The sequence below is a fragment of the Dryobates pubescens genome, chromosome 20, assembly GCF_014839835.1.
Source record: "Dryobates pubescens isolate bDryPub1 chromosome 20, bDryPub1.pri, whole genome shotgun sequence".
NCBI lineage: Eukaryota > Metazoa > Chordata > Aves > Piciformes > Picidae > Dryobates > Dryobates pubescens.
In genome coordinates, this window is record NC_071631.1 from 21,378,549 (window position 1) to 21,517,895 (window position 139,347).

At 48.3% G+C, this 139,347-nt stretch overlaps 4 protein-coding genes and 1 non-coding gene across 6 annotated transcripts in view; all 5 read right to left on the reverse strand.

Annotated features, from left to right (window-relative positions):
• Positions 1-3,044: 3,044 nt before the first annotated feature.
• TRNAK-CUU (transfer RNA lysine (anticodon CUU)) lies at positions 3,045-3,118 on the reverse strand. The gene has a single exon. It is a non-coding gene; the product is annotated as a tRNA-Lys (tRNA).
• Positions 3,119-24,576: 21,458 nt separating this feature from the next.
• On the reverse strand, positions 24,577-43,559 carry LOC104307701 (myosin heavy chain, skeletal muscle, adult). The gene is made up of 38 exons (XM_054170777.1): positions 43,353-43,559; positions 43,121-43,264; positions 42,872-43,028; positions 41,059-41,086; positions 40,846-40,960; positions 40,552-40,644; positions 40,358-40,421; positions 40,147-40,245; positions 39,946-40,049; positions 39,708-39,846; positions 38,983-39,101; positions 38,736-38,885; positions 38,073-38,243; positions 37,406-37,715; positions 37,202-37,275; positions 35,696-35,783; positions 35,485-35,602; positions 34,583-34,706; positions 33,823-33,959; positions 33,468-33,723; positions 32,258-32,500; positions 31,974-32,150; positions 31,743-31,888; positions 30,144-30,234; positions 29,666-30,055; positions 29,389-29,515; positions 29,091-29,209; positions 28,490-28,686; positions 27,913-28,096; positions 27,661-27,826; positions 27,363-27,487; positions 26,908-27,216; positions 26,603-26,806; positions 26,255-26,380; positions 25,989-26,159; positions 25,795-25,899; positions 25,557-25,652; positions 24,577-24,865 (listed from the first exon to the last, which is right to left on the reverse strand). Exons 1-38 carry the CDS (start codon positions 43,557-43,559, stop codon positions 24,710-24,712), a joined length of 5,829 nt encoding a protein of 1,942 aa, XP_054026752.1. The 3' UTR covers positions 24,577-24,709.
• Positions 43,560-56,906: 13,347 nt separating this feature from the next.
• LOC104301219 (myosin heavy chain, skeletal muscle, adult-like) lies at positions 56,907-74,644 on the reverse strand. Its single transcript, XM_054170778.1, has 38 exons — positions 74,441-74,644; positions 74,209-74,352; positions 73,960-74,116; positions 70,545-70,572; positions 70,332-70,446; positions 68,980-69,072; positions 68,786-68,849; positions 68,575-68,673; positions 68,374-68,477; positions 68,136-68,274; positions 67,411-67,529; positions 67,164-67,313; positions 66,501-66,671; positions 65,834-66,143; positions 65,630-65,703; positions 65,304-65,391; positions 65,093-65,210; positions 64,618-64,741; positions 64,402-64,538; positions 64,042-64,297; positions 63,043-63,285; positions 62,762-62,938; positions 62,531-62,676; positions 62,353-62,443; positions 61,875-62,264; positions 61,598-61,724; positions 61,300-61,418; positions 60,697-60,893; positions 60,120-60,303; positions 59,868-60,033; positions 59,571-59,695; positions 59,087-59,395; positions 58,782-58,985; positions 58,434-58,559; positions 58,168-58,338; positions 57,974-58,078; positions 57,737-57,832; positions 56,907-57,189 (listed from the first exon to the last, which is right to left on the reverse strand). The coding sequence occupies exons 1-38, from the start codon at positions 74,642-74,644 to the stop codon at positions 57,034-57,036; spliced, it is 5,826 nt and encodes a 1,941-aa protein (XP_054026753.1). The 3' UTR covers positions 56,907-57,033.
• A 24,477-nt stretch (positions 74,645-99,121) lies between these two features.
• On the reverse strand, positions 99,122-116,715 carry LOC104301220 (myosin heavy chain, skeletal muscle, adult). The gene is made up of 38 exons (XM_054170779.1): positions 116,509-116,715; positions 116,277-116,420; positions 116,028-116,184; positions 114,754-114,781; positions 114,538-114,655; positions 114,248-114,340; positions 112,940-113,003; positions 112,760-112,858; positions 112,550-112,653; positions 112,331-112,469; positions 111,536-111,654; positions 111,289-111,438; positions 110,754-110,924; positions 109,903-110,212; positions 109,648-109,721; positions 108,907-108,994; positions 108,695-108,812; positions 108,397-108,520; positions 108,175-108,311; positions 107,826-108,081; positions 105,468-105,710; positions 105,189-105,365; positions 104,958-105,103; positions 104,780-104,870; positions 104,302-104,691; positions 104,011-104,137; positions 103,750-103,868; positions 102,617-102,813; positions 102,133-102,316; positions 101,881-102,046; positions 101,586-101,710; positions 101,111-101,419; positions 100,812-101,015; positions 100,416-100,541; positions 100,150-100,320; positions 99,956-100,060; positions 99,717-99,812; positions 99,122-99,299 (listed from the first exon to the last, which is right to left on the reverse strand). Exons 1-38 carry the CDS (start codon positions 116,713-116,715, stop codon positions 99,144-99,146), a joined length of 5,832 nt encoding a protein of 1,943 aa, XP_054026754.1. The 3' UTR covers positions 99,122-99,143.
• Positions 116,716-135,045: 18,330 nt separating this feature from the next.
• The window catches only part of LOC104301221 (myosin heavy chain, skeletal muscle, adult-like), a 21,010-nt gene continuing 16,708 nt past the window's right edge, over positions 135,046-139,347 (reverse strand). For both annotated transcript variants that reach the window (XM_054170764.1, XM_054170765.1), the window contains exons 28-38: positions 138,749-138,945; positions 138,162-138,345; positions 137,910-138,075; positions 137,612-137,736; positions 137,112-137,420; positions 136,813-137,016; positions 136,417-136,542; positions 136,152-136,322; positions 135,958-136,062; positions 135,719-135,814; positions 135,046-135,301 (exon numbers count right to left, since the gene is read on the reverse strand). In XM_054170764.1, coding sequence (XP_054026739.1) covers positions 135,149-135,301; positions 135,719-135,814; positions 135,958-136,062; positions 136,152-136,322; positions 136,417-136,542; positions 136,813-137,016; positions 137,112-137,420; positions 137,612-137,736; positions 137,910-138,075; positions 138,162-138,345; positions 138,749-138,945 — 1,836 coding nt within the window. In that variant the 3' untranslated portion in view covers positions 135,046-135,148. The remainder of the gene's footprint in view (positions 135,302-135,718; positions 135,815-135,957; positions 136,063-136,151; positions 136,323-136,416; positions 136,543-136,812; positions 137,017-137,111; positions 137,421-137,611; positions 137,737-137,909; positions 138,076-138,161; positions 138,346-138,748; positions 138,946-139,347) is intronic.

A 139,347-nucleotide genomic window follows, 5' to 3' on the forward strand; every position in this document is an offset into this window, starting at 1 on the left:
CACTCCTCTGCAGTGTCAGCACTACCAAACATGACAGTGGTGTTCTGCTTGACAGAGCTGCCACAGGCGTGCTCGGAAGGGATCAACAGATTTCCGGAGGGGAAATAAAGAAAAGGCAAACAGCACATCTGCTACCAGATCCTGCTCACAGCCCTACAAGATTCAGATCCAGTTCAGCCTACAGCTGCATGTAACTAAGGTAGCAACATGAATTTTGTCTCCTGACATAGCAATGCACATGATAAGTTTTATCTACTCAAAGATATATGTGGGCAGATCACCTCGATGGAGGTCTACACCATAGCTGTACAAACCATAGCTTGTGATCCACAGACCTCCTTTAACCACAGAGAAATGCAGAGTGCAACTCAAATGTCTGCTTGCTTGAGTCAAAGCCATGGTCCATTGTAAATCACATTTTTTATTATCATCCCATATCTAATTATATTAGAAACCAGTCTCAGTACCTCTAGAACACAGTTGGTTAATATATCAGACACATGGAGGGGAACGTGTATTTTAAAGAGAGACTTTACATTGTTGCCAGGTTGGACAAGTCTTACTGCCCAGGTCGATCCAGATGCCTGCTTCTCTATTTCAGATACTTTAAGAATGTTGTTCCCCAGTTGTCCTGCACGAACTCAGTGCCAGCAGTGTGTGAATTGCTGTCTGATTGTCACCATTGGAGGCTTGGTGCCCCTAAGAGCTACAAAGTACAAATCTCCAGAGGGGCCAGGAGGTGTACTTGAAAATGTAACCTTTGTATTTCAGACCCATAAATCCTGCATCCCTATAAAGCTAGCTGAAAAGTCAGTCTCTTCCCTTTTCCTTCTCCTCTCTAGTCTGAGGAAGACATCCAAGTTCTTATCCCCTATGGAGGAGTGAGGTTTGGTGTTGGTCTTGGCGATGCTGCCAATTAGGCCTGGACAGCTGTGGTAGTGTATATTTACAGTATATTTACAGTATATACAAAAATATACAGGGAAGAATATAACACAGAAACACCTTCTTGAGGAGAATTCACCCCCAGGTTCCCCTCAAACCCCTTTTCCCCCTTCCTCCCCTTTCCCCTAGTAATTAATTGGGTGACAAAGGATTTAAAAGATAAATGGATATTAAGGGGAAAATTGTTAGTTCAATGCAGTTGTTAGAGAAGTTAGTTTTCTTATCTCATCAGTCCAAGGTCAGCGGCATGCACTCGGGCCAAGAACAGAAAAGAAAAGCAGAACAGACTGAAGAAAGACTGCAAGTACTTAAAGTATCATTCTACTGATCTGCCAATGAAATTCACAGTATCACAGTATCACCAAGGCTGGAGGAGACCTCGAGGATCATCGAGTCCAACCTGTCACCACAGACCTCATGACTAGACCATGGCACCAAGTGCCACATCCAATCTCCTCTTGAACACCTCCAGGGATGGAGACTCCACCACCTCCCTGGGCAGCCCATTCCAATGACGAATGACTCGTTCGGTGAAGAACTTTCTCCTCATTTAAAATTATCTTTGTTTTCCTTTTTACACCAAAACATTCAACTAGAGTATTCTGTAGCTTGTCTTTTCTTAAAGGCACAGCCTAAAACTGTCACAATCCACCCCTTCTAAACAATTTCATTGGCTGTTCGTACTGTCCATCCAATCTAAAACAGTATCTACCATTCATAAGTAAAGTTCACAGTCCATTTTGGCTATCCTCAGAGGTAGATGACTCAGAGGTCCAAGAAAATTCAGGAAACAAGAAAACAGAAAACAGTTTGTCTCCTTGCAGACAAAGCAAAGAAAAGGAATCAGGGACTCTCAGCTGACTCAGGGTTCTCAGGGTTTGTGCACCATAGATTCCTCATGGATTCTTCCTTTGGGTGCGATGTGTCTGTACAACACTCTGAAATTAAACTCTCTCAGCTAAAGTTACATTTCTTTCTGGAATACACTGAATTTCACCATTCTCTTGCATTACCCAATAAGTGTGACCAGGACCTTCAGCTGAAACCACCCCTGGGACAGGTTTAGCCTCTCCTGTGGGAGAAAATACCAAAACAGTTTTACCTAATGGATTTTTTCTCTAACAACAGGAACTCTATCACCTTCTACTTTCTGCAGCAGATCTGAGTGTGCCGGTCCAGCTCGATTCACTGAACCTCTACTATTCACCAGCCAGGTTGCTTGTGCTAAATGTTTTTCCCAGTTTTTCAAAGATCCACCTCCCATGGCTTTGAGAGTGGTCTTCAGCAAACCATTGTAGCATTCAATCTTCCCTGCAGCTGGTGCATACTAGGGGATGTGGAATATCCACTCAATACCATGCTCTTTCGCCCAGTTCTTTACAAGATTGTTTTTGAAGTGAGTTCTGTTGTCTGACTCAATCCTCTCTGGAGTTCCGTGTCTCCACAGGATCTGTCTCTCCAGACCAAGAACGGTGTTACGTGCTGTGGTCGTTTGAGGCTGTGCCTTTAAGAACAAACACTGCTGGAACACACTGGCTAATGTTTTTGGTACTAGAACCAAAACATTCTGATATTCTAAACGAATTTCATTGGTTGATAAACAAAAATTCAGCTTTAGATTGTGAAGCGGTTGGAAAATTTTTTCCTCAGTTCAGTTCGGTTTGGGAGTTGGGGGAGTTTGGTGTTTCAGCCTGTTCTCCCTGCCTGCTTCTTCTGCGAACTGCTGGACTTGGCCTTCAGATAAGCAAACACTAATCCTGCATGGGCTTTTGAAGCTTGCTAACAACTCTTTTCCTTAGTAACTTGCCTTTCTCTCTCTCTAACCCCTTTTTGGGGAAAAAGGGAGGTAAGGGGGGGAGAGAGGGGGTTCCAAAGAGGGGATCCCTCCCTGAGGGAGGGATTTTTGTTGTGTTATTTGTCTTTGCTGTGTATTTCTGTGTATATATTGTAAATACCTGTATATATTGTGTTATATATAACCTGCTTTCCATATATGCTTGTAAATATATAGCTTTTGCTCTTCGACTGAGTTAGCTGTGGTTTCTTACTCTGTGGAGGAGGGAGAGCTAAGCCCTCTCTCAATCTACCACATTTATTGGCGCCCAACGTGGGGCTCGAACCCACGACCCTGAGATTAAGAGTCTCATGCTCTACCGACTGAGTTAGCTGTGGTTTCTTACTCTGTGGAGGAGGGAGAGCTAAGCCCTCTCTCAATCTACCACACGTGCTGTTGCATGTGGAACTGCATAAATTTCCAACCATCCAGTGTTTGTCACAGTCATGGATGATTTGTGTGATAGCATCCATGGAAATGTCTATGGCTCTGTCACGAGCCCACTGCCTTGATGTCCTGACGAATCGTGAGCCCAGTGAGCTCAGAACATCTCACCTCGGTGTTTCCAGTAGAGATCAAGGTCAGAGTCTGTGTCTACTGAAGAAACCCTTGCAACTAGATCTGACTGATGGTTGTGTTGCTGTTCCTCAGTAGCTTTGCTCTTAGGAATGTGAGCATCAATGTGTCTCACCTTCACTGGAATTCTCTCGATTCGATCAGCAATGTCTTGCCACAGGTCAGCTGCCCAGATGAGTTTTCCTTTCCTCTGCCAGCCATTCTTTTTCCAGTTCTTTAGCCAACCCCACAGAGCATTGGCTACCATCCATGAGTCGGTGTAGAGATAAAGCTTTGGCCATCTCTCACGTTCAGCTACGTCGAGAGCTAGCTGGACAGCTTTTACCTCTGCAAACTGACTGGATTCTCCTTCTCCATCCTTCGCCTCTGCAACTCGATGTGTTGGACTCCACACTGCAGACTTCCACCTTCGCTTGTTCCCAACGAGATGACAGGAACTGTCTGTGAACAAAGCATATCTCTTTTCATCATCAGAAAGGTCATTGTAAGGAGGAGCTTCCTCAGCACGAGTTACTCTCTCCTCGGAAGGTTTAGTACAGTTGGCTCCTTCAGGCCAACTTGAGATCACCTCCACCAGACCAGGTCTTTCAAGATTTCCCATTCGAGCTCTCTGTGTTATCAGAGCCATCCACTTGGACCAGGTGGAATCTGTGGCATGATGTGGAGTGGAACCTTTGCCTTTGAACATCCAATTCAAAACTGGTAATCTGGCAGCTAAGAGAAGTTGTGACTCAGTTCCAATTACTTCAGAGGCTGCTTTTACTCCTTCATAGGCAGCTACAATGTCTTTCTCTGTTGGAGTATAATTTGCCTCTGAACCTCTGTAACCTCGACTCCAGAAACCAAGAGGTCATCTCGCCTGGAGCTCTTTGCCACAAGCACCAGGTTGGACCATTGTCACCTGCAGCCGTGTACAAAATGTTCTTAATGTCTGGACCATCTCGGACAGGTCCCAGACCCATTGCTTGAACTACCTCTTGCTTTATTTGGTTGTTCTGAAGACAGACATAAGAATTTAACTAAAGCTTAGACTAAAGCAAGGACTCTTTGGGCAGGTGACCAGCTGATGAGCTTCTATTCATTTCCACATCTTCTCTAATCTGTTTTTCTTTTTAATGTAAAAGCAACCAGGTGATGTGCAACTAAGCCTGACTTTTTAGTTCAGAATCCTTTCAGTCTCTTGTGGCAGCTCATTACAAAAGGTTTTAGGAAGATGTGACCCAAAGCTAGGGCTGGCAGGAGTTCATCTTACTGATGAGTTCATGTGGTACATAGCACAGGTCAGCAGTATCCTGCAGTGTGCATTCATGGTCTGTGCACATCATGATTACTAAAGGCAGGTTTGGTAATTTCGTCTCAGAAAGGATGAGACAGACTAGAAGGAGCACTGAGAATGTCTGAAAAGGATCAACTGCCAGCACAGGAAACAATCTGTACTGCTTAGATGATACAAATACAATGAGAAAAAAAAACCTTCCTCCCACTGAGGAAATCTCCAACAAAACTGAAGCCTTCCTCCCACAAACAGTTTTCCCTCTGAAATGTTAAAACTCCTAACCATGAAAGATCTGAGCATAGCCTGACTAGATATGGAGACATTCAGGCCAGCATGAAAACCAAACTGCAGAAGAGCTGTTTTGGGTAAGGCCTTCCACAATCCTCAGTGTTGAACAGTGAGTTCCCCACTGGACGCTTCATTCACCCTGCTCGTTGTTGTCAGTCCTGTATTGCATCCTACAGAGTGCAGACATAAACAGAGTGTCCTAGAATCATGGGATTGCTTTGGTTGGAGAAGACCACCAAGATCATCCAGTCCAACTATCAACCCAACACCACCATGGCCATTAAATCATGTCCCAGAGTGCCATAGATGTTTATTGAACACCTACAGGGATGGAGACTCCATCAACCCCCTGCCTGGAGTGGGAGCAGATTTTCTCAGTTGTGAGCAGGCCCAGCTGTGCTGTAGCTGCACTTCTGAACCCTGTCAGTATCCAAGGCCATGGCTCATCACTTTTGGGATAGATGTGTGGAGTGCCATGCGCAGTGGCTGCATTTGAATCTGTTTGTGCTCAACCTGCCTGTCTGTGCAGACAGAGTGGTGTCTGCCACCCATAAAGCAGAGTCTGGCCTGGCACCAGAGCAGCAGCACACACCTCCAGGCCCTCTGTGGCACAGCCTTTTCACGGCTGATCCCCAGTGGAACCCATAGCCACTGCTCAGTAATGACAATGCCACCAGGCAATCCCATTTCTCAGTGGCTAAGTCCCCTGATCACTGTAGGCAGAAGGAGAGGATACCTCCTGAAAATGCAGGAAACATCTGTAGTTTTGAGTTGGGAGCATACAGGGACACAAGAAAAGTTACTCCTTTCCCTGCCACACACAAAGTGTGCAATGACTTCTCAAAATGGCCCAAGCTGGAATGGGTGCCTGCAGGGTCTGATTTCTTGTGAAAATGTCTGTTCTATCCTGGGCTCAGGAATCCAACAGCAAACACTTCCATGAGGACCCCAAGCCAGACAGTTATTTTTATGGCTGCCAGTGTCATCACTCCTTGGGGTTGGGTTTCAGCAGAAAGGAGCTAATGTTTCGCTGACACCTTGAGATATGAAGGACAGCTTTGAGCTTGCTGAGGAGTGAAGCATTTGGCTCTACCAGCTGCACAGGGAATGCCAGCTGAGCCAAACATAAGAACAGAGGGATTTGTGCATTTGTTTCAGACATTATGAAATGGTTTTAAGCTATTCTCCCTGTAAATATGTACTTGGGCTCACACCTACAGGAACCTACACACTTCTTCTGTTGCTCTAACACTTTCCTTCAGGGCTGCTTTTGTCACTGTTCAGGGCCTGGAATCTTCCTGGGAAGAGACCTGTACAGCATGTAGAGGGTAGCTACTTTTCCCACAAACTTTTCTAAATGATCATCCCCATCTGCCCTGTTTTATCATATTCCCTACTCTCTTTGGTAAGAAAATAAGATTTTTGGAACAGGAGAAAAACACTTCTCTTAGATGATCAGTTAAAATAAAGGAATAACTAGGAAATACCTAGGAGAGAGATTTCTCCACCTTGAGATGTGGTTTTCCTTCCACAACAGCCAGACTGAGGTGGTAGATAAGCTCTCCACACACACATTTTACCCTGTCTTGAGTACTGCTGGAGGGAGATCTCATATGTGGCATCACTGTTATCTAGGGAAGCAGCAGCATCACATGGCAGGCAAAGCACAGGGACTATGGACAAATGGCTGCAGCAGAATTTCAGAAAACAAGACATGGCCCATGCTCAGAAGTGCTTTGCTACCCATTCTGTTACAGCATCTTGTCAGTTGTCCTATCAGTTACCCATTCCTACAGGAGCATCACTGAGGAAGAATCCCTTTTCCTTCTCCTCAGTAGGAACTGCTGTGCTTGCTTTAGGTCCCAGTATTTGTCCACAAAGGTGCTGTTCTCTGATCGGTGGAAGCTGCTACTGTACCTCCTTCAATGTCATGACAGACAGCATTGTGTAGGACAAGGGGCAATGGATATAAACTACAGCACAGGAAGTTCCACCTCAACATGAAGAAGAACTTCACTGTGAGGGTCACAGAGCACTGGAACAGGCTGCCCAGAGAGGTTGTGGAGTCTCCTTCTCTGGAGCCTTTGCAGCCCTGTCTGGATGTGACCTGTGCTGGATTCTATGCTCCTGCTCTGGCAGGGGGTTGGACTGGACTCCAGAGGTCCCTTCCAACCCTTAGCATCTTGTGAGCCTGTGATCCTGTGAACACCAAGAACTACACACTTGCTTCTGGGATGTCAGACAAGTCTATCTACAGACAAAATCAAGGATGAGTTCTTTACAGGGCAACAAATAATGCTTAGTGTGCACTGCAGCAGGACAGTTATTTACCCAGAAATGCCCAGTAAGAGCAAGACTGATATCCACCCAACATGGGACAAATAAAAAGAACCACTTTTCAGCCCATCTCAAGTCTTTTTTCACACACAAGAAGAGAAAACATCCTCAGGGTAAGATCTCTGCATTGCTCTCGCACCAGCTCCATTCCAGACCTGATGCCTGGGGCAGAACAGTTTTGGGGCTCATTCCCTTGACTACACAGCAGTAACCCAGCAGAAGGAAAGTATTTAAAAAGCTACATAGTTCTTCAGAAGAAATAGTAGAAGTTAAAAAGTATTACAAAATACATGTAACAGTCGGAGACAATGAATGATATGCAGCCCATATGGCTGGGAGGGGGCAGCCCTGTCTCTGGCTGCCTTGGGAGTGCAGGGACTGGCAGGACAGGCAGCAGGTGTAAAACTTCACCATAAGGATGGCTTAACCCTGAAGAAAGATAAGCAGGGTCTGTTCAAAGAGGAGGCTGCTGCCTTTGTATGAGCCCACAGACAGATCCTGAGCAATCAGCCCTGCTTCTAACATTTTGAGTTTTGTTTCCCAAGTGCTGTGCAGAGCACACCCTAGAACAACCACCAGCCCAAGGGCTTCCTAAAGTTCTCCATCAGCCTGTTGTTAGGAACCTCTGCCTGGAACTAACTAGCTGGTTCCAGCCAAAATAAGCACCCACACACAGCCTGTAGAAAGAGGATTTTAAATTAAGAGAGGAGGATTCACGCTAGATAGAAATAAGATATTTTTAATGCTGAGGGTAGTGAAGCACTGGCCCAGGTTGCCCAGAGAGGTGGGAGATGTCCCATCCCTGGGACCATTGCAAGTCAGGTCATTTGGGGCTCTGAGCAACATGATCTAGTTGAAGATGTCCCTGCTCATGGCATCCAAACTAGCTGACTTTTAAAGTCCCTGCCAATCCAAACTATTCCATGATTCTACAATGCTGATGATTGGCTTGTGTATTCTCACTGTTTAGATTCATGTTTAGATTCCTATTTAGATTTAAATTTCTCTGTTAGTGTAGTACTGCACAGCACTGTGGCTACACAAGCCAGCACTGGACTAAAGTGCCACCTCTGTATACCAACTCTGAGCAGTTGCTGGGGAATCACAGGACTGGGCCAAGTCCTGTGAAGAAAAAAAGGCTTTTTTGTCTCCTAAGTTATAACCTACAGAGTGCCAGCCTTTGTCAGTGCTGCCCAGAGCCTGGATAAAAGGCAATGGGCACAAATTGCAATAAAGGAGATTTAACATAACAAAATTTAAACATAAGAAAAAACTTTTCTGTGAGGGTGGGGGAACATTGGAGTTGGGTGCCCAGAGAGGTTGTTCAGTGACTGTCCTAGGAAATATTCAAACTCAGCTGGGTAAGACCTCAAGAAATGTGCTTTAGTTCACCCTACTTGAGCAAAGGGTTTGGAACATGTGATTTCCAGAGGTGCCTTCTAATCCCAAGTGCCTGGAATGTAGAACAGAACAGAATTCTATATATAATGTAAAAAAACAATCATGGAACTGGGGAAAAAATACATAGAACCCAAAACTGATGTGAAAGTTAAAAGCTCAGAAGGAATATTAGTATGAGCAACTCTGATAGGTCCTTTCGTCCTCAAAGCAATAAAGGACACAGGCAAAACCTGGCCAGACTTCTGCTGCAGTGTCCTTGGAAGAGAATAGCAGGAGCATGATGCTGACCTTGTGTGTTATTCTAGCTAGAAGAGGCTACAGTCTGTAGTGTAACTGGCCTCTGAAAGTTAACACTGATCACCCTAGGATTTATTTCAGAATTCATCTGACCCTTAGGCCCAGACTCATTAGCAAAATCAAGAGAGATTTTTTTCTGTAAACTTAGCAGTGGATGGGAATTTCAAAGAATAGAATAGAACAGGACCTGTGTCTTAGAGGTATGTTGCAATAGTTGTCCAAAGAGTTCTAGATTTGTGCACAGAAATGGAGTTCTTTCATGGCCTGCCAGACATTGCCTCATCCTGGCATCTGGAAAGCTGTTACTCAGAGGACAAAAAGCTTGAGAATTGAATGCAGGTGTTGCTGGAGTTGTTTCTGTAAGTCAAAATAAGTGTTGAATCTTTCCTAAGCCTTTAGATGTCTTTTCCATCTGCACTGATACCTGAGGGAACAATTTCTAAATGTGTCTGAAGTTAGCTTAATAACTCAGACTCTATTCCACAAGAAGAGAAGACTCAGAAGCAGGACTATTTGTTTTCTTGAACCTTATCTATTTTGCAGGGCTCTTGTCCCTTTTTCTTTGACATACTTTCCAGCCAACTTCCTACCTGTCAACACAGCCTAGTTAATCAGTGTGTTTAAAATAGATGAGAAATGCTAATATTCATGTCTTACAAGCCAGTCAGACTGTGGAGCTTTCCAGACATGCTTGTTATTCACCAGTTATCTAAGAGGCTGCCAAAATATCTTTGGTAGTGGTTGTTGCACTTCTTCCAGCCAAGCTAAGCCCAGCTTTATCGTAAGGAAACAGGCCCAGATGAATAGAATCACAGAATCACAGAATGTTAGGGGCTGGAAGGGACTTCAAAAGCTCATCCAGTCCAACCCTTCTGGCAGAAAAAGATCACCTAGAGCAGGTCACACAGGAACACATCCAGGGGGGTGTTGAATATCTCCAGAGAGGGAGACTCCACAATCCCCCTGGGCAGCCTGCTCCAGGGTTCTGTCACCCTCACAGTGAAAAATGTTTTCCTCTGCCTCAGCTCCCATCATTGCCTCTTGTGCTGGCATTGAGCATCACCCAGCAGAGCCTGGCTCCAGCCTCTGAGCACTCACCCTTCACATCTTTATAAACATGAATGAGGTCACCTCTCAATCTCCTCCTCTCCCAGCTAGAGCCCTCAGCTCCCTCAGGCTCTTCTCTTAAGGAAGATGTTCCACTCCCTTCAGCATCTTTGTGGCTCTGTGCTGGACTCTTTCAATCAGTTCCCTGAGATCCTTGAACTGAGGGTCCCAGAACTGGACACAATATTCCAGATGTGGCCTCACCAGAGCAGAGTAGAGGGGGAGGAGAACCTCTCTTGACCTACTAATTACAGCCCTTCTGATCCACCCCAGGATGGCAATTATTATTAAAAATACACAAATACTATGAAAATGTGAATGCATTCATTTCAATGGTAGATTTGAAGACATGAAGAGGAAGGTTCAAATAAATAATAATGTTCCCTGTGAAATGAAACCCACTCAAGAGTTAAGTCATTCAACTTTGATGGCTGAGTAGGTTAGCTCCTTACTGTGGCAGGGGTCACTGGAGTAGCAGTAAGGAGGTAGAAGAGGCTTCAGGCATTGCTAGATCTGTGTGCTGCCTGTTCAGAGAAATCAGCACACATCTCTAATTTGAGGGATAACTCAACAGAATGAGAAAGAGCAACTTTCTGCAGAAGGATCAGAAGACAATTTTATCTCAAGACAGGTCTAATGGGGAACATGAGCTGGGTCTAGACCATTGTGAGACAGATTGGTTTTACCCTACTGACAACTGATCAGAGGCTTGTGTCACTCTCATCAGAAACAGGCAAGAGGTATTTAAATGTGTCCAAAGTGTGAAGTGGTTGTGAGAATAAAGATGGTCTGTACTTACTTTATGTCTCCTCACTAATTATCTTTATGCTTCCTTATTAATTATGGTATCCAAAAAAATGGGATGATCAGGTTTGGAGCAGACTGCAGATTGGCTCTGCTCAGTCAATATCCTGTCTGTAAAATAGAGTCATTTATCACTCTGGGCAAAACAGAATATTCTCTATGCAGGGTTTATGGTTTAAAGACCACACACAGAGTACTGCAGAGTTCTGAGGCCCCTATTGCAAGAAGGATGGGGAGGTGCTGGAAGGTGTCCAGAGAAGGGCCACAAGGCTGAGCAGAGGGCTGGAGCTGCTTTGCTATGAGGACAGACTGAGGGAGTTGGGGTTGTGCAGTCTGGAGAAGAGAAGGCTCCAAGGAGACCTAATTGTGGCCTTCCAGTATCTGAAGGGGGCTACAAGAAAGATGGGGAGGGACTTTGTAGAGTGTCAGGGAGTGACAGGATGGGATGGGGATGGAGCAAAACTAGAAATGGGTAGATTCAGATTGGATTCCTCCCCATGAGGGTGGTGAGAGTTTGGCCAGGGAGGTGGTGGAAGCCTCATTCCTGGAGGTTTTTACAGCCAGGCTGGATGTGGCTGTGAGCAACCTGCTGTAGTGTGAGGTGTCCCAGCCCATGTTAGGGGGGTTGGGACTGGATGATAATTAAGGTCCCTTCCAACCCTGACAATTCTGTGATTCTGTGATTGACAAATCACACCGAGGAAAGGATTTTCAGAATCATGGAATCAGAGAATCACAGAATCATAGAATGGTTTGCGTTGAAAGGAACCTCCACAGTCCATCCAGTCCAACCCCCCTGCAGTCAGCAGGGACATCTTCCATTAGATCAGGTTGCCCAGAGCCCCTGGGGAGACTATTTCTGAATAAAAAAGATAATTACTTTCCAGAGATCAATCAGCTGAGTGTTTGTGGAGGGTTTGTTCTTCCTACTCGTGGTAGTTCATCCACAAAACTTAGACTTCTCTTTCTTCCATAAAAGAAGATGTGGAACAAATCTACATTTTCCTGAGCAGCTTGGTGCACTCACTTCAGAAAACCAATCTTGATATGATCTGTAACTTGCTAGACTGTTGTCAGTCAAGCAGTCAGAGTTAGAAGAGCGTTCTTGGGAAGATCAATATGGCCTGTGAAGCCTCAGTGTGTTTGTGGCATGATGTAGGAAGCGTAATCTCATTCTGCTCTTCCCAGGGTAAAAGGAGAGCTCCCAGGAATGTTGGCAGATGCTAGGCAGAAATGCCAGAACACTAATCCTTCAGAGTAAATCTTCTCATTGCTACACTTCAACTAACATGTTGCTGTGAACAGGACCTGCAGATGGTAAGAACATACTTTCTTTATTAGATTTGATAAGAATTGGATCAGATTAAATTAATTGCAGGGAAGGCCTTCTATATCCCACATGGAACTTGTCTGCTAACTGTGGGGTTTAACATGCTGTGTTACCTTCTTAAGATGTGAATGTTCCTGATAAAGACTTGGTGCGCTGAGGTAGGGCAGGAGGAGACAGGCTTTTGAAGTGATTTCTTGAGATAACCATTACCAAAGTGAGTTGTGGAGTAATTCTGTAGGAGAAGGGCAGCTGAGGCCAGTGCTTTCTGTGCATATGTAAAGGACAGTGTCTGGTGCTGAATGTAAGCCTCCCGGCTAGCTTCTCATACATGACAGCGGTGGTGATGTCCTTCCTTTTTCCTACTCCTGCTCTTGCATCTCCAATGCACTGTGCATTTGCAGTTCAGCACTCCTGCATAAGAAAGAGAAGCAAATATTCCATGCCTCCACATAGGCAGTTTAGCAAATGGACCTTCATACACATGAGGTCTTCTCTGTCCAGCAACAACTCACTGTTCCACATGTAGACTAAAGCAACTTAATCCCTTGGAAAGGTCCTGAAAGGTGCTGAAGAGGTGGGTAAAAGTGCAACCTGTGCTTGATAACAGGCAGTACTGACTGCACAATGCACACACCACACAAATATTCAGTCACATTTAGGTGCCTTTCAGAATGCCATTTCCTTCACACATTTAAGCAGCTGAGTGACTCCAGTTACAGAACAGGTGAGTGAAGTAAAAGGGCTTAGAAGCCTCTAAGTCAAGTGCAGAAAGCAGAGGGACAACAGGTGGCAACAAGAGTCAGAGAAGGACAGAGAGGTGGATGGAAGGAAATTAAGGTTACTACCATGATATTACTATTAGAAGGCAAATGACTCAGATGAAAGAGGTTAGGTGGCCTGTTCGTCAGCTGACTGTCCATCTGTCACAGAACTGGAGAGGTGTCATGATGCAGGAAGATTATGGTAGCTCTGATGTGTGTTTTTCAGGTACCCTAAAAGGAAAGTACAACTAAACTATGCTTTGCCTGAACTTTATGTGAATATTTCCTGCCCATTTTGAGCTGTAAAGACCATTCCACTCAATCACTCTTCTGCCCAGCCTGCAGGCATGACCTTGCATTCTGCATCCTTGTTCTCAACTCCCTGCGGCTCTCTCAGGGACATCTCCGGGAAGCCTCCTGCGTCCTTCTGGAGCAGGGTGACCTCTAGGGGCCGATGGGCAGAGCTGGCATGGAATGAGCACATCAGTGTCCTGCCTGAAACCGCCTTCCACAGCTACAAACTCTGGGCGTTGCCTGTGAGTTCCCATGACCTGAGGTCTCTGTGTGTGTCGAGTCACATAGTCCCAGCAGTATTGTCCTGTCGTGCAAAGGACTGCCCAGGTAAGTAGAATGAGACATTTCAACAGACTTCCTTTCTCTCTTCCATGGCAAAGACAGGACTGCTTTCAGCTAGTAGTTTATTCTGGAGGTTGAATAGACTTTGTATGCCATGAAGAGCTTTTTTTCTGCAGAACAGGAATGTTTTCGGTTATTATTATCAAATCAATGAAACAGTGCTTATTTCCTTAGGAGGCATATCACTGGTGTCCAAACTGTTACAGCTGTAAGAGTCTTTGCAATCCATACAGTACATAGGCTGCATCTATTTTAAACTTCCTCTCAGAGGTGTTCCTTTATGGATCAATGTCTTTTCTCAAGGTCACTAACCTTTACTAACCAGCTAGCAGACAGTCTGACTCTACAGTGTGTTTATACAAGCTGATTCTAATCCTCAAGGTATGACATCAAACTATAAATACATGAGAAATGAAATATATTTTAAACTCATATGAAAGAGAGAGAGAGATTTCCTTGGTACAAATAAGGAACATTTTTGGATTCACAAGAACTAAACAGGTATTTAAGACAATATATTTGTGACTTGACCTCTTCTGGACATACGGAGCCTTGGTGGAACATGCAGGTTGAGTTGCTATTAAACACTGCCACCACTGTAAGCATTCCTCATGTTAATCATCAATGTAGTTTAATATTTTACTGTTTGAACAGTGAGGGTCTGGGTGTGCTTTGCTTGGCTTCACACCCACTTCAAGCAGGAGAATATTGTGCTTCTTGTCTTTTGAAGCAGCATAAAGGGAAACTATGGGAATGACTCATCTGCACTGCAGGTTGCAAAGGACTTTTGCTGTCACCCTTCCTGGCTTAGGTGGCTGGCAGGTCCTCATCTCTGGTCATCTAAAGATGAGTGAGGGTGACCCAGAGCCCTGTGCTCCATGTTGTGCCTGGCCTATGCAGGACCAGCCAGATCACAGCTGTCTAGAGAGGTGCTGCCATCACTCTCCTTAGGCTGCTCTAACCAGGAGCATGGGGGAGCTCTGAGGGCCACAGATTCCTCATGATGCCCTTTCAGTAGCCATCTGCTTCCAAGCACCTACATGGTGCCCTTTGTGGGCAGAGGGCCCAGTACAAATGAGACCCTGCACACTGACCAGTGGCTGCTTCTGTCAGCTCAGGGACTTTTCTCCCAGCACTGCTGACCCTCACTCCCATTGTCAGCCCTTTGCTGGCCTGTTCCACCTGGCTTTGCTCTGGCCCAGTGGTGAACACCTGAGGCTGGCTCACCCCTCTGGCTGCACTCTAACCATCTGCTGTGGTTCAGTGATGAGATGTGGGGCAGGGAGTTTCAGCAGCTTTAGCCTCTGCTGGGTTGAAGGCAGCCCTAGGTGCTGCTGGGTGCTGGCCCAGCCGGGCACAGGAGAGGCCACCCTGGTGGCTCCATGCTGCCCCCCGCTGGTACTGGGAGCCTTGAGCAGTGGCTCCGGACGGCAGCTGCCTGGCTGAGCTCCTGTGACTGCCAGGAGCCTGCGGGAGCTCTCAGACCAAGAAAGATGATGGGACCTGTGCCCTCATCGCAACTGCCCAAATGGGGAAGCAAGAGATTCATCCACCATCCCAACTGATGTCTCTCTGCCCTACAGCAGCATCCATCCTGTGGTGTCCCCAGGGCTTGCTATGTTTCCTCAATGTATCACCACCACCTGCAACCGATTGTCAGTGTGTGGCAACTGGGCACTGCCTCATGGCACCCACAGTCTCCTCAGCCCTTTTCTGCCTGGGGATGAGCAGTCAGGTTTGCAGCCTCTGTCAGCACTCAGCCTCATAGGCTTAGCCTCCACACATGTGGCTGGATGCTTTCCTTCCCACCGACTCCTCACCACATGGCTTGGGCCTGGAGCCTGGAGTTGCCTTCTGCAGTGGCTCCTGCCCTCTGTGTACCATCTCAGCCTGGGGTAATGAAATAAGCCATGGGAATCTGGCTAGGAGGAGAATATTGTGTGGGCATGTCACATGGCACAGAAGCTTTGCAGCACTGAAGTTCATTTACGTCCATCCCAGTTTCCTCAGTGAAGAGAACAGGGAGGGCAAGAGGTAGCTGTCCAAACAGGTTTTTAAGAAGCTGTCTCTCCAAAGGCTCTTCACAAGTGCTGAGGAGAGCCATGCACACAGATCCCAGTAGTGCAGCCTTGGTTTGCTCTCATGTGATAGCTGTGCAAGAGGATGTGCTTCATACCTCAGAATGGATTTGATTTTTCCACTAGGCACTTATAATATTTATTCTTGATGTTGGCTCATTAAGCAGCCTACTAAAATGGTGGTCTAAATAAATAAATGGGAATGGTGGTCTCAGGAGCCCTGCTCTGCCAGTGCCTGTTGCTGCTGCCTCAGAACCAGGAAGGAATGGCCTGCGAGGGCTTTGTCACCACGCAGGGTGGAGACTTCCATATCAGGATACTGCTACCTCTGGATTTTCAGCTGAAAAATGCAAGGACAGAGAGTAGCTGGCACCTAAAGAAGATACTGCATGGATATGGGCATATCTTAAAGCAGAGGTTGCACAGCTGTCCAGATCTTGTCAGTTTTATGGTGGAGCTGAAAACTGTTTTGGAGCTTGCTCTGAAAAAGACACGAGACACGCATGCACCGTGGCCACCAGAATGCTACTCCTGCCTTGTCAGAGATATGGAAATACTGGGTTGGAATAAGTATGTTTATTTCTCAACAGTTGTTATATTTAGAATATCTGATCTGCTTTTCTGTTTCTGAGTTGAACAAACCAAATATACCTGTTCTGGTTTTTAAAAAAAACAGAAAACATTTGAACCCAGCACATGTGGCTGAGGAGAGAGGAGGCAGTGCGAGGAGCTCAGCCCTGGCAGCTTGCTTTTGCCTTGCTTTTGGCTTTGCTTTCCTTGCTTTTCAGGCGGTAAGGGGCTGGTGGCTCAGGACCTCCTGCAGAGGGGAGGAGGGGCAGCAGGCTCGGGTTGCCTGCCTGAGGGCAGTGATGTAGCTGGGGGAGGGGCTGCCACGGAAACCGTGCGCCAACCAAACAGACCCCAGCACATGGCGCAGCGCGAGGAGCTCAGCTCAGCCTGCTCACTGACAGGGGAAAAAACAACCCGCCGGGTGGAGAGGGTGGCTACTGCAAGATGGTTACTACTAGAGCAAAGGCCGGTAGAAGAACAGTGGGCACTCAAACAGAGACCACTTGCAAGCATGCAGGTATTCAGGTAGGTGGCTGCAGTGAGTGCTGGAGCCTGGCACTCAATATGGAGGATGGAAGGATCAACTCCTGTGTTAGGTGTGAGCAGATCAGTGATCTGCTGAGCCTGGTGGCCAAACTAAAAGAAGAGATGGAAAGACTAAGAGCTATAAGAGACGGTGAAAGGAAAATTGACCATTCCCATAATCTAACCTCTACAAAACCAGAACAGGGGGTAACTCTTAGTGAAACAGGGAGTTTGATACATTCCCATCAGCAAGCCTCTTGACCTCCCTGTAGTAACCCACATGAGCAGGGCCAGTGGGAACAGGTCTCTGCCCGACGGAAGAAACGCAAATGGGGCAAGCCTGCCACTTTGAGCAGCACACTGCCTACAGTGCAATTACAGAACAAGTATGAGGCTCTGCAGGAAGAACAGGTCATTGGTAAGGATGAGGACTCAAGAAGGTCAGAAGCTGCACCAATGACAGGTTGCCTCAGGCCAGCCATCAAAACTAATCCAGAAAAGAAACCTCGTAGGGTCATCATTATAGGCTCCCTACTGAAGGGAACAGAGGGCCCAATATGCAGACCAGACCCATTTCATAGAGAGGTCTGCTGCCTCCCTGGTGCCCAAGTAAAAGACATTGTAGGTAAAATTCCCAAACTCGTGAGTCCTTCAGACGACTACCCACTGCTGGTCTTCCAGGTGGGTAGTGACGATGTAACAATAAGAGGCTCACAATCAATTAAAAGATATTTCAGAACCTTAGGGCAACTGCTAAAGAGATCAGGAGCTCAAGTTGTGTTCTCTGCTATCCCTCTAACGTCAGCAATGGATGAGGGAACATTGAGGAAGAGCCAACAGGTCAATTCATGGCTCCAGGGCTGGTGCCATCCACAGGGCTTTGGGTTCTACAATCATGGCATGATTTTCAAGGCACCTGAGCTGAAAACAACTTATGGGACACACTTGTCCCAGAGGAGGAAAAGGGTCCTGGGGCAGGAATTGGCAGGGCTCATTGATAGGGCTTTAAACTAGATTTGAAGGGGGAAGGGGTTAATAGTCTCCTGCTGGCCTGTGACAAACAGAGGGGCAGCTCACCAGAGGCAGAGGGATGGAGAGCTAGTAAGGGCTCTCAACTTGCTGCCCTGAGGCAAGCCACGAATGATGCACGAGGACATTCTGTGGAAACCAAGGGGAATTGGCACAAGAGGAGGACAGAGCCAGCCCAGCTGAAGTGCTTCTATGCAAATGCGCACAGCTTGTGCAACAAACAGGATGAGTTAAGGGCCACTGTTCTGCTGGGATGCCACAACATAGTGGCTGTTACTGAAACTTGGTGGGATGATTCCCATGACTGGAATGTAGGGATAGATGGGTATAAGCTCTTTAGGAAGGATAGGCAGGGAAGGAGAGGAGGACGTGGTGCCCTCTATGTCAATAACCAGCTGGAATCAGTGGAGCTCTGCCTGGGGAAGGATGATGAGCTGGTTGAGAGTGTATGGGTTAAAATTAAAGGCAAGACAGGGGAAGGAGATATTACAGTTATGGAAGACAATGCTAGGGACGGGGAGGAAGAACTGCCCATCGTAAGTGAAGATCAGGTTTGTGATCACCTGAAGAACCTGAAAGTGTTCAAGTCCATGGGACCCCACGGGATACACCCACGGGTACTGAGGGAACTGGCAGATGAGGTTGCTAAACCCCTCTCTATTCTATTCCAAAAGTCCTGGCAGTCTGGGTAAGTCCCCACAGACTGGAAAAGGGGAAACATTACCCCCATTTTCAAAAAGGGTAGGAGGGAGGAACCAGGGAACTACAGGCCAGTCAGTCTCACCTCTGTGCCTGGAAAGGTCACGGGGCAGATCCTCCTGCAGGCACTACTGACTCAGAAGAATAGTGAAGAGGTGATTGGGAACAGTCAGCATGGCTTCACCAAGGGCAAATCCTGCCTGACCAACCTGGTGGCCTTCTCTGAACAGGTGACAACATCAATAGCTGAGGGGTAGCAACTGCTGTCATTTACTTGGACCTGAGCAAAGCCTTCAGCACTGTCCCGCACCACATCCTGGTCTCCAGGCTGGTGACACGGGGGTTTGATGGGTGACCACTAGATGGATACAGAACTGGCTTGATGGCTGCACCCAAAGAGTGGCTGTCAATGGGTCCATGTCCCAGTGGAGGCCAAGGACAAGCGGAGTCCCTCAGGGATCAGTCCTGGGACCAGGCTTGTTCAACATCTTTGTGGATGCCATGGACAGTGGCATTGAGTGCACCCTCAGCAGGTTTGCTGATGACACCAAGCTGTGTGGTGCAGCAGACAGGCTGGAGGGAAGGGATGCCATCCAGAGGGACCTGGACAGGCTGGAGAGGTGGGCACAAGCCAACCTCAGGAGGTTCAACAAGACCAAGTTCAGGGTCCTGCATCTGGGTTGAGGCAATCCCAGGCACAAATCCAGGCTGGGCAGGGACTGGCTGGAAAGCAGCCCTGAGGAGAGAGACTTGGGGGTGCTGGGGGAGGAGAAGCTCAGCAGGAGCTCTCAGTGTGCACTTGCAGCCCGGAAAGCCAACCAGATCCTGGGCTGCATCAAGAGAAGTGTGGCCAGCAGGGCAAGGGAGGGGATTCTCCCCCTCTGCTCAGCTCTGGGGAGACCCCACCTGGAGTACTGCCTCCAGTTCTGGAGCCTCTATTGCAAGAGGGATCTGGAGGTGCTGGAAGGTGTCCAGAGAAGGGCCACGAGGATGAGCAGAGGGCTGGAGCTGCTCTGCTATGAGGACAGACTGAAGGAGTTGGGGCTGTTCAGTCTGGAGAAGAGAAGGCTCTGAGATGACCTCATTGTGGCCTTCCAGGATCTGAAGGGGGCTCCAAGAAAGCTGGGGAGGAACTTGTCAGGATCTCAGGTAGTGATAGGACTAGGGGGAATGGAATGAAGCTGGAGGTGGGGAGATTCAGGCTGGAGGTGAGGAGGAAGTTCTTCCCCATGAGAGTGGTGAAGGCCTGGAATGGGTTGTCCAGGGAGGTGGTTGGGGTGCCAACCCTGGAGGAGTTTAAGAGCAGGCTGGATGAGGCTCTGGCCAGCCTGATCTAGTGTGGGGTGTCCCATGCCCATGGCAGGGGGGTTAGAACTAGATGATCCTTGTGGTCCCTTCCAACCCTGACTGATACTAAGGGGCATCCCAGACTTCTTTTGGCCTCCATTTATAGACTAGAGAAATCCTGCTGAGATAGAACCACAATACATGCCAAGATTTTAGGTCGGTCTACAGAGTTCAGATTTGTATGGCTAGTTCCTGAGGTGGGAAAGGATCTGCCAAGTCATTTGACACAGTTTCAATAAACAGTGAAACTTCTTGCAGCAGTACAGTTTGCCCTTTTCCTTCTACACAAGGTTATGAAGTCCTCCCCAAAAGCAAGTCCCTCACAATCTGCTAAGGATTTCACAGTAACTTGTGCATTGTCTGTTGCTCTTGATTTTTGGGGTGTCTCTAGAACCTGTTTAACTTACAAACTCAGATCCTGATGGGGAACATGAAAGGAGAAACTTCTTTGTGTGGCCAGTTTGGTACATACCCTATGCATGGATCTAAGCTGCCTTTCTAAGCCTAATAATAAAAATTATCTCACTGATATAGAAAAGCCTCGTTAAGCATAGGATCACAGGATCAGAGAATGGCTTGGGTTGGAAGGGGCCTTAAAGGGCATCCAGTTCCAAATTCCCCTGCTGTGGACCGAGACATCTCCCACTAGACCAGGTAGTTCAAAGAGCTGGCCAGCCTGGCCTAGAACATTTCCAAGGGAGAGGTCATCCACAACTCTCTTGGCAACCTGTTCCAGTGTCTCTCCAACCACAGTGGAAAGAATTTCTTCCTAATATCTCAGCTGAATCTACCAGCCCTCCTCCAGTTTGAAACTGTTGCCCCTTGTCCTACCACTACACTCTGACAGAGTCCCTCCCTGACAGAGTCCCTCCCTGACAAGAGTCCCTCCCTGACAAGAGTCCCTCCCCAACTTTCCTATAGGTCCTCTTTAAGTCCTGGAAGGCTCCACAAAACCTTCTCTTCTCCAGGCTGAACATGTGCAATTCACTTAGCCTAACCCCACAGGGGAGGTGCTCCAGCCCCCTGACCATCTTCATGGACTTCTTCTGGTCCTACTTGAGCACGTCCCAGCCTTTCTTATGCTCAGGTCCAGAGAGCTGGACACAGCACTGCAGGCAAGGTCTCACAAGAGTGGATAATTTCCCTCAGCCTGCTGGCCACACTTTTTCTGATGTAGACTAGGATGCTCTTGACTTTCTGGGCTGCAAGTGTACATGGCCATCTCATACTCAGTTTTTCATCCACCAACATGCCCAAATCCTCCACAGGGCTGCTCCAAATCCACTCATAATAAAAACTGTTTACATTTTTACACAAAATCCTTCCTTGTAGCAGCCCTTTTCTGTGTGGTATTATTCTCACTCTCCCAGCACTACTTTCACTAGCTACCAACTGATGTTTCAAAGGTGCAGTTTCCCCTGCCTCTGCTATAATGAAAAATGATTTATAATGCAGGGACATGATGATCTCAGAGGTCTTTTCCAAGCAAAACAGTTGTATGATTGTGGTGGGTTGAAAATTCTGCTCCCCCCCAGTTTTGCCAGACTGTCTCAGTTGGAAGCAAATGAAAGCTGTATTCCCAAGCAGAACTACAATCTACAATGAAATGCAATGAATATGTACAAAATACACAGTAGTTACAATATTTGCAGGTATTTACAATTGATAAACAGCACAAGGAAACCCCTGGCCAAAGACCAGGGGAGCTGCAACAGCTTCTCCCTTCTCAGCACCCCCCGTACACAAAAGGGACAAGAGAAAATAGCAGAGAAGTTGTTATTAATACCAGTGACAACAAAGCAGTGCAGCCAAGGTCAGTAAAGCCAGGAGAAGCATCAGCCAGAGACAAAGAAGCAAAAAGAGATTGTTTTGTACAACTAGTTTAGGTCTGTTATCTTCTCAAGGGGATTGCTTAGAACTATCATTATTTTCCTGTTTACACCCATAGTGATTTCTTTACATTTTACCACTTTCTGTTCTAGATCTGTGAAAACTTTTAAAGGTATAGCCTAAAACTAGCACAATGATCCTATGATTCTGTGAAATTCAAGGCTTGCCAGGCCTTTACTGCTCACAAAGCATAACCTAACCCAGGGTCAGTAAAAGCTGCTAGACTATTCCACAATTATTAAAATAACCTAAAACCAGTTCAGGCCTGCAGTGTCAGCTCAACACAAATCCTCCAGCTTTTTGCTATTAATGGCTAAAACCCCCCATATTTACTGCCCTATGCTAATGGAGATTGTAAGAAATTGAAGCATTTTAGTACAGACAGAGAAGGGTTATTCAGAGAGAGAAGTGAAAGAAGAGGAACTGATGGCAAAGACAGTGGCAGAAAACAGATTCAGGGGAGCATGAGTGCAGAGAATAAAATGAAGTGAAAGACACCTGCAGTGCACTGGGGAACCGTAGGAAGCCTTCTAATGTGTCATGGGAAGGGAGAGGGGCTGACATCAAAGCCAGCTCTGTTAGATGAATTTATGAAGCATTTTGTGACTAAACTCTGATCACTTCCAAGAAGACTCATTCCCATCACTCTTTCAGACAGAAATTACATAGAACTTCAGGGTTTCTGCTTTCTCATCCTCACTACTGACAGCAAGACAACCACAAAGATACTGATGTCTTGGTTAGTTTGCATATTGGAGGCAGGTAATTAGAGACTCCTTTTGTGGCACAGAGCCACAAAGATTCTGAAGGGAATGGAATATCTTCCTTATGAGGAGAGCCTGAGGGAGCTGGGACTCTGTAGCTGGGAGAGGAGGAGACTGAGAGGTGACCTCATTCATGTTTATAAAGATGTGAAGGGTGAGTGCCCAGAGGCTGGAGCCAGGCTCTGCTGGGTGATGCTCAATGCCAGCACAAGGGGCAATGGTGGAAGTTGAGGCATAAAAAGTTCTATGGAAACATGAGGAAGATTTTTTTTCACTGTGAGGGTGACAGAACCCTGGAGCAGGCTGCCCAGGGGGATGTGGAGTCTCCCTCTTGGAGGTATTCAAAACCCACCTGGATGTGTTCTGTGTGACCTGACCTAGGTGATCCTGTTCTGGCAGGGGGCTTGGACAGGATGATCATTTGAAGTCCTTTCAAATCCCTAAGATGCTGTGATACTTCTGGCTTAGAATCACAGATACCTTATAAAGAACCCAGGTGTCTTTGTGGTTTTCATTATCTCGCCTTCAGGCAGCTTACTTCAATTCACACATTCTTACTTCAGTTCACACCTTCTGCCCTCTGTGCTCTCCTGTTTCTTTTCTCCACACTAGGCTGATTTTGTAGTTCTGCTCAGTTCTCTCCCTTCCTGTCTTAAGTCTCAGGGTTTCTTCAACTGATCCTTTTATGGAAGCCTCTCCATGCATCTGATGATCTTTATTGCCTTTGGAATCACACTTCTTTGTATTTTCAGTTTGTCTCCTCTGATTTTCTATTTTGCTGCTCCTGTTGAGAATGAGTGGGTACTGTCACATGGTTAAGCAGAACATGTGGCTCCTGATGGACAATTGTCATCTCAGAGTCCATCTTTGTAGATGTAGTTTCCTACAGGCATAGTTCTGTGTTTTCAACTGTATTGAATTTTGTTTGCTATGTAACAGCACAGTTTGTACAGTGTCATGAAAACCTTCCACACTTATTAGCTATCAGTCCTTGTCCTCACTGTCTGGAAGAGCATTATCTCATGGGCAAACATTGTGTTCCTTCCTCTTCTGCAGCTCTTCAGCTTGATTTATCCATAGCTTGAATAGCACAGACCCCAGCACACCTAACTTTTCTCTTTTGTACTTTGACAATTATTCCTCTGAGTGAGAAGCTTCCTTCTCATCTCATGGCTTCATGATGTCTGTTTAAGCCTTTGTTGGAATACCTTGCTGAAAGGCTTTTGAAATCCAGTCAATTTTATCAGCTCCATCTCCTTGCCCACAAGCTCACCTACCCCTTCTAAGGTATCTGTATAACATAAGGTATCTGTATACCATAAGGTATCTGTATATTCCCATACAAGGCTGACTTCAATTTAATGGAATATTACCTTTGGAAGGACACAAACAACTTCTCCTCAGTTGCCCATCCCAGTTCTATTGCTGGTTTAGTCCAGTGCTCACTGGCACATCAGACTGTGACAGTGAGATGCAGCCATTTGAGCTCTGCTCCAACAGGCAGTGCTTGAGACTGAACGTGGTGGTACACTGGACTGGAAATGCCAGATGCTGATGACCACCACTGCCCTACCCCTCCACTGATGACCTATTGCAGCTAACCTTTCTCTGCTCACTCTCTGCCCTGACCTCTTTTGCCTTTGTCTTTGGAGAGAAGCTCCCGGTTGAGGCCATGAGACACAAGACCACTAAGGGAAGCACCACTATGAACCATATTGTGCTTTCTCAAGAGGCAAGAGAGATTACCCCAGGCAGGATAGCTTCTCAGAGGTTAGTGTGCCAGAGCCTCAGCTTGTGTGGACACTGCTCTGCTTTACAGCAGTTAAAGGAAATAGCACAGAACTGTCTCCAGCATTCTCCAGTTTTAGTTCAAGGCCAGGTGATGCTCTTCATGGTCCTACTGTCTAATTAAATGCAGGAAGCAAACCTGGTGAGGCGTAAAGACTGCTTTCTGTCAGCCACCCCTAAATCTGAGAACTCTGTTGGTTATTAGCCCTTCACAGATCTGCCTTGAACAATGGCCAGCAGAAAGACACAGCCCTGGCACATGGAAAGAGACACAAAAGAAAACCACTGCTCATGGTGTATGCAAAGGTATCTACAGTCTTTATTCTCTACCTACTGAGCTGGTGGCAAACCTTAAATATGGAAGAAGGTGCCTGAGAGGTTCACATTCTGTGCAGCCCTCAGGGCACTTTGCTGCCTCATCACAGCCTCACTCTTCCTCTTCTATCTTCTTGCCATGGAACTCGCGGCTCTTCACCCGGAGCTTGTTGACCTGCGACTCTGCAATGTCAGCTCTCTCCTCGGCTTCCTCCAGCTCGTGCTGGATCTTGCGGAACTTGGAGAGGTTGACATTGGACAGCTCCTCCTGTGCGGGGAGAGGGAGTCGGTGGGGAGGGGCCCAGGGCAAGGGCTTCACTCCTGCTGCCTTTCAGGGCTGCAGCTCTTCCCTGAGGGCAGGCCCAGACCTCCATCCCCCACTCACCACTGCTGACTTGGAAGCCTCCCACAGCCCTCCTTATCCTCCCTATTCAGGACCCCACTGTGACAAGCTTCACCAGGGCTGTGTCACGTTTGTGACACAAATTGGGTCCCTTGGATTTCTCTTTGGTGTGTTGCTGCTCCCTGCACTTCAGTTCAATTGTCAGTGTCACTTCCAACAGTGGATGTGCCCCTGGGCTTGTTTAGCCTGAGCTCTGCTCTGAAACAGGCTGCAGAGCTTCTCTCAGTTCAGCCCTGGCTGCAGGGTGCCCAGACCTTCGCATGGCCTCATGTCATGATAGGGACAGAGCTTCCCTCAGTTCAGCCCTGGCTGCAGGGTGCCCAGACCTTCGCATGGCCTCATGTCATGATAGGGACAGAGCTTCCCTCAGTTCAGCCCTGGCTGCAGGGTGCCCAGACCTTCGCATGGCCTCATGTTATGATAGGGACAGAGTGTGGCCAAGGCTGTTGCCTCTAGGCAGGTTCTTTCCTGCCCTTTCCTGTTCCCCACACTCATCTCACTGAGCTTGCTGCCCCAGTGGAAGGTGTCTTGTGCCTCTTCCTTGAGCAATACTTACAGCCTCCTCAGCTTGTCTCTTGTAGGATTTGACCTTCGCCTGCAGCTTGTCCACCAGATCCTGAAGCCTGAGAACATTCTTCCTGTCTTCCTCAGACTAGGTGCATTGATAGACAAGAAAGAGACAGACTGATGAGTTCTGCATCATGTCAGGTGATTAATTCCCTTGGGGCACATCTGTGCAAAATTTGACTTGCTGTGAGAAAGCTCTGTCAGGCCAGGGGTGTCTCCTGCCTTACCTGGTAGGTCAGCTCCTTCACCCTCCTCTCATACTTGCGCACACCCTTCACGGCTTCAGCGCTGCGCTTCTGCTCAGCATCCACCTCCCCTTCCAGCTCTCGCACCTGCAAGGAGAAGCCCAACTTTGCAGCTTCCCTCACACCTCTCCAAGGGATCTCCTCACTCACACACCGATCTCAGCCCTACTACGTACTCTGGCCTCCAGCTTCTGGATTTGCTTCTTGCCTCCCTTCAGGGCCAGCTGCTCAGCCTCATCCAGACGGTGCTGCAGGTCCTTCACCGTCTGGTCCAGGTTCTTCTTCATCCTCTCCAGGTGGGCACTGGTATCCTGCTCCTTCTTCAGCTCCTCTGCCATCATGGCTGCCTGAGGAGAGCAAAGGGTCAAAGCCATTTTGGTGCTGGAGACACTTTGGGGCAGAATTCCTCCACAATCAGCACCAAAAGGAGTCCTCAGCTCACATCAGTGATGGCCTTCTTGGCCTTCTCTTCAGCGTTCCTGGCTTCCTGGATGGTATCCTCCATTTCTCCCTGGATATGCACAATGTCTGTTTCCAGCTTCTTCTTAGTGTTGATCAAGCTGGTGTTCTGTGAACAGCAAAGACAGCATTTGTACTTTCAGAGCTAAATTCTCCACACCAAGTATGCATATTGTTTATAAAATCTTTCTATCAGGAGTCCTTTTTAGAGCCACAACAGCAAACCCAACATCACTCTCCAAGTGTTTACATAGCAACTACTGACAAGAGCAGAGCAGTTTCATTCTGTATTATCCCTCGTGGAGGGGATGAATTCCCAGCAGTGTCCTACCTGGGTGTGGAGCAGCTGCACACGTTCAGTGGCATCCAGGAGCTCCTGCTCAGCCAATTTCCTCGACCGCTCTGTTTGCTCCAGGGCTGCCCGGAGCTCCTCAACTTCAGCCTGCAGCAGGTTTGCTCTGCGCTCCACCATGGCCACCTGCTCCTTCAGGTCCTCCTGAGTCCTGACAGCATCATCCAAGTGCAGCTGAGTGTCCTGGAAAGAGTGGCAAGAGGCATGACAAAGGTGGAAGTGTGAGCTTGGTGCCAGAAATGACAGCAATGTCATTTCTCTGCCTGCAGCTCTACTGAGCAGACCTTGAGAACAGCCTGAGTGTTCCTCAGGTTCTTCTGTGCATCTGCAGCCTGGCGGTTAGCATGGCTCAGCTGGATCTCCATTTCATTCAGGTCTCCTTCCATCTTCTTCTTCAGCCTCAGGGCTTCATTCCTGCTCCTGATCTCAGCGTCCAGGGTGCTCTGCATGGACTCCACGATTCTGAGGTGGTTTCTCTTCATCTGATCGATCTCCTCATCCTTCTCTGCTATCTTCCTGTCAATCTCAGACTTCACCTGGTTGAGCTCAAGCTGAAGGCGCAGGATCTTCCCCTCTTCATGTTCCAGGGAGGCCTGGAGATGACAACAGGAAGAGTGACTCAACCTACAACTTCCTTCCTAAAGAATCTCGTAGACAATATTTAATGAAATCTGGGCCTGCTTTAGTGCTGTCTCTGCATGCTTACAGTCTGGGCATCATTTCTTAATACTCTGTGTACCTCAGCTTCCTCCAGAGAGGCTTGGAGTTCAGACTTCTCCTGCTCAACCTGCTTCTTGACCTTCTCCAGCTCATGAATTGCCTTTCCTCCCTCGGCAATCTGCTCCGTCAGGTCGGAAATCTCCTCTGTGGGAGCAAAGACCAATGGCAGGGGCAGGCACAGAGCAGCATGGCAAGGGCCCTGCCACACCAACCTGACAGGCACCTCTGTCACCTGCAGGCACACAGCCAGGTAGAACAGTGGTGGGGGTGGTGGATGGCAAGGAAGCCCATCCAGGAGCAGAGGGCCAGGCACTTACGCTGCAAGTTCTTGTTCTCCCGCTTGAGCGTTTCCAGGTGGTCCAAGGACTCCTCATAGGCATTCTTCATCTTGAACAGCTCTGTGCTGAGAGAGCGAGACTCCTTCTGGGAGGCTTCCAGCTCAGCCTGTGTTTCCTCATACTTCTGCTTCCATTCTGACAGGATCTGAAGAGAAATGGGATGTGAGTATGGGTGTGCTGGTCAGGAGGACATGCTCTGCCCTGGAACCCCAGGGCTGGAGCCCAAAAGACCTTGTCAAAGTTCTTCTGCTTCTTGTCCAGAGCTGCACAGGCAGCATTTGTTCTCTCCACATCAATCATCAGGTCCTCCACTTCATTCTGCAGCCTCTGCTTTGTCTTTTCCAGGGAGGCACATTTGGCATTGACAGCTTCAACATGTTCCTCTGCATCCTGCAGGCGCTGTGCCAGCTTCTTCCTGGGGATGGGGAGCGCAGGTTATGTTAGACCTTAACGGGCAGTCAATTTTGTATTGCTTGAGAAAGGGCAGTTGGCTTCTTGGGTTTTTGAGCCCAACAATTTGCCATGTGTTTCTTCTGATCCAAGACTGCATGCAGTCTGAAGTGTCAGCCAATCTCTAGTCTAGCACCAAATGAGTGCTCAGCCCATCTTAGCCTTTGCACACCCGAGGCCTACTCTGTCCTTCCAATCCACACTTTCTCCACAGCACGCTCTTCCTCTCCCCTCCTGTCCCCTCTCATACAAAGTCTCTACAACTCTGCCTCTGTGCCACCCCTGTCCTGACCCACTCTCAAACACACTTGGCAATCTCAGTCTTCTCAAGTCGTTCAACATCCTGCTTCCCACATACTTGGCCTCCTCCAGCTCCTCCGTGCGCTGAATGGCGTCCGTCTCGTATTTGGTTCTCCACTGAGCCACTTCTCCATTGGCCTTGGACAGGGCTCGCTGCATCTCCCCCTTGGCTTCCTGCTCCTCCTCATATTGTTCCCGGAGCAAGTCACAGTCGTGGCGAGCAGACTGCAGGGCGTGGGCCAGGGCGTTCTTGGCCTGTGGGGACATTGGCATTGGTAACCTGAGTACTTGTTTGAGTGAAATCAGAATGAAGCTCTAACTGGGCAAATGTAAAGGCAGGAAGTGGTGATGCCTTCCTCAGTCAGCGGTGACGGTGACAGGTTCTTTGGGGTTCTGTACTGGATTTGACATAGGTGTCTGAACTCTGTCTTAGAGGCTGTCATCAGCAGCTCATGGAAGGCTTGTGAATGTCTCCCTCCACCATCAAAGTCTCTGCATTTCCCTCCCTCTAGCTGATGAGCAGGGGGGGTGCATTTCCTGCTCTTGTCTCCAGTAACACTCCCATTTGGGCACCGGATATTGATGAGGTCCTGGGTCAGGTAAGACTTATGATTTGTTCAGGGGTGATATAAGTTGTGGACAGGAGAGTACTTCCAGACCTTGATTTCTTCCTCCAGATGTCTCTTGAGTTCCTCTATCTGCTGGGTGAATCCTTGCTTGCCCCTAGACAGCTGAGAAATCAGAGCATCTTTCTCCTCCACCTGGCGGGAATATTCACCTGGGAAGGGTAAAGGGAACAGAGGTAAGTGGACAGTGTATAATGAGACAGTTTCTGCCCTTAAACCTATGGAGTCAGGAGAGGGCTGGAGAGCACACAGCAGATGTCACTTTGCACACTGTGGTATCCTCGTGGCATGCAGGTCCTCCCATTGCAGGTCAGCAAGGAGGATGTCTCACCTGATTCTGTCTGCAGGCGAGCTCTCTGCGTGTTGAGGTCATTGATCATGCGCTGGTTCTGCTCCTCCTTGGTTTTCAGCTCGCTCAGCTGATCTTCCAGGGTGCGGCACATCTTCTCCAGGTTTGCCTGCAGAGCAAGCACAAGGAAGGACATCAATGAAGCCCTGCACTCTGCCTTCTGCTCGCAGCAGAGCCTTCTTGATGAGCATGTGGCTCATAGGTGCAGGCTCTGTGCCATAGCTAGGCCCTGTGAGCGTCTTCTAGTGCAATTCCATACCTTGGCTTTGGAGACAGACTCCATGTTACTGGCCAGGTCGTCAATCTCCATCTTCAGCTCACTCTTCTCCTTCTCCAGCTTCTGCTTCACCCTCTGCAGGTTGTCGATCTGCTCCCCGAGCTCAGCGGTGCTGTCCGCGTGCTTCTTCCGCAGGGCGGCAGCCGTGGCCTCGTGCTGCAGCGTGGCCTCCTCCAGGTCACGACGCATCTTCTGGAACTCTGCCTCACGCTTCTTGTTCATCTCAATCTGAGCTGCTGTAGCCCCTCCTGCCTCTTCCAGGCGCTCACTGATCTCCTCCAGCTCCCGGGAGAGGTCAGCTCGATGCTTCTCTGCTTTTGCCCGAGAGGTTCGCTCGGCCTCAATTTCCTCCTCCAGCTCCTCAATGCGAGCCTGGGGAACACGAGAGACCCTTCACACCCATGGCCTTCTCCTGCCTGACCTGAGTCTAGGTGAAAGAGAGGAAGCAACAGAGACTTGCCTGCAGCTCCTTGATCTTCTTCTGGAACTGCATGCCCAGAGCTTGCTCATCCTCAATCTTGCTCTGGATCTGGCTGATCTCAAAGTCTTTCCTTTGGGCAAATCAAACCATGTTAGTGCTTGGAAGAAGTGGTCCAAAGAACATTACCTCTCCAATACTGTCCTCAGGAATCAGGACTCCCCCCAACCCCAAAACTTCTACTATCATTCAGACTCATTCAGAATGAGTTTTCAGCAGCCTGCGCCATAGTTAGTTGTTGATTAAGTTACTAAGCTTGTACAGTGAAAGGCTATCTCCATTGATATGCAGGTGCAAGTTCTATGGGAAAAGACCTGCATGGTACCCGGAGCATCCAGCCATTCTGCTTACTGAGTGGATGTCAGGTGAACAGACACTTCTGCTGTCCCAGCTCATTCCTTCCAAATTAAAATCTTACTGTCTTGGTTGAGGGGACAGGAAGCTATTTTATCCCTCCCCAAAGGAGTAAGATAAAAAACGCTCCACAGCACTGGAAAGTTTAAATGGAGAACCTGTTCTCAAATATATACAGAAGTGCACAATACACAAATTCATATTCATCCTCAGTCCAGTCCTCCAACCCAGGCTTACCAAAACCTCACTAGGCCAACCTTCCAAAACCTGCCCTCCAACCAGGCCAAAACCCAAGCCTCATTGCCCCTCCCCATCTCTCCCTGCTTCCCCTCTGCAACCTAGGCTCAAATTACGTAGCTAAAAATTAGCTTAGCCAAGGCCACAGAAGGCTGCAAAGCTCCCCTGCAGGAGATCAGGGTCTGTGCTGGGAGCAAGGAGAGGGAAAAAAGGGGAAGAACCGGCCATGCAGCCTGTTTATAGAGAGACTGCAGGCTGATGGGATGAAATAACAATAATTACAATTTCCTGTGTCCGTCCCCTGGACTATCTAGTCCCTGAGGATTGTACTCTATGGTTAAGACATCTAGCCTTTAGCCCATAACATATACCAAATATCAAAGGGGGTCAATGCTTGGTGTTGCTAGGGAAGCTGTGAACCTTAGGCAAACTTTGCTCATTATAATGTCATTATAACATGAAAACACATCTTCTGGATGAGAGCTTCCTGCTTCCAAGACCTCACCTCCTTAGGTCCAGACTATACCTCAGATACTCCTCCTTGGGCATGTATGGAAGCCTCACTCATGAGGGGCAGGTAGAGGTTGGACTTGGACAGGTGTGATTGACTATAAAAGATGTTTCCCTAGCAACAAGACTTTGAAAGCTTTCCACACCATCTTCAAGAAAGGATTGGAAGGCCCAGCAGGACTTGGAACTGGTGGTAGCAATAAGTCTCTTTATCTTTTCTCTTCACTTTATTCGACCTTACTTTACTTTTCTCTTTTCTCCCCTCACCTTTTCCTACCTATCACATGCCACCTCATGGGCAAACCATAAAGTATTACTGTTAATTGAAATGAACTCCTCTGGCATGGTCACCTCAGTTTTTGCACTTCAAGATCACAGCAAACCAACCATCACAAGTCCACTGAGTGAATCATGACAGAGCTCAAAGGAAAGAGACAAGCTCAGCAGCACAGTGCTCAGCTGCCCCACAGCCTCACTTACTTCTTCAGTTTCTCATCCAGCTGCTGCTTATCATTTTCCAGGTCCATGATGCTGTCATGGGACAGCTTCAGGTCTCCTTCCAGTTTCCTCTTGGCTCTCTCCAGGTCCATGCGCAGTTTCTTCTCTTGCTCCAGGGACCCTTCCAGCTAAAGACAAGAAGGCCATCAGTGCTCTGCCACACAGCTCAAACTCCACACCTGTCCTCTTCTTGCTCTTTGCCTGTGTGCTTACATCATCCACTTGCTGCTCCAGCTTGGTTTTAGATTTGGTCAGAGTGTTGACTTTGTCCTCCTCTGCCTGCAGGTCATCCAGTGTCTGCTGATGAGCCTCTTGGAGAGCTTTCTTCTCTTTTGTCAGCTTGGCAATGGTCTCATCCAGGCTTGACATCTCCTCTGTCAGGTTTTTCACCTTTGAGAAGAAGGGAGAGGTGTGAATAAAGGAAGTATAAAGTACAGAAGTCTTGGAAGAGCACAATGCTCTTTGCTGAGTTGTGAGTGACCCCTCCTGCCTCATACCTTGTTCTCAGTGGCATGCTTTTCCTTCTCCACTTTGGCCAGTGTTAACTCCAGGTCATCAATATCTTTCTTCAGCTCTGAGCATTCATCCTCCAGTTTTCTCTTCTTGGCTGTCAGCTCAGCATTAATTTCTTCCTCTTCCTCAGCCCTTTCAGTCAGTTCCTTAATTTTGGCTTCCAGCTGGATTTTGTTTTTGATGAGCTGGTCGCACCTCTCCTCAGCATCAGCCAAGCTATCTGCTTCCTGGTGGGGAGACAATGATTGTTGTGGGTTTTCATGGTTTGAAGTTTATTTCTCTGTCTTTTGTATCCCTGAGTAGGCAGGACTTAAAATAGGGGCTGAACCTGGCCTGTAATACAGCAACTAAAGATCTTGCATAGTCTTTACAGGGCAACCATTTCATCTGGTATAAACTGATTTCAAATTTTTGGTGTCTTTTTAAAAGAACTCACACAGAGGACAGATGTGAAAATAGCTCATCTGCTCACAAGCAAATCAGAATCACCTCAGTTACTACTTTCTACAGGAACAAGCTCTTGGATTATTTTTTCATGGCAGAAAAATTACTTAGTAGCTTTTCCTTTTCAGTTGTCTGAGAACCTTATAACACCTGAGAGGTTAAGGCTTCCTAGTTTTTAACAATAGTTGGGAAAGAAATTTATTACTTTTTAAAATGCATTTTACATTGCTGCAAGACAAGTAGAGACCTTGCCTTTGCTACCAGCTACATCTGTGCCTTCTTTCCAGGACATGCCTAGCATTCCCAGTAGTGAATAGTTTGTCACTTCCTTGGATGTGAAGTTACTGCCTGTTTCTGATTGAGTCTGCACATGAAGTATCCATGCATCTGAAAGTTTTCAAGGCCTTCTAGTGAAGCTGCAAGTAGGAAATGTGAATCCTCCTCAGCTTTGCCGTCTTAGCAGATGCTCTCCTTTGAAAGGTGAGCAGATGGAGATACTTCCCCTCCAGCTCAGGGTTCTCTGCTCTGGCTCTTTCTTCAGGTGCAGGAGTGCCAGGTCTCACATGGAGCTGCCATGAGACTCACCAGGCCCAGCCAGCAGCTGCTTACTCAGTGTCAGCCTGCCTTACACTGTCTACATCTATTCTCTACTGCACATCAGTCAGCTTCCTGGGAACCTCTGCTTAGGGCAGGCATCATTCTGCCTATGTAACATTCTCTTTCCTGGGACAGATGAATTGTGATACTCACAGCCTGCACTTGCAGCTGCAGGTCATTTTTCTCCTGCAGCAAGGCCACCATTTTCTCCTCCAGCTCCTTCCTCTTTGCCTCAGACTTTGCAAGCTCTTCCTTGGTTTTCTCAAATTCTTGCTTCATGTTGGCCATCTCCTTCTCAGACTCTGCACTCTTCAGCAAGGGCTTGATCTTGAAGAAGAGCTTCATCCAGGGCCAGTGCTTGACGTTCATGAAGGCCCTAACGTTGTACTGGATGCAGAAGATGGACTCCCTGAAATGAAATTCACATGGCTATTGTATAGCTTCAGTGTGGTGGATTTAAACTTTAGTCAAGTACCATGAGAACAAACTAAATATGAGGGATGTCTACCTCCTCTCCACCATCTTCCTATACTCCACTCTCATCAGGAAGCCTCTGCACCTGGCCTGTGTGCGGGTGATGATCTCTGCCAGCTTGTCATCTCTCATCTCCTCCAGGAGTCCCAGCAGCCCAGCTTTGAAGAACACCTTGAGAAAGGAAATGTTGCAGCGTGCCATTGTCAGCTAGTACAGAACAGTCACATTGTATTTTCATGGCCATGACAAGCATCACCTTGGGCCCCCTCCCAAACCTTCTCCCCAAGGACCTATAAACTTCCTATAAGTTCATCCCTAAGCATTCAGTCCCTGTCTGAGCTATGTGTTAGGAATTCTGATTTCCAGCCACAGCTTCAGCCACATCTGTGCCTGATCATGAACCTGGTGAATTCAACCATGTCCTGTGGACTTACTTCCTGGCTTCATGTCAGACTAATCCCATTGATGTGGATCTGTTCAGGAATTAAGGAATAGTCCCTGGGCCTTGTTCACCTACCCATATGTGACCTTAACTAGCCTCTAACACCAAGACTTTATAGCTTCACCTCCAACATTCCTTATTGTCACAAACTTGCCTTATGATCTGGACTCTTGTTTTAACCTGATTACCATTTCTTGGTTTTCCTCTCCTGCCTTGCTTGAGTACTGTGGAGCTGAGCACTCACTGACTGAGGCTTCTACCCAACCAGTTCTGTTATTGTGCTGTGCTCTCTGACAGAGCAGCCTGCCCTTATCACTGCCTGACAATACTTTAACATGAGTCATGTGTCTACCTTGGTGTGACCAAATCTGTATTGGGTGTGGTCCACATCAATGGAGCCAAGAAGCATTTCTGAAGCCTTCTTGCTGTCCATGAACTGTCCCTCTGGGATAGCACTGGCATTAAGCACCCTGTATCTGTAGTAGAAAGTAGAACACAATGAAATTCCCACCACAGACATCACCATTGTGATTGAAGTTCAAAGCCTTCTGAGACTTAGATGAACTGGAACATGTCCAGAGAAGGGTCACGAGGATGATCAGAGGGCTGGAGCAAATCTGCTATGAAAATGGATTGAGAGAGTTGGAGTTGTTCACTCTGGAAAAGAGAAAGCTCTGAAGCTTTCTTGTGGCCTTCCAGTATCTGCAGGGGGCTCCAAGAAAGCTGGGGAGGGACTTCTTAGGGTGTCAGGTAGGGATAGGACTGGGGGGCAAAACTAGAAGTGGAGAGATTCAGATTGGATGTTAGGAAGAAGTTGTTCCCTGTGAGGGTGGTGAGAGCCTGGCACAGGCTGCCCAGGGAGGTGGTGGAAGCCTCATGCCTGGAGGTGTTTGCAGCCAGGCTGGATGTGGCTGTGAGCAACCTGCTGTAGTGTGAGGTGTCACTGCCCATGTTAGGGGGGTTGGAACTGGATGATCCTTGAGGTCCCTTCCAACCCTGACAATTCTGTGACTTTCTCATTGAACTGGTCTCATGCCTGGAGACATCCTATCCTCTCAGAACAGGATATGGAGAGTGCTTTTACTGTTATCTCTACATGTATTTTAATCCTGATCTCCGCAGTGTCATATTGTCATGAACTAATGGTGAAACATTTCTGTATTACTGCTCATTACCAATTTAAAGTGTCATGTTTCACACCTGCTGAGATACTTCAGCTTGCTCTGAATGGGCAGAAGGGTGAAGCACTCTCACCTCTGTTTGAAGTCAGCATAGAGGACTCTGCTGGGGAATCCCTTCCTGCAGATGCGGATCCCTTCCAGCACGCCGTTACAGCGCAGCTGGTGCAGCACCAGCTCGTGCTCCATGGCACCTGGCAAACACCTCTGTTAGTCACTGCCCTGATGTTTGACACTGAGGAGAAGAGGTGGGGTGCATTGAGTTTTCCTCCTCTTGGGTCACTTACCAGGTGTTTTTGTTTCATTTGGGATGATGCATCGTACAAAATGGGGATGAGTGCTTCTCAGATTAGCCATCAGCTTGTTTAAATTCTCCTGTGGGATTATAAAAGTGAAGTTTAGATTATTAAGCACAGGTGCTGGAAGCTTAATAGTGGATATATCAGACTGAGTATTTCAGGATGCAGACCTGTCTTCTCTAAACCATCTAGCAGGACTCCCAAAAGGAAATTTGCAAACTGAGGACTCTCAGATATTTTGGAGCTGACATCTCACAATTTTCCTCCCAGCTCATGGAATTTAGTTGGTTACTTCAACTGACATGTTGGTGTTGGTACATTAAATGAGTGACATGTTGGTCTTGGTACATAACATGAGTGACACAGACTCTTGGTTAAGTGTGACTAGCATCTGATTAGGCAGCTAAATAAGTTCTTTTCAAATGGATGAAATACATGTACAGCCCATGTAAGCTGGTTTTTTAGTAGTACTTCACTCTCACTAACTCCATATCAGCCAAATGAAACCTTGACAACATAATTGAAAAATGACCTCAACATTCCACAATTTGATGTCAATTAACATTTCATCTCTTTCCTCATTGAAATGAAATCATTGCTTTAAAATCTGACAATCTCAAGGTAATTTTTTCACTCTTCATGTTTGATCTGTGTTTCTCTTCCTTATTTCTTGTATTCTACAAGAACTCGTATAGAATTCTTGTTTCAAATGCTACAGTACATCAATATTGAAAATATTCATAGATGTGTAAAATAAGTGCAGGAAATATCTTTGAAGTCTCCAGAGAGGATTTTAAGGAAGTTCCTCAGATTTATTCTTAACTCCCAGATTAAGAAGGTGAACTTCACACTTCAGAGATTTTTATAGATTATTCGGGGAAGGCAATAGCAAAACTAAGACCAAAATCAGCCAAGACATAAGGATGCAATATCAAGAGTTCTTTAGAAAAAAAAACAGGTTTGGTCAATTTGTTAGGGAGTTCCAGGAAGGAACAAGATAATTCACTCTTCTGAAATAAAAGGAAGTTCATGAATGAACTAAAGCTGTTTTTGTGGCGTCCAAGCAGGTTAATTGTGCAATATTGAAGGGAATGAGGCAATATACATAGAATACATAGAATACATAGAATAAACCAGGTTGGAAGAGACCTTCAAGATCATCGCATCCAACCCATCAACCAATCCAACACCACCCAAACAACTAACCCATGGCACCAAGCACCCCATTAAGTCTTCTCCTGAAAACCTCCAATGATGGCGACTCCACCACCTCCCCAGGCAGCCCATTCCAATGGGCAATCACTCTTTCTGTATAGAACTTTTTCCTGACATCTAGCCTGAACCTCCCCTGGTGCAGCCTGAGACTGTGAGTGCCCTGCCAAAAGGCATGGATATTCAAGGATGACAAAAGCTATGACCAAAAATGCAACAGATATTTCAGAGCCACAATCAAATTCATATCCATATCCTAACAAATAATGACTTTTTCCTTACCCGGAAAAGAGCCGAGACAGTCTGGAAAGAAGAACCCTTCTTCTTGCCACCCTTTTTGCCACCACCACCAGCATCTGTCCGTGGAAGAAAAGAAATAAGACACAGATGTTCTGTATTGGAGACTACAAAACCTATTTAGTGTTACTGCTGTCATTCTTTAGTGACCCTGTCCCACACACAAAATACTTTTCTCCCAGAGCTGACCTGCATCTGCTCCACCATAGTTGGCAAAGAGCAAGGCCAGAGTCTTCACAGAGGATTTCTGGTACAACCCAATGACAGTTTCATTCAGAGGGTCCTTGTTCTTCTCCAGCCAGCCAGAGATGTTGTAGTCCACAGTACCAGCATAGTGCACCAGGGAGAAGTGGGCCTCAGCCTTGCCTTTGGCAGGTTTGGGCTTCTGGAAGTTGTTGGACTTGCCCAGATGCTGGTCATAGAGCTTGTTCTTGAAAGAGGTGTCAGTTGCCTTGGGGAACATGCACTCCTCTTCCAGGATGGAGAAGATGCCCATGGGCTGGAAGGTACCGCAAGAAGTGAGAGGAAAAGATGGTCATGATGAGAAACCTCTTATGAACATCAAAGGCACCAGCATCTGGCTGGTAGCATCCACCAGAGGATGCCAGTTTGCTGTAAAGAAGTGTCTTGGTGGGAGGCCAGGCTATCCTTTCCGTGCCTGAAGACCAGGGAATGCAGGACTCATGGCACAGATTGGCATTCCCCAATTCCTCTTTCTGAGACCAAAATAAACTTCCTTGCCAAGTATCTTGTTGGCCTGACCCCAAATGCTGCATGTGAATGAGCTCTGAGCTGCATCTGGCTCAGACACATCACACAACTCCACACAAGAGCCCACACTTGGATGGGAAAGTACCTTCTCAATGAGCTCAATGCAGGCAGCCAGGTCCATGCCAAAGTCAATGAACTCCCACTCAATGCCTTCCTTCTTGTACTCCTCCTGCTCCAGCACGAACATGTGGTGGTTGAAGAACTGTTGCAGTTTCTCGTTGGTGAAGTTGATGCACAGCTGCTCAAAGCTGTTGAACTGCACAAAGCACAGAGAGGTGCACAGGTTCCCAAGGGGTGGCAAACACCACAGCTTTTTCCTACCGTTCTCCTAACGCTGGCTGAAGTTCCCCAGCTAAAGCACCACTCCTAAACCCCTGTGCTGCCTTAGCAGGACCTCTAGTGTAAAACTGACTGCCCCCCAAGGCTCCTGGTGACCTCACTTGTGAAAGCAAGCTAATAGCAGCAATTGCCTTTTGCTGTTCTACTCAAAAGCAAATCCTGTAGTGGCCTTAGCTGCAGCACTGTCTGCTGTTTCAGCTCCCTGATCCATCCGAGAGTGTTTCACCCAAGAACGTCTCTGCCCTCAGACCAATAACCAGGGCATTTCTCTCCTCTGATGCACAAGTCCTAGCACCATCACTGCTTTCACAACACAGGAAACATGCTGCCAACTTTCTCATGGAACCCCCCTTTCCTCATCCCCTTCCTGCCCCTCTCTGGCCTATGGTGTCCAATCCTCGTGCCTTACATCAAAGATCTCAAAGCCAGCAATGTCCAGCACACCAATGAAGTACTGCCTGGGCTGCTTGGTGTCCAGCTGCTGGTTGATGCGAACAACCATCCAGAGGAACATCTTCTCAAAGACAGCTTTGGCCAGGGCACCAACTGCGTTGTTCACCTTTAGCAAAGAAAAAAGATCCAGAGTTCCCTCCTAGAGTCAAAGAAGACCACTCAAGTACTCTTTCAGTCTTGTCTGTTCCACCTTCAGCTCTTACCTGGGTCACGTTCTGACCTTTGGTCACGTATTCATTGCCAACCTTGACTCGGGGATAGCACAGGGCTTTGAGCAGCTCAGCTGAGTTCAGGCCCATCAGGTAGGCAGCCTTGTCAGCCACTGAGGAAGGGAGGGAGAGAGAGGAAGAGGAACTCATCTGGGGGCAGTGCCTAGGGTCTGGTCAGTGTGAACAATTCTACTGTGCCTGTTCTAGCAAGGGGAATGCACTGCTCTGGTCTCAGGAGCTCTGAGAAGGAAGGTAAATTCTGGCAGCTAGCGATGGCTTGCTTGAGAGCTCTCCCTTGGAAAGGGAGAGCTTGAATCCGGAAGGTCCCAGAGGACCCCCAAAAGGCCTCGCGCAGCACATTTCTTTTCCTGTGGAAGGTGGATTTCTGCATGGCAAATAATGCAGGATTGATTTCACAAAGACTGGGATTGCCCAACACGGTGAGTTGGTGGTTGGAAGCTGTCCAGGGGCAAAGCTGTCCTGTGTGAAGCTGAAGCTTCCCCTCCCAGGCCCTGTGTGTCTGGACTGTACCCGGTGGCTAAAAGAATTGCCTTTCCCATGGTCAGGGAAGCAGCCCTGCAGATAGACAAGCAACAAAGAAAGAAGCTTTTCCTGGGTGCTTTGGTGGTGGCCCAGGCCAACAGAGGCCTGTCTGTGGAGGCTAACACAACAGCTCCGCTGGCAGAGGAGCTCTTGGAACTTGAGGAATTCCCTGGTACCTTCTGTGCCATCAGGCTCTGCCTGCTCCTCTCGTTGTTTCTGCTTGAACTTCAGGTTCCCGTAGTGCATGACAGCCCCTGTCAGCTTGTAGATGGCTGTCTTCTCATCAGCAGTGAAGCCCAGGATGTCAATGGCACTCTGCCATCAAAACCATGAATTAAAATCTGTGTCTTTAGCAAGCTGCCTTTGTCACCTTTGCGAGCTGTACAGTAGCTACCTTCTGGCTGTGTTACTTACATCAGTAGCCATCAGCTCCTCCTGGTCATCAATGCTGGGAACAGTAACCTCACCTTGACTCACATAGTGGAAATCAAAAGGGTTGGTGGTTATCAGGAGCATGTCTGAAAGCAGCAAGAGGTAAGGCACAGGATTAGCTTTACCAGACAGGTAGCTGCTTTTCAGTGTTTGTCAACCAAAGGTCAGAATAATCCATCCTACCGATTAGCTCAGGCTTCTTGTTGGACATGATCTGATAGAAGATGTGGTAGCTTCTTTCTGCTGGCAGCTGGAAAGTGACTCTGGACTTCTCCAGCAGATCTGGCAAGGATGGTAGAAAGAGTCAGGCACAGGGAGGCCGCTGGAGGTGGCAATTTAGGATGTGAAGGTGGGAATTTAGGAAGGGGTGGGATGGTTTCAGGAGGTCTCTTACAAGTTTCAATGTCAGCAGAAGCCAGTTTGCCTGTGGCCCCAAAGTGGATTCTGATGAATTTGCCCTTTTAAGGAGAAGCAACAGTATCTCAGCCTGGGGAGGTTCTTTTGACCTCACTTTGAGATGGAGTACAGCTTGGGCCATCACTCTCTGTGTCATGAGAGGGAGAGGTTTTGTGCAAAGCAACAACTTACAAAGCGAGAGGAGTTGTCGTTCCTCACGGTCTTGGCGTTGCCAAAGGCCTCCAGCAGGGGGTTGGCGCTGATGATTTGATCCTCAAGCGTGCCCTGCAGGATGGTCATTAGTGGAGGTTATCCTTTACAAAATATTCCAGGAATGGAGGAAGGTATTGATTCAAGATAACATCTGTTAATTTCACACTAAACATGGTGATAATAAGCAGGGTGATCATTATTCACTGACAGAGATCAGCTTTCAGCTGACCTGGCAACTACATGTTGAGGCTTCAGTTTGTTTTCCCAACTCACCTGCATCTTGCCTGATGTCTGCTCCTCCTTCTTCTTGTCCCCACTGGCTGCAATTGTTGCAAAGTACTGGATGACACGCTTGGTGTTCACAGTCTTGCCTGCACCGGATTCTCCACTGCCAAAGCAAAGGGAGAAGCAGAGAGCCTGGGGTCAGGCAGGAGGTCCCCTGGCACCGGGCATCCCCACAGGGACCCAAGCTGGGAGGGTACCTACGTGATCAGGATGGACTGGTTCTCCCGATCTGTGAAAAGACAGAAACAAAGATGCTCTCAGTGACTTTTTGAGTACTACAGAATACGATTTGTCGGTGCTAAAAGCAATTCTTTTGGGGAGGTTAGGTGTTTTACAGAGAGGTCCAGAGTGATTAAGTTTGTATTGCTGCTCCATGGTTTTGTTCTAAACTCCCTTTCCAGTCATTCAAATAGGACATTTATTCTTAATTTAATCTCTTATCAACCTCATTTTACTTTCCAGTGACTTCAAGAAGTCTGGAGGATTATCTTCCTTGCAGGAGTCTGTTGCAGATAGTGGAAGGCTCTGATATGAAAGATCCCACTGTAGAATCCACAGAGATTAATAGCACATTTCTTGGGTGATTTTTTATGATCCCAGGAAATGTAAGTAACAATTTGCACATTAGCAAGTCCTCAGATAGTTTGAGATTCTGAAGTCAGTTTATAGCTGTTCTCCTTTAACAAAACACCCTTTGAAAAGTCTGACAGGTCACATTCCTAATTAGCAAGGGATTGGAGCACAAATTGCATGAATCGAAAGCTCCTCCTCTCCTAAATCATAAATGTATAAATGTAGAGATTTGATCAGTGTTGGAAACAGTCAAACAGGTTCTTCTTTTCTCTTCTTTTCCCTACTTTTTTCCTTTTCACCAGTGCATTAGAATGAACAAAAGTTCTTGCTGAATGAAAAACATTGGATTTTCTTATTCTGGTTGGGTTTCATGTCAGATGATCTCTGCTCATTTTTTGTTTACTTCTGTCTTTGCAAGTCTGTTTTTAAGGACACAAACTACAGAAAAGGAAGAAAGATTATACTAAAGGTGCATAAAACCTCCTAAGCTACTTCTTCTGAGCAAGCCTGATCCAGCGTGAAAAGTGGAGTTGGAAAAGGAGAAGAAAAAGAACTGCTCCCTTTTTCTTAATTTTTAATCCCAGATTCAGCAAGATTTTTAACAATGAACCTTATTATCATTACTGTTCAGTAATGGCCTTTCAGAATCATGGTAAAAAAAGCACAACCATCAAATCATTGATTCCCTTCTGCATAGCGGGGTTTTGGTGCACAGAATTCTAGTCTTTTCCAGCCAAGTGGCATTTATGTTTTGAAAGCAAATCCATAGTACAGGAATATTAACTACAAGTGAATTTGTCATTCAAAACAGTTTTCACTGTCTGCAGAGGGTGCAAGTGGGATTCTGGCCTTTGATCATGGCAAATATCACAATAACAGGTGAAATCAGGAAATTTCCTTTTTCAAGCAATGTATTGATGAAGCAAAACCAGGTAAAAATTAATCTACAACACAGTTTTGGGAGAGAGAAACTAAATTGCTGAGAGCTCTATGAATATTTCCTGACACATTTTTGCCAAATCTGATCTCAACAGCAGGTGGGGGAGAATTTTTGTTTCACCTGATTCATTTAACCCTATTAATTATTCTTCTAACTTTTTCTGTGCTGCTGTCTACATTGCCCTGGAGATATTCAAGGTGAGGCTCAACAAGGCCCTGGGCAACCTGTTCCAGTTGGGGTGACCCTGCTGACTGCAGGCAGATCAGACTGGATGACCTTTGGAGCTCCCTTCTGGTCCAGGCCACCCTTATGATTCTGTGATCACTGGGACTTAACTACGTCTCACACATAACATCAGCCTCTGATTAAATAAGGTAATTTAAGGCTTGTGATGATGTTTGCAAACAGGAATTCATTAAAAAACCACAACAAGAAAGCTAAAAAAACCCCAACCCAACACCCAAATTTTATATGGCTATGAAGATGCTGCCGTTGTCTTACCAGTCAGCATGAACTGATAGGCGTTGTCAGAGATGGAGAAGATGTGTGGAGGAGCCTCCTGGCGCTTCTTGCCTCGGTAGGCCAACACCACCTCCGGGTTGTACACTGGCAGCCACTTGTAGGGGTTGACAGTGACACAGAAGAGACCCGAGTAGGTCTGTGGGGAAGGGAGACAGCAGGTTGGCTTCCCCTCAGCCTGGCACAGCAGATGCTGCTGGCACCCAAAGGCAGACTGCTGCTGCTACTTACGTAGATCATCCAAGCTGCATAACGCTCTTTGAGGTTGTACAGCACGGCAGGCTCGTGCAGGTGGGTCATCATGGCCATGTCCTCGATCTTATCGTACTTGGGAGGGTTCATGGGGTGGATTTGATCTTCCTTCACGGTCAGAGTCTGTCAGAGGAAGGAAAGATACAGCTGTGTCACTGGAGGTCTCAGAGAGGGAATTAAATGCTGTTTGTCAATCTTGCATTTTACCAACCTCTCCACCTTCGGTCTTGACGGTGACCTTCCCTGATTCTTTGCTCTGGATTGTCCCTTTCACAAAGGATTCTTTAGGATGCACCACAAAGACAGATGTCTTGGCATCAAAGGGCTTGTTCTGCGCCTCGATTCTCTCCTTCTCTGACTTGCGGAGGTAAGGAGCAGCCTCCCCAAAGGCTGCCATTTCCGAGTCTGCACTCGTCATGGTTGCTCTTGTCCTGGAGGCACAGCCAGCAGAGAACCTTGTGGGAGAGAAGTTTTGTCGAGTCAGTGAGTGAACAGCTTTATGTAGAAAAGAAGAAACTTCATGAACCTTGATCTGGTCAAATATTTACACCAGATGCTGGGTTTAAATTTCCCAGACTTATGTGGAAATGCTTGCATCCTCTCCTGAAATTCATCCTTACACATCTTGCTATGGAACAAAGTACAGAACAGATCTTTGGTGTTTCAGTACAGTTTAGAATTATCACTTCTAATTCATGGACTCTAGTAAATTTGGACATTGTCATAATAGAGACTTCATATTTCAATAATGAAGACTTCATATTTCCCTAACAGAGTATTCATATTAAATAAATCCTTGATTTTTGCTACTCAGGAGCCATTGAGACCCTCCTTTTTCTGCCAGAAAATGGCAGCTTTGCACTGGAAATTTGACTTGCTATGGACAATTCCTCTAGCATTATGACAGTTGTAACTGTCACCATTGCCTAGTCTGCTTTCCAGAAATCTTAAACTGTTGAATTTCTTCCTCTTCCTTAACAGTTGGTCAATTTTGGTATTAATTCTGGTGGCATAGGCTAGAAGTCAGTCACTGCTCTTTGAATACACAGCAATCATTTGTGTTGCACAGGTAACCAGGGATATTATATAAGCTGAAGGAAAAATGTTGCCCTTCAATGTAGAATAAAATCACTGGTGATATAGTCCCGATAGAAATGGATATCCAAGTCTTACAGGAAGTCAAATGGAGTAAAAAGGTACAAGATTTGCCCAGAGTTCACAGGAGCCATACACTTACCTTGAAAGTTTCTGGCAAGACTGGGCGCAGAGCTCCAAAGAGACTTTTATAAGGTCTGGAATGCAGATGCTCTGGATGTTTCCTTTTCCTTCAGTAAAAATATATTTTGGGAAGCCATCTTTGGCAAACACATTGTCAGGCAAAGTTAACTAATGGCATAATTGTCATTTGATTTGGCTGGGTATATTTAGAAATGTTTTACGTCTTACCGGTCCTGTGGATACCTTCCCTATAAATAGTTTGACAGGGATATTAATAAGGGAACCTCGACAAGTCAAGGCACTTAAAAAAACTTGCATGTAGAATTTATAGGTTATTCCACTGTCTCGCTGATAATTTGATCTTTGACCCAGGTGAGATTCTATGGCATCTCTGTACTGCAACTATTCCAAGTTTAAAAAGGGAGTAATAGAACACATCTTGTGCTCAGGGTCCTATGAAATTTGCAGCAGGAGAAAAGATAACTCTACAAAAGACAAATCCTGAGTAAATGTCATTCCTAGGGGAAAAGCAGAGACGTATTGTGGGCAAGGACTTTGCAACAGTGCCAGTTGTGGAGGGAATACAAGAGACAGAATACAAGTACAAGTCTGGACATGCAATTCCTGCCTGGGGCTTGAAAGGTGACTCTTTAGCTATAAAAAGAAAGTGTGTGCTCAGATCTGCACTTGGTATTCTGCAGAAACTGAAAAATTCAGAAGGTACATGCTAGAGGAATGGTCACTGCTGCTGCAGTCACTCATAACTGGTACTGGAGGAAACTCTTACCTAGGCTTAAACAAACTACTCATGGGACCTCCTACCTGAAAAAATGAAAATTATACTGCCTTCTTTTTTTTTTTACATTTCTGACTTTAAGACTCGGTGCTTTTCTTGCAGAGCTGATCTAGAGACAGCCTGTAAGGTTTCCTGACTGGCACTTTTATTAATAGAGAAGTTATTCACAATCAGAGTTAATTCTGTTTCTCAACTTTTATTAAAGACAGTGCAAGGGTTAAGAGAGACAAACAACATGTAAGATTATCTAGGGTTGGAAACACCTTCAACCTCATATATATATATATATATATAGAGAGAGAGAGAGAGAGAGAGAGAGAGAGAGAGAGAGAGAGAGAGAGAGGGAGAGAGAGAGAGAGGTGCATATTCAACTAATGCAGAGTGAAGATTCCCATTTCCCTTCTCACAAACAAGAAGTGCTGGCATGCCTTAAAGAGCTCAAGCTGTGCCTCCAATGCATGTGTTCTTTGTCAACATACATCAAGCAATGTCCTCAAGCAAGTCAGGAAGCAGTGGAAGTCCTTTTTGCCCTTCACTACCTACAACTCAAAAAAACCAACACCCCTGCACCCAAGGGTAGCTCCACACACAGTCATACACACAGCACACAGCCCAGGCACTCTTGCACTCTGGCTCATCCTTAGTCCAGCCCTCCCATCTTGCACACTTAACACATCCATACAGCTCCAGAAGCAAAAGCCATGATTGCAGTGTTGTCTACAACAGAGCATTAGAGGTGGAGGCAGTCCTGTGCAATATCAGAGAAAGGGGGAACTTGCTGCTAGACCAGGAGAATGACTGATCTAGTTCTAGGAAAAGGGCACAGTCACTTGAGCTGCTTCAAATACTGTCACTTCTCCTGGTCATTGGCATTTTGTTTATTAAAACAGCTCAGTGGATAAAGCTCTGTGAGTGACACAGGGGCAAAGTCAAATGATGCCTGTGATCCAAGGTAATATCCAGCATCATGCACTGGCCTGTGCCTGAAGATCTTGTTGCAAGGAAGGCTCTGGCATTGCAGCACCCACATTTTTTGGAGTTCAAATCCAGAGCTCACCCCTGGGCTCCCTGTGCAGCACATGGAGAAGCTGATCGAAATTCCCTGTGCCCTACCCAGAAGAGCCCAGAGACATGGATGGAGAAGTGGTGAGTGGAGGAGCACATGAGAAGTCCTGACTCTCTAAGCAAGTTCTGACTCCCAAGGACATGCAAAAGTTAGTGAGCAGAATCATAGAATCATGGAACAGCTTGGGTTAAGAGACCTTAAAAATATCATCTACTGCAACTCCCTTGCCGTTGGCAGGGATATCTTTGACTAGCTCAAGCTGCTTAAAGCCCCATTCAGTCCAAGCTTGAGCACTTCCAACAATGGGGCTTTCCCAAATTATGGAGCAAGTATGTTCCAGTGTTTCACCAGCCTCATCTTAAAAACTGAGTAACCCTTATATCCATCCAGAACTTACCACCTTCACTTTCAAACCTTTGCTCCTTGCTACAGGTAAAAAGTCATTCGTCATTCTCCACCTTTTTTATTGTGCTAGTTTAACACAGCCTTTTCCCTACAACACAGAAGTGAGGGGAAAGTAAACACACAAAAAAACTCTGGGTTGAGATAAAGAATTAAGAGCTTACTGAATAAATGAGATAATAAGCATACAATACACATCTGCCTTAGCCTATTTGCAGATAAAGCACAGAGAAAGCAGCAGCAAGCAGAAGCAAGCAAACTAAAAGCACAAGCCAGGGAGCTACTCCTCCATCCCTCCCTGTCCTGTTGCCATCTCAGTGGAAAAGCCAACACCCAAACACCCAGAATCCAAATGCAGCAACCAGAACAGGAAGACTCTCATGCTATAATCTGAACTTCAAGCCCCATAATACTTTGCTCCAGCCAGCACTTTGATTTTGAAGCTGGCATGAGGCAGGATGGTTTTTCTGGTGTTCATCGAACCCAGTCACCTGCTCAAGTCAGAACAAACTTCAAAGTAGATCAAGTTGCTAAAGACTTCTAGTTCAGTTTTGAAAATCTCCAGGAACCTCTCTGGATAATACAGCCTGGCATTTAAACACTTACACCTGGATAGATTTTATTTCCCTTTTCTCCAGTCAGAACTTGCCTTGCTACAGCCTGATGCTTCTTTTTGTTTTCTGATGTATCCCACAGAAGAGCCTTGTTCTGTCTTTTTGTTTTACCTGACTTTCTGTATTGGGTGACATGACTGCCCGGGGGGGGGTGGAGTCACCATCCCTAGTCGTGTTCAAGAGGGGATTGGACATGGCACTTGGTGCCATGGTCTAGTCATGAGGTCTGTGGTGACAGGTTGGACTTGATGATCTTTGAGGTCTCTTCCAACCTTGGTGATACTGTGAGACTGTGAATAACAACAGCAAATACTCAACATATGACACTTCTAAACCTCCTTTATATATATTGAAGGGCCTCACTATGATCTCTTCAGAGTTTTCTCAACTCTAGGCCAAGCAGGCCCAGTCATTCTTCACAGGAGAGGTGTTCCAGTCCTTGGACCATTTCTGTGACCCTCCCTTGCACCTGCTTAAGCAAGTACAGCAGGTCCATGTCTTTCTTGTACTGGGGGCCCCAGAGCTGGATACAGTGCTCCAGGTGAGGTTTCATGAGAGCAGAGCAGAAGGGTAGAATCAGCTCTGTCTGCAGGGCTATTCTCCATCCCTTGGCAGATACTGTTAGTGGGGATTGTCCTGACCCAGAGCAAGACCTTGCATTTGGCCTTGTTGAACTTCATGGGGTTGCTGAGAAGTTAACCTGTCAAGGTGATCTAGACCCCTCTGGATGCCATCCCTGGATGCCCTGTATCAAATGCACCCGTTCATCTTGATGCCATCTGCAAAGCTGCTGAGGGAGTGCTCAGTTCTACTCTGTATGTCATTACATTTGTATGTAATACAAATGCTTGAGGGACACCATGGGGTTCCACTGGAACACTGAGTCTTGTACTGTACTTTGGGATGTGGCCATCCAGCCAGTTCTTTATCCATCTAACAGCCCATCCATCACAACCATAACTCTCCAAATTAGTGGCAAGAACGTTGTGGGGGTGTGAGACCCACTGAAGGGCAGGTGTGCACACAGCACCCTGCACAGCTCAGGGGATGCCAGCCCCCACCTGCCAAGCAGGGGGTAAGAGGGGGGCAGGGAGCTTCCAGGGAAGCGTGAGGCACCAGGGGGATGGAGGAAGGGATGAGGGGGAAACGGGGATGGGAAAGGCTTGCAGGCAAGCCTGAGGGAGTAAGGGGCAGGAGGAAGCTTCTCTGCTCCCACCGCTGCCTGTGTGCCTGGAGGGCTTTACCACAGGCAGTACACAGGCAGTCTGTACCGCAGGCAGTCTGTATCACTGGCAATCTGTATCGCAGGCAGTCTGTAGCACAGGCACTCTCTAGCACAGGCACTCTGTACCACAGGCAGTCTGTACCTCAGGCATTCTGTATCACTGGCAGTCTGTTGCAGAGGCAGTCTGTATCACTGGCAATCTGTATCACAGGCAGTCTGTACCTCAGGCAGTCTGTATCACTGGCAGTCTGTAGCACAGGCACTCTGTACTGCAGGCAGTCTGTACCTCAGGCAGTCTGTATCACTGGCAATCTGTATTGCAGGCAGTCTGTACCTCAGGCAGTCTGTAGCACAGGCACTCTGTACTGCAGGCAGTCTGTACCTCAGGCAGTCTGTATCACTGGCAATCTGTATTGCAGGCAGTCTGTACCTCAGGCAGTCTGTACCTCAGGCAGTCTGTATCACAGGCAGTCTGTACCTCAGGCAGTCTGTACCACAGGCAGTCTGTAGCACAGTCAGCCTGTACAGCAGGCAGTCTGTACTGTGAAATGAAGAGTAACTAATGTCCTCTGCCTGCACTTCTGTAAGGCCTCTGATGTGGTCGCTGTGTAAAGACTGGGTTCTCCTGCACCAATCCTGGACAGCTGTGCACATGGCAGGGGGCATGCCAAGGTTCAAACAATTCCCTTGGAGTAAACAAAAGTGAAACAACTCCATTGGATCGGACTGGAGCAGAGGGAAAACAGGAAGGAAAAACAGTGGGAAAAATGTACATCTCGGAGAAGGGGTATCACCATCTCCCTGGCTTGAAATCATGGAATTGTGGCAGGAACAGTTCCATGTTTTTCAGTGGCAGTTGCACACTGCAAGGAGCAGCAGCGGCAGTGCAGGACTGTGGCTTGGCTCCATGCAGTGCAGCGGAGGGAGAAGAACAGAGCAGGGCAGGACTGGCGGTACAGACTGCCCGTGTGACAGACTGCCTGCAATACAGACTGCCTGTGCTACAGACTGCCTGCGGTACAGACTGCCTGTGATAGTATCCTAGTACCAGTCAGGGTTGGAAGGGACCACAAGGATCATCTAGTTCCAACCCCCTGCCATGGGCAGGGACACCCCACACTGGATCAGCCTGGCCAGAGCCTCATCCAGCCTGGGCTTAAACACCTCCAGGGACGGCGCCCCAACCACCTTCCTGGACAACCCATTCCAGGGCTTCACCACTCTCATGGGGAAGAACTTCCTCCTCACCTCCAGCCCAAATCTCCCCACCTCCAGCTTCATTCCATTCCCCCTAGTCCTATCACTGCCTGAGATCCTGAGCAGTCCCTCCCCAGCCTTCTTGTAGGCCCCCTTCAGATACTGGAAGGCCACAATGAGGTCATTGACACTGCCTATTTAAACAAAAATAATAATTCCAAGGATGAAAATAATCTCAATAGAATTCTTGTGTAAGTATGTGAACCTGAATGTGGGCAGAGTCAAGGGGACACAATGGGCTGATTTCCACTCACATTTAGAAGGAAGGATATTATTAAAGACCATTTGTATGACCAAAGTATGTATAGGGGTTGGAAGGGACCTCTGGAGATCATCTAGTCGAGCCCCCCTGCCAGAGCAGAATCTAGTGCAGGTCAGATAGGAATGCATCCAGATGGGTCTTGAAAGTCTCCAGAGAAGGAAACAAGGAAGTGTGTAAAAGAGAACCCTGAAAACTGCAGAGAGCAGCTTCCTGAAAGGAAGTGCAGAAGGCTGCCTGTCTGTGCAAGGTGCACACAACACACTGCCTCAACTAAGCCTACATGTAGGGTGTTGGATGAGGCTGTCCCTTGACAGAACAGTTTTTCTCTGGTCAAATGCTAGCAGGAGATACAAATCAGAGTATGAATGTATGTACTGACCACCTCTTGAAGAAGAAACTGCCACTGCAGCAGAGCTCTATTTGGAATTCCTGTGCTCATCACAGAAATTGATCTCTACTAATAGCTCTGCCTTGTTGCCTTAATCCCCGGGTACACACAATGGAATTTAGCACAAAGCAGTTACAGATGTGAGGAACCATCCTCTGATGGGTGACTGCTATTAAGTACACCGAATTCACAGAAAGCAAGCAAAAATAAGATTGAAAAGCACTCCCTGTGGGGATTAAAAAGCAGTCTCTGTGGGATTTGCAGTGTGCTGATGTGTTGTCAGCGACTCGACCTGGATTAGCAAAGCAGCCTTGGAGGGATCAGTACAGCCTGTGAGTTACCAGTGGACTGTGTGACATGGGAAATATGCTCCAGACTTGTGTGGGGCAAGGCAGACTTGATAGAGAACACTGATTCCTAAAGTGGGAGCTAAAGTAGACATGAGATGTTGGTGTTTCACCTAAACAGCCACAATTTCTTCTTTCCTTGTTACTATTTAATTTGTTTCACAAAGAGAATTTCCTACTCGCAGGGTTAATGGAGATTCTCATGGGTGTTGCTCTTCTTAGGGGAAAAATAAAGATGCCTTAAATCTCCCTTCAGTAGCAGGCAGGAACTGTATTTGTTCTGCACTTAACTCGAGGTGCTTAGAAGAGAAGCAAAAGCATGAGCAGAAACCAAGTGTGTTTGAGAACATTCAGAGTAAGAAGTGTGGCTTTCAAATGGTGTGGCTGCAATTACTTGTTCAGCATGCTGAGAGAAGTCCACATGCCCAAGAGCAGCCAGTCAAGGAATGCACAGCCTCCACTCCAGCAGTGTTTCTTAGGGCAGCAGCCCTGTGTGTAAAAGGAGAACTCCCAGGAATGCCAGCCCAAGCCAAACAGGAATGCCATCAGCCTTATCCTTTGCAGGAGAACTGCCCTTCCCTGCCCTTCTGCTAAGACACAGCTGAGTGCTGGAGCCTGTGTGTGATAGGGATGTGCTTTCCTCATTCAGAAACCTGTTTGTTCTGCTGGTAGGCACTGGGTCACATGGAAGAGGAGTGCTTTCTCTGCACCTAGCACATGACTACTCCACATAGGTGTTTGTGGGTTATCAGGTGTAGAGATATCCTGTCTCAGGAGAGCCATAAAGGCACTGGCTTGGTCTTCTGCCATTTCCTCATGCTGCTTCACCACTCAGGGACCAATTTCTTCAGGTATTTGCTGACCTCATAACAGGGCAAAAAGAAATGAATGCACCTTTTCTTTAGGGAGACAGATTCACAGCTTTTTGTATTGGTTGTTCCTTCTCTTTCCAGTGATGACATTCTTCAATGGTTTCCTGCAGTCTGGAAAAGACTGAGCATCTCAGGGCCCAGACTGTCTAACTGGAAAGGTAAGCAGAGTGGCTCTTAGCCCATTTGAAGTTGGACTGCTCTTGAACAAGTGCCAAAGTTTCACAATTACTCAGACATCTGTTACATTCTCAGCTAACATCTCTAGAAGAAACTGATGCTGGGCAGTGGGTGCAGGCTGAGAAGGTGACCTTCCAAATGCCATTTCTATCTCCTACCAAAGCAACTGGAGTGATTCTCCAACAGATAAGGAGGGGAGCAGACCTCTTGGGTAAGACCGAGGAAACAAAATAGTCAGAAAAGAAGTAATGATGGCAATGTGCCACTAGATAGCCAGAAACCATAGTGTCAGGGTGCTCTATTCTGAGGAGATTCCCTGCTTACTCTACTAAAGGCTTTTGGGGGATACACTTCTCCCTTCACAAGGTTTGTGCTTCCATGGCTTGAATGAGTGGGTGCTTTGCTGGATAAAAACCTGGCTTGGAAGGCCAGGCTGCAAAAATGTAGTGAATGGAGTTACAAATCCAGTTAATCCAGTCACCAGTGGTGTTCCCCAGGGCTCAGTGCCTGGGGCCAATGCTCTTAAATATCTTTGTTGAATATCTGGACAAGGGCATCAAGGGCACCTTCAGTAAGTTTGCAGATAATACTGAATTGGGTGTGAGTGTTGATCTGATCGAGGCTACAAAGGCTCTGCAGAGGGATCTGGCTGGATCCATAGGCTGAGGTCAGTCATATGAAGTTCAACAAAGCCAAGTGCTGGGTCCTGCACTTGGGTCACAATAACCCTGTGAACTCTCCAAGCTTGGGTGTGACGGGTTGAGGCAAACCCCCTCCCCACCACAGGCAAAAATGATGACTCAGACAAACGGATTGCAAAAGTGGCAGAAAGTTTAAATGAAAGGCGGTGAATGTTTACAGAGAGCCAGGAGCGCAGTGTCAAACAAGATCCCAAGGCACACCCAGAAATATCCCATCCCCCCCTGGGGGTACACCCATAACCCCCAGGGCTCCATCTTACCCCCCCCCCCCCCCCCGCTAGGCTAATCTCAGCTGGCCAGATCTGAGATTGCCCATCCCCCTGGTCTTGGGCCTAGCCAGGCCCAAAGCCTGGGAGACAGCCCCACACACAAGTTACCGAGTGGTGGCGAGGGAAGAAAAGAGGATGTGCCAGGACCTCCACTGAGATTTTATAGTGGAACAGGGTATTATGGGATTAAATACCTGGCTTCTTGTGTCCACCCATCTAGGCTGGACTCCTTCGGGACACAGGAAGCACCCCTCATAAGAACACAGTAGAGGGCACCCAACCCAAACTGCTACATTGGGGCAGAGTGGTTGGAATGTGCCCAGCAGAGTGGTGGTGAATGGTGCCACATCCAACTGGTGGCCAGTCACTAGTAGTGTGCCCCAGGGATCAGTACTGGGCCCCATGCTCTTTAACATCTTTATTGATGATCTGGATGAGGGCATTGAGTCCATCATCAGTAAATTTGCTGATGACACCAAGCTGGGGGCAGGAGTTGATCTGCTGCAGGGTAGAGAAGCTTTGCAGAGGGACCTCAACAGGCTGGAGAGATGGGGAGAATCCAAGGGCATGAGATTGAACACATCCAAGTGCCGGGTTCTGCACATTGGCCACAACAACCCCAGGCAGTGCTACAGGCTGGGGTCAGAGTGGCTGAGAGCGGCCAGGTAGAGAGGGACCTGGGGGTGCTGGTTGATCGTAGGCTGAACATGAGCCTGCAGTGTGCCCAGGCAGCCAAGAGGGCCAATGGCTTCCTGGCCTGCATCAGGAACAGTGTGGCCAGCAGGAACAGGGAGGTCATTCTGCCCCTGTACACTGCACTGGTTAGGCCACACCTTGAGTCCTGTGTCCAGTTCTGGGCCCCTCAGTTTAGGAAGGATGTTGACTTGATGGAACGAGTCCAGAGAAGGGCAATGAAGTTCATAGTATCACAGTATAACTAAGGTTGGAAGAGACCCCAAGGATCATCAAGTCCAACCTGTCCCAACAGACCAAATAAAAAAAAGACGAACTTTATCTTCCATCTTAGCTACAGTGCAGTCCTTCTGAACAGTAGTAGTGAGATCCAAGCAGAGCTGAATGATTCTGTTCTTCATTGAAGAAAAGTCAGCAATACCTGTAAATGGAGCCCAGTGCACACAAAAGATCCACAGCCTCTAGAACCAGTTCCTGGTGCCCAATCCGTGAGATACCCAAGTCTTCAAGGTCCTGGTGAGAAATTTGTAACAGCTGTTCTCCATTTATCTTCTCCCGTTCAAATTTATGGACATACTGCTGCAGGCTATCATCCAGGCCTTTAGTCCACTCCACCACTTGCTTTGGGCTCCACCTGGTTACCAGTTCCATGGTGGAATCAACTCCACCAGCGCCAGCCCCGGCGGCAGGCGGCCACCATACTACCTCGGAATCGGACTCGGACTCGGAAGTTGGTGAGGGGTTTGGAATACAAGCCCTATGAGGAGAGGCTGAGGGAGCTGGGGCTGCTTAGCCTGGAGAAGAGGAGACTCAGGGGTGACCTTCTTGCTCTCTACAACTACCTGAAGGAAGGTTGTAGACAGGCGGATGTTGGTCTCTTCTGCCAGGCAGCCAGCACCAGAACAAGAGGACACAGTCTCAGGCTGCGCCAGGAGAGGTTTAGGCTGGATGTTAGGAACAAGTTCTATTCAGAGAGAGTGATTGGCCATTGGAATGGGCTGCCTGGGGAGGTGGTGGAGTCACCATCACTGGAGGTGTTCAGGAGGAGACTTGATGGGGTGCTTGGTGCCATGGGTTAGTTGTTTAGGTGGTGTTGGATTGCTTGATGGGTTGGACGCGATGATCTTGAAGGTCTCTTCCAACCTGGTTTATTCTATCTATTCTATTCTATTCAGCAGAAAAGAACCTGGGAGTGCTGGATAACAGTGGCTGAAGATGAGCAGCCTGGCCTCGAGCAGCAATGGTGTGGCCAGCAGGGGCAGGGAAGTGATCACACCCCAGTACTTGGGCACTGTTGAGGCCACACCTTGAATACTGAATTCATTACAAGAAACATATTGAGGGTCTGATGGGATCCATCCTAGGGTGCTGAGAGAGCTGGCAGATGAGCTGCCAAGCCGCTCTCCATCATTTTCCTCCAGTCCTGGCTCACTGCAGAGGTCCCAGGTGACTGAAACTGGCCAATGTGGTCCCCATCCACAAGAAGGAGGAAGCTGGAAACTCCAGGCCTGGCAGCCTGACCTCAGTGCCAGGGAAAGTGATGGAGCAGATTATCCTGGGGGCAATAACTGCACCTGAAGGATAGCCAAGGGCTCAGGCCCAGCCAGCATGGATTTAGGAAGGGCAGGTCCTGCCTCTCCAACCTGATCTCCTTCTATGATCAGGTGACTGGTGGATGTGGGGAGGCCTGTGGATGTGGTCTGCCTGGACGTCAGCAAGGCCTTTGACACTGTCCCCCACAGCAAACTGCTGTCTAAGCTGTCAGCTCATGGCTTGGACTGCAACACTCTGTGCTGGGTTAGGAACTGGCTGGAGGCTGAGCCCAGAGAGTGGTGGTGAATGGTGCCACAGCCAGATGGCAGCCAGGCACCAGTGGTGTGCCCCAGGGATCAGTGCTGGGCCCCAGCCTCTTGAACATCTTCATTGATGATTTGGATGAGGGCATTGAGTCAGTCATCAGCAAATTTGCAGATGACACCAAGGTAGGAGCAGATATTGGTCAGTTAGAGGCCAGAAGGGCTCTGCAGAGGGACCTCGACCGACTGGACAGATGGGCAACAGGATGGCATTCAACAAGTCCAAGTGCCAGGGGCTGCACTTTGGCCATGGCAACCCCATGCAGAGCTACAGGCTGGGGTCAGAGTGGCTGGAGAGCTCCCAGACAGAGAGGGACCTGGGGGTGCTGATTGACAGCTGCCTAAACATGAGCCAGCAGTGTGCCCAGGTGGCCAAGAGGGCCAATGGCATCCTGGCCTGCATTAGGAATAGTGTGGCCAGCAGGAGCAGGGAAGTCATTGTGCCCCTGTACACTGGATTGGTTAGGCCACACCTTGAGTGCTGTGTCCAGTTCTGGGCCCCTCAGGTTAAGAAGGACATTGAGACACTTGAAGGTGTCCCAGAGAAGGGCAACAAGGCTGGGGAGAGGCCTTGAGCACAGCCCTGTGAGGAGAGGCTGAGGGAGCTGGGATTGTTTAGCCTGGAGAAGAGGAGGCTCAGGGGTGACCTCATTGCCCTCTCCAACTACCTGAAAGGTGGTTGTAGACAGGAAGAGGTTGGTCTCTTCTCCCAGGCAACCAGCACCAGAACAAGGGGACACAGTCTCAAGCTGTGCCAGGGGAAGTTTAGGCTGGAGGTGAGGAGAAAGTTCTTCACTGAGAGAGTCGTTCGTCATTGGGATGTGCTGCCCAGGGAGGTGGTGGAGTCACCGTCCCTGGAAGTGTTCAAGAGGAGATTGGATGTGGCACTTGGTGCCATGGGCTAGTCATGAGGTCTGTGGTGACAGGTTGGACTCAATGATCCTCGAGGTCTCTTCCAACCTTGGCAATACTGTGATACTGTGATCCAGAGAAGGGCAAGAAAGCTGATGAAGGGTTTGGAGAACAGGGCTGGTGAGGAACAGCTGAGGGACCTGAGGGTGTTTTGTCTGGAAAAAACAGGAGGCGCAAGGGAGACCTTGCTCTCTCTCTACCACACCCTGAAAGGAGGTTGGAGCCGGGGGGTGGGGGGGTGGGGGGTGGGGGTGGGGTGGTCTCTTGTCCCTTATAACAAGTGATAGAAGAGGAAATAGCTGCGAGTTATTAGATAATCAAAGAAACTTCACTACTGCCCTGCCCCTCCACTGATGACCTATTGCAGCTAACCTTTCTCTGCTCACTCTCTGCCCTAACCTCTTTTGTCTTTGGAGAGAAGCTCCCAGTTGAGGCCATGAGACCAAGACCACTAAGGGAAGCACCACATTGAACCATATTGTGCTTTCTCAAGAGGCAAGAGACATTACCCCAGGCAGGATAGCGTCTAATTAAATGCAGGAAGCAAACCTGGTGGGGCATAAAGACTGCTTTCTGTCAGCCACCCCTAAATCTGAGAACTCTGTTGGTGATTAGCCCTTCACAGATCTACCTTGAACAATGGCCAGCAGAAAGACACAGCCCTGGCACATGGAAAGAGACACAAAAGAAAACCACTGCTCATGGTGTATGCAAAGGTATCTACAGTCTTTATTCTCTACCTACTGAGCTGGTGGCAAACCTTAAATATGGAAGAAGGTGCCTGAGAGGTTCACATTCTGTGCAGCCCTCAGGGCACTTTGCTGCCTCATGACAGCCTCACTCTTCCTCTTCTATCTTCTTGCCATGGAACTCACGGCTCTTCACCCGGAGCTTGTTGACCTGCGACTCTGCAATGTCAGCTCTCTCCTCGGCTTCCTCCAGCTCGTGCTGGATCTTGCGGAACTTGGAGAGGTTGACATTGGACAGCTCCTCCTGTGCGGGGAGAGGGAGTCGGTGGGGAGGGGCCCAGGGCAAGGGCTTCACTCCTGCTGCCTTTCAGGGCTGCAGCTCTTCCCTGAGGGCAGGCCCAGACCTCCATCCCCCACTCACCACTGCTGACATGGAAGCCTCCCACAGCCCTCCTCATCCTCCCTATTCAGGACCCCACTGTGACAAGCTTCACCAGGGCTGTGTCACGTTTGTGACACAAATTGGGTCCCTTGGATTTCGCTTTGGTGTGTTGCTGCTCCCTGCACTTCAGTTCAATTGTCAGTGTCACTTCCAACAGTGGATGTGCCCCTGGGCTTGTTTAGCCTGAGCTCTGCTCTGAAACAGGCTGCAGAGCTTCCCTCAGTTCAGCCCTGGCTGCAGGGTGCCCAGACCTTCGCATGGCCTCATGTCACGATAGGGACAGAGTGTGGCCATGGCTGTTGTCTCTTGGCAGGTTCTTTCCTGCCCTTTCCTGTTCCCCACACTCATCTCACTGAGCTTGCTGCCCCAGTGGAAGGTGTCTTGTGCCTCTTCCTTGAGCAATACTTACAGCCTCCTCAGCTTGTCTCTTGTAGGATTTGACCTTCGCCTGCAGCTTGTCCACCAGATCCTGAAGCCTGAGAACATTCTTCCTGTCTTCCTCAGACTAGGTGCATTGATAGACAAGAAAGAGACAGACTGATGAGTTCTGCATCGTGTCAGGTGATTAATTCCCTTGGGACGCTGTGTGCAAAATTTGACTTGCTGTGAGCAAGCTCTGTCAGGCCAGGGGTGTCTCCTGCCTTACCTGGTAGGTCAGCTCCTTCACCCTCCTCTCGTACTTGCGCACACCCTTCACGGCTTCAGCGCTGCGCTTCTGCTCAGCATCCACCTCCCCTTCCAGCTCTCGCACCTGCAAGGAGAAGCCCAACTTTGCAGCTTCCCTCACACCTCTCCAAGGGATCTCCTCACTCACACACCAATCTCAGCCCTACTACGTACTCTGGCCTCCAGCTTCTGGATTTGCTTCTTGCCTCCCTTCAGGGCCAGCTGCTCAGCCTCATCCAGACGGTGCTGCAGGTCCTTCACCGTCTGGTCCAGGTTCTTCTTCATCCTCTCCAGGTGGGCACTGGTGTCCTGCTCCTTCTTCAGCTCCTCTGCCATCATGGCTGCCTGAGGAGAGCAAAGGGTCAAAGCCATTTTGGTGCTGGAGACACTTTGGGGCAGAATTCCTCCACAATCAGCACCAAAAGGAGTCCCCAGCTCACATCAGTGATGGCCTTCTTGGCCTTCTCTTCAGCGTTCCTGGCTTCCTGGATGGTATCCTCCATTTCACCCTGGATTTGGGCGATGTCTGTTTCCAGCTTCTTCTTAGTGTTGATCAAGCTGGTGTTCTGTGAACAGCAAAGACAGCATTTGTACTTTCAGAGCTAAATTCTCCACACCAAGTATGCATATTGTTTATAAAATCTTTCTATCAGGAGTCCTTTTTAGAGCCACAACAGCAAACCCAACATCACTCTCCAAGTGTTTACATAGCAACTACTGACAAGAGCAGAGCAGTTTCATTCTGTATTATCCCTGGTGGAGGGGATGAATTCCCAGCAGTGTCCTACCTGGGTGTGGAGCAGCTGCACACGTTCAGTGGCATCCAGGAGCTCCTGCTCAGCCAATTTCCTCGACCGCTCTGTTTGCTCCAGGGCTGCCCGGAGCTCCTCAACTTCAGCCTGCAGCAGGTTTGCTCTGCGCTCCACCATGGCCACCTGCTCCTTCAGGTCCTCCTGAGTCCTGACAGCATCATCCAAATGCAGCTGAGTGTCCTGGAAAGAGTGGCAAGAGGCATGACAAAGGTGGAAGTGTGAGCTTGGTGCCAGAAATGACAGCAATGTCATTTCTCTGCCTGCAGCTCTACTGAGCAGACCTTGAGAACAGCTTGAGTGTTCCTCAGGTTCTTCTGTGCCTCTGAAGCCTGGCGGTTGGCATGGCTCAGTTGGATCTCCATTTCATTCAGGTCTCCTTCCATCTTCTTCTTCAGCCTCAGGGCTTCATTCCTGCTCCTGATCTCAGCGTCCAGGGTGCTCTGCATGGACTCCACGATTCTGAGGTGGTTTCTCTTCATCTGATCGATCTCCTCATCCTTCTCTGCTATCTTCCTGTCAATCTCAGACTTCACCTGGTTGAGCTCAAGCTGGAGGCGCAGGATCTTTCCCTCTTCATGTTCCAGAGAGGCCTGGAGAAGAGGACACAAACATTTATAACACAGATAAAGCTCCAGCTGCTCTACAGGTAGTTAGGAGCTATCTCAGGAAGCTCAGCTGGCTGCACTCTCTGGCCAGTCCAGAGTGGGACCATGCAGCTTTCAGCCATCTTTCTCCTTTGCAGACACAATGATCATGGGCATGTACCTCAGCTTCCTCCAGAGCAGCCTGGAGTTCAGATTTCTCCTGCTCAACCTGCTTCTTGACCTTCTCCAGCTCATGAATTGCCTTTCCTCCCTCGGCAATCTGCTCCGTCAGGTCAGAAATCTCCTCTGTGGGAGCAAAGACCAATGGCAGGGGCAAGCATAGAGCAGCATGGCAAGGGCCCTGCCACACCAACCTGACAGGCACCTCTGTCACCTGCAGGCACAAAGCCATGTGGAGCAGTGGGGGGGGGGTGGATGGCAAGGAAGCCCATCCAGGAGCAGAGGGCCAGGCACTTACGCTGCAAGTTCTTGTTCTCCCGCTTGAGCGTTTCCAGGTGGTCCAAGGACTCCTCATAGGCATTCTTCATCTTGAACAGCTCTGTGCTGAGAGAGCGAGACTCCTTCTGGGAGGCTTCCAGCTCAGCCTGCGTTTCCTCATACTTCTGCTTCCATTCTGCCAGGATCTGAAGAGAAATGGGATGTGAGTATGGGTGTGCTGGTCAGGAGGACATGCTCTGCCCTGGAACCCCAGGGCTGGAGCCCAAAAGACCTTGTCAAAGTTCTTCTGCTTCTTGTCCAGAGCTGCACAGGCAGCATTTGTTCTCTCCACATCAATCATCAGGTCCTCCACTTCATTCTGCAGCCTCTGCTTTGTCTTTTCCAGGGAGGCACATTTGGCATTGACAGCTTCAACATGTTCCTCTGCATCCTGCAGGCGCTGTGCCAGCTTCTTCCTGGGGATGGGGAGCACAGGTTATGTTAGACCTTAACGGGCAGCCAATTTTGTATTGCTTGAGAAAGGGCAGTTGGCTTCTTGGGTTTTTGAGCCCAACAATTTGCCATGTGTTTCTTCTGATCCAAGACTGCATGCAGTCTGAAGTGTCAGCCAATCTCTAGTCTAGCACCAAATGAGTGCTCAGCCCATCTTAGCCTTTGCACACCCGAGGCCTACTCTGTCCTTCCAATCCACACTTTCTCCACAGCACGCTCTTCCTCTCCCCTCCTGTCCCCTCTCATACAAAGTCTCTACAACTCTGCCTCTGTGTCACCCCTGTCCTGACCCACTCTCAAACACACTTGGCAATCTCAGTCTTCTCAAGTCGTTCAACATCCTGCTTCCCACATACTTGGCCTCCTCCAGCTCCTCCGTGCGCTGAATGGCGTCCGTCTCGTATTTGGTTCTCCACTGAGCCACTTCTCCATTGGCCTTGGACAGGGCTCGCTGCATCTCCCCCTTGGCTTCCTGCTCCTCCTCATATTGTTCCCGGAGCAAGTCACAGTCGTGGCGAGCAGACTGCAGGGCGTGGGCCAGGGCGTTCTTGGCCTGTGGGGACATTGGCATTGGTAACCTGAGTACTTGTTTGAGTGAAATCAGAATGAAGCTCTAACTGGGCAAATGTAAAGGCAGGAAGTGGTGATGCCTTCCTCAGTCAGTGGTGACGGTGACAGGTTCTTTGGGGTTCTGTACTGGATTTGACATAGGTGTCTGAACTCTGTCTTAGAGGCTGTCATCAGCAGCTCATGGAAGGCTTGTGAATGTCTCCCTCCACCATCAAAGTCTCTGCATTTCCCTCCCTCTAGCTGATGAGCAGGGGGGGTGCATTTCCTGCTCTTGTCTCCAGTAACACTCCCATTTGGGCACCGGGTATTGATGAGGTCCTGGGTCAGGTAAGACTCTTATGATTTGTTCAGGGGTGATATAAGTTGTGGACAGAAGAGTACTTCCAGACCTTGATTTCTTCCTCCAGATGTCTCTTGAGTTCCTCTATCTGCTGGGTGAATCCTTGCTTGCCCCTAGACAGCTGAGAAATCAGAGCATCTTTCTCCTCCACCTGGCGGGAAAATTCACCTGGGGAAGGTAAAGGGAACAGAGGTAAGTGGACAGTGTATAATGAGACAGTTTCTGCCCTTAAACCTATGGAGTCAGGAGAGGGCTGGAGAGCACACAGCAGATGTCACTTTGCACACTGTGGTATCCTCGTGGCATGCAGGTCCTCCCATTGCAGGTCAGCAAGGAGGATGTCTCACCTGATTCTGTCTGCAGGCGAGCTCTCTGCGTGTTGAGGTCATTGATCATGCGCTGGTTCTGCTCCTCCTTGGTTTTCAGCTCGCTCAGCTGATCTTCCAGGGTGCGGCACATCTTCTCCAGGTTTGCCTGCAGAGCAAGCACAAGGAAGGACATCAATGAAGCCCTGCACTCTGCCTTCTGCTCGCAGCAGAGCCTTCTTGATGAGCATGTGGCTCATAGGTGCAGGCTCTGTGCCATAGCTAGGCCCTGTGAGCGTCTTCTAGTGCAATTCCATACCTTGGCTTTGGAGACAGACTCCATGTTACTGGCCAGGTCGTCAATCTCCATCTTCAGCTCACTCTTCTCCTTCTCCAGCTTCTGCTTCACCCTCTGCAGGTTGTCGATCTGCTCCCCGAGCTCAGCGGTGCTGTCCGCGTGCTTCTTCCGCAGGGCGGCAGCCGTGGCCTCGTGCTGCAGCGTGGCCTCCTCCAGGTCACGACGCATCTTCTGGAACTCTGCCTCACGCTTCTTGTTCATCTCAATCTGAGCTGCTGTAGCCCCTCCTGCCTCTTCCAGGCGCTCACTGATCTCCTCCAGCTCCCGGGAGAGGTCAGCTCGATGCTTCTCTGCTTTTGCCCGAGAGGTTCGCTCGGCCTCAATTTCCTCCTCCAGCTCCTCAATGCGAGCCTGGGGAACACGAGAGACCCTTCACACCCATGGCCTTCTCCTGCCTGACCTGAGTCTAGGTGAAAGAGGGGAAGCAACAGAGACTTGCCTGCAGCTCCTTGATCTTCTTCTGGAACTGCATGCCCAAAGCTTGTTCATCCTCTATCTTGCTCTGGATCTGGCTGATCTCAAAGTCTTTCCTTTGGGCAAAGCAAACCATGTTAGAGCTCAAAGGAAAGAGACAAGCTCAGCAGCACAGTGCTCAGCTGCCCCACAGCCTCACTTACTTCTTCAGTTTCTCATCCAGCTGCTGCTTATCATTTTCCAGGTCCATGATGCTGTCTTGGGACAGCTTCAGGTCTCCTTCCAGTTTCCTCTTGGCTCTCTCCAGGTCCATGCGCAGTTTCTTCTCTTGCTCCAGGGACCCTTCCAGCTAAAGACAAGAAGGCCATCAGTGCTCTGCCACACAGCTCAAACTCCACACCTGTCCTCTTCTTGCTCTTTGCCTGTGTGCTTACATCATCCACTTGCTGCTCCAGCTTGGTTTTAGATTTGGTCAGAGTGTTGACTTTGTCCTCCTCTGCCTGCAGGTCATCCAGTGTCTGCTGATGAGCCTCTTGGAGAGCTTTCTTCTCTTTTGTCAGCTTGGCAATGGTCTCGTCCAGGCCTGACATCTCCTCTGTTAGGTTTTTCACCTTTGAGAAGAAGGAAGAGGTGTAAATAAAGGAAGGCACTACAGAAGTCCTGGAAGAGCACAATGCTCTTTGCTGAGTTGTGAGTGACCCCTCCTGCCTCATACCTTGTTCTCAGTGGCATGCTTTTCCTTCTCCACCTTGGCCAGTGTTAACTCCAGGTCATCAATATCTTTCTTCAGCTCTGAGCATTCATCCTCCAGTTTTCTCTTCTTGGCTGTCAGCTCAGCATTAATTTCCTCCTCATCCTCAGCCCTTTCAGTCACCTCTTTAATTTTGGCTTCCAGCTGGATTTTGGTTTTGATGAGCTGGTCACACCTCTCCTCAGCATCAGCCAAGCTATCTGCTTCCTGGTGGGGAGACAGTGATTGTTGTGGCTTTTCATGGTTTGAAGTTTATTTCTCTGTCTTTTGTATACCTGAGTAGGCAGGACTTAAAATGAGGACTCAACCTGGTCTGCTCTAGAGCTTGATACTTGAATATATAGCTCAGTGTCTACTGCAAAACCATTTCTACTGATATAAACTGATGCCAATGTTTTGTGTATCTCTTAAGAATTCCTCACAGATAGGGCAGCAGTATTCAACACGTTTCCTTTTTTTCACTTATGCATCATGATTCTCATATTTGTGGAATGGAGGCTTTGCTAGAGTAATTTATTAGAGAAAGTGGTATTTTGTTGGATGTGAAGTTACTGCCTGTTTCTGATTGAGTCTGCACATGAAGAATCCATGCATCTGAAAGTTTTCAAGGCCTTCTAGTGAAGCTGCAAGTAGGAAATGTGAATCCTCCTCAGCTTTGCCTTTGCTGTCTTAGCAGATGCTCTCCTTTGAAAGGTGAACAGATGGAGATACTTCCCCTCCAGCTCAGGGTTCTCTGCTCTGGCTCTTTCTTCAGGTGCAGGAGTGCCAGGTCTCACATGGAGCTGCCATGAGACTCACCGGGCCCAGCCAGCAGCTGCTTACTCAGTGTCAGCCTGCCTTAGACTGTCTGCATCTGTTCTCTACTGCACATCAGTCAGCTTCCTGGGAACCTCTGCTTAGGGCAGGCATCATTCTGCCTATGTAACATTCTCTTTCCTGGGACAGATGAATTGTGATACTCACAGCCTGCACTTGCAGCTGCAGGTCATTTTTCTCCTGCAGCAAGGCCACCATTTTCTCCTCCAGCTCCTTCCTCTTTGCCTCAGACTTTGCAAGCTCTTCCTTGGTTTTCTCAAACTCCTCCTTCATGTTGGCCATCTCCTTCTCAGACTCTGCACTCTTCAGCAAGGGCTTGATCTTGAAGAAGAGCTTCATCCAGGGCCAGTGCTTGACGTTCATGAAGGCCCTAACGTTGTACTGGATGCAGAAGATGGACTCCCTGAAATGAAATTCACATGGCTATTGCATACTCTTTATGGGGTGAATTTAGACTCAGTTAGCCATCTACAATGAGAACTTGACATGTAGCCAACGATTGTTTACCTCCTCTCCACCATCTTCCTATACTCCACTCTCATCAGGAATCCCCTGCACCTGGCCTGTATCATGGTCATAATCTCTGCCAGTTTCTCATCTCTCATCTCCTCCAGCACTCCTATCAGTCCAGCTTTGAAGAACACCTTATAACAGGGTTGGACATCAGTCACATGTTTTGCATAACAAAGGCACATAGTGTTTGAACACAGAACCTGTTTTTACCTTGGTATGACCAAATCTGTACTGGGTGTGATCGACATCGATGGACCCAAGAAGCTTCTCTGAAGCCTTCTTACTATCCATGAACTGTCCCTCTGGGATAGCACTGGCATTCAGTACCCTGTATCTGTAAGAGAAAGCACATCAACAAGCCCACCACTGTAACTGAGCCCCACAACTCCTCAGCATCAACTGACTATGTAAAGTATTATGGACAATTCTTTCAAGACATTTTCATTCTGTTGACTCATAGCCCAAGAGAATCCTCACCACTGACCATAAGCCCACAGTAAAGTATTTCTATAATTCTATTCAGGTTCTTTTTCACAGATCACAGAATATTAAGGGTTGGGTCCTCAGAAGGTCATCCAGTCCAACCCCCTGGCAGAGAAGAATTTTTGAAGTACAATGTTTCAACATTAATACACCTAAGCTCTTCAGCTTGCTCTGAATGGGCAGAAGGGTGAAGCACTCTCACCTCTGTTTGAAGTCAGCATAGAGGACTCTGCTGGGGAATCCCTTCCTGCAGATGCGGATCCCTTCCAGCACGCCGTTACAGCGCAGCTGGTGCAGCACCAGCTCGTGCTCCATGGCACCTGGCAAACACCTCTGTTAGTCACTGCCCTGATGTTTGACACTGAGGAGAAGAGGTTGGGTGCATTGAGATTTCCTCCTCTTGGGTCACTTACCAGGTGTTTTTGTTTCATTTGGGATGATGCATCGTACAAAATGGGGATGAGTGCTTCTCAGATTAGCCATCAGCTTGTTTAAATTCTCCTGTGGGATTATAAAAGTGAAGTTTAGATTAAAGCTTGTACAGACTGCAGGCTTCTATATGATGTGCATGGAAAAATGGACCTTCCACTGTCTAGACCTACCATGTCATATACATGGTTATGCTTGTGCAAACCTCCTTCACTCTGCTGAGGGAGTGTCTTCTGACAGCAACTCTACTCAACCCCTGTCTGATTTCAGTGACTGCATTTAATAACGAGGAAGTGAATTATGCACCCACCCGGAAAAGAGCCGAGACAGTCTGGAAAGAAGAACCCTTCTTCTTGCCACCCTTTTTGCCACCACCACCAGCATCTGTCCGTGGAAGAAAAGAAATAAGCCACAGATGTTCTGTATTGGAGACTACAAAACCTATTTAGTGTTACTGCTGTCATTCTTTAGTGACCCTGTCCCACACACAAAATACTTTTCTCCCAGAGCTGACCTGCGTCTGCTCCACCATAGTTGGCAAAGAGCAAGGCCAGAGTCTTCACAGAGGATTTCTGGTACAACCCAATGACAGTTTCATTCAGAGGGTCCTTGTTCTTCTCCAGCCAGCCAGAGATGTTGTAGTCCACAGTGCCAGCATAGTGCACCAGGGAGAAATGAGCCTCAGCCTTGCCTTTGGCAGGTTTGGGCTTCTGGAAGTTGTTGGACTTGCCCAGATGCTGGTCATAGAGCTTGTTCTTGAAAGAGGTGTCAGTTGCCTTGGGGAACATGCACTCCTCTTCCAGGATGGAGAAGATGCCCATGGGCTTGAAGGTACCGCAAGAAGCGAGAGGAAAAGATGGTCATGATGAGAAACCTCTTATGAACATCAAAGGCACCAGCATCTGGCTGGTAGCATCCACCAGAGGATGCCAGTTTGCTGTAAAGAAGTGTCTTGGTGGGAGGCCAGGCTATCCTTTCCGTGCCTGAAGACCAGGGAATGCAGGACTCATGGCACAGATTGGCATTCCCCAATTCCTCTTTCTGAGACCAAAATAAACTTCCTTGCCAAGTATCTTGTTGGCCTGACCCCAAATGCTGCATGTGAATGAGCTCTGAGCTGCATCTGGCTCAGACACATCACACAACTCCACACAAGAGCCTACACTTGGATGGGAAAGTACCTTCTCAATGAGCTCAATGCAGGCAGCCAGGTCCATGCCAAAGTCAATGAACTCCCACTCAATGCCTTCCTTCTTGTACTCCTCCTGCTCCAGCACGAACATGTGGTGGTTGAAGAACTGTTGCAGTTTCTCGTTGGTGAAGTTGATGCACAGCTGCTCAAAGCTGTTGAACTGCACAAAGCACAGAGAGGTGCACAGGTTCCCAAGGGGTGGCAAACACCACAGCCTTTTCCTACCGTTCTCCTAACGCTGGCTGAAGTTCCCCAGCTAAAGCACCACTCCTAAACCCCTGTGCTGCCTTAGCAGGACCTCTAGTGTAAAACTGACTGCCCCCCAAGGCTCCTGGTGACCTCACTTGTGAAAGCAAGCTAATAGCAGCAATTGTCTTTTACTGTTCTACTCAAAAGCAAATCCTGTAGTGGCCTTAGCTGCAGCACTGTCTGCTGTTTCAGCTCCCTGATCCATCCGAGAGTGTTTCACCCAAGAACGTCTCTGCCCTCAGACCAATAACCAGGGCATTTCTCTCCTCTGATGCACAAGTCCTAGCACCATCACTGCTTTCACAACACAGGAAACATGCTGCCAACTTTCTCATGGAACCCCCCTTTCCTCATCCCCTTCCTGCCCCTCTCTGGCCTATGGTGTCCAATCCTCGTGCCTTACATCAAAGATCTCAAAGCCAGCAATGTCCAGCACACCAATGAAGTACTGCCTGGGCTGCTTGGTGTCCAGCTGCTGGTTGATGCGAACAACCATCCAGAGGAACATCTTCTCAAAGACAGCTTTGGCCAGGGCACCAACTGCGTTGTTCACCTTTAGCAAAGAAAAAAGATCCAGAGTTCCCTCCTAGAATCAAAGAAGACCACTCAAGTACTCTTTCAGTCTTGTCTGTTCCACCTTCAGCTCTTACCTGGGTCACGTTCTGACCTTTGGTCACGTATTCATTGCCAACCTTGACTCGGGGATAGCACAGGGCTTTGAGCAGCTCAGCTGAGTTCAGGCCCATCAGGTAGGCAGCCTTGTCAGCCACTGAGGAAGGGAGGGAGAGAGAGGAAGAGGAACTCATCTGGGGGCAGTGCCTAGGGTCTGGTCAGTGTGAACAATTCTACTGTGCCTGTTCTAGCAAGGGGAATGCACTGCTCTGGTCTCAGGAGCTCTGAGAAGGAAGGTAAATTCTGGCAGCTAGCGATGGCTTGCTTGAGAGCTCTCCCTTGGAAAGGGAGAGCTTGAATCCGGAAGGTCCCAGAGGACCCCCAAAAGGCCTCGTGCAGCACATTTCTTTTCCTGTGGAAGGTGGATTTCTGCATGGCAAATAATGCAGGATTGATTTCACAAAGACTAGGATTGCCCAACACGGTGAGTTGGTGGTTGGAAGCTGTACAGGGGCAAAGCTGTCCTGTGTGAAGCTGAAGCTTCCCCACCCAGGCCCTGTGTGTCTGGACTGTACCCGGTGGCTAAAAGAATTGCCTTTCCCATGGTCAGGGAAGCAGCCCTGCAGATAGACAAGCAACAAAGAAAGAAGCTTTTCCTGGGTGCTTTGGTGGTGGCCCAGGCCAACAGAGGCCTGTCTGTGGAGGCTAACACAACAGCTCCGCTGGCAGAGGAGCTCTTGGAACTTGAGGAATTCCCTGGTACCTTCTGTGCCATCAGGCTCTGCCTGCTCCTCTCGTTGTTTCTGCTTGAACTTCAGGTTCCCATAGTGCATGACAGCCCCTGTCAGCTTGTAGATGGCTGTCTTCTCATCAGCAGTGAAGCCCAGGATGTCAATGGCACTCTGCCATCAAAACCATGAATTAAAATCTGTGTCCTTAGCAAGCTGCCTTTGTCACCTTTGCGAGCTGTACAGTAGCTACCTTCTGGCTGTGTTACTTACATCAGTAGCCATCAGCTCCTCCTGGTCATCAATGCTGGGAACAGTGACCTCACCTTGACTCACATAGTGGAAATCAAAAGGGTTGGTGGTTATCAGGAGCATGTCTGAAAGCAGCAAGAGGTAAGGCACAGGATTAGCTTTACCAGACAGGTAGCTGCTTTTCAGTGTTCGTCAACCAAAGGTCAGAATAATCCATCCTACCGATTAGCTCAGGCTTCTTGTTGGACATGATCTGATAGAAGATGTGGTAGCTTCTTTCTGCTGGCAGCTGGAAAGTGACTCTGGACTTCTCCAGCAGATCTGGCAAGGATGGTAGAAAGAGTCAGGCACAGGGAGGCCGCTGGAGGTGGCAATTTAGGATGTGAAGGTGGGAATTTAGGAAGGGGTGGGATGGTTTCAGGAGGTCTCTTACAAGTTTCAATGTCAGCAGAAGCCAGTTTGCCTGTGGCCCCAAAGTGGATTCTGATGAATTTGCCCTTTTAAGGAGAAGCAACAGTATCTCAGCCTGGGGAGGTTCTTTTGACCTCACTTTGAGATGGAGTACAGCTTGGGCCATCACTCTCTGTGTCATGAGAGGGAGAGGTTTTGTGCAAAGCAACAACTTACAAAGCGAGAGGAGTTGTCGTTCCTCACGGTCTTGGCGTTGCCAAAGGCCTCCAGCAGGGGGTTGGCGCTGATGATTTGATCCTCAAGCGTGCCCTGCAGGATGGTCATTAGTGGAGGTTATCCTTTCCCACGTCATTTTAGGAATAGAGAATTCATGGGCTCAAGCTAATATCTGAAGTTGTTCCACTAGAATTGTGAAAAATATAGTGGCCCCAATCCAAATTGTCCCACCACGGTGATCTAAAATGCAAACTGACAGAGCGTGACCGCCGCTGCAGGTGGATCTTCAGAGATAGTGACTATTAAGCAGGTCATGTATGGTACAGTTCACTTTCCCACAGTCTACCCCTGTTAAGCCACAGTTTCATCTTATCTTCACAGGTGCCTTTGTCCCAAATTGCTTTCCCCATCTCCTTCAAAGATACAGCAGCTCGTTATCTTTGCTCCCTTTCTCCCACAGTTTGGGTACAACATCTCTTATCAACTCTAGGGTCCCCACACCGACAAGAAAGCCATGTATAAATCCCTTTAGCTAATCCCTGGATTCCCACGAATATCTATTAATTAATGCCATGGGCTTAAGGCACTGGGATGTCTTAAACCATAGAGCAGTCTTCCTGGAGGACTGTGCAGTCCAGAAGGTACACACCAGAAAGTATAATCTTTTGTTGTTTCGTTCCCATAAGCCCTGCATCTCTATAAACCCAAGCCTTTCTGCTTGTTCTGCCCTTTTCCTCTCTCTCTTCTCCTCTCCAGACCTTATGTTTTTGTTTGGTATTTCTGGGCAATCTTTCAGCCTTGGTCAGCATGCCAGCAGCCCAGGCAAAGCTGAATTTCTTCTGTGCCATTCGGGTCCAGAGGTATGGGGGAGTAGAGAGTTGGAGGTGTTGGAAATTGAGGCCTGGGCTTTTGGCCTGAGTGGGGGAGATTTTGAAAAGTTTTTTTGGCTTAAAGAGGTGGTTTTAAGCCCAAGCTGAATGTGAATTTGCGTATTTTGTAATTTCTATATATGGTTGTGAATAGCACTTCCATTTTACTACCACTCCCATGTGAGAGCACTTTTATTTTACTTCCTTTGGTGGGTAAAATCTAATTTTCTGTGGGCTCTTAAAACTAAGACAATTAATTATTTGATCCTCAAGCATTCCCTGCTGGGTGGTCATTACTGGGGATTACCCTTGCCAAAAATCATTCCGGGAACAGAGCAAAGCATCAACCCAAGCTAGTATTTATGAGCTTAATAATTTGATAGTAAGTGTGGTGATAATAAACAGGGTGATCACTATTCACTGACAGAGATCAGCTGCCATGGCAACTATACATTGAGGGTTCAGTTTGTTTTCCCAACTCACCTGCATCTTGCCTGATGTCTGCTCCTCCTTCTTCTTCTCCCCACTGGCTGCAATTGTTGCAAAGTACTGGATGACACGCTTGGTGTTCACAGTCTTGCCTGCACCGGATTCTCCACTGCCAAAGCAAAGGGAGAAGCAGAGAGCCTGGGGTCAGGCAGGAGGTCCCCTGGCACCGGGCAGCCCCACAGGGACCCGAGCAGGGAGGGTACCTACGTGATCAGGATGGACTGGTTCTCCCGATCTGTGAGAGGCAGAAACAAAAGATTACTGATGGATCTCATGAACACATGGGATCAAATCTTCCTGAGTATTTCAGAAGATGCACTGGCACTAGTATATTGCAGCTAATTCCTTTCATAAACCTGCTTGCCTTCACCCCTCATTACTTTTGAAGTTGTCCCTAGCTATATCTGGGGAGCTGACATGGCAGCAGTGATGTGGATGTCAGCTGTAGTATGTGTGTTCCTTTTTCTGAATATTGTCCTCATGTCAAGCTGCTTATTTTCTTTATGACAAGGATTCCAGCTAAGGAGTACTTTTAACTTAATTCTGTGTAAGCTAATGTAAGCTACTTTATAACTGGAATAACCATTCCTGAACAGTCTATAGGCCTCCCTGATGTGTTTTTTTCTGTCAGTGGCAAAGTGATCCTTGTCTAAATCAAATCACAAAAGCACCATGAGCTTGCAATAGTAATTTCCCAGAACACTCATTCAGTCTCCAGAATATAGACATTATGGTACTTCACAGGTCACATACGATCACAGAATCACAGAAACATTCAGGTTTGAAAAGACCCTCATGATCACCAAGTCCAACCAAGAACCCTACTCTGCAAGGTTCATCTCTAAACCATATCTCCAAGCACCACATCCAAACCACCTTGAAACACATGCAGGGTTGGTGACTCAAGCACCTCCCTGCCCAGCATATTCCAATGTCTGACCACTCTTGCTGGGAAAAAATGTTTCCTACCTACCCAATCACAGCTTGAGGCCACTCCCTCTTGTTCTATCACTAATTACCTGTGAGAAGAGACCAGCACCAACCTCTCCACAACCTTCTTTCAGGTAGTTGTAGACAGCAATGTGGTCTCTCCTCAGCCTCCTCTTTTTCAAAGTAACCATCCCCAGCTCCTTCAGTTGCTCTTCATCAGGTTTATTCTCCAGGCCCTTCCCAGCTTCCTTACCCTGCTCTGCCCTGGCTCCAGCACCTCCACATCTCTCTTGGATTGAGGTGCCCAAAACTGGACACAATTTTCAAAGTATGGCCTCACCAGAGCTGAGTACCAGGGGACAATATTCACAAGGGGATACAAGGAGATATTCACATGTCTAGTGATTGCCTTCCATGGAAATTGCTGCTGGTTTGCGGCTTCCAAAATCTATCTTACTGATATTTGTTCCTTAAAACTCTCTCACAACTTTCTGAGTCTTTGTGTAACACTTAACATTTGCCAGGCAATTTTCAGTGAGCATTTTTGACCTGTAGAGTTCTACTGCAATGCTTGGTTGAATTTTGTGCTGGAAATTTGCTAGGATTTATTTTATTGCTTTTTGGTTTTTTTAAGGACACTTCAATCCAAAGAAGTTCCTCTGATGAGTCCCACTGCAGGAATTCCAGAAATTAATACTTGCCACACTGCCTCAAGGTAAACAATTTAAAATCTCTTTTAGCTGCTTTGATATGATTTTCTGTTTTCCAAGCTGTTGGTTTGAAGTTTAACTCTGTCAGTACAGATTTATTCTAAGCCCTTCTGTTCCTTAAGTTTTTGATAACAGAAAGTTTTCATTCTTATTTTTGTGCTGCAGATTGTTCTCCAACCTTTAGTCTTGCATGCTTTGTGTTTTCAGTTAGCTAGCTGGGGTCATGTTGTAAAGAAAGTTTATGTGTTTAATAAGCCAGCTTCATAGGCTCTGTAGTCGGGCTGGCTTTCAAAGGAGCTCATTCTGCCAGGTGATTATATCTGTAATATCCAGGATGGACAGACTGAGAGCTGGGCAGAGAGGAACCTAATGAGGTTCAACAAGGATAAGTGCAGAGTCCTGCACCTGGTAAGGAATAATAAACTGAAGCAGTACAGGCTGGGAGGTGGACCTGGGAGTCCTGGTGGACAAGTTCTCCATGGGACAGCAATGTGACCTTGTGGTCAAGAAGGCCAATGATATCCTGGGCTACATTCAGAGGAGTGTGTCCAGCAGATCCAGGGAGGTGCTCCTCTCCCTCTACTCTGCCCTAATGAGGCCTCACCTGGAATATTGCATCCACCTCTGGGCTCCCCAGTTCAAGAGGAACAGAGATCTGCTGGAGAGAGTCCAAGGGAGGACTGCAAGGATGCTGAAGGGACTGCAGCACTGCCTTGGGAGGAGAGGCTGGGAGCCCAGGGGTTGTTTAGTCTGAAGAGGAGAAGCCTGAGAGGGGATCTAAAAAATGTTTATAAATATCTGAGGGCTGGGAGTCAGGAAGGAAGGGACAGGGACAGCCTCTGATCACTGTGCCCTGTGATAGCACAAGAGGCAATGGATGGAAACTGCAGCACAGGAAGTTCAACCTCAACATGAGGAGGAACTTCTTCACTGTGAGGGTCACAGAGCAATGGAACAGGCTGCCCAGAGAGGTTGTGGAGTCTCCTTCTCTGGAGGCTTTCAAGCCCCATCTAGATGTGCTCCTGTGTGACCTGCACTGGGTTCTATGCTCCTGCTCTGGCAGGGGGTTGGACTCTAAGGTTGCCAGAGGTCCTTTCCAGTCCCTAATATCCTCTGATGCCTGTGATCCTGTAATGGCATTTCCCAATAGTCTGCTTGCAAAGTGAAGAGGCTACCTCCTGGTATAAAAACCTGGGTTTGTATTCAAGTGTCCTTACATTTCTTAAAGGAGCCAGCAAGCATAGACATACCACAACATATAAAAAGTGCCATGTTAAGGCAGACTAAACAAACAGCAATTTATTAGTGTTCTCTTTCCACAATATTGTCTTCCAGCTGACCTTACTGCCCTGAATACTGCCAAACTAATTACAGTAATTGGGGAGGGAGTAGGGCACAAGACTTACTTTAACAAACCTTCTTTGGTTTATGATTTTTCTGACCAGTCTGCTCTTTCCTGAAAGTTTGGAGGTTCAGACAATGTTATAAAGTTTTCACCACTCTTCTTTCTTATTGCTTCCATTCATATTCATGAATGGAAAAGCAGGAATTGTGTCTGATGTGGAGGGAGAAGCATCCCCTCCCCATATCTCCACACAACCACCACAGGGAGCTTTGGCTTTAATGTTGAAGCACTTTTCCCTTTTACACACAGCCTTGTTCACAGAACTTCAGCCTTGAAAAATAACTCTTTCAAAGAACAATCCTCTTCACTAAGAATAAGCCCCAAATTTCTTTGAAGAAAAATCTGACCATCTATCCAGAGTTAAGCCATAACCTCCCAAATATCTTGGACAGCAAGCGCTGCTGGTGATTGGTGGCACAAGATCTCTGTGATGGTGTCCAGTGGAGAAAACATTTCCAGTTACAACATCTCTTTTACCCTCCCAACACCAAAAAACTGAACTATTTTGCAGTGAAAAGACTTATCTCCTCTGTGATTGTTCACAGCCAAATAGTTATGAAGAAACCAACTAACTCACCAGTCAGCATGAACTGATAGGCATTGTCAGAGATGGAGAAGATGTGTGGAGGAGCCTCCTGGCGCTTCTTGCCTCGGTAGGCCAACACCACCTCCGGGTTGTACACCGGCAGCCACTTGTAGGGGTTGACAGTGACACAGAAGAGGCCTGAGTAGGTCTGTGGGGAAGGGAGACAGCAGGTTGGCTTCCCCTCAGCCTGGCACAGCAGATGCTGCTGGCACCCAGAGGCAGACTGCTGCTGCTACTTACGTAGATCATCCAGGCTGCATAACGCTCTTTGAGGTTGTACAGCACGGCAGGCTCGTGCAGGTGGGTCATCATGGCCATGTCCTCGATCTTATCGTACTTGGGAGGGTTCATGGGGTGGATTTGATCTTCCTTCACGGTCAGAGTCTGTCAGAGGAAGGAAAGATACAGCTGTGTCACTGGAGGTCTCAGAGAGGGAATTAAATGCTGTTTGTCAATCTTGCATTTTACCAACCTCTCCACCTTCAGTCTTGACGGTGACCTTCCCTGATTCTTTGCTCTGGATTGTCCCTTTCACAAAGGATTCTTTAGGATGCACCACAAAGACAGATGTCTTGGCATCAAAGGGCTTGTTCTGCGCCTCGATTCTCTCCTTCTCTGACTTGCGGAGGTAAGGAGCAGCCTCCCCAAACACAGCCATCTCGGCGTCTGTCGACATGGCTGCTCTTTAGCCAAGACACCACAGCAGAGAGAACTGTGGCAGAAAATAAAGACAGCATCAAGAGATCATTAATGTACCTTGCCTGCAAGGAAATGCATTTCCCAATACTTTAAAATTCCTTAGTGTTGCTAAAACTACCCAAAATATCCTTCCTGATGTTTAGTGGCTTAGAGGCAGAAGAGAAAAATCTTTTTCCTTGAATAGCACAGAATCAGCTTTTAAAAACCACGTTATTTGTCTCTTCTGACACTGCAGAGGTCGTGCATTTGGCTTCACAGACAGGGAAGATTGTGCAGAGTCATGTCTGAGAATATGATCTACGGTAAAGGAACCTTCTTACTCCTATGTAAAGTTCAAAAGGTTATCTGTAGAAAATATATAGATGCCTTGAAAACAGGTGGAAAAACTCATGTGGAAACTAGTTCCAGAAGGAAGAAGGTACTGCATATTATGCCCTAAGGGAAGATGCCTGAATTCAACAAGTCGTTGGAGCCTGCATGCTTACCTTGACACTTCTCTTCGAGACAGGGCAGACTGCTGCAAAGACTCTTTTATAGTGCCTGGCTGGCAGATGCTCTGGATTCCTGCTCTTTCTTTGGTCAGAACATTTTTTGGCAAACTTTCTTTGGCAAAGCATTGTCTGGCAAACTGAACTAATGGCATAATTGTCATTTGATTTAACCAGATATATTTAGAAATGTTTTATATCTTACCAATGGTGTGAATGTATCAACTATAAATAATTTGACGAGGGACTTAAGGAGAGAATCTCAGATGGTCCAGGCATTTGGAGAACTTGGATGTAGGACTTATGGATTCTATGGCTGCATTTCCAGCCATTTCCTCCTGGACTCAAGGTAGATTTTCACTGCATGTGAAAATGCTGCAGCGCATCCAGTTGCATTGTGCAGACAATATTACTGTTTCCCATGTGATGTTCCAAAGCTAATGAGGCAATACACCCAGGGCAGTATTTAAATGGCATATAAATTGGTAAAATATTCCTGATAAATGAATTTACCTCTTGCATTCATCTAATACTTGAAATGAGAGAAACAAAATGTCCAAAATGTGCAAATACAGTCCCAATTTCTACCTCACAAATATCTTTCACACTTAGACTTCCATACAGCTCCAGCAACATAACCCATCAACACAGCTCTGCTTACACCAGAACATTAGAGGTGGAGGCAGCCCTGGGCAATGTTGATACTCTGAGTAAAGGGTAGTCCTGGAGGGTGACTGATCTAGTTCTAGGAAAAGGCTCAGTCATGGCAATGTCCTCAGTTTTATCATACTTGGGAGGGTTCATGGGGAAGATTTAATCTTCCTTCATAGTCAGGGCCTGCCAAGGAAGAGACTGATACATGTCACCTAAGAGCCCGGAATGAGCATTAGATTTTGTTCTCATGCCTTGCATTTTCCTAACCTCTCCAGCATTAGTCTGAACTGTGACCTTCCCTGATTCCCTGATTGGCCCTTTCACAAAAGATTTCTTAAGATGGCCCACCAAGAAGACAGATGATTTGGCATCCAAAGGCCTTGATCTCCTCCTTTTCTGACTTTCAGAGATAAGGAACCATCTGCCCAAAGATGGCCACCTCAGCATTCAGAGAGGATGCATCTGCACTTTCCCAAAGGCAGAGCAGCAGATCATCTGCAAGGAAAAGAAGACACTTTCCATCTGTTTGACATCAGTTTTCTGTGATAAGAATGAAAACTCTCATAGTTACTATCTTTCTAATATTTAAATAACACCTTCTGAGAGCTAATTTTACAGAATCAAAGAATGTTAAGGGCTGGAAGGGACTTTGAAAGCTCATGCAGTCCAACCCCCCTGCCAGAGCAGGATCACCAGGAGCAGATCACACAGGAGCACATCCAGATGGGTTTTGAATAACTCCACAACCCCCCTGGGCAGTCTGTTGCACTGTTTCATCACCCTCACAGTGAAATTTTTTTCCTCATGTTTCCATGGAACTTCCTGTGCCTCAAATGAGCACCTGAGTGTTTCCATCCCACTTGAGAACGAGCCAGCATTTTAAGTAACTGTAGTCAGCTAACTGGGAAGAACATTTTCATATTGACTCTAATTTTGTAGTGGCTGTTTTGCCATTTTTGCTGTTATAATGTTGAAGAACTAAACCTAAAGCAAATCTTTCTCTTCTGTGGCCTGCAATCATCGGGAGAGTCTCCGAGATGTCCTTTCACTGCCCATGATCTGTGGAAGCTGAATTTCTGGGCTTTCACACTGTGTATGCATTCTTGGGCTCAGTCCACTCTTCTCTGCAGTGGGTGTGAATGCAAAAACTGTGGAAAGAATATCATTGGGCTAACAGCTGCTATCTGTCATGACATCAGAAGCTCTACATAAGTTTCCAGTCTATTCCCAGGCTGGTAATTTTCTTCTTACATTCCAGAGCATTCCAGAATAAATTTTAAACTGGAAATAAAAAGATGTCATAGAAAGTAGACTGAAAATTCCAGCCATCAGAACCAAGCCCCTGCTTCTGATTATCAGAAGCAGTCTGAGTGCCATTACACAGGCATGAGAAATTGCTCAGTGTCTGCAGTCCTACAGAACCCTTGAAACCTTCAGACAGAGCAGGGCAAAATAGTTTCAAGAAGATTTTACAGAGATGCTCTGAATTCTTCCTCTTTCTCCAGTCCCAGATTTTCTGGCCAATGGGTGTTTTTGGCACAGCACTGTTTGCCAGGCTTACCTGAAGACAAAATTGTCATTTGATTTGTCCAGATACAATTAGAATTTTTTGAAGTCTTATGAACTGTGGGGCTCTGTCTGCCATAAATAATTTGACAAGAAAACTAAAGAGGAAATCTAGATCAGTTAAGGTACTTAGAGAAACTGGGTGGGGGATTTATGGATTATGCTGATATACTTCTGTGTGAATTTCTGATCCAAGGTAGATTGTTTGGTCCACAGTGCTGCAGCAAGCCTGTGGTGGGTTGAAAATTCCCCTCCCCACAACATTAACTTTGCCAGACCAGCTCAGTTTGAGTCAATTGAAAGCTGTATTCACAAGCAGAACTACAGTCTCCAATGGAGTGCAATGAATATGTACAAAATATGCAGTAGTTACAATATTCACAGATATTTACAATTAACAAACAGCACAAGACCCACCCTGGTCAAGAGACCAGGGGAAGCTACTAGCTTCTCCTTTTCTGCCCCCCCACCCTCTGTCCAAAAGGGAGAAGAGAAAGGAGCAAAGCTGCTGGTAGACTTAACCAAAACAATGCAGCCAAAGTCAAGCAGAAAGAAGTCAGTGTCTCTTCAGAGCCACGAAGCAAGAAGAGAAGAGTCGAGAAGAAGGAATTGTTTTGGTACCAGCAGTCTTGTGGTAGATATCTCTCCAATGGAATCATTTAGAATTATCTTTATTTTCCTTTTCACACCCAATAGTGATTTATTTACATTTTACTACTTTTCTGCTCAAGATCTGTGCAAGAAATGTTAAAGGCATAGTCTCAAACTACCACAAAGCCAGACTATGCGATGCAGGTAGTGGTGCTTATCTTCCTCACAGGATGTTGTGATGTGTTTATAAAGAAATACTTGAAAAATAACAGTATACCAAAACCTACAATTCACTGTGAGTAAAATCAAGGTGTTTTTCTTGAAAACAGAAAATCAGAAACCTGTTGTAGCTCTGTCCTGGTTTTGAGCCAGGAGCAAAAGGACAGAAAAGACATTTTACCCCTTCCCAAGGAGTGAAATCATAAATGCTCCACACTGGACTGAAAGTTTTAAATGGAAATTCTGTTTACAAATACACACAAAAGGCATTCCAATGAAAGGAACACACCTGAGCCTACCACCCCAAAACCTTCCAGAGCCTTCCAGAAACCTCCACCCCCTTCAGCCTCAGCAGCCACACTGCCCCCCTAACCCCCACCAACCCATCTAGACCCAGGCATGCCGCAGGCTTCCCCAGGCCCTGTGGCGGAGCTGGAAACTCACTGCCAGCCAAGGCCAGGAGAAAGCCTCTCCCCCACACACCATAAGATAACAGCACAGGGCCCAAAATGGAGAGAGGAGACAGCTTTGGCTGTGCACTGCCTTGAATAGAGACAGGAAAATGGAATAGAATAACAGATTACAATATCCTGGGATGAACTGCATGTATAGAGTATTTGAGATGATTCCCAGGGTCCTGAGATAAACATGGATGCAGGGGGATATAAAGATGCTATAGATATAAAACTCTATTGTATCTAAAAGATACTACATTTCACAGAAGAGGTATTTAAAGACATTCTGCACATCCTTAATGAGTACAAAGATGTGAATTGTTGTGGCATCTGCTATGTAATGGAGATCCAAAGACGCCTCCTGATCTTAACAGCTAGAAGTCACAGCACCCATAGGTGAGTAAAACAGGAAGTTTATTCACTTGAGCAAGAAGATGAAATTCCCAATTTACAGGGTTCAGACAGAGAGAATACATGAGCTGCTCTAAATCTTGTCAGAGTTAAACACATTCTTCCTCTTCTCATAGGCATTTTGGTTGTTAAAAGAGCTCAGTGGGTAATGTGTGGGTGGATGGTTCATAGATTTGATGCCAATAGCCACCATTAGGCAATGTCCTGGGCTTGTAAAGCCCGTTCCCAGCAGGGCTGCAGCACAGCAGCACCCAATTTGTTGGAGCCCAAACCCAGAGCTCACTGCTGGGCTCCATGCACAGGGCATGGGGAGGCTGCTGGAAACACCTGAACCCTGCCCAGGAGAAGCCCAGAGCCAGCCAGTGGGAAATGGTGTCTGTAGAGGCACACTTGAAGTCCTTCCTCTCTGGGGAGAGGACACCAAGGCAGGGTCCCAGTGAGACCCAGAGCACAACTGTGTTTCCCAGCACAGGGACCAGAACACATTGCTTGGAGGGGCTCTAGCAGCTCAGTCCCCAGGGTGCTGGGATGCCTTGTGGTGTCCAGCAGCTCAGTGGCTGTCAGTCCAGGCTGAAGAAGGGACCCTAGGCTGAAGCCTAGGGTTTAGAAGACTATGCAAGAAGAAGAAGGGATGAGTGAGGTCTCTCCCAGGACATAAGAGCTGGGAGTTTTCTCCCCTGAGGTTTGGAACTGAAACCTCTTTGACTTGCCAGTGGTCAAAGACAAAATCATCCTTCTCAGCACAGCTCTTCTGGGCTTTTTCTGTTGTGCAGGATGTGGACCCAGGAGCAAGGCATGTGGCCAGGCAGCTCTGGGTGTGCAGTCAGCAAAGGGAAGGTCTAGTTTGAAAGGGAGATGGCCATTAAGTTGAAGTGTCCCCAGGTGTGAACAGACACTCAGTAGTGTTTTGGGGATCAGCACATTCTTCAGCCCTCTCACCTGTGTCCTGACAGAATTCCTCTCCAAGAACTCACTGAGATAGTGCTCCTGATGCACACCCCAACAAATGAATACTTCCTGTCTGGTCTTCTTGCTCTGGGATTGCATACTGTGAGCTCCACCTTCACAGGCAAGCAACCATCATCTGATTAGGAGACAAAGGAGCCTTGCTTGCATGGGAGCACTGGGAGATCTGCACAGGAGCTGGGCTGGCTTAGATGTGTCCATCCAGTAAATGGAGTACCTTCACCAGTGGATGTAGAATGCTGCTAAAATGAAGTGTTTAAGATTCTTCATAGGGCCTACATAGGCAGAAAACTCTGGAACCAGTCATTAGCAAGCAGTGTGCAGATGACTGCTCAGGAAGGAGCATGGAATTGTTAAATAGGAGCTGAACTTTCAATTGAGCAATTTTTACTGACTGCCATCTCAAGCTTTGGTTTATAACTGACAGTTTAAAATATAGCACATTTGGACAGGAGCAGGCAGTGTGAGCTTGCAGCCTTGTCAGCAAATCACAGCCTAGTCAGCAAACCTCATCCTGGGCTGCATCCAAAGCAGCATTGCCAGCAGAGCCAGAGAGGCGATTCTGACACTTTGCTCTGCTGAGACCTCAGCTGGAGTGCTGTGTGCAGGTCTGGAGCCCTCAACACAGGAAGGACATGGACCTGATGGAGCAGGTCCAGAGGAGGGCCACAAAAATGATCAGGGGGTTGGAGCACCTCTGCTGTGAGAATGGGCTGAGGGAACTGGGGGTGTTCAGTCTGGAGAACAGGAGATTCCAGGGAGACCTAATAGCAGCCTGCCAGTACCTGAAGGGGGATAAAAGAAGGATGAAGAGAGAATGTTAACAAGGGTCTATGGTGACAGAACAAGGGGCAATGGCTTCAAACTAGAGCAGAGCAGATTTAGATTGGATGCTAGGAGCAAGTTCTTTACCATGAGGGTAGTCAAACATTGAAACAGGTTGCCCAGGAAGGTGGTTGAGGCTCCATCCCTGGAGATATTTATGGTGAAGTTCGGGCTCTGGGCAACCTGATCTAGTTGGGAATGTCCCTGCTGACTGCAGGGAGGTCAGAGTGGATGACCTAGGCTGCCCAGGGAGGTGGTGGAGTCACCATCCCTGGAAGCATTTAAAATAAGACTGGATGAGGCCCTAGATGCCATGGTTTAGTAGATCAGATGGTGTTGGGTGATAGGTTGGACTTGACAATCTCAAAGGTCTTTTCCAACCTGGTTAATTCTGTAACATCCTTTGGAGGGCCCTTCTGGCCCAGACCATTCTCTGATTCTATGATTTAGGCAGACTACTAAAAGTTTGCAAAATTCATCATGTGGTTGCAGATGTTTTTGATCTCTTCCCTTCAAATTCTAATCATAAATGTGCTTCAGAAGTGTAGCCATCTTTCAGCTGTCCCTACAGACTGCAGCTAGTGCACTTGTTGATTTTTCTATTAGTGCAATCAAGGGGATTGAGAATTCATCAGGATGTAGGTGTTCAGCAGGGCAGAGCACTACCCTGCTCAGTGCTGGGCCTGAAACAATTCCATGCCAATAAAATGAACCACAGTGTAAATGCTGTTAAGTCTTCGCTGGAACAAACAGTAATTGAAACTTTTTCCTGTGTGAAGAGAAAGGAAACATTTAATATTTCATTTGAAAACTCCAATAGCATACAGTGTTCTTTTTCCACTTTTCATCAGCCAGCAGTTCCTTGCCTTTCCACTGATGATACTAAAATGGAAGATAAAATGATTGACAGGGGTAGCAGCTGCGACAGGACATGTGATGTTGACCACAAGACAGACATGAACTCCCAGTGCAGGTTTAGAAAGGGAAGAGCCGTGTCCCTTGCATTAGATTTGAAGATGTGGCAAAAGGAAGAGAGATCAGAAGACAACACATGGAAAAGGGACTGAAGGGAAAGCAGATCTTTGCTTCTTTGCCAGTGAGAATGCCTGTCTGTGACTGTCATTTGCAACCATAGCCTCCAATGATTGTTGCTGGAGATTAATAATGATATTAATGAATGCTGGAGGGCAGCCTATCCTTGAAAGCTCCTGTTCCATTGGGCAGGAAACTCCTGCAAAACAATTCATGGAGCTTAATCATCTAGCCACTCATATGGGTGTTTGTGAAGGGGCTCTGGGCTACACATCATTTGCTTCATGGTATATCATGAGGGCAGGTATCTGAATGCTAGCCCTGGTAAAGCACCTCCTGAAAGAAATAATAATGCCTTAAAGAAAAGCTGAGCAGATCCACCACTAATTTCCTCCCAGCCCTGTCACTGTTTCTGCAGGGCTGGACTGGACTGTGGCTGAAAACAAAGCACAGCACCATCAAAAAGAGGCAGAGTGAGAGCAGTCCCTGGATATAGAACATCCTGTTCAGCAATGTGGCATGGGCAAGGGGCTGCAGTGCTGACGTTTTCCATGGGGACGAAGAGACTTGGGCATGCTGAAAATAAACCATCTTTAGAAAGACATCAGGCAGCTGCCTCACATTCTGCCAGCCCTTAAGACATGACTTCTTCTTCAGGCTCTGTGTGAGCAGAGAGAGAGAGAATAATGAGCAGTGCATCACAGTCAAAGCAAAACCATAGACACAGCTTTCCAGCCTACAGCCAGGCAGAATTTCACTGAGTTTTCCAGAGTAAAGAGTTTCACTTTTAGATCTGCACTGTGAATTGAAGACTCAAGTTTAGAATGTTCCAGCAGGGAAGAAAATTTCACAGCCTAAAAGTGTGTTCATCTTCTACACTGCTTTTATCCCTGAGTTCCAATGTGTTCATGAGTGGAAGAAACCTCATGGCCCTTGTTCAGGTCTCAGAACCTCCTGTGAGTGACCACAGAACCCCGATCTTCATATGGTACTCATCCATTCTGTGTGACTACTTGAAAGGAGAGAGGTTGAACACTTCTGATTTACATTCATCCAGGAAGCACTTTCTGTCCTTTGTACAAACAGGTTGTCTGTTGGCAGCCAGCAAACTCCAGAACAATGGAGAATCACAGAATGTTAGAGCTTGGAAGGGACCTCCAGAGATCATCCAGTCCAACCCCCTGCCAGAGCAGCATCACCCAGGGTAGTCTGCACAGGAATGCATCCAGGTGGGGTTTTGAATGTCTCCAGAGAAGGAGACTTCACAACCTCTCTGGGCAGCCTGCTCCAGGGCTCTGGCACCCTCCCTGGAAAGAAGCTTGTCCTCATGTTGATCTGAAACCTTCTCTGTTCAAGTTTGTATCCATTGGTCTTTGGCTTGTTACTGTGCACCACTGAAAAGAGCTTGGCCCCTCCCCTTCACCCCTGCCCCTCAGATATTGATAGACATTGACCTCTCTCAGTCTTTCAGACTAAACAGCCCCAGGGCTCTCAGTCTCTATTCACAGGGGAAATGCTCGAGTCCCCTAATCATCCTTGTAGCTCTCTGTTGGATTCTCTCCACCAGGTCCCTGTCTCTCTTGAACTGGGGAGCCAAATAAACTGTAATCCCATTTCTCCTTTCCATATGGTGCAGCAGTGAAATTGTTTGCAATCTGTAATGTTTTGTGCTCTCAAATACCTTTGGCAGTCTCATTAGCTTCCACTTTCTCACTGGGTGTCCCAGTACAGTCCCCACTGTTTCACACATGTCCTGTGGAGGTTTGTTTATCCACTAGGACATCTGCTCAGTGAGCAGTAGATTAGGAAGTCCTAGTTTATAGGTTCACACCAGTCATAAAGGACCATCCAAAAGTCAGGCAGAGAAATTGTGACTCGAGTTCTGCCATTCAGCTTTTCCTGAACAGTGGCTGCTGTGGCATTGAGTTCTTACTGGCTGCACCTTTGGAAAGAATCCATTCAAGGGGATAAATACCAATAGGTTCCAGCATAGCACTGATTGTATTTATCTGATGAACATGTCCCATGTTCTATGCCTTGCAGGATTTTACCACTTACACAGTGGATGGCACGGGAAAGATTCAGGTAGAAAGAGCTTCAGGGGGAGAACAAGATGTGTTGCAGGGTGAGGTTAGGTGTAGATAAAATTAGTGCTAGATGGAGATGAAAAGTGTATCTCCAGGTGACCCACTTGTCTCTCAACATGAAGCTCACAGGATAAAGCAAACAACCCTTTCTAGTGAGCCCTGGGTGGCTGGAGAGAGCTCAAAGCTGCTCAGCTTCGGTTGCAGTAGGAGACGACCTCCTGTGGGCTGATGGCCTGGAGGGCAGGCCCAGGTGCCTGCTGAGACAGCAGTGTCTCCTGTGCCTGGGGACAGGTCACTTCCACTGCTCAGGTGATCAGGAACTGGAAGGTGCTCAGGGCCAAGGAAAGGTTCAGGAATGTCTTCATGGATATACTGCTGGCAGACCATGGGCCTGCATGAACCATGGGTGCAGCTGAGAGCAGAGGTGCAGTGCCTGTATGCCTGTCCCATCCTGTTTGTAGACAGGGAATGAGCTGTCATAGAATAGAATCATGGAATCAATAAGGTTGGAAAAGACCTCAAAGATCATCAAGTCCAACCTGTCACCCAAGACCTCATAACTACTAAACCATGGCACCAAGTGCCACGTCCAATCCCCTCTTGAATACCTCCAGTGATGGTGACTCAACCACCTCCCTGGACAGCCATGCAGTGTGAGGGACATCCTGCCAAGGACAGGACGTGACTGGGTGAGACTGAGATGAACGAGAGGTACTGATCAGTGAGGAAACTGAGATGGAGTAATGCAGGATAGGGGATGAAAAAAGCTGAAGAAGAAACAAGAGAGGAGCAATTATGTAGGGGCCTGCAGTGGAGAGAGAAAATGCAGTATTGTGGTGTGTTGTCTACGAGAAGGTGATGCAGCAAAGCTGATGCAGCTAAGATATTGCTGGAATGGAAAGAGCTTGAGCTAAGCTCGGCTATCACACCTATAGGAATCCAAGAATTCAGCTCATACAGCATCATTAATTCCAGAATGGAGTGGGGTGTTCTTTAATTGCTGACCAACTCCCTCCTCTTCAACATTTCTCTTTCAGTCTCAAGATGCAAAAAACTAAAGAGGGCTATGTCCTTTGGAGATGAAAGTGGAGAATCATGGTGAAATCCTGTCCTTCTTCACACAGATCCGAGGCTGTTGCAGGCCCACATTGCTCACACACAGCACTTGGGAGTGCAATGACTTTGGTATTATTGACACTCCAGTGGTCTGGCAGTTCCACCTGGTGAGAACTTCTCCAGGCTCCTAACTCCATTGCAATGAAGTCAAAAGCAGTTCAGGGAAATGAGAAATCCCTTCTCAAGCTCAGTCTCTCTTTCTGTAGAAAGAGAGAGTAAAGACTCTCTTTTTCCACTGGTTTTCTGCATAACATTTTCTCATTTCACAGTTTCTCTGTGACTCATTAAGAGGCTGCCCCCCAAGAGCTTCCTGCAGAGCAAATGCAGCCAGCAGTGCTTTCCTACCAGGCCATAACTGCATCCATTGTGCTATACGTGAACAAACCATGTGTGTGGAAGGCTCTCATCTTTCCTGCATGGTTGAAAATGTCAAGCAAGCTGATAAGAAGCATCTCATGGCATGATTTGATGTCATCTTGTACCACTATCAGAACAACAACTTCCAGAAAAGCCTGATGAAGGTGCAAGTGCTGCCCTCTGCAATGGGCTGTTCAGGCATAGCTCTAGGATTCTGAGCTGGCTTCAAATGTGATGTTAGGACATCAAAAGTCAAAATCTCCCCTGTTCCTTGGGACAACAGACCTGCCTGGCTGGATAGGAAGACAGCAGATCCAGCAGGAGGAAGGAAAAGAAAAGCTGGAGTAGAGCATAATAAAGGATAAAAGGCATTTTGCCTGCTTAGCTCTTTGCCCCTAAGGAGTATCCTCTTCTCTCGCCACTCCAAACCATTTTATTTGGTCCTTGTTCCTGCTGACAAACGACAGGAATCCTACATTGCTTCATCTTCATCACAGTAGGCTTGAATGGCAGATCTGAAGGAAGCAATGCCAGAACAGTCCTGACTTCCAAACAGCACAGGACATCTTTGATTGGCAGCTCACAATTCACTCCCTCCCCAGTGCTCTCTGGCCTGCCTGTGCTGTCACTGGACACACTCTGCTTGTGCCAATCAGATGTGGCTGCTGCAGGAGCAGGTAGATCCCATGGCAGAAGCACATAGTAAGTAAGGTCTAATACTGTTCAATTCCTTTGCCAAGAGTGATGGCATTCCAGTGTGTGCCTCTGGAAAACATCCCTGGAAGGTTTATCGCTAACCAGTTGTAACAGCTGATCTTAACTGATGTTGCTTCTCTTGGCAGACCTACTGCAGCTCTTCCTTAGATATGGCAACACAAACCTGTGCCACTGGTTTTGTATCTTGTCCCTTTTAGTAAAGCAGGATATTAAAACCAGTTCTACATTTTGCTGAAGTTTCAGAGTATCTCTGACAGAACCTCTGCTAGCTTCAGAGAAGTGTGATGGTTTCAGGCTATGCCTTTAAAATTAGTTGCCATTTTTTGAGCAGGAGAGTGAAGAAGTACAAACAAATCCACAGTTGGGTGTAAAAAGGAAAACAAGAGATCATTCTAAAGGAATGTCATTGGTCAGATGTGTGGGATGTATTTCTAACAATCTCAACATTCCATTTCATTCCTTCTTCTGGCTGCTGGCATGTCTGCTTCGCTGGAGAGACCCTTATCAGCTAACTTTGAGATAAGCATACTGGCTAACAACACTTCTGAGCTAACAGTTCTCTCTAACATTCTCTTTCCTCTTTTTCTTCTAATTAAACAGAGGAAAAGGGGCAGGGGGAGGGGGAGGTTCGGGGGGAAGCGAGGCGGTGTCCCCTGGAAAGCGAGGTTTCCGTGCTGGTTTTTTCTGATTGCAAATACCTGTATAATCCTGTAAGTAGTGTGTATGTGCACACAGTCATTGCACTCCATCAGAGTGTAGCTATTGCTTCTATCCTACAGCTTCCATTTGCTTCCCTGACTGAGGTTAGCCGAGTTTTTGTTAATGTGGGTGGGTTAAACCATTACAGGAAGAAAGGACCTGGCGGAAGAACCTGGTTAGGCCAACAGTGGCAGAGGAGAGGCCTGGGTCTTCCATGAGGAAAAAAAATGTCAGAAAAATAAAGTTTATCATAAAAAATCCCCCTGCACCCCCTGGAGCAGGGCCATTTCTCCAGCACTGGTTTCAGCTGTCAAATTTTCAGTTGTCTCAATTCAGCAAGCTCTGCAAGTTTCTCCAGTCTGTTGGTCAGCCTGGTACTTTTGAAACCAGACTGTGTGCCTGCTCCTTGCTTCTCTGAGCACTCTGCTGCAGGCCCCTGTGTTCAGATCTCTTTCTTGCATACATTTTTCTCATCACTCTGGAAGTTACCTCTCATCTTCCTGTCCTGTTTACCTGTTATCAGGTAAAATCCAGTCTTCCCTTCAGAACACTTCACCAGACCCACACTGAAGCAGAACAAGGCTTCCCTATCTCCTCCCCAGCCACAGTCTTTTAACAAGATACCACTCCATTGATTGCAGGGTTGAAGAGATCTAACCAAAAACAATTCTCATGCTGAGGGTAGCAATAGATTAGCTTGTCAGGGCACACCCCAAATGTGTTGCAGGAGTCTGGCAGTCCATCCCAGTCACACACAACCTGGAGCATCCAGAAAGCAAACACAAAAGTAGTTGTTGCAATCACACTTTGTAAGTGAAATCTTTAGCCTGTTGTCTCTCTGTGAGATCTTTCAAAGACATTTAACTGAAGCAATCATCCCTTGCTTTCCTTCATTGCATTCTGTGATTGCTTTTAGACCCCACAGTGGCCATCCAGTGAGGGATGGCTGCAGTTGTGTTAGGCAGGAACTTAACACTTCAGAAGGTTGTTTGATTTCCATTGAAGGAAACAAGAAGCCTGGGCTTCAGTGTAAGACATTTACCACAGAACTCTGACTAAATAGCAAGACAAAAGCACACAGGTCTGGTCAGTTCTGTTCTATTCTACACAGAGGGATATCAGCTTCCAAGATCACCAGAGATTCTGGAGTTGAGTTTTATACATCCCTACTGCTTTGCTCAGACCTCATTGCTTTAAAGGTGCAGGAGTTCTGCACAGATCAGCTAGCATCTTTTCTGCAAAGCAGACAAAACACAGAGTTCAGTCACTTCTTGACAAAATGGTGGTCCTCTGTTCAGGAAATCAAGCAATTTCCAGGTGATGTGTGAACAGACAGAGGGGAGATGTTTCACACAGACGGGCAGAGTCCAATGGGATGGCATTTAACAAGTCCAAGTGCCAGGTGCTGCACTTTGGCCACAACAACCCCATGCAGAGCTACAGGCTGGGGTCAGAGTGGCTGAGAGCTCCCAGACAGAGAGGGACCTGGGGGTGCTGATTGACAGCTGCCTAAACATGAGCCAGCAGTGTGCCCAGGTGGCCAAGAGGGCCAATGGCATCCTGGCCTGCATTAGGAATAGTGTGGCCAGCAGGAGCAGGGAAGTCATTGTGCCCCTGGACTCTGCATTGGTTAGGCCACACCTTGAGTGCTGTGTCCAGTTCTGGGCCCCTCAGGTTAAGAAGGACATCGAGACACTTGAAGGTGTCCAGAGAAGGGCAACAAGGCTGGGGAGAGGCCTTGAGCACAGCCCTGTGAGGAGAGGCTGAGGGAGCTGGGGTTGTTTAGCCTGCAGAAGAGGAGGCTCAGGAGTGACCTCATTGCCCTCTACAACTACCTGAAAGGTGGCTGTAGCCAGGAAGGGGTTGGTCTTTTCTCCCAGGCAACCAGCACCAGAACAAGGGGACACAGTCTCAAGCTGTGCCAGGGGAGGTTTAGGCTGGAGGTGAGGAGAAAGTTCTTCACTGAGAGAGTCATTCATCAATGGAATGTGCTGCCCAGGGGGGTGGTGGAGTCACCGTCCCTGGAGGTGTTCAAGAGGGGATTGGATGTGGCACTTGGTGCCATGGTCTGGTCATGAGGTCTGTGGTGACAGGTTGGACTCGATGATCCTCGAGGTCTCTTCCAACCTTGGCGATACTGTGATACATGGTTCCCTGTTGATACCTCATAGCACAAAAAACCCTTTCTGCAAACTTCCTATACAACTTCTTTGTGTCTCAAGCACTTTCAAACTTTCTAATCTGAAGCTTTTCTATGTTGGTAAAACAAAACCTCTCAAGATAGGAATGTTTTGAAGCATTGTCCCCATTCTGCTTATGGAAATATCTTAGTTTCAGTAGAATGAACCCAGAGGAAAAAAAAATCCAAATGCCACAGCTGGAATATATCCACATTTCTTCTTCTTAGTTAACATGTGGATTTAGGAAATGGCCTCAACATCCACAGGGTTACTAGGAAAACTTATCTGGGGAATTAAAGTGTTAGGTTATGGTGACTATTTAGCTAAGGCAATCAAATCATCAACACAAACCAAAAGAGGTTATCTGCTAATGCTGAACTGCTCACAAAATGCAAAGCTAAGTACCGAAGCTTCTTGTCAAATCCAAAAGCTGTTCAGCCTTCTGACTGCTCAGTGTTAGCTTCTATACTGATACAGAAGAAGATTCCTGGTGGGATTTGCAGCTTGCAAATGCTATTCTCATCTATGCTGTTAATATTTAGAATGCATGCCAAGAGAATCTTTGTATCTGTGGGTCCTCAATGAACAGAGAGAGAGAATGTGTAGCCTCAGACTGAAGATCCCTGGGTAAAATAAAACCTCTCAGGCATGCTGGCATCAGGCAGGGAGAAATGCCAGAACATCGATTCTCTGGTGTAAAGCTTCTCATTCTGACACTGCTGCTAAGATGTGGCCGGGCACTGGCTCCTGGAGATGGTAAGGACACTTTTCACACCAAAAGTTCTTTTATTCTGCTGAAAGGTGAGCACCGTGTTGAATTAAACAGAACATGGTGAGTGCTTTCTCTGTTCCTGCCATAGTGTATCCAGCCTGGGCAATCACTGTGTCTGGGTAAGATGTGTCCTTCTGGGATTTGAATTGTCATTCCAGATGAGCAGTGCTAAATAGGACAGGCCAAGAAAAGAGCTGAGGTAAAGGCAGCAATGAGCTTAAGAAATGAAAGACTCACTAACCTGGCAGTAAGTAAAGTACATCAGGCCAGTTACTGGTTTGGCAACTGCAAAGACAAACCAAGTGAGCTAACTTTTTTGTCTCTTGCTGTTCAGAACCTCCTTGTATCTCAGGCTAGCTATGAGTAGACCTTGCTATGTTCTACTCCTGTTCTTTTGGAGTCTAATTCCTGCAGTGCTGGATAGAGTCATTATCTGACCTCACAGCAGGGAAAAAGAAATTAATTACTTCTACCTGGGAAGCTTTTACAGCAGATTTTAAAGCCAGGGATGTCTTTACTTTCCTCTGATGCCACCTAAGCAGATGTTTACTGAGTAAATGTAACAGCCTTGTAAAGAAAAGCAGAGAGGGAGGGCAAAATCTACTGGAGATTAGACAGTTAACACAGAGCACTTTTTGGCTTGAAGAGGAACAGCTCTTGGCTGTGCATGAGATTTCTATGGTTACTTACACTTCTCCTATCTCCACAGTAAATGTCAGAGAAAGATATGTGAGCAGCAGGTCCTGGCCAAGGAGATGACATTCGGGATGCTTTTTCTATCACATGCCCAAGCAGCAAAACAACTTCAGTTACAGAGCAGGTGAGTGGGGTGCACATGTTCTGACAGCAATGGAAGGGGAAGGAAAAGGCAAATGGCAGGGAAGGCAGGGAAGGAGAGGAAATGGGGACAGCAATATAAACTACAATTACCAGATGCTTCATTAATTGTCTGCTTCCTCTGTTGACAACACACCTATGAGAGAAGCAGGGAGAGGCTACTCTGTGGAGAGAGATCTGTTTAGATTTGCACAACCTACTTCATGTTGCTCTAAGTGGATGTCACAATTACATCCAAAAAATTTATCTCCTTTCTTCACAAAGTATGAAATACTTGTCAACATTGACACCACACAAGGCACTGTCAAGTGCAGAAATAGTCTGTAGTATTGAGAGCAAGTGGGATGTTTTCTATTGATAAATCCCCATATTTATTACTTACATTGAAAAAAATGAAGAGTCTCAAAAGCTGCTTTTAGTTTGGAGAGTAATAGAATATTACTATTGCATTACTATTGTTATTGCTATTACTATTGCTATTATTAGGTCAGTAATAGGATAATTAGTATATTGGTGCTCATGCAAAATTAGCCTATTTTAGTGTTGACCTAACCAGCTACATGTGCAGTGACCACTGCCATGCCAGGTGGCACAGATCAGTCTCTTCAGCTCCCTGACCCTCACTCCAGCTGGCCCTGTTCCTGAAGTGCCTCATAGGCTCTCAGAGCAGTGCTGTGACCCTGCACTGCTCTTGCACTCCTTTAACTAAGCCTGGACTTTACCTCTTTGGGCTCCAATTCCAAAGCCTTCCTGTGTGCTGAGCTGTATTTCTCCCAGCAGTACTGTGCCGATGTCAGGCTTGTGCTGCTGGCACGCTGGGGCCAGAGGGTCCCCATTCTGTGAGCAGCAAACCTGAGGTCCTAGCTGATATCCTCCCTGCCTGAGGTGTGATAGGGAGCTCAGTGTGAACTGCTGAACTTCTCTTTTCTGAGAGTGTGAGATAGGAAATGTTTCATGCTACTATTGCTGAAACACCACTTTTGTGCTCCAGTGCAAAAAAATATATATTTATAGCTGATATTTAATATTTTGGGTGGTGATGTCTTCAGACACCATCTGGGAGGGCCCAAGAATGTGATCATTTTCAAGCAAGGTGAATCAGATAATTCAGATATTCCTAATTTGTTCTGAATGCTTCCATGATTTTCTTTTGCTCACAATACATTTTCCAAAGGGAAGGGACTGGCTTTCTTATTCATGTAGCTACCAATCCAACTGACCAAAAGAAGGCCACAGAAGCAATCAGAGGGCTGGAGCACCTCTCGTATAAAGAAAAGCTGAAAGAGTTGGGGTTGCTCAGCCTGCAGAAGAGAAGGCTTCAGGAGGCTTACTTACAGAGTAACTTACTTACAGAGTATATTACAGGTTCTGTTATTCCGTTGTGGGCAGTATATTCCACATACAAGGAATATGAAGACAGTTAAATGACTTAAGCACACACCTGAGAATTTCCAATCCAGAGATTTAAATGGGAAATAAAGATGCTGTGCTCTGTGGTTTCCCAGCAGGGGGATTCTGTAGCAAATTACCTGGGGAATCACGGCTTGTCCTCTCTCCAGGATCTTCCAGATGCTGCAACTATAATTCAAGCAGGTTTTGGCTCAGAGAGGGCTAAGGGCCTCTCGTGCCCAGTTCACAGGCTGTAGCAGTGCAGCTCTTCTGTGATTCAGTCCTCTCAGGGCTTTTCCCCCTTCTGCCTCCAGCACAGGGCTCTCAGAGTGTTGGTTGCCAAGGCCCAGGTGTGGTTTGCCTGTTAGGAAAGGCTCTTCAGCTGCTACTCCAGCAGCATTTGACTCTTGCTGCTTGCTTGGTGAGCACAAGGCCAATTGCCTCCCTCCTTGGCCGGTTTAAATACTGTCTGAAGACAATTAATGTCTGCTGGTATCAGAGAAACCTGATAGCTGAACCTACAGGATGGGGCAGATCCAAACACAGCCAGGGGCACACAGCTCACAGGTGTGTTACAAGGTTAATTACATGTGCTACGTGTTTACCTGGACCATCTGGACCCCAGGAAATGTCCAGGTTTGCACATTCACAGGGGCTTAACCCATTGGCTGGGTTAGGCATGTTTTGGGGTTTGTCCTTTCAGGACAGCCAGAGATAACCTGACAATTCCCTGACCACCATATGGGACAGGAGCTCTGCTTGGGGTCATTAACTACATCCATTTGAAACTTTCCTCTCGGAGGTGTTCCACTGTGGCCATTATGGACTAGCATTCATTTTGTTTTGGGACATTTGCACTAGTGCTGACCAGGTGACAGACATTAATTCCAAAAATAGTGCCTCAGTGCCAAGCTTCCCCTGACCTCCACACAGTGGATAATCACAAGTCAAAAAAACCCCAGAAAGTTCTGGTTTCTCATCTGTGTTCTGTAATTTATTGGTTCCTCGCTAGAAGTGCACTGAAATTGAAGCACAGGACAGGATGTAGGGCTAGGATTCTCTGTCTGAAGATGCTTTTAGATGATTTGTTCTGACTGAAAATTACAGCAAGTGATAAACGATCCTGAACCCTTGTACAATGCAATATCCTAAAAGCGTGACATGAATTGGAGGGCCCAAGAATGTGATCATTTTCAAGCAAGGTGGATCAGATAGTTCAGATATTGCTAATTTATTCTGAATGCTTCCATGATTTTCTTTTGCTCACAAAACATGTTCCAAGGTTTTCCTATTCATGTAGCTGCCAATCCAAAAGAAGGCCACAAAAGCGATCAGAGGGCTGGAGCACCTCTCGTATAAAGAAAAGCTGAGAGAGTTGGGGTTGCTCAGCCTGGAGAAGAGAAGGCTTCAGGAGACCTTCTGGTGGCCTTTCAGTGCTTAAAGGGGCCAAGCAGTGACAGGACAAGGGGTCATGGTTAAAATCTACAACAGGGAAATTCAGACTGCATAGAAGGAAGAAATTGTTTACACTGATGGTGGTGAGACATTAGCCAGGTTGCCCAGAGAGGTGGGAGGTGCCCCATCCATGGAACCATTCCAGATCAGGTTGGACAGCACTCTGGGCAGCCTGTTCTAGTTGAAGACCTTTCTGCTTACTGGAGGGGCATTGAACTAGATGACCTTTAAGGGTCCCTTCCAGCCCAAACAGTCCTCTGATTCTATGAAACATGAACTGTTTCCTGTTATGGAAACTCCACAACATCCAAACTCCACACCATCCAAACACCAGCACAACCCAGAACACTGCCTGGAAACCCTTACAAATATAAAAATGTCCTTTTTTCTCAATGTTAAATCATGACAGGTTTCAGTCTCCAGTTTCTTTCCTCCTTAGTTCAACAGCCATAAACATTTGCCCATCTCATCTGTCTTCCCAGAATCCTTTCTCTTCATTAAGTTTTCTTCTTAAGATTTGAAACAATTTCTCCAGTTCCTTGGAGCTCCTTTTCATTCCGAAGCTGTTTCACCCTGACAAAGTTCTTTGATGCTTCTCTTCCACAAGTTCTGAGGCCATTCACAAAGTCTGCAGTGTAACAACCACGCAAGGCAGTCACAGCAGGTTGTCATCATCATGTAGAGGTTTAAATGGCAGCTCATGTGGCAACCATATGCTGCAGCTCCCAAGAGTGGCACTGAGTACCCCTGCTTTAAAAGCCAACAGAACTGCCGGAATGGGACACCCAGGTGCTCTTTATTGGCAATTGTGTATTTTATCCTAGAGACTCTTGGCCCTGGAGACCCAGGTGCCTGGCAGGCTCATGCTGGGACAGCCTGTTGCCATCTCAGTAGTATCATGAGGGAAATGTCACGCTCTGGCCACAAGCTCCTTCGAGAGGGGATGTGTAGAGCCAAGCACATGAACTGCAGCTCACCTAAATATGCCAAATATCTGTTCTTGGCTCTCCAAAGCTCTCTCCTCCTGCAGTCATGGCAAAGTCACTGCCACAGGCCAGGGCAGAACTAGAGAAAAGCTCCATCCTGACAGGAACAGAAAGGATCTCAGGGCTCTGCAGCCAGAGGGCACTTCTGTGCCTGGAGCCTCAGCTGCACCGGGACTCCCAGACTGGGCTGTCCCCTGTGGGGCAGCGACAGCATCTTTGAGAGTGGCTGTTTACCAGCTCCTTCCTCACCCAAGATCCACACAGGCTGCCATGGTGCAGCCAGCACTAAGGGCATGGACAGGCTCTGAGCACATCTTCATTCAAACAGGATGTTGAAGTAAATCTCCCTCTTGTGGCACACTGTGGTTCGTGTGACAGGTGTGCTCCAGGGGCACTTCCAATGTGCTTCCACCTCACACTGGCACTCAGGCAGACAAGGAAGATGAGGGGCCAGATTTCATCTTCCTGCTGTAGCCCGAATCTGTGCATGTGTTTGAACAGTGAGGGTCTGGGTGTGCTTTGCTTGGCTTCACACCCACTTCAAGCAGGAGAATATTGTGCTTCTTGTCTTTTGAGCAGTCACCTGGCTCAGGTGACTGGCAGGTCCTCATCTCTGGTCATCTAAAGATGAGTGAGGGTGACCCAGAGCCCTATGCTTCATGTTGTGCCTGGCCTATGCAGGACCAGCCAGATCACAGCTGTCTAGAGAGGTGCTGCCATCACTCTCCTTAGGCTGCTCTAACCAGGAGCATGGGGGAGCTCTGAGGGCCACAGATTCCTCATGATGCCCTTTCAGTAGCCATCTGCTTCCAAGCACCTACATGGTGCCCTTTGTGGGCAGAGGGCCCAGTACAAATGAGACCCTGCACACTGACCAGTGGCTGCTTCTGTCAGCTCAGGGACTTTTCTCCCAGCACTGCTGACCCTCACTCCCATTGTCAGCCCTTTGCTGGCCTGTTCCACCTGGCTTTGCTCTGGCCCAGTGGTGAACACCTGAGGCTGGCTCACCCCTCTGGCTGCACTCTAACCATCTGCTGTGGTTCAGTGATGAGATGTGGGGCAGGGAGTTTCAGCAGCTTTAGCCTCTGCTGGGTTGAAGGCAGCCCTGGGTGCTGCTGGGTGCTGGCCCAGCCGGGCACAGGAGAGGCCGCCCTGGTGGTTCCATGCTGCCCCCCGCTGGCACTGGGAGCCTTGAGCAGTGGCTCTGCTCAACTGCTGCCTGGCTGAGCTCCTGTGACTGCCAGGACCCTGCTGCAGCCCTGTGCCCCGTGCCCCTGCTGGTAACAAGGCCATGGTCCTTCTGCCAGGGATCCCTACAAGAACTGCTCTGTCCCTTTGGTGTCAGCTGATTCCCAGGCTCAAGCTGAGAGTAAAGTTGATGGGGCTGCTGCCCTCTCGACAGTGGTCAGAGTGGTGAGGCAAAAGGCAGAGCCACCACCGCAACCCAGGCCTCTACTCCTTGCTTTCCCCTGCCTGATTGCCTGTGCTGCCTGCACCAGGCAGTGAGCAGCTTTACTGAGCCCTCCAAAGGGCTGGTGGTGTCCAGCTGCAGGCAGAGCTGAGCTTCTCTAAGCATCATGTGAGAGCCACTGGCCTGGCCAGGGCTTCTCCTGGATGGTTCTTGAGGGCTGTCTGGTTTAAAGCCCTCAGTGAGTGCAGGGAAAGCAGAGAGTGAGCAAAGGGCCATGGCCTTCTGCAATGCTGCTGAGCCTCAGTGCAAGCCTTGCCTCTGCTCCCATCCTCACCCACACAGGGACATGGGGGAGGCAGCTGTAAACTCCTGCACTTGGAGCTGCAGCCCAGCCTGCCTTTTTCATCTCTTGGTTTGCAAGAGAAGTGGTGCCCCCCACCCACCCCAGGCTGAGCCCCAAACCATCACTGGAGGCACCAAGGCAGCCACTGTGCTCCCATGGGACAGCACATCCCAGCAGGGCATGGTGAGCACCCAGCAGCTGGGCTGGCACACCTCATGCCATGGCCTTCAGAGAGACCCCTCCTGATGGAGACCCTTCCCAGGGAGAGCAGCCTCAGGCCTGCTTCTGCCGGTGACCATTTCAGCTGAGCAAGGAGCTGTGTGGGGTAAGAATAGCATCTGCTGCCTTGGGACACAGGCCAGCTGCCAGCTGCTCCGTGGCAGCAGCTTGTGCTGAGCTATAGAAGGCAACCTGCCCCCCCAGGAATGTCTTCAAGTGCTATTAGTGGAAGGCTGTCAGCTCCACAAGCAGGCACGACCCCACGCAGGGCTCTTGCAGGAGCAGAGCTATTTGGAGCTTAGAGCCTGAGGAGGGAGGCAGACACATGCCAGGCTGAGCCCCCTGCTGGGGGCCACCTCCACAGCTCTCTGTGCCCTGGTCCCCTCCTCTGGGAAAGAGTCTTGTGAGGGCTGATGGCTGCCTGGGTTGGACCTCAGAGCCCTAGAGGCAGGGGCCAGGAGGGAGCTGTGCATTTGCCCAGGACACAAGGCCAGGCCCCAGTGCCACCAGCAGTGCCCAGTGGTGCCTCTGGCCAGTCCTGCCCTGAGGGTGTGCAGCAGCCCTGAGCCTTGGGCCCTTGGCTACAGCTGCAATTTCAGCCCCAGCCCTGAGAGAGAGAAGAGACCACAGGGTCTGTGACTGCCTGCAAGAGAAACATGCAGGAGGCTGAGGGAGAGACTCTTGACTTTGCAAAGCAGAGCCTAAGGAAGGCTGTGGCCAGGTGTAATGGTTTGGGGCAAACCCCCTTCCCACCACAGGCAGAAATAACAACTCAGACAAACGGATTGCAAAAGTAATGGAAAGTTTAAATAGAAAACAGTGAGTGTGTACAGAAAGCCAGCAGCACAGTGACGAGAGAAACCCCAAAACAGACCCTGAAACATCCCATCCCCACCTGAGGGTGCACCCAAGACCCCCAGGGCTCCTCCTTCCCCCCCATTGCTAGGCTAGTCTCGGCTGGCCAGATCTGAGACTGCCCATCCCCCTTGCCTTGGGCAAAGCCAGGCCCATGGCCAGGAGACATCTCCCCCAGTTATCGGATGGCGGAGAGGAAGGAAAGAGGAAGTGCCAGACCCCACCGTGGATTTTATAGTGGTGCAGGAATTATGGCAGGGGATACCTAATTTCCTGTGTCCACCCGCTGGGCTGGACTTCTGGACACAGGAAACACCCCCATAGCAGAGGGCACCCAGCCCAAACTACTACACCAGGGCAGGCCCAGTTCTGTCCAGGATGTGAGAGCTGCTCCTTCAGTGACTTGCCTGTCCTTTCCCCCTGCTGCCCTTTGTGACACTCATCACAGCAACTATCTCCAGGTGTCACACTGTGTGGCCAGGAGCCCTCAGCCTGATCCATTCTCTTCATCCCTGCCTTCTTCTCTCTTCCCAGTGCCTGGCACTGCTCCTTTCATTCCTCCCTTGTGGTGCCACATCGTCAGGCTGGCACGGTGCAGGCAGCGTGGTGCCAGGGCTGTGAAGCAGGATTGCAGAGCCTCAGGAGTTTGTGCTTGTAGAAGCCATTACACACAAAAGGGATGCTCATGAATGTTGAGTGTCATTTAGACTCAGGAGCCACCATCTGAGAGGCCTACATGTTGTCAGGTTCTGTGACTTGTGAGAACTTACTGAGAGGCTGATGTTGGGGTTTGTGACTGCCAGGATCTCAATCCAAAGCAGGGAAAGGAGACAGGAAAGGGATCAGCCTCTCCTGCCCTTCAGCTGTACTGAAAGGACAAAGGGAGAAGTCTGTACAAAGTTTGGGAGGGCAGGAGCAGGGCAAGGAGCTGCTGGAGGCAGAAGAGTGAGGCCAAACCATCAGTAGTCCCCTGTGATCATTTGAGGCTGTGCCTTTAAGAAAGGGACAGTGCTAGGACACTATGGCTGAATGTTTTTGTAAATATTGATACTCTAAACAAATTTCATTGGTAGATTGGTAGAATGCAGCTTTAAGTTCCAGTGCAGCTGGAACTTTCCTCAGTTCCAGTTTGGTTCCTCTTCGCTCTCCCCTTCTAGCCTGTCTGCTTCTGGGCATCTGGCCAGAAGGGCTGCAGATAACAGATAAGCATTAATCCAGCACTAATATTTCTTGCTACTAAAATTCTTCTTTCTTATAACTGCCCTTTTGTCTCTTTAACCCTCTTTGGGAAAAAGGGAGGTAGGGGGGAGAGAAAGGGGATACAGCGGGGAACCCCCTCTGTCCAGGGGTTTAGTTCCTGTATCCTTCCTTGCTGTATATTTCTATATATATATTGTAAATCTGTATATTTGTGTACATGAATTCCCTGTGTCTCACATTGCTTTGTAAATACAGCATTCCCTTTTGCTTCACCGGCTGAGTTAGCTGTGGTCTTCTTTATTCCTACTTAGTGGGGGAGGGAAAGCTGGGCCTTCTCTCTCAACCCACCACATCCCCACAGCAATGGCCAGCCTCTGAGTTTGTGAGTCCTCAATCCAGAGTCTGAGCCAGCTGCTCCCTTGTCCCAGCCAGGGGAAGCAGCAAAACTGCTTCTGCAGTGCAGTGTCCCAGGCTCGCTGAGAAATAAACCCCAAAGAAGAGTCTGCTCACAGGGTGCATGCAGAGGACTCTACAGTCTTTATTCTCTAGACACATTGAGGGGGTACAAAGAATCTCACAGGAGAAAGTGCCCAAGGAGGTCACATTTTGTGCAGCCCTCAGGGCACTTTGCTGCCTCATCACAGCTTCACTCCTCCTCTGCTATCTTCGTGCTGTGGAACTCGCGGCTCTTGGCCCGGAGCTTGTTGACCTGCGACTCTGCAATGTCAGCTCTCTCCTCGGCTTCCTCCAGCTCGTGCTGGATCTTGCGGAACTTGGAGAGGTTGACATTGGACAGCTCCTCCTGTGCGGGGAGAGGGAGTCGGTGGGGAGGGGCCCAGGGCCAGGGCTTCACTCCTGCTGCACATCTCAGCAGCATGGTTACAGCAGTGCCAAAATTCCCACAACCTCTTCTTACCAAACCCTCTCAGCCTGCTGCGCCACCAGCACTGTCCAGAGGATCTCCTTACAGCTGTTGCTGTGCTAATGCCACACACAGTTCCCTACACTTGCCCCCTCGTGAGGCTTCCCATTCCCCCCCTTGAGGCTTCCCATTGCCCCTCTGATTTCATTCTCAAAGGGCAATTTCCAAGCATCTCAAAGAACCTGAAGCCTTCCGTTACTGAGCTGTGGCACTTTCCAAGTTCCTTACATTCACCCCCTCAATGCCAATGCCACCCACTGGGAAGGTTTCTTACTGAGCACTCAGAGTGATACTTACAGCCTCCTCAGATTGTCTCTTGTAGGACTTCACCTTCATCTGCAGCTTGTCCACCAGATCCTGCAGCCTCAGAATATTCTTCCTGTCTTCCTCAGACTGAAGCAGAGAGCAAAGAGGAAAGAGACAGAATTATTGCTTTGTCCATGTCTTGAATTACATCGCTCTTGGACTCCATATGAAAAGGTTTGGCTTCCTGGGGTAAGGAAGCTCTGTCAGGCCAGAGGTGTCTCCTGCCTTACCTGGTAGGTCAGCTCCTTCACCCTCCTCTCGTACTTGCGCACACCCTTCACGGCTTCAGCGCTGCGCTTCTGCTCAGCATCCACCTCCCCTTCCAGCTCTCGCACCTGCAAGGAGAAGCCCAACTTTGCAGCTTCCCTCACACCTCTCCAAGGGATCTCCTCACTCACACACCAATCCCAGCCCTACTACATACTCTGGCCTCCAGCTTCTGGATTTGCTTCCTGCCTCCCTTCAGGGCCAGCTGCTCAGCCTCATCCAGACGGTGCTGCAAGTCCTTCACCGTCTGGTCCAGGTTCTTCTTCATCCTCTCCAGGTGGGCACTGGTGTCCTGCTCCTTCTTCAGCTCTTCTGCCATCATGGCTGCCTGAGGAGAGCAAGGGGTCAAAGACATTTTGGTGCTGGAGACACTTTGGGGCAGATTTCCTCCACAATCAGTAAGCAAAGGAGTCCCCAACTCACATCAGTGATGGCCTTCTTGGCCTTCTCTTCAGCGTTCCTGGCTTCCTGGATGGTATCCTCCATTTCACCCTGGATTTGGGCAATGTCTGTCTCCAGCTTCTTCTTGGTGTTGATCAAGCTGGTGTTCTGTGCAAAGAGAGAGTGCAGGACTTGTGTTGGGAGGCCTGCAATGCCAAACCTGCAGCCTCAGCCAAGTCTTTCCTCTTCAAGACTGAGACTCAAAACCTGGAATTCTTTTCAAAATATTGTTTACCAAATAGTGGTGGTGGTGAGAGCTGAGCATGGGCAACAGGAGAGAGGCCATTCTAGACCTCTGCCCTGCCCTACCCTCTGGCATAAAACAGCCCTCTGCTTTTGTTAGGTGGCAGCACAACTGCTTAGGCACCACAGCCAGACCTGGGTGTGGAGCAGCTGCACACGTTCCGTTGCATCCAGGAGCTCCTGCTCAGCCAATTTCCTCGACCGCTCTGTTTGCTCCAGGGCTGCCCTTAGCTCCTCAATTTCAGCCTGCAGCAGGTTTGCTCTGCGCTCCACCATGGCCACCTGCTCCTTCAGGTCCTCCTGAGTCCTGAGAGCATCATCCAGGTGGATCTGGGTATCCTGGAAAAGAGAGACAAGAGGAATTGCAAGGGGTGAGCTTGGTGCCAGAAATGACAGCAATAATATTTCTCTGTCTGCAGCTTTGCTGAACAGACCTTGAGAACAGCCTGAGTGTTCCTCAGGTTCTTCTGTGCCTCTGCAGCCACTCTGTTGGCATGGCTCAGCTGGATCTCCATTTCATTCAGGTCTCCTTCCATCTTCTTCTTCAGCCTCAGGGCTTCATTCCTGCTCCTGATCTCAGCATCCAGGCTGCTCTGCAAGGACTCCACGATTCTGAGGTGGTTTCTCTTCATCTGGTCGATCTCCTCATCCTTCTCTGCTATCTTCCTGTCAATCTCAGATTTCACCTGGTTGAGCTCAAGCTGGAGGCGCAGGATCTTCCCCTCTTCATGTTCCAGGGATGCCTGGAGAAGAGGACACAAACATTTGTAACACAGATAAAGCTCCAGCTGCTCTCCAGGTAGTTAGGAGCTATCTCAGACGGCTGCACTCTCCGGCCAGCCTAGAGTGGGACTGTGCAGCTTTCACCTACATTTCTCCTTTGCAGACACAATGATCATGGGCATGTACCTCAGCTTCCTCCAGAGCAGCCTGGAGTTCAGATTTCTCCTGCTCAATCTGCTTCTTGGCCTTCTCCAGCTCATGAATTGCCTTTGTTCCCTCAGCAATCTGCTCCGTCAGGTCAGAAATCTCCTCTGTGGGAGCAAAGACCAATGGCAGGGGCAGGCACAGAGCAGCATGGCAAGGGCCCTGCCACACCAACCTGACAGGCACCTCTGTCACCTGTAGGCACACAGCCAGGTGGAGCAGTGGTGGGGGTGGATGGCAAGGAAGCCCATCCAGGAGCAGAGGGCCAGGCACTTACGCTGCAAGTTCTTGTTCTCCCGCTTGAGCGTTTCCAGGTGGTCCAAGGACTCCTCATAGGCATTCTTCATCTTGAACAGCTCTGTGCTGAGAGAGCGAGACTCCTTCTGGGAGGCTTCCAGCTCAGCCTGAGTTTCCTCATACTTCTGCTTCCATTCTGCCAGGATCTGAAGAGAAATGGGATGTGAGTATGGGTGTGCTGGTCAGGAGGACATGCTCTGCCCTGGAACCCCAGGGCTGGAGCCCAAAAGACCTTGTCAAAGTTCCTCTGCTTCTTGTCCAGAGCTGCACAGGCAGCATTTGATCTCTCCACATCAATCATCAGGTCCTCCACTTCATTCTGCAGCCTCTGCTTTGTCTTTTCCAGAGAGGCACATTTGGCATTGACAGCTTCAACATGTTCCTCTGCATCCTGCAGGCGCTGTGCCAGCTTCTTCCTGGGGGGAGACAAGCACAGCTCAGAGTTAGCACAGAGGAATCATTGTGGTTTTCACCAGAGCAACCTTAACTCTTTTGAAGTCTGCAGTCACACAGAGTGAAGGCTTTAACTTATCCTGTCCTCTGCATTTGCCTTTATTAAGCCACTCAACTTTGTGCAGGATAAAGATTCTCCATCTCTGTTACCCTTCCTCAATCAAATCCATGACTTATTCCCCAGAGTGATTGGCTGTGTCTCTTTCAACATTGCCTTTGAATCTCTGTCTCCATTGGCTTCCTCACACCCTGACACCACCTACTTGGCCTCCTCCAGCTCCTCCGTGCGCTGGATGGCGTCCGTCTCGTATTTGGTTCTCCACTGAGCCACTTCACTGTTGGCCTTGGACAGGGCTCGCTGCAGCTCCCCCTTGGCCTCCTGCTCCTCCTCATATTGCTCCCGGAGCAAGTCGCAGTCGTGGCGAGCAGACTGCAGGGCGTGGGCCAGGGCGTTCTTGGCCTGAGGAGGCAATGAGATTGTGACAGTGAGTGACCCCTGAACCCACCAAATGTTAACTTAGGGGACATTGTTGAGAATTCTTTGAATTGCCATTTAAAGTCAGCCTAAGGAAAAAGGTTACACTGATTCCATGTTCTGGGGAGCTCCTTATTGCTTCATTGATCAGAATCCAGGGGGTTACCTCAGTAGAGATGGTGTCTGAACTCTAAATGATATCTGTGAATCTGGGAATTGTTACACCCATTGAACTCTGTTGTGAAGTTTCAGCTTCCACTATGGAAAAGTAGAATAAGAGTATTTTGTATGTCATCATTAATCTGAATAAAGACCTGAAGTTACCCTTGCCTGCCTCAGTATGCAGGTTGGAGGTGATGCCCTCCCTCAACATTTTTCCCACACTAGAGGAATGTGGTGTCACCACAAAAATTGTGTCTGGATCCAGACAGTTCCATCACAGTGAGCTGAGATATAAACTGAGCAGTCAAGAGCAGGGACCATGGCCACAAGGGGAGCCATGTGGCCTCATGTTGTGGAACCGGTGGCTATTTATTAAGACATCTGAGAACGGTACTGTTCCACTTTCCCACAGCCTACCCCCGTGAAGCCCTCTCTTTTCTCTCTATTTTAGCAGGTGCTACTCTCCCCAGCTGCCTTTCCCATCCGCTTCAAGGATGCAGCACTTTGTTATCCTTAAGTCCCATCCTTTCTCACAGGGTTCGGGGGTACAACATCTCCTATCACACGCCAGGGCCTCACAGACATGAAGGCAATCTAAACATTTCAATATCACTCCCTTTTGGGATTCCCGCAGAGAAAGAGGTGTCACAATGGTCCTTATAGTTTGAGAGCTCCCAAAGTAACCTGGCAGGGCTAAAATATCATGAAAAAAAATGGAATCTGAATCCAAAGTCAGTCCTTATACACAAGGACCTTTACCTTTATTTCTTCTTCCAAATGTCTCTTTAATTCCTCAATCTGTTGAGTAAATGCCTGTTTGCCTCTGGAGAGCTGAGAAATCAAAGCATCTTTCTCTTCCACCTGGCGTGAATATTCACCTGAGACATTTTACAGAGAGAATAATTCAGGAAGTAACACTAAAACCTTTAAATCCATGCACAAGCAGTTCCCAGTTGAATACAGCATCACTGTGTCCTGTCAGTGGCAGTTACAGGGTCACCCATGACAGAAGGATGTTACCTGCTTCTGTCTGCAGACGAGCTCTTTGAGTGTTGAGGTCATTGATCATGCGCTGATGTTCTTCTTCTTTAGTCTTCAGCTCACTCAGCTGATCTTCCAGGGTGCGGCACATCTTCTCCAGGTTTGCCTGGGTGTCAAATACACATGAAGAAAATGGGCAAGCCCATTTCTAGCACATTCTCATGATGAAATGCACTGCAACTGTGCGTGACAGCCAAATGTAACCTGAAGGTTCAAAGTCCTCTAGGAGGTCATGAATCATAGAGCAGTGACCTGACAGAAGTTCCATACCTTGGCTTTGGAGACAGACTCCATGTTACTGGCCAGGTCGTCAATCTCCATCTTCAGCTCACTCTTCTCCTTCTCCAGCTTCTGCTTCACCCTCTGCAGGTTGTCGATCTGCTCCCCGAGCTCAGCGGTGCTGTCCGCGTGCTTCTTCCGCAGGGCGGCAGCCGTGGCCTCGTGCTGCAGCGTGGCCTCCTCCAGGTCACGACGCATCTTCTGGAACTCTGCCTCACGCTTCTTGTTCATCTCAATCTGAGCTGATGTAGCTCCTCCTGCCTCTTCCAGGCGCTCACTGATCTCCTCCAGCTCCCGGGAGAGGTCAGCTCGATGCTTCTCTGCTTTTGCCCGAGAGGTTCGCTCAGCCTCAATTTCCTCCTCCAGCTCCTCAATGCGAGCCTGGGGAACACGAGAGACCCTTCACACCCATGGCCTTCTCCTGCCTGACCTGAGTCTAGGTGAAAGAGGGGAAGCAACAGAGACTTGCCTGCAGCTCCTTGATCTTCTTCTGGAACTGCATGCCCAGGGCTTGCTCATCTTCGATCTTGCCCTGGATCTGGCTGATCTCAAAGTCTTTCCTTTGGGCAAAGCAAACCATGTTAGAGCTCAAAGGAATGAGACAAGCTCAGCAGCACAGTGCTCAGCTGCCCCACAGCCTCACTTACTTCTTCAGTTTCTCCTCCAGCTGCTGCTTATCATTTTCCAGATCCATGATGCTGTCTTGGGCCAGCTTCAGGTCTCCTTCCAGTTTCCTCTTGGCTCTCTCCAGGTCCATGCGCAGTTTCTTCTCTTGCTCCAGGGATCCTTCCAGCTAAAGACAAGAAGGCCATCAGTGCTCTGCCACACAGCTCAAACTCCATACCTGTCATCTTCTTGCTGTTTGCCTGTGTGCTTACATCATCCACTTGCTGCTCCAGCTTGGTTTTAGCTTTGGTCAGAGTGTTGACTTTGTCCTCCTCTGCCTGCAGGTCATCCAGTGTCTGCTGATGAGCCTCTTGGAGAGCTTTCTTCTCTTTTGTCAGCTTCACAATGGTCTCGTCCAGAGCTGCCATCTCCTCTGTCAGGTTTTTCACCTTGAAGAAGAAAGGAGCAAATGCAGATAAAAAAGATTGTTTTAAACCTGAATGGCAAACCAGAAGTCTTCCCTGTGAGAGTGACCCCCTCCTGCCTCATACCTTGTTCTCAGTGGCATGCTTTTCCTTCTCCACCTTGGCCAGTGTTAACTCCAGGTCATCAATATCTTTCTTCAGCTCTGAGCATTCATCCTCCAGTTTTCTCTTCTTGGCTGTCAGCTCAGCATTAATTTCTTCCTCTTCCTCAGCCCTTTCAGTCACCTCCTTAATTTTGGCTTCCAGCTGGATTTTGGTTTTGATGAGCTGGTCACACCTCTCCTCAGCATCAGCCAAGCTATCTGCTTCCTGGTGGGGAGACACAGATTTTCTTCTATTGTTTTCTGAACTTTTCTATATAAGCACACATTAAACTGTGGCCTGAGGCTGACCTCTCCTGAAGCAACCTTAATCTTAGTTGGTTTTTTTTGGTTGCTGGGTTGCTTGTGTTGTTTTGGGGGTGTTTTTGTTGGTTTTGTGTTGGGGTTTTTGGTTTGGGGTTTTTTGTGGGGGATGCATTATACAGCCTCTCAGTTGAAGACAAGAATGATTCCTAAACTTTTTCTCTCTCTCAGAAAAATGTCTCATAGATGTGGTAAGTGTGAGTATTCCTCATTTACCTGGAGGAGATAGGAATTTGAGACATTACTCTTCACAGACCCAGTATTCATTATCTTTCCTTTTGTAACTGAATCATTCTGAACCCATCGTTATGTTGGGAGTGAAGGCTCTGGTTGCCCCTGTGCTAATTTAATAGAAAGAAGATCATTCTCTCCCTAGATGTGTGAAGACTGCTCCTTGTGCAAGTGGAATCATAGCCTCCTCAATCAGCTGCCTGGGATCCTTCCACGGATGTTTCTGGAGTGGCATAAGCTGGTTTCAGCTGATTGCCATCTTACTCTTCGGTGGACTTTTGGTTTAGTGAATTTCTGTTGTCCCAAATGAATTTGACAGAAATACCTTATAGGGAACTCCATTTCTATTTTTCTCTATATACCAGATTCCCATTTCCTATTGGCATGTTCAAATAACTGGGGAGTGAAGAGTGGTGCTCCAGGCGTAGCTGGTAATTCCAGTAATTTAATGAGTAGCTAAAGGTGGCTTTGTAAAGTGAGATTTGAATATCTAAGAGAATGCTCCTTCCAACTAAAATCTAACAGTCTGTGATTGCTTCCAGCTCCCCACTTCTGAGCTAAGATACTACAGGTGTGCTACGTCTATAAGCTCCACCAAAAGCCAGGTGCTGTTAGAGAATCGCAGAATCATTACAGTTGGAAAAGACTTCCAAGATCATCAAGTCCAACCAGAACCCAATTACCATGACCACTAAACTGTATCCCGAAGCACCATGTCTATACACTTCTTCAGAACCTCCAGGGATGGGGACTCCACCACCTCCCTGGGCAGCCTCTTCCAACCCCTGACCACTCTCGCAGCAAAGAAATTTTTCCACTTTTCAAGCTAAATTTCTCCTGGAGCAGCTTAAGGCCATTTCCTCTTGTCCTCTCACTAAGTTACTTGGGAGAAGAGATCAACACCAGCCCCACAACAACTTCCTTTCAGGGAGTTGTGGAGGGCAATGAGGTCTCCCCTCAGCATCATCTTCTTCAGACTTAACAACCCCAGGTCCCTCAGCTGCTCCTCATAGGATGTCCTCCAAACCCCTCACCAGCCTTGTAGTCCTTCTCTGAAGACACTCCAGGACCTCAATGTCTTTCTCATACTATTATATTATTTACTATTTGATTCCTTAGAGCTGTTGCAGTTAAGAAGGTACCTGAGTAGAGCACTCCTTTCAAGGATGGATCCCTGCTTTGTTAACACTGAAATGATTGGCTCACCTCACCACTTCCGTGTTTTCTGGTACAATGGTTGGCATTAAGGAGAGAAGAGTGTAACCTTTTGTTGGCTGCAGGAAACCTGTGTCTATGTATTCTTAGACTAAAGAGAAGTTTGAAGCTGCATTTCCAAATCAGTAGTTATTAAGCAAAGGCTGGATGGCTTTTCCTGCACATAACTGACAAGTACCAGTTGCAAATCTGGCTTGCATTTGCACCCCAAAGTGAACACATTGTTCTGCATCCTGATGAGATGGAAATCACCCCTGCAGGACCCACCTGCTCAGAAGGGGCTGGAGGGTCAGGCAAAACCTGCACTGAGTATTTCATGTTGGCCAGCTGTAGCAGCCTCCTTTTTCTGAGGTCAGAATCTCTGAGTCCCACTCAGAGCTCCCTACCTCTTTGCACTGGATGTCAGAAGGCTCACAGCCACTGTCAGACACTGGTTTCCTCACCTTCACATACATGGGATGGGTCAATCAAATAGCTGACTTAGTCTGCTATAGTCTGACCTTCAGCTTCATAAAGAGCAGTTTGCATACATAGACTCCTTTTCTGAGTGATAAATCAATGGTGATAAACTCACAGCCTGCACTTGCAGCTGCAGGTCATTTTTCTCCTTCAGCAGAGCCACCATTTTCTCCTCCAGCTCCTTCCTCTTGGCCTCAGACTTTGCAAGCTCTTCCTTGGTTTTCTCAAATTCTTGCTTCATGTTGGCCATCTCCTTCTCAGACTCTGCACTCTTCAGCAAGGGCTTGATCTTGAAGAAGAGCTTCATCCAGGGCCAGTGCTTGACGTTCATGAAGGCCCTAACGTTGTACTGGATGCAGAAGATGGACTCCCTGAAGCAGAATGAAAATGAATATTTTCCATGTGTCAAGTGCCAGCTCCTTCCCCCAAGTACAGTGACTTTACTGAAGATGAGGAATGTTTACCTTCTCTCCACCATTCTCTGGTACTCCACTCTTGCCAGGAAGCCTCTGCACCTGGCCTGTGTGCGGGTGATGAGCTGTGCCAGCTTCTCATCCCTCATCTCCTCCAGGAGCCCCAGCAGCCCAGCTTTGAAGAACACCTTGAGCAAGAGAACATTGCAGCACCTGACTGCCAGGCAGAGCACAGCACAGGCACACAGAGAGTGAGTCAAGGAGGGTTTGTACCTTGGTGTGGCCAAATTTGTACTGGGTGTGGTCCACATCAATTGATGAAAGAAGCTTCTCGGAAGCCTTCTTGCTGTCAATGAACTGTCCCTCTGGGATGGCACTGGCGTTCAGCACCTTGTACCTGTGGGTAAGAGACAAAGACAAAGACCAGGCTGATTTCCCAGCCAGCACACCCCAGCTCCTGGACACCACCAGCCCATACACAGCTGGTTTTGACAAGAGGGTCCAGTCTGAACAAACCCATCTGAATGCCCCAGCTTTGCTTTAATGATGCTGGACAGTGCTGTGCTCTCACCTCTGTTTGAAGTCAGCATAGAGGACTCTGCTGGGGAATCCCTTCCTGCAGATGCGGATCCCTTCCAGCACGCCGTTACAGCGCAGCTGGTGCAGCACCAGCTCGTGCTCCATGGCACCTAGCAATTCAGAGCACAGGGCAATGCCACAGTGTCCAGTGCAGAGGGCAAGGGTTGCACCAGAGGGAGATGTCTTTCTGCTTGAGCATCTTACCAGGGGTTTTTGTTTCATTTGGGATGATGCAACGGACGAAGTGGGGGTGAGTGCTCCGTAGGTTGGTCATCAGCTTGTTCAGGTTCTCCTAGAGGACCAGGTGGTAATGTGAGTTCCTACATCCAGTGTTTGATGCACTAAGCCTATGTCAATGAATTTATGACTTCTTATAATTAGCTGGATTTCAGAACACGTAAGGAAAGCCAGGATAATAATCTTCTGTTTGAACACTGTGAACAACCTTTTTGAGGACTGAACTACTGCTATGTTGCTATCGATCCAGTGCAAACCAATGTACAATTTCCACTTGCAAACAAGGCCTTTCACGTTCTGCCTTCTAAACTCAATCTGCTGAAGTTAAAATAGTGCTGTTTTTTCAAATGAGATAAATACCACCTTGAAGAGTACTCAGAAGAGCATTCTTTCAAAACCACCAACCTCACAGAAATGCAGGAATGATAAACTTAGAGTTCTAGCCTGACCTAAAGTCATAAAAATATAAATCCCCTAAAAACAAACAAACACCAAAAAATAAACATAAAAATAAAAAGGATGGAATCTTTAAGCAATGAATCCTTATTTTTTGACTATCACATTTCAGCCAAATTTAAACTGATCCTGATATGGAATTTCCAAAAACTTTCACTGCTGTTGCAACAACACAAACCAGCCCTTTGCAATTTAATATTAGTTTGCCTCCTTTCTTGACATGACAAAGAGATAACAAATGCAGAACCGTACCCGGAAAAGAGCTGAGACAGTCTGGAAAGAGGAACCCTTCTTCTTGGCACCCTTCTTGCCACCACCACCAGCATCTGTAAATGGAACAAGAGGAAAAAAATGTAAAAACAATAATAACAAAATAACAAACAAACAAACCCCAAACAGATAAACTATGGATGCTGTATATTGGGGAATGAACTTGTTTAGTGTTTACTGCTGTCATTCTCTAGTGACCCTGAACCACACACAAAATACTTTTCTCCCAGAGCTGACCTGCGTCTGCTCCACCATAGTTGGCAAAGAGCAAGGCCAGAGTCTTCACAGAGGATTTCTGGTACAACCCAATGACAGTTTCATTCAGAGGGTCCTTGTTCTTCTCCAGCCAGCCAGTGATGTTGTAGTCCACAGTGCCAGCATAGTGCACCAGGGAGAAGTGAGCCTCAGCCTTGCCTTTGGCAGGTTTGGGCTTCTGGAAGTTGCTGGACTTGCCCAGATGCTGGTCATAGAGCTTGTTCTTGAAAGAGGTGTCAGTTGCCTTGGGGAACATGCACTCCTCTTCCAGGATGGAGAAGATGCCCATGGGCTAGAAGGTACCACAAGAAGTGAGAGGAAAAGATGGTCATGATGAGAAAAATGCTATCAACATGAAAGGTACCAATATTTATCTGGCAGCATCTCAGCCCATGGTCTGCAAAACATTACAACAGATGAGGAGGAAACAGATTAGAAAGAAGACCTCTCTTGGTTGGAAAGTTGCTAGAGTCAGAGATGGCTGTTCCCAGTCATTTCATGACAATGTCAGAGATAATTAACTATGGCTCAACTCTTTTTGGTGGTGTTGTTCCGCTTCAACTTACCTAAATACCTTTGCTGATGAGGAAATTGCAAACATGGCATCAGAAAATGCTGCCCTCCCCTGAAAACCTCCTTAAGGATTGGTACAGAACATGACAGACTTTTACGTAATATAATTTTGTAATCTGGAAATAAATCCTCTCACCAAGAGTCCTCAGGTCTGAGTATGATCTCATATGCAAAAGCTAGACTATTCTCACATGCTTATTGAGTTTGTCTCTTGGAAGTATGGAAGATCCAACATATAACAGACTTGAACAGGAAGATACCTTCTCAATGAGCTCGATGCAGGCAGCCAGGTCCATGCCAAAGTCAATGAATGTCCACTCAATGCCTTCCTTCTTGTACTCCTCCTGCTCCAGCACGAACATGTGGTGGTTGAAGAACTGTTGCAGTTTCTCATTGGTGAAGTTGATGCACAGCTGCTCAAAGCTGTTGAACTGCCAGACATAAGAACACAGGCAACGCTTTCAGCTTTCAGCAATAACAGCAAGGGGGTTTCTTGCATCATCCTAATTCAGTGTGGCTGATGCCGTAAATGCAAGATCTCTTCCTGTATAGTTTTCCTATGCTCTCTCTCTAGGATAGGCTTTTCACTTAGAAAAGAGAAAAGGTTTCAATTTTGGTGTCATTAGGAGCTAGTTTTTTATTGTTATTGTTATTATTTTCAGGATTAAAAATGTGATTCCAAAAGCCCTGCAAATAAGTCTAGGAAGATACTAAATGGATCAAAAATCTGTCTCAGAATTGCCTTTACTTTCCACTATCCTTCTATTAAAATGCCAGTAAAACTGTGTTGCTTACATCAAAGATCTCAAAGCCAGCAATGTCCAGCACACCAATGAAGTACTGCCTGGGCTGCTTGGTGTCCAGCTGCTGGTTGATGCGAACAACCATCCAGAGGAACATCCTCTCATAGACAGCCTTTGCCAGGGCACCAACTGCGTTGTTAACCTTTAGCAAAGACAAGAGATCCAGAGTTCCCTCCTAGAGTCAAAGAAGACCACTCAAGTACTCTTTCAGTCTTGTCTGTTCCACCTTCAGCTCTTACCTGGGTCACGTTCTGACCTTTGGTCACGTATTCATTGCCGACCTTGACTCGGGGATAGCACAGGGCTTTGAGCAGCTCAGCTGAGTTCAGGCCCATCAGGTAGGCAGCCTTGTCAGCCACTGAAGACCAGAATTGAGTGAGAGAGAAAGAAATACTGGACAGCTGATATTTGTCCCTTGAGGGACTGTTTCAAAAGTTACAGCAATGTTCACTGGTACAGAGTTGCACAGAAATATCTGAGTCAAAGCTACAAAGCTGATTTCTCTGCTGTCTTCAGGTTTGAGGAGTCTACAGGACTTCCTGAGGTTGAGCTTCTACTAATATTGTTCAAGAGTATCCATTGCTTTCATCCTTTTTCATACATGGAAATGGGACTTTCACTCACAACTGTGCATGGTACTTTCTGTGACAGTGACTAATCAAATACATACCTCACATCAGAGCTCCCCTCAACAGCTGAGGGGCACTAGGAGCACATTCTCCCATCCTGTTAGTGCTGAACCACTTCCCAACTCCACAGTACAGCAGAGACTGCAAGGTGCATTCCAACCCCAGTACCACTAACCGTGGTACAGGGATTGACCTCTACACCTGGCAGTGTATACCTGGTCTCCTACTTATTAAGTAGTCTCAGAGTAAAGATATCAGCAGATATATGTCACAACTGTCACCTGGCCATTGAAGAAATAGGTTTTTTTCAGTTTACAGTTTGCATATCTAAAGCCTGAAATCTGCTTAAGTCCTTTTGGTGACAAAGACAACCTTTTGGGGAAAGGTTGATGAATCTGCTGGTACCTTCTGTGCCATCAGGCTCTGCCTGCTCCTCTCGTTGTTTCTGCTTGAACTTCAGGTTCCCGTAGTGCATGACAGCCCCTGTCAGCTTGTAGATGGCCACCTTTTCATCAGCACTGAAGCCCAGGATGTCAATGGCACTCTGGCAACAGAAACAGTCATGTAAATGTGTATGTACCAGACTTCCAACCACCAGATGGCCTGTTTGGTAAAATTACTGACATCTGTAGCCATCAGCTCCTCCTGGTCATCAATGCTTGGAACGGTGATTTCACCTTGACTCACGAACTGGTAGTCATAAGGGTTGGTGGTAATGAGGAGCATGTCTGAAACCATCAAAAGGAGAAAAATAAGCTTAGTTAGCTTTCCAAATTATGCAATAAGATATTGCTCAGTGGTTTTCCTTCCAAAAAAAGTTGGTGCTCTTCCTACCAATTAGCTCTGGCTTCTTGTTGGACATGATCTGATAGAATATGTGATAGCTTCTTTCTGCCTTGAGCTGGAAAGTGACTCTGGACTTCTCCAGCAGATCTGGAAAGGAAGGTAGGACAGAGTTAGAACAGAACAGAGGAGGGTTAGAAGGAATATTATGAAGTCAGGGGAGTCTCTCACAAGTTTCAATGTCAGCAGAAGCCAGTTTGCCTGTAGCTCCAAAGTGGATTCTGATGAATTTGCCCTGTTAAGGAGAAGCAGCAGCATTTCAGCCTAGATGCATTTCATTGCCATCTCCTCATCACAGTATCACAGTGTATCAGAGCTTGGAAGGGATCTCAAGAGATCATCGGGTCCAAACCCCACTGCCAGAGCAGCATCACCCAGGGCAGTCTGCATAGGAATGCATCCAGGTGGGGTTAGAAAGTCTCCAGAGAAGGAGACTCCACAACCCCCGTGGGCAGCCTGCTCCAGTGCTCCATCACCCTCACTGTAAAGAAGTTTCTCCTCATGTTGAAGTGAAATCTTCTATGTCCAAGTTTGAACCTGTTGTTCTTTGTCTTATTTCTGCACCACCAAAAAGATCTTGGCCCCATCTACTTGACCCCCACCCTTCAGATATTGATAGACATTGATCAGATCCCCTCTCAGTCTTCTCTTCTCCAGACTAAACAGCCCCAGCGCTCTCAGTCTCTCTTCACAGGGGAGATGCTCAAGTCCCCTAATCATCCTCGTGGCTCTCTGTTGGACTGTCTCCAGCAGGTCTCTGTCCATCTTGAACAGGGGAGCCCAAAAATGGACACAGTGTTCCAGGTGTGGTCTCACCAGGGTACAGTAGAGGGGGAGAAGAATTTCCCAATGCCCTCATCCAGGTTGTTGATAAAGATATTGAACAAAACTGGGCCCAGTACTGATCCCTGGGGAACACCACTGGTGCCCCCCAAGCTGACTCTGTGCCACTGATGATGACCCTCTGAACTCTGTTGTGGAGCCAGTTTTCAATCCACCTCACAGACCAGCTATCTATGCCACATTTCCTGAGAGTTTCTATGAGGATGTTATGGGAGACAGTATCAAAAGCTTTACTGAAGTCAAGGTATATGACATCCACTGCTCTTCCCTCATCTACCCATTTGGTCATAATTTCATAGAAGGCTATCAGATTAGTCAGGCAGGATCTCCCCTTCGTAAATCCATACTGGCTACTCCTGATAACCTTCTTGCCTTCTGTGTAGTTAGAGATGACCTCCAGGATGAGCTGCTTGTAGAATCATAAAACCATTTTGGTTGGAAAGACCTCTGAGATCACTGAGTCCAACCACTGACCTAACACCACCATCACTATTAAACCATGTCCTGAAGTGCCATCTCTATCTGTCATTTAAGACCTCCAGGGACAGTGACTCCGCCACCTCTTATGTGAGAATGCCACTAGCCCGTGACTACTGCTCTGCTGAGGAGGGATTTGTGTGCAAAACAACAACTCACAAAGCGAGAGGAGTTGTCATTCCTCACGGTCTTGGCGTTGCCAAAGGCCTCCAGCAGGGGGTTGGCGCTGATGATTTGATCCTCAAGCGTGCCCTGCAGGATGGTCATTAGTGGAGGTTATCCTTTACAAAAGTCATGCCAGAAACAGAGGAGAGCATCAATTCAAGATTATCAGTTAATAATTTGATGCTAAATGTGGTATTAATAAGCAGGGTGATGATTGTCCACTGACAGAGTTCAGCTGCCATGGCAACTATACATTGAGGGTTCCGTTTGTTTTCCCAACTCACCTGCATCTTGCCTGTTGGCTGCTGCTCCTCCTTCTTCTTGTCCCCACTGGCTGCAATTGTTGCAAAGTACTGGATGACACGCTTGGTGTTCACAGTCTTGCCTGCACCGGATTCTCCACTGCCAAAGCAAAGGGAGAAGCAGAGAGCCTGGGGTCAGGCAGGAGGTCCCCTGGCACCGGGCAGCCCCGCAGGGACGCAAGCAGGGAGGGTACCTACGTGATCAGGATGGACTGGTTCTCCCGATCTGTGAAAAGACAGAGATGAGAAAGCTTTGTCAGTGCTCATGTGGATAACAACTATGACACTACAAGGAAAATGTGAGCTTCCAGAGCATGCAGAGACTGAAGACAGAGAAAAGCCCTGATAATTCTAAAGTATGCTTTTGGTGTTTCCTGCAGTACTTCAGGCATTATCAACTAGACCAGAAAAGACTTCAGGGTAGCTATTGTCTTATATCCTCAGAGGCACTGTCTTGTCACAGGACTGCTTATTTCTCTCTTATGAGGCAAGCAATCGTAGCAAACCATTGCAGTTGGGGTTCAACAGTGTGTAAATTCTTCTGAAGTTAAGATTTTCCTGAGTAATCTTATGGAAATTCAGAGGTCTCAGGAGCATTAGAAAGGCCTTGATGACCCTTTTTCACTATTTTTGAGGGGCTGGGGTTTTTCCTCAGTCAGGTATTCCTGAGGCCATGCATAGCTAACGTTGACTATTCATTCCTTGATTCCGAATCTTTGTAACAAAAGCAGATCTAAAATCCTGCACATCTTTCAATGCACACACCAGGGAGCAAAAATAAGAGATGGGAGGAAGAGGAGAAAGTAGAAGGAACTTTTTAAAAGTCATTCAGTTGAAGTGCTGACAGTTGAAGTTTTTCCTTTACTTTGTTTTCTGAGATTTACTTTTCACTATAAGGTGCAAGTGGCTGTCAGTTGCAGCCATCAGCATACGGGTTACATAGATCATTAAAGGCTGTAAGTGCATCAGACCACCCCTCCTCGTTTCCATCATGAATGTCATTTGCATAATAATCAGGTGAAGCTTATGTCCTGTTCAGTGCAGAGAGAGATTTTCTGGTTTACCTTAGCACTGCAGCTTGCCAATTATTCACATTATTCACAGGGCAAGTGTGACATAGCTGTGCTCTGTGCCCTCTGGCTCGGAATAGTTTAGGGATTAAGAACTGTGCATGTATGTCAGATCCCACTAGAGTCAGTAAAACCTACAGCAGAAAACAGAGATATTCTTTCCAGTGAATTTAGTCCGTCCAGATTGCTTGCATTAGGGCCAGCTGTTTATCAGTTCTGACGGAACACAGACTCTGGGCTCACAGCACCGCTGCTCGCTGGCAGTTGAGTGCTTTCCTCCTCCATCACTCTCACACACACAAGATTTTCAGAGCTGCACCAGGTTTCCAGAGAATGTCCTACATTTTCCTATCCTACAGATAGATCATTGCAAGAGCAGTTCCAAAGAAATCAAGGACTCACCAGTCAGCATGAACTGATAGGCATTGTCAGAGATGGAGAAGATGTGTGGAGGAGCCTCCTGGCGCTTCTTGCCTCGGTAGGCCAACACCACCTCCGGGTTGTACACCGGCAGCCACTTGTAGGGGTTGACAGTGACACAGAAGAGACCCGAGTAGGTCTGTGGGGAAGGGAGACAGCAGGTTGGCTTCCCCTCAGCCTGGCACAGCAGATGCTGCTGGCACCCAAAGGCAGACTGCTGCTGCTACTTACGTAGATCATCCAGGCTGCATAACGCTCTTTGAGGTTGTACAGCACGGCAGGCTCGTGCAGGTGGGTCATCATGGCCATGTCCTCGATCTTATCGTACTTGGGAGGGTTCATGGGGTGGATTTGATCATCCTTCACAGTCAGAGTCTGTCAGAGGAAGGAAAGATAAAGCTGTGTCACTGGAGGTCTCAGAGAGGGAATTAAATGCTGTTTGTCAATCTTGCATTTTACAAACCTCTCCACCTTCGGTCTTGACAGTGACCTTCCCTCCTTCCTTGCTCTGGATTGTCCCTTTCACAAAGGATTCTTTAGGATGCACCACGAAGACAGATGTCTTGGCATCAAAGGGCTTGTTCTGCGCCTCAATTCTCTCCTTCTCTGACTTGCGGAGGTAGGGAGCAGCCTCCCCAAAAACAGCCATCTCGGCGTCTGCAGAGGCCATGGCTGCGCTTTATGGAGGGGCTCGTCAGCAGAGCTGTCTGGTGAGGAGAATGGTTGGGGATCACTGTGAATAGTATGACCTGTATCAGTGAGAAAACTCCTTGCTCTTTAGGTAATAAACTGCTAGCTGGTCTCCCAGCCTATCTCTTAGAAGCAACTACTGAAATCCAATTTGATGTAAAGTTAACTTAGAAAATTACTTTTTCCCTATTTCCAACAGCATCACCTAAACAAACGTCAGCAGAAATATAAGAAGAACTCATGCAGCTGCACAAAATCCTGTTTTAGTCTAGCAGAACATTGCTCAGGCTCTTACCTTTGAAGAAATGCTTCTTTCCTGGAAACTGGCAACCCTGTGAAACAGGAATGGCAGAGACAGTTTATAGACTGAAGATACAGAGAGGCCCTGAAACTGCATTGAACAGTTGTGTTGGCGTGGAGCAGTCCCCCCGTGGCAGTGGCTGTGAGAGGCAGGAGACGTGGAATGGGCTATTACCCTCTTTCTTCAGAGCTCACAAAGTACATGCACTCACCTTGAAGCCTTCTGTGGAGACAGGCCAGGCTCGTCCCAGGGAGGCTTTATAGTGTCTCTGCTGCAGATGCTGCAGATGCCCTTTCTTTGGGCAAAACATTTCTGGCAAAGCATTGTCTGGCAAACTAAGGGCATAATTGTCATTTGATTTGAATGATATAACTGGAACATGATTATATCTCACTGTGTGAATACATCTATAAATAATTTGTCAAGAGTGTTAAGGAGAGAATCTAGACTACTCAAAGCACTTAGAGAACTTGGATGCAGGGACTTCTGGTTCCTATTGATGGCTTTCTCGCTGGTTTACTGCTTGACCCATGGTGGTTGCTATGATATGTTTCCTCCAGTCATGCAATGGGGATGGTAATGTCTGTGATGCTTTAGGAGTACAGGAATCAAGAAGAATAGGAAAAATATGCCAAAAAATCAGCAAATATTTGCTGCTAAGAGGCACTTCTCAGTGTTATTCTCTAAAAGGCAGGAGTCAAAATGCATTACAGCTGAGGTTTCTGCACAGGACACTGAATAGCTCAGAGCATCTGAAATACAGGGAGTTGGAAGTCTGAAGCCAGGTAACAAGAGACTTTGCTTTGAAACAGGGGTCTTTAATATATGCCTGAGGTGACTTTGGAGGTATGCCTGGAGGTGACATTTGTGCATGCCTAGATAATACCTGGGTTTGTGCAGATTTCATTTTTAAAGTGATTGCCCAAGAAACTCTGCTTTCTCACTGTCCTCTCTCTTTACTTGCATTTGACAGTTGCTTGCTACTATTACCAGCTGCATAAATAACCAGTTCCCTCTGTCACACTTGAATTCCAGAGGCTCCCATAGCCCTCCCTACCCATAACTCCCCAAACCAATGTGCCTTACCCTTCCATGCTTGTACAAACCATCACACATAGCCCCTCAGCTGCAGATACTGTGCTGCTAAATCTGCAGTCTGGCACTGCCATGCCATCAGCACATTCATATTTGCACCTTCACAGCCCCAGAAACATCTAACAACAGAGTGCTGCCTGTACCAGAGGGCAGCGGTTGCAGGCAGTCTTTTGTATGGGAAAAAGAGGTTCACTGGTAAGTCCAAGAGCCCAGCTGGCCCAGTTTTAGGAAAGGATGCAATTGCTTCAACTTCCCCAGACCCTCCAGATCTAATACATTCCCTTTTTGGATATTTCATTCAGGACTAGAGGAAATGGTTTCAAGCAGCACCAGAGGAGGTTCAGGCTGAGTATTAGGAAATATTTCTTCAATTGAAGGGTTCTCAAACATTGGAATGGTTTGCCCAGGGCAGTGGTGGAGCCACCATCCCTGGAGGTGTTTAAGCAGGTGTGGACGTGGTGCTTAGGGACGTGGTTTGACGTTGACCCTTCCATGCTGGGTTGAGGTTGGACTGGATGATCTTGGAGGTCTCTTCCAGCCAGGTGTATTCTGTGATTTGCATCTCAGTCATTAAAATATCTCAGTGAATGCCACAGCAAAAAGCTTTCAAAAACAGGTAGAACACTCACATTTGGGTTCAAGACTAGAACCCAAAGCCAGAGCTCACCCCTGAGCTCATCACACTAGCTGCAGGGACAGTTGAAGATCTCAGAAGGGTGTTCTTCTCACATGGATTAGGAAGAGGAGTTGCCCATTACCAAAGGGCTAGTGTGGTAGTATTGACTTCTTGCCTAGTGCAATAGGGCAATGTGGAGGGTATTTAATATCTGGATTGATCGTGCAACCCTCACAAAACAGTTCTTCATACAGGACTAGAGGCCTGCCAAAATTCTCTGTGTGTTCAGCTGCTGCTAACACAGGCTTGGAGCAAGATGAGGCATTCAGTTCAGGTACTGCCAATGGCTTTGTCATCCTTTGTCGTTGAACAGTAGATTCATACCAAACTGACTGAATGCAAGAGAGGTGAAAAGTGTGAAGCTTCACATGCTTACTCTCAGGAAAAAAGATCACAGTATCACTAAGGTTGGAAGAGACCTCAAAGATCATTGAGTCCAACCTATCACCACAGACCTCATGACTAGACCATGGCACCAAGTGCCACATCCAATCCCCTCTTGAACACCTCCAGGGATGGGGACTCCACCACCTCCCTGGGCAGCACATCCCAATGATGAACGACTCGCTCAGTGAAGAACTTTCTCCTCACCTCCAGCCTAAACTTCCCCTGGCACAGCTTGAGACTGTGTCCTCTTGTTCTGGTGCTGGTTGTCTGGGAGAAGAGACCAACCCCTTCCTGGCTACAGCCACCTTTCAGGTAGTTGTAGAGGGCAATGAGGTCACCCCTGAGCCTCCTCTTCTCCAGGCTAAGCAATCCTAGCTCCCTCAGCCTCTCCTCACAGGGCTGTGCTCAAGGCCTCTCCCCAGCCTTGTTGCCCTTCTCTGGACACCTTCAAGTCTCTCAATGTCCTTCTTAACCTGAAGGGCCCAGAACTGGACACAGCACTCAAGGTGTGGCCTAAGCAATGCAGAGTACAGGGGCACAATGACTTCCCTGCTCCTGCTGGCCACACTATTCCTAATACAGGCCAGGATGCCATTGGCCTTCCTGGCCACCTGGGCACACTGCTGGCTGATGTTTAGGCAGCTGTCAATCAGCACCCCCAGGTCTCTCTCTGTCTGGCAGCTCTCAGCCACTCTGACCCCAGCCTGTAGCTCTGCATGGGGTTGCCATGGCCAAAGTGCAGCCCCAGGCACTTGGACTTGTTGAATGCCATCCTGTTGGCCTCTGCCCATCTGTCCAGTCGGTCGAGGTTGCTCTGCAGAGCCCTTCTGCCCTCTAACTGACCAACATCTGCTCCCAGCTTGGTGTCATCTGCAAATTTGCTGATGACTGTCTCAATCCCCTCATCCAGATTATCAATTAAGATGTTAAAGAGGATGGGGCCCAGCACTGATCCCTGGGTGATGCCACTGGTGCCTGGCTGCCAGCTGGCTGTGGCACCATTCACCACCACTCTCTGGGCCCAGCCTCCAGCCAGTTCCTAACCCAGCTCAGAGTGTTGCTGTCCAAGCCAAGAGCTGACAGCTTGGCCAGCAGTTTGCTGTGGGGGACGGTGGGAAAGGCCTTGCTGCAGTCCAGGCAGACCACATCCACAGCCTGCCCCACATCCACCAGACAGTCACCTGATCATAGAAGGAGATCAGGTTGGAGAGGCAGGACCTGCCCTTCCTAAATCCATGTTGGCTGGGCCTGAGCCCTTGGCCATCTTTCAGGTGCTCAGTTATTGCCCCCAGGATAATCTGCTCCATCACTTTCCCTGCCACTGAGGTCAGGCTGCCAGGCCTGGAGTTTCCAGGTTCCTCCATCCGTCCCTTAGAATACATAGAATAAACCAGGTTGGAAGAGACCTTCAAGATCATTGCGTCCAACCCATCAACCAATCCAACACCACCTAAACAACTAACCCATGGCACCAAGCACCCCATCAAATCTTCTCCTGAACACCTCCAGTGATGGCGACCCCACCACCTCCCCAGGCAGCCCATTCCAATGTGCAATCACTCTTTCTGTAGAGAACTTTTTCCTAACATCCAGCCTGAACCTCCCCTGGCACAGCCTGAGACTGTGTCCTCTTGTTCTGGTACTGGCTGCCTGGGAGAAGAGACCAACATCCGCCTGTCTACAACCTCCCTTCAGGTAGTTGTAGAGAGCAATAAGGTCACCCCTGAGTCTCCTCTTCTCCAGGCTAAGCAACCCCAGCTCCCTCAGCCTCTCCTCGTAGGGCTTATGTTCCAAACCCCTCACCAACTTTGTTGTTCTTCTCCGGACTTGTTCCAGCAAGTCAACCTCCTTCCTAACCTGAGGGGCCCACAACTGGACACAGGACTCGAGGTGCGGCCTAACCAGTGCAGTGTACAGGGGCAGAATGACCTCCCTGCTCCTGCTGGCCACACTGTTCCTGATGCAGGCCAGGATGCCATTGGCCCTCTTAGCTGCCTGGGCACACTGCAGGTTCATGTTCAGTCTACCGTCAACCAGCACCCCCAGGTCCCTCTCAGCCTGACTGCTCTCCAGCCTTCTTGTGGATGGGGACCACACTGGCAGCTTCCAGTCCTCTGGGACCTCTCCAGTGAGCCAGGACTGGAGGAAAATGATGGAGAGCGGCTTGGCAGCTCATCTGCCAGCTCTCTCAGCACCCTAGGATGGATCCCATCCTGTCCCATGGACTTGTGAGTGTCCAAGTGGCTCAGCAGGTCCCCAACTAATTCCTCATGGATTTCCAGGGCATCACACTGGTCCCCGACCCCATGGCCCAGCTCAGGAGGCCACTCGTCCTGAACTCCTGCCTTGCTGTTAAACATTGAGGCAAAGAAGGTGTTCAGGACCTCAGCCTTTTCCTCATCTTCAGTCACAGTGCTCCCTCCAGGTCCCATAAGGAGTGGAGGTTCTTCTTGCCCTTCTTTTTAGTGTTGATATATTTGTAACAATGCTTTTTATTGTCTTTCACAGAGGTGGCCAGTTTCAGTTCCAGCTGGGCCTTTGCCTCTCTAATTTTTTTCCAACATAATCTAACATCTTCCTTAAACATACCTGGAGAAGCCTTCCCCTCCTTCCAAAGGTGATACAGCCTCTTTTTTCCCCTTAAGTCCTCCAGGAGCTGCTTGCACATCCAGCCCGGTCACCTTCCCCTGGGCTCATCTTACGGCACATGGGAACTGCCAGTTCCTGTGCCTTCAAGAGCTCCTGTTTGAAGTTGCTCCAACCATCCTGAACCCCTTGGTTCTTGAAGGTTGAGACCCAGGGAACTTTAAGCACAAAGCATCAGTCTCTCATCTTCCATGCCTGGTCTCCCTAAACAGTCCATACCCTTCCATGATGGAGGGCACATTATCCCCTCCTGTTTCCTGATTCTGATCACATTCCTCTTCTGCCTTGCAGAATTCCCACAATTGCAGCTATTCCTCTTTCATTTCTGGGCTTGAGTTCTCTTCCCATTATGAAGATTATCCACACCCTTGTCATCAGGTTAGTAGTCTCCTTGCAAAGACTTCTTAGTCCTCAAATAAAGATGTCAAAAAATCTAGAGGAAATCTAAGATGAAGTTGTTAAGTTTCCAAAGGTGGTGTTCCTACTTAAATCACTGTTTGGGTCTCACAGGGCTGTCAGGTGGCTGATGCAACCTTGTGGTGTTGGAAGGGTTTAGGGGAACTGGAGTGGGTGAGGCTGATGGCTGCAGTGGACAAATCAGTAGAAATTGTAACAGAGAACAAGGGCCAAAGGAAGAAGTGATGCCTTTTGTGTGCATGTCTTACTTCACAAACTTGCTTGCTCCTTTGAAGGCTAGATTATGCTGCTAGGTTTAACTACCAACACTGCAGCTGTAATGCTAAATAAACCTTCTCCTGAGTGCAATCTCTGGTATCAGGCAAGATGCTGCAGGATGCCTTGCACCCGGCCCTTGGTGCCTCTGACAGCCAGAACTACCTGGTTGCATCTGCACCTCATGACTCTTGGCTCAGGTCTCTGCCTTTAGCCCATGCCCACTTTCCTTTTTGCAGCAGATGAATAAAATATAAAGCCATAAATCACGCCCTGATATGTTTGACAGGTGGCATTAACCAGTGGTGTGGAGGGAAAATGGCAAACTGCAGCACTGGCATCGGTGTGCATGGTGGGTACAAAAATGAGCATCAGCTGCTGAAGCAGTTTTCAGAGGGAAACCCTTTGGACAGATTAGACACTGAGAAGGAAACTGGGGGGAAAATAGATATAAAAAGACGTGACAATGGGCTGATGTGGCAAGTTCAGGGGAACTTTCAGGAGAAAACAAGACCTAAACTTTTACCCTTCTCTCCAGAAAAAGGTTGTAGTAATTCATATTTACAGATGAACTAACTTGAGTTTTCTTTCACAGCTATAGAAATCCTGGTCAGCAAGACACTCAGATAGGTGTCTTGTAAAGAGTTCTGGGATACACAGCATCTGCTTTGGGTTTGTCTTAATTCACAGAGATTAGCAATCCCACCCAGGTGATGCATTTCTGCATGGCCCATTGGGCACTCATCTTCTTGCAAAGGAGTACTCTGTAGTAGGAATTGTCAGATCCAGACTCCATGCAGATTTATCTCCACAGCTCCCAGCTCGCTCACACAAAACTGTCTGACTTCCTCTGCCCAAGCATGAGGCAGCAAGGCAACTCCTGCCTTGGGACGAGGGATCAGCTGAAACAGGCAGCAATGTCCTGAAGCAAAACAAAGACCAAAATGGTTCCTGCCAGGCACTGACTTTCTGCGACTTCTGTTTCCATCCCTGCAGGAGCTGGAGCCCACTGGGACTAGAAGCAAATCACAGCAGAGTCAAAGAGACAGAATTAGAGGAATCCCTGGGTAGACAGTCCTGCAGAGACACACAATGTGGGCAGAGTGCTGAAGTGATGACACTCAGGAGTGCTGGAAAAGGTCCCATCCCTACCACGAGATTCCCTTTCCCTTTTGTTCAGTGAGATGAGGTGAGGAGAAGTAGAGGCACCATGAGCACAGGTGAAGTGTGACAGTGGAGCACTGCCAAAGGCTCTTGAGCTTATGGCCCAATGCCAACTCCACCTTCCATTCTGCTTCTTAGACCAGTGTCATCTCCTTGCATCCTGGCTGCTCAGAAAGAAATTCCAGGATCAGTATCTCCACATTGTCATCTTGAAACCACCTTCAGGCCTCATTCTTAGGTCCTCCACTCCTTCCACCCTGGACTGAGATGACCAGAACCTCTTGTCCAGTTGCAATAACAGGAAAAGAAGCATGACTTCAAGCCTCTTCCTTCCATTTCAGGCCCATTGGTCTTCTTTTCTGCCCAGAAAGAAACAACTAATGCAAACACAGTCAGAACATTTGAGAATCGAGCAGCAAAGTTCAAGAAGGCATCTTCTTGAAGGTCAGTTTGCATGGTGTACCATTTAACCTGGACAGCAGTGAATGCCAGTACAGAAAGGAGCTGATTTGATGAGCTCTCGTCTAAGTCTTTGAAGGAGAACAGCATCAAGATCACCCTCACATGGTTTATGTTCTCACAGTAGCATTGGGTGCTTTGACTACTCCCATCAGATTCCTTTAACCATGCAGACATCCTAGAGCAGCCACAGTGTGGATTTCACAGACATTTTGAGATGCTGTGTTGAAGTCAGGTAGACATCCAGTTGGTGGATATTAAAACAGTGCTGTGATCAATGGAATCTCTCTGCTCTTTGAAAGATAAGCAGGTTCCACCTTGGCACTGAGCTCGCCCACTCTTTGGTGTGACTTGTCCTGAAGATTGGCACCAATGGCATTAAACTTTCATCTTCTGCAAAAGTGGAGAGAATTCATTCACACAAGCAAACAGCAGGAGATCTCCAGCAACAGATCTCACCTTGTGCCTTCAATCTCATGTCATCAGCAGTTACCCTGGAAGGAGGCTTGGCATGGATGAGCTTGATGCAGAAGCAGGGGAGACAAAAGTTGTCTGCAGCAGCCTGCAGCTGTACAGGTAAGGCAACCTCTGCTGTTTCTGGTGCACAACATAAACTTAATGGTCTCACCCACAAGCCATCTGTGAGCCTCCTGTGGAAGGCCCATTATGCCCATTTAAAAGGGATGCCTCTGTTATCTCCCCCCCTTTTAGTCAGCCCTAAGAGGCTGGACAGAGCTGAGAGCTGCTGAGGTAGGAACTCTGTTCTTGTGGACTATTGTCTTCCTGTGATTCTTCACCTGAGAGGCCAGACCAATCACAAGAGAAATGCACTTGACAGCACCCATAAGTGCAAGTGCAGGTGGCTGCCTTCTGCACCATGGAAGACTGTCCAGGCATGGCTCCAACCTGGCCAAGTACTCCCTTTAGGGAGGTAAAGATATGCAAGGTCTGTACAGCTACATTGCAACGAGCTACACCCAGCTTGTCCCAGTCACACACAACTGGATGAGTGTTTTTCTCAGCCAAGTATCTGCACTTCTAAGGGGTAGGATTCCACAAACTCCCTCAGCAGTTCCCACTAGAAGCCTTCTGGATCAGATCCAGGAGGCAAGGTTGAAGAGATGCACAGAATCAAAGTAACTGTGACCCAGACAAGAGACTGCCCGGCTGTCCACCAGCATCTCACACAATCACAGAACCACAGAAACATTCAGAAACCCTACTCTGCAAGGGTCACCCCTAAACCACAGCCCTAAGCACCACATCCAAACCACCTTGAAACACCTCCAGGCTTGGTAACTCCACCACCTCCCTGGGCAGCACATTCCAATCCCTGACCACTCTTGCTGGGAAAAAATATTTCCTACTGCCCAGTCTAAACCTCCCCAGTGGCAGCTTGAGGCCATTGCCTCTTGTTCTGTCACTAATTGCCTGTGAGAAGAGACCAGCAGCAGCCTCTCCACAACCTCCTTTCAGGTAGCTGCAGAGAGCCAGGAGGTCTCCGCTCAGCCTCCTCTGTTTCACACTAACCATCCCCAGCTCCTTCAGTTGCTCTCCATCAGATTTCTTCTCCAGGCCTTTCCCAGCTTCCTTGCCCTGCTCTGCCCTGGCTCCAGCACCTCCACATCTTTCTTGGATTGAGATGTCCAGAACTGGACACAACAGTCAAGGTGTGGCCTCCCCAGAGCTGAGTCCCAGAGGACAATCCCCTCCCCAGCTCCTTCTGGACACAGCATCTCTAATCCCAGCCAGGAGGCCTTTGGCTCTCTTGGCCACCTGGGCACCCTGCTGGCTCCTCTTCTGCTGCTTGTCCATTAGAGCCCCAAGGTCCCTTTCTGCTAAGCATTCTTCCAGCCAATCTTCCCCACGTGAATGCCCAGATGTTCCTGCATGCATTAGGTTGTCATTGCCCTCTGTATCTTGCAGCCTTTGTGCTGCCTTGCCAAGAAGATTTCAAGAACTGTTCCAGGAAATCAATTAGGTTTTTAGAAGCTTGGCACCATGACAAAAAAAAAAAGAGGAGTAGGTCAGGTGGGTAAGTGACAATAGCTTCTCAGCCTGTTAACGAGGAGATTGAGCAACAGCCAACTAATTACTGTAGAACTGCAGTTCCCTTGTGTGCTGTATCCGAGCTGTGAGGAAACCCAAGGACTCTGGACTCCACAGATGGGCTGACAAGTCAGATTGTCGGAGCAGGTTTTGAATGCCCCAGTGCTGAGATTGTCTACAGGTGGCATTCAGGAATTTGGGTTTAGCTTTTGGCACCATGCTCCTGCTGTTTCTGAGAATGATTGCAAAGTGGGAAAGGTGAGACCCAGCTCAAAGAGCAGAGTGCTCAGAGCAGAGAACAGAAGCCCTAATTAACTTGTCTCCAAACCAAAGCTAATTCATTAACCACCTTCTGCTGAGCAGCCCCATGGGTTTGACTGTGCAGGGAGTGGGCAGCTCTCTACACGCTGCGCAGCACAGGAGGGATGTGGGTACTTGGTATCCTTTCCTTGTCTCTGAGATCTTGGTCCAGTGTTCTGGGTGGATGCACTGTCCTCAGCCCTACCCTGAAGCCTGAAGTCCACAGCGTTACCCATTACTGACAGAGGCAGCAGGCTGGGAAGATGCATGGAAAAGGTGCTTTGCTGGGACACATCTGTGAAAGTATCCTTTAGTGCTCCTTAGGTTGCTCTGTTTGGGTCAGGCCATTGAGATTTCTTTGGCAGGTCATGAGATCTCTGATAAGCTTCTGCAGCTTGTGCTGCGAAATCCAGCAGTGTAATGAAGATTCCTTTCATCATCCTTAAGAACTTTAGATGAGAAACTAAATATTCAAAACTTGTGACTTTTTCCTTGTTCTCTACGTTGTAGTTTATGGTGAGATAAGCAATCAGCTGTAACTTACCAGGCATGGGGAGAGACCCAGGTGGTGAGGTAGATCGGGTTGTATTCTACAGAAGCAACAGGGAGCACTGTGCAATCTGAGATACATGAACTAAGTGATTGTCTTGCAGAGGTTAACAATCAATCACTGGAGGCATTTAGCAGCGCTTGAAACTTTGAGGTGGGTGTTGTTCAGGAGAAAAAGGTCTAGTTCAGTCCATATTCACACACCTGCCTAGATCAGATCCTGAGTGAACAACACCAACTGAAAGCCAGGCTGGGAACTAGACTGTGATGCAGACACTTGTGAGCTATTGCAGGCAGAAAGCAGGGTTCTGTGCTAGTTTTAGGCTATGCCTTTAAAATTTTTTCACAGATCTTGAGCAGAAAAGTAGTGAAAAGTAGAAAAGGGGGGAGAATTTCAACCCACCACAGGTGTCTTGTCCTAGCCGATTGCTGATGAGGCCTCTGGATGCTTCTGCAGAGATCTCCCAATAGCTTCTTGTTTCTGAGAGCACAGGCTCTCAGGAAGAACTTACCCAGCTTGAGCATCAGTTGTTCTGATTTCCTTTTCCTGTTTTTTTTTCTGCAGGCTCTTTCTCTTAAGGCTGCTGAGACACCACCTTCATCTCTTTCATTGGCCCTGTGTCCTCTACACTGCTTTGCACTGTACCCAGAGTAGGAACTGGCAACCGCTGCGTAAGCCCTTCCCTTAGCTTTCAGTCAGTATGTGCAGGACCCTGTCAATAAGGATGTTGTTTCAGCACAGGTGGCCTCAATTACCTGCCACGGGGAAATTCAGTATCAGTATTGCTGTGGGTTTAAGCCTGGATGTCTAAACCATAGAGTTGTTACTTCCTGGCCTGCATCAGGAGCAGTGTGGCCAGCAGGAGCAGGGAAGTCATTCTGCCCTGTGCTCAGCACTGGTTAGGCCACACCTTGAGTCCTGTGTCCAGTTCTGGGCTTCTCAATTTGAGAATAACATTGAGACACTTGAATGTGTCCAGAGAAGGGCAACAAAGCTGGGGAGGGGTCTGGAGCACAGCCCTGGGAGGAGAGGCTGAGGGAGCTGGGGTTGCTTAGCCTGCAGAAGAGAAGGCTTAGAGAAAACCTTCTTGCTGTGTACAGCTCCCTGAAGGGAGGTTGTAGACAGGTGGGGGTTGGTCTCTTCTCCCAGGCAAGCAGCACCAGAACAAGAGGACAAAGTCTCAAGCTGTGCCAGGGGAGGTTTAGGCTGCATGTTAGGAAGTTCTTCCCAGAAAGAGAGATTGGCCATTGGAATGTGCTGCCCAAGGAGGTGGTGGAGTCACCATCACTGGAAGTGTTTAAGAGGAGACTGGATGAGGCACTTGGTGCCAAGGTTTAGTTGATTAGATGGTGCTGGGTTGGACTCTATGATCTCGAAGGTCTTTTCCAACCTGGTTAATTCTGTATTCTGAAAAGCCCTCCAAGGAGCTAGATAGATGTAGGAAATTGTAAACTTCTGTTATTTTATCCCACAAGCCCTGCATCTGCTATATAGACAGGTTGCAGGGTCAATTCCTCCATTTCTGCCTCTGTCTCCCCAGGGTGGATCCTTCATCCCTTGCAGTGTGGATCCTTCATCCCTTGCAGTGTGGGGGAGGATTGCTGCCTGGCTCAGCCTGGGCCAAGCCAGATTTGCAGCTGTGCCATTTGGGCATGGTTGGAGGCCTGGGGGGCACTGAAGCCTGGGTTGTTGGAGGGGTTTGGGCTTAATGAGGTTGTTGTAAGCTGAAATGTGAATTTGGGTGTTTTGCATCTGTGTAAACAGTGTAAAGGTTTGTAAATGGTATTTGCATTTAAATTCCCAATGCTGTGAGGAGCATTTTTATTTCACTCCTTTGAGGATGGGTAAAATATCTTTCTGTCCACTCTAAGACAAGGATCTTTATATTCTAGAAATAAAATATCTTATTTTGTCAAGTGCCCTGATTCTGCCTCCAAAATACATATGGCAATGTGAGACCTAGCCACTAAAGTCCACTTTCTGGTCTGGTGGAGCTTTGTTGCCAGATTCTTCAACTCACACAGAGCAGAATATTATCCCCCTGAGAATCAATGGCATCATTTCTATTCTGGAAGCAGGGTATTAGCATACAGCCCTTTCCAGGTTAAAGAAACCCACCATAATCCCAAACCAGCTGAGGCAGGGACAGTGACAGAGCCTTTCCTGGAAGGTATAAAAATCATTTGGAATAGACGCTTCTTCAAGGAACACTGCTCCAGGATGGAGTCCAAAGTTCTCTGATTTGCTCATGATTTCCCTCACCAAAAAAAGAACTCACATTGCACTTGCAGGACTTTCAGCTTACCAGGGCTGTTGTTGGCCATGCTGTCATTTTCAAGGGGCCTGCCTGGGCAGATCAGTTTGCTCTGGAGCCTGGGACGGACAGAGAATGCCCAGCCTCTGCTTGCAGCAGCATTTCTGCTGCCCTCTGTGTAAAATGAGAGCTCCTGGGAATGTTAGCACAGGACAAGCAGAAATGTCAAAACACTGCTCATCCCTACACTTCTGCTAGGATGTGGCTGGACACTGTGCCTTGCAGATGGTGAGAGCACCTTTCCCATATTAAAAGGTTATTTAGCAGCCCTGTGTAGATCTACTAAGGTGCATGCTTTCAGTGTTAGGTGCAGAATGTGTCCAGTCCATGGTTTTGACGTGTCATCTGGTTAGGAATTGTGCCACTAAACCAACATATCTGATGAATGAGCCCGAAGGAAGGGGCTGAGAGAATTGCTGGAAGCAAAACATTATTTCCCAAGAAGAACTACTGAGGATCCTAATGAGACTTCAAACCTGCAGGCTGAAATCCAGGGTGGGGCCACCCATTCTTAAGCATGGCAAATGTAAGTGAAAAGTTCTGGCTCTACCTGTGAGCACTTGTGATGAGAAGCTGCTATCACAGGCTGGCCAGAAGGGTCTCTGCTGGCCTTGCTGCCCCTTGCCCCTTCTGCTCTATTCAGAAACTGTTTTCTGCAGATCTTCATACAGTTGGGATTTTCCTTTGCTACAGGACAGGGAAAATGAATGTGCTCCTAGGGAGAACTCTGAGGACAAACTTCTGACTAAGTAGCTTCCCACAGAGTAGTGGTCTTGGAAGTCCTTGGAATGAGTTAACTGAACATGAGCCCCAAATAAAATCCACAATCTGGGATTAGAGGCTGGGCAGCTTTCAAATGTGCGCCACAGGTGCACCATTACTCACACCTCTGCTGTCTCCACAACTAACAGCGGCGGAAGAGATCTGGGCAGTAGGTTCTAGCCAAGGAGATGACATTCAGGATGCCCTTTTCATCATCCCACCAAGGCAGCTGAGAAGCTCCTGTTACAGAGCAGGTGAGTATGGGGTGCAGGCTGGGAGACCACTAGGTAGAAGAACATAATTGAAACAGCAAGTAGCTGGAAGAGGAGGGATGGAAAAGCAGGCAGCTGTAGCATAACCTGAAATACTTGTGAGGTCAAAGGTCCCTGTAGCCCAACTTTCTGTCCTTGAAAGTGATACCCAGCTCAATTCACTTTGTTATTGTCTTTGGCTGAGTGTTACCAACACAAATCTCCATCAGACTTCATCCAAATTTTCACAAATTTCCTCCTGTACTTGAGGAAGAGTAAACAGCAGCTAACCTCCCAGCTGCCAAGGCAAACCCTGCTCTGGTACCTAGTCAGACTGCAGCAGGAAGATTTTCTTGTAGTGTTTTCAAGGGAGGTTTGTTTTCGAACATTAAGGCTCCTGTCACTTCAGAGACTCTACCACAGCCTCCTGTGTAATGTCAGCAGATCAATTTCCTCGGTGGTCAGCCTCAATATTTCCTTAAGTGCACTCTGCATCCATCCAAGATGCCAGGGGAAGGGTACAAGACCCTGCTCCTCCCAAAAGGCAAATCAGTTGTGTAAAGCAGAGCAGCTCCAGCAGAAGACAATGACAGTGACAGGTCACCAGATAGCCAGCAGCCAGAGTGGCAGGGTGCTGGTGGCCCACATGAGAGATTATCAGCTGGGGGTTTCTATATAGTGCTTGCATCCCCTGTCCTGAGGAAATCCCCTACTCACTCCACTACAGCCTATGAGGGACAGACCTCAGGAAAACCTGAGTTTATCCCAAAGGAGATAAACACTGGGTCCAAAGAAGGAGGGGATGTAGTTTTACATCTGAATCAGGACTGTGACCTGAGGAAATATACCCCAAATGTGCTGCAGATCAAGATGCATTGCTGAGTGTGTATGAATTTGGAATAGACAGCAAAGAACATGCACTTCTCTGTCTAATATCATCTTCCCAAAGCACTTTGCAGCCTTCTGAAAACTGGAGATATTTTGTCCAATTTTCAAGAGTTACTTTTAAGGCTGATCCCATTCTGCCCTGCCAAAGGCTTTAGATGACCCAGCTCCTAAAAGGCACAACACTAGTGGCTGCTTCTGTCAGCTCAGGGACTTTTCTCCCAGCACTGCTGACCCTCACTCCCATTGTCAGCCCTTTGCTGGCCTGTTCCACCTGGCTTTGCTCTGGCCCAGTGGTGAACACCTGAGGCTGGCTCACCCCTCTGGCTGCACTCTAACCATCTGCTGTGGTTCAGTGATGAGATGTGGGGCAGGGAGTTTCAGCAGCTTTAGCCTCTGCTGGGTTGAAGGCAGCCCTAGGTGCTGCTGGGTGCTGGCCCAGCCGGGCACAGGAGAGGCCACCCTGGTGGCTCCATGCTGCCCCCCGCTGGCACTGGGAGCCTTGAGCAGTGGCTCCGGTCGGCTGCTGCCTGGCTGAGCTCCTGTGACTGCCAGGACCCTGCTGCAGCCCTGTGCCCCGTGCCCCTGCTGGTAACAAGGCCATGGTCCTTCTGCCAGGGATCCCTACAAGAACTGCTCTGTCCCTTTGGTGTCAGCTGATTCCCAGGCTCAAGCTGAGAGTAAAGTTGATGGGGCTGCTGCCCTCTCGACAGTGGTCAGAGTGGTGAGGCAAAAGGCAGAGCCACCACCCCAACCCAGGCCTCTACTCCTTGCTTTCCCCTGCCTGATTGCCTGTGGTGCCTGCACCAGGCAGTGAGCAGCTTTACTGAGCCCTCCAAAGGGCTGGTGGTGTCCAGCTGCAGGCAGAGCTGAGCTTCTCTAAGCATCATGTGAGAGCCACTGGCCTGGCCAGGGCTTCTCCTGGATGGTTCTTGAGGGCTGTCTGGTTTAAAGCCCTCAGTGAGTGCAGGGAAAGCAGAGAGTGAGCAAAGGGCCATGGCCTTCTGCAATGCTGCTGAGCCTCAGTGCAAGCCTTGCCTCTGCTCCCATCCTCACCCACACAGGGACATGGGGGAGGCAGCTGTAAACTCCTGCACTTGGAGCTGCAGCCCAGCCTGCCTTTTTCATCTCTTGGTTTGCAAGAGAAGTGGTGCCCCCCACCCCAGGCTGAGCCCCAGACGATCACTGGAGGCACCAAGGCAGCCGCTGTGCTCCCATGGGACAGCACATCCCAGCAGGGCATGGTGAGCACCCAGCAGCTGGGCTGGCACACCTCATGCCATGGACTTCAGAGAGACCCCTCCTGATGGAGACCCTTCCCAGGGAGAGCAGCCTCAGGCCTGCTTCTGCCGGTGACCATTTCAGCTGAGCAAGGAGCTGTGTGGGGTAAGAATAGCATCTGCTGCCTTGGGACACAGGCCAGCTGCCAGCTGCTCCGTGGCAGCAGCTTGTGCTGAGCTATAGAAGGCAACCTGCCCCCCCAGGAATGTCTTCAAGTGCTATTAGTGGAAGGCTGTCAGCTCCACAAGCAGGCACGACCCCACGCAGGGCTCTTGCAGGAGCAGAGCTATTTGGAGCTTAGAGCCTGAGGAGGGAGGCAGACACATGCCAGGCTGAGCCCCCTGCTGGGGGCCACCTCCACAGCTCTCTGTGCCCTGGTCCCCTCCTCTGGGAAAGAGTCTTGTGAGGGCTGATGGCTGCCTGGGTTGGACCTCAGAGCCCTAGAGGCAGGGGCCAGGAGGGAGCTGTGCATTTGCCCAGGACACAAGGCCAGGCCCCAGTGCCACCAGCAGTGCCCAGTGGTGCCTCTGGCCAGTCCTGCCCTGAGGGTGTGCAGCAGCCCTGAGCCTTGGGCCCTTGGCTCCAGCAGCAATTTCAGCCCCAGCCCTGAGAGAGAGAAGAGACCACAGGGTCTGTGACTGCCGGCAAGAGAAACATGCAGGAGGCTGAGGGAGAGACTCTTGACTTTGCAAAGCAGAGCCTAAGGAAGGCTGTGGCCAGGGCATTCCCAGTTCTGTCCAGGATGTGAGAGCTGCTCCTTCAGTGACTTGCCTGTCCTTTCCCCCTGCTGCCCTTTGTGACACTCATCACAGCAACTATCTCCAGGTGTCACACTGTGTGGCCAGGAGCCCTCAGCCTGATCCATTCTCTTCATCCCTGCCTTCTTCTCTCTTCCCAGTGCCTGGCACTGCTCCTTTCATTCCTCCTTTGTGGTGCCACATCGTCAGGCTGGCACGGTGCAGGCAGTGTGGTGCCAGGGCTGTGAAGCAGGATTGCAGAGCCTCAGGAGTTTGTGCTTGTAGAAGCCATTACACACAAAAGGAATGCTCATGAATGTTGAGTGTCATTTAGACCCTACCCTGCCTCACCTGAAGCTTTGGAGATGCCTACAGCTGTGGCTACTAATTCTTGAGCCTCTCCTCTGCTGCTTCTAACTGCTCCTCATTCACTCCACATCCACCTGCATGAAGAGCTCTTGCAGCCTGGAGTCACCCCCAAGGGCAGAGCTGCAGCAGGGGATGTGATTGTGTCAGTTGAGATTGATGAAAGGATTTACTAATTAACTTGACAGCCTTGGTTACCACTCACCCATGCTGGGCTCCCTGAACGCACAGCCCTGCAGTCCTTGAGGTTTCTCAGATAATCCTCCAAGGCTGTGGAACCTCCCTGCAAAGAAAGGACAGAATTTGCTCAGGAGCTGAAAGATGTTGGTTCTGTGAAGCTATCAGCTCAGGCAGATGTCTGTGAGTTTGTCTCTGACATACCTAGGCTCTGTCCAATGTCTTTCACCCAGCCCACAGGCAAGGCTGAAGGTGTTGCAACAATCCAGCTGAGATGGCTGATAACACAAATGAGACTTCACAGCAGTACTGGGCCTCTGATGTCCAGATCACGGGGCTGAATGAAGGAAAAAGTCTTTGACAGCTTCCCCCTTCCATTTTCCAGCCTCTCCTTCCAGCTTCCCAAAATTCATTGTCTGGCTCAGCCTGTGTGTTGGCCAAAATGCTGGTACAGGTGTGTGAGGAAGGCATGGGGGGGCACAGCCATCTGTTTTCTCCTGCTCTCCTGCCTGAGGCAATGCCCCGTGCAGCCTGCTGAGTGAGAGGTGACAAAGCTGACCTCTGAGCTGCTCTGCTCAGGAGCTGTGTTGCTCCCACAGAGTGTGAGAAATGGGCCTCAAGGGACAGTCCTTCCAGCATGTGGCCCCAGGCTGTGCTCAGCATTCTGCCCATGGTGGAGAAGCTAGGAGCAGGTGGTGGCACCAGCCAGGGGCATCTAGGGTAAGAGAGAAGGCAGAGCTTAGGGGCACCATCAATGTGTCATAAGAGTGCTCTGTGTGCTGAAAACCACCTCTGCCAGGGACCTGTCAGGCTTTAGTGCTGCAGGATTCTGTGACTTGTGGGAATGTACTAAGAGGCTGATGTTAGGGTTTGTAACTGCCAGGATCTTAATGCAAAGCAGGGAAAGGAGACAGGAAAGGGATCAGCCTCTCTTGCCCTTCAGCTGTGCTGAAAGGACAAAGGGAGAAATCTGTACAAAGTTTGGTAGGGCAGGAGCAGGGCAAGGAGCTGCTGGAGGAAGAAGAGAGGAGGCCAAACCATCAGCAGTCCCCACAGCAATGGCCAGCCTCTGAGTTTGTGAGTCCTCAATCCAGAGTCTGTGCCAGCTGCTCTCTTGTCCCAGCCAGGGGAAGCAGCAAAACTGCTTCTGCAGTGCAGTGTCCCAGGCTCGCTGAGAAATAAACCCCAAAGAAGAGTCTGCTCACAGGGTGCATGCAGAGGACTCTACACTCTTTATTCTCTAGACACATTGAGGGGGTACAAAGACTCTCACAGAAGAAAGTGCCCAAGGAGGTCACATTTTGTGCAGCCCTCAGGGCACTTTGCTGCCTCATCACAGCTTCACTCCTCCTCTTCTATCCTCCTGTGGAACTCGCGGCTCTTGGCCCGGAGCTTGTTGACCTGCGACTCTGCAATGTCAGCTCTCTCCTCGGCTTCCTCCAGCTCGTGCTGGATCTTGCGGAACTTGGAGAGGTTGACATTGGACAGCTCCTCCTGTGCGGGGAGAGGGAGTCGGTGGGGAGGGGCCCAGGGCCAGGGCTTCACTCCTGCTGCACATCTCAGCAGCATGGTTACAGCAGTGCCAAAATTCCCACAACCTCTTCTTACCAAACCCTCTCAGCCTGCTGCGCCACCAGCACTGTCCAGAGGATCTCCTTACAGCTGTTGCTGTGCTAATGCCACACACAGGTCCCTACACTTGCCCCCTCGTGAGGCTTCCCATTCCCCCCCTTGAGGCTTCCCATTGCCCCTCTGATTTCATTCTCAAAGGGCAATTTCCAAGCATCTCAAAGAACCTGAAGCCTTCCGTTACTGAGCTGTGGCACTTTCCAAGTTCCTTACATTCACCCCCTCAATGCCAATGCCACCCACTGGGAAGGTTTCTTACTGAGCACTCAGAGTGATACTTACAGCCTCCTCAGATTGTCTCTTGTAGGACTTCACCTTCATCTGCAGCTTGTCCACCAGATCCTGCAGCCTCAGAATATTCTTCCTGTCTTCCTCAGACTGAAGCAGAGAGCAAAGAGGAAAGAGACAGAATTATTGCTTTGTCCATGTCTTGAATTACATTGCTTTTGGAGTCCATATGAAAAGGTTTGGCTTCCTGGGGTAAGGAAGCTCTGTCAGGCCAGAGGTGTCTCCTGCCTTACCTGGTAGGTCAGCTCCTTCACCCTCCTCTCGTACTTGCGCACACCCTTCACGGCTTCAGCGCTGCGCTTCTGCTCAGCATCCACCTCCCCTTCCAGCTCTCGCACCTGCAAGGAGAAGCCCAACTTTGCAGCTTCCCTCACACCTCTCCAAGGGATCTCCTCACTCACACACCAATCCCAGCCCTACTACATACTCTGGCCTCCAGCTTCTGGATTTGCTTCCTGCCTCCCTTCAGGGCCAGCTGCTCAGCCTCATCCAGACGGTGCTGCAAGTCCTTCACCGTCTGGTCCAGGTTCTTCTTCATCCTCTCCAGGTGAGCACTGGTGTCCTGCTCCTTCTTCAGCTCTTCTGCCATCATGGCTGCCTGAGGAGAGCAAGGGGTCAAAGCCATTTTGGTGCTGGAGACACTTTGGGCAGAATTCCTCCACAATCAGCACCAAAAGGAGTCCCCAGCTCACATCAGTGATGGCCTTCTTGGCCTTCTCTTCAGCGTTCCTGGCTTCCTGGATGGTATCCTCCATTTCTCCCTGGATTTGGGCAATGTCTGTTTCCAGCTTCTTCTTAGTGTTGATCAAGCTGGTGTTCTGTGCAAAGAGAGAGTGCAGGACTTGTGTTGGGAGGCCTGCAATGCCAAACCTGCAGCCTCAGCCAAGTCTTTCCTCTTCAAGACTGAGACTCAAAACCTGGAATTCTTTTCAAAATATTGTTTACCAAATAGTGGTGGTGGTGAGAGCTGAGCATGGGCAACAGGAGAGAGGCCATTCTAGACCTCTGCCCTGCCCTACCCTCTGGCATAAAACAGCCCTCTGCTTTTGTTAGGTGGCAGCACAACTGCTTAGGCACCACAGCCAGACCTGGGTGTGGAGCAGCTGCACACGTTCCGTTGCATCCAGGAGCTCCTGCTCAGCCACTTTCCTCGACCGCTCTGTTTGCTCCAGGGCTGCCCTTAGCTCCTCAATTTCAGCCTGCAGCAGGTTTGCTCTGCGCTCCACCATGGCCACCTGCTCCTTCAGGTCCTCCTGAGTCCTGAGAGCATCATCCAGGTGGATCTGGGTATCCTGGAAAAGAGAGACAAGAGGAATTGCAAGGGGTGAGCTTGGTGCCAGAAATGTCAGCAATGATATTTCTCTGTCTGCAGCTTTGCTGAACAGACCTTGAGAACAGCCTGAGTGTTCCTCAGGTTCTTCTGTGCTTCTGCAGCCACTCTGTTGGCATGGCTCAGCTGGATCTCCATTTCATTCAGGTCTCCTTCCATCTTCTTCTTCAGCCTCAGGGCTTCATTCCTGCTCCTGATCTCAGCATCCAGGCTGCTCTGCAAGGACTCCACGATTCTGAGGTGGTTTCTCTTCATCTGGTCGATCTCCTCATCCTTCTCTGCTATCTTCCTGTCAATCTCAGCCTTCACCTGGTTGAGCTCAAGCTGGAGGCGCAGGATCTTCCCCTCTTCATGTTCCAGGGAGGCCTGGAGAAGAGGACACAAACATTCATAACAGAGATAAAGCTCCAGCTGCTCTGCAGGTAGTTAGGAACTATCTCAGGAAAGCTCAGCTGGCTGCACTCTCCGGCCAGCCCAGAGTGGGACCATGAATCTTTCAACCATCTTTCTCCTTTGCTCATATGTTGAGTGCAGACATAATGATCATGGGCATGTACCTCAGCTTCCTCCAGAGCAGCCTGGAGTTCAGATTTCTCCTGCTCAATCTGCTTCTTGACCTTCTCCAGCTCATGAATTGCCTTTCCTCCCTCGGCAATCTGCTCCGTCAGGTCAGAAATCTCCTCTGTGGGAGCAAAGACCAATGGCAGGGGCAGGCACAGAGCAGCATGGCAAGGGCCCTGCCACACCAACCTGACAGACACTTCTGTCACCTGCAGGCACACAGCCAGGTGGAACAGTGGTGGGGGTGGTGGATGGCAAGGAAGCCCATCCAGGAGCAGAGGGCCAGGCACTTACGCTGCAAGTTCTTGTTCTCCCGCTTGAGCGTTTCCAGGTGGTCCAAGGACTCCTCATAGGCATTCTTCATCTTGAACAGCTCTGTGCTGAGAGAGCGAGACTCCTTCTGGGAGGCTTCCAGCTCAGCCTGTGTTTCCTCATACTTCTGCTTCCATTCTGCCAGGATCTGAAGAGAAATGGGATGTGAGTATGGGTGTGCTGGTCAGGAGGACATGCTCTGCCCTGGAACCCCAGGGCTGGAGCCCAAAAGACCTTGTCAAAGTTCCTCTGCTTCTTGTCCAGAGCTGCACAGGCAGCATTTGATCTCTCCACATCAATCATCAGGTCCTCCACTTCATTCTGCAGCCTCTGCTTTGTCTTTTCCAGAGAGGCACATTTGGCATTGACAGCTTCAACATGTTCCTCTGCCTCCTGCAGGCGCTGTGCCAGCTTCTTCCTGGGAAGAGATAAGCACAACTCATATTGGGGCCTAAAATGAACTCTAAGATTTTCCATTTTCACCACAGTGCTGATATGCTTTGGATTATTTGGTTACCACTCTCATGGTGCAGGCTTTGTCCTCTCCATTCATCTTTCTTTCTTCTCTTCTTCTTATCCCAGGTTCTAGCTCTCTATCTGTCCCCTGCACACACCTCACACTGCCTTTCTCATCATTCCTTGTCCTGCAGCCTATTTTCCTGTTTGGTTTCTTTTCAGAACCCCACTCTTTACAGTACAGGGTTCTCTTTCATTTATCTCCTCCCTAAAATGCCACTAGGTTTTTGCCCATTGCTATCTCAGCAGTCTCTTTAGATTTCTGTTAAAGGCTTCCTCCACCCTACTCCACCTTCCCCCCGTACTTGGCCTCCTCCAGCTCCTCCGTGCGCTGGATGGCGTCCGTCTCATATTTGGTTCTCCACTGAGCCACTTCACTGTTGGCCTTGGACAGGGCTCGCTGCAGCTCCCCCTTGGCCTCCTGCTCCTCCTCATATTGCTCCCGGAGCAAGTCGCAGTCGTGGCGAGCAGACTGCAGGGCGTGGGCCAGGGCGTTCTTGGCCTGAGGGGAAAAAGATAGTGATAAAGAGTAGAAATACTCTGGGAAACGTTCTCTTATTGGCAGTTGGACACTGGATTATATCCCAGAGAAAAAGTCATTCACTGACTGCATGAAAAGAAAGAAATCAAACCAACCAACCAACAAGAACACAAAACTCCCAGGGTCTGATGTGTGGCAAAGAGCTGGGAGTCCTCCACTGACAGGGTGCAGACGGCATGACCTAATGGGATGTGTTAATTGATGACCTTGTGAATTCTTGCACACTGCCCCCCAAGCCAAGTGATGTCAAATACTGTGGCATATTAAGGCATGGGCCTATGAAGAATGCTTGGTGAGACTGGCAGTGTGGTGGGCTGAAATTAAGCCCTAACAATAAATTGCCAGGCCAGCTCAGTTGAGGGC

Coding starts and splice junctions, on each gene's coding strand:
- LOC104307701 (XM_054170777.1), bottom strand. CDS start 43,559: ATGACGAGTGCAGACTCGGAAATGGCAGCCTTTGGGGAGGCTGCTCCT. Junction 40,645..40,845: donor AGACATCAGGCAAGATGCAG/GTGAGTTGGGAA, acceptor ACCATCCTGCAG/GGCACGCTTGAGGATCAAAT. Junction 28,687..29,090: donor ATCTGGAGGAAGAAATCAAG/GTCTGGAAGTAC, acceptor ATGTCCCCACAG/GCCAAGAACGCCCTGGCCCA.
- LOC104301220 (XM_054170779.1), bottom strand. CDS start 116,715: ATGGCCTCTGCAGACGCCGAGATGGCTGTTTTTGGGGAGGCTGCTCCC. Junction 102,047..102,132: donor AGCAGAGGAACTTTGACAAG/GTCTTTTGGGCT, acceptor ATTTCTCTTCAG/ATCCTGGCAGAATGGAAGCA. Junction 101,711..101,880: donor GGAGAACAAGAACTTGCAGC/GTAAGTGCCTGG, acceptor TTGCTCCCACAG/AGGAGATTTCTGACCTGACG.
- LOC104301219 (XM_054170778.1), bottom strand. CDS start 74,644: ATGTCGACAGACGCCGAGATGGCTGTGTTTGGGGAGGCTGCTCCTTAC. Junction 69,073..70,331: donor AGACATCAGGCAAGATGCAG/GTGAGTTGGGAA, acceptor ACCATCCTGCAG/GGCACGCTTGAGGATCAAAT. Junction 63,286..64,041: donor TGCAGCTGCAAGTGCAGGCT/GTGAGTATCACA, acceptor TCTCCCCACCAG/GAAGCAGATAGCTTGGCTGA.